Source organism: Pristis pectinata, chromosome X (genome assembly GCF_009764475.1).
Source record: "Pristis pectinata isolate sPriPec2 chromosome X, sPriPec2.1.pri, whole genome shotgun sequence".
NCBI lineage: Eukaryota > Metazoa > Chordata > Chondrichthyes > Rhinopristiformes > Pristidae > Pristis > Pristis pectinata.
The window spans coordinates 6,220,284-6,345,575 of NC_067450.1; the positions used below are offsets into that span (position 1 = coordinate 6,220,284).

Consider the following 125,292-nt stretch of genomic DNA (forward strand, 5'->3'; position numbering starts at 1 on the left):
TTTAATGAATGGAAGAGTAGGCTTGACGGGTTGTATGGCAACACTCATGGTCCTATTTCTTACATTCTTGTGTCCTTTTTAATAATATTTATAAAAATCTATTGCTTGTAGCTTCCTTTTTGTCAGTGGAAAAGTTCTATAAGTGAATTTCTATTTGTTTTACTAAATGGCTTCCACCTGGCCATAAGATTTATTTGATTTGAATTTATGGGCTCCTCTCGATTGGTTGCTGCTTACATCAAATCACCCCTAGGTGTAGGTTAATGGCAAAAAGAATCAAAGGGGAATGGATGGACACATCTGAGAGAGAAGGGGTATGGGGAAATAAGGAGAAGGAAAATGAGACTAATAGGATTGTTCCCCTGGGAGCTGTTATGGGCCTGATGGACCAAATGGCTTCATTCTGTGTCATTATAAGTAGATCAATCACATTCATAATCAAGCTTGATTCCAATCATGAGCTACAGCTGCCAGCATGCCATTTACAATCCATACAGTAACATGGCATATTTGAGCCCCATCCTGCTGATTTGAAATTGGTTTTGAATACATTGCATGCATGGCACAAGTCAAGTCGAGATCAAGATGATCCCAGGAGTTAATAACTAGCTGTTGAGCAGAGATTAGGATATGCCCATAAAATGAATTTTTGTAGTTATCCAGTGACCCCATTTAGAAGGTGCCCAACTGCAGCTTATCACCTTCCCCTCAATATATATTCTACTGACCTGACTCAAATGTGTAAACATTCATATAGTCTTAAAATCTTTTTTTCTTTTACCTAATTCTACCTTCCTAGTCTCCATTACTTGCATATCTTTCATTATGTTTGTCCCTCAGCATTGATTTTATCCTTAATTATAAGGGTTACTCCTCCCCATCTACTATTTATAATACAGTCACTCCTGTGATTACAAGAGATGTGCCCTGGAAAAAATCTTTCAATAACCTTTCTAAATCATAAAGGCTGGACATAATGTATTATGGGAGTTTTGGTACAGAGTGGCACGTGATTTTCATTTTGTCAAATTGTCTGCCTGCACTGCACTTTCTCTGTAACTGTAACACTTTATTCTGCATTCTGTTATTGTTTTACCCTTATTCTACTTCGATGTACTGATGTTTAGAATGATCTCTCTGGATGCCATGCAGAATAAAGTTTCTCACTGTACATGTGACAATATTAAGCCAAATTACCAATTAAATCGAAAACATGTACCCTGAAAGAATCAATGGCAAAATTCCAAATCCAACATTTGAAAATTGAGGAATACTTGCATCGTTCCTGTGGATCTTACAAGCCGCTGTCGGTCTTGTCTTGCAGCCCGGGTTGGATGGAATTTCCACCTGGCCTTAAACATGACCCTTAAGGTAACGAACTGCCTTGAGCTACCTGCCACCTCTCTTTTGCCCAGGAGCCTGTGCTGTTTAAGGAGAAACGAGCCCCATTCGTCTCCAAGGCAACGTCCGGCCTAGCAGGGGACGTTGGAAGCGGATGTTTTGTTTCGTTTTGCTTTAAATATTGCTCCTCCCTTCCGGAGGGCAAGTATCAGGAACTTTGATGGCGCGTGTGCAAGTCGGAAGAAACGGTAACCCGACTCATATATTTAAAAAATCCAGCAACTATCCCACACGGCGTCTTCGGCTGCGAGGAAGGGACACCCGCTCTCAGTCACGCGCTTACGCGCGACACGTATATGCGCGCGCTGACCGACCCCTTCACGCGACGCGCGCCCAGGTGAGCGAAGCTTCGTCTTCGGCTGAAGACGACGTCGTTTCATATACCCACAAAATAATTAATGGGCACCGCCGCCCACCCACCTACCCCAACCCCACCAACCAACCACCCCCAAACAACCACCCGCCCCCCAACGCCCCCAACCAACCACCCCCTCAACCAACCAATCAACCACCCCCTCAACCAACCAATCACCCCCTCAACCAACCAATCAACCACCCCTTCAACCAACCAACCATCCCCCCAACCAACTAACCCCCAACCAACCAAACACCCACCCCCCAACCAACCACTCGCCCCCCCCCAACCAACCGCCCCACAACCAACCACCCCCCCCAACCAGCTTTAATCAGAGGTGAGACAAAGTGATCCATTGATGTGGCAGCCACTTTCCTCCTCCTCTGTGTTGCAATTAGTAACCCTGGCTAATAACCCTCGCTTTATTTCTGCTTTATTGTGGTACCAGTGGTTAAATGTGGGAGTTAGGAATAAAAACTCACATCTCATTGTTCTAATTGTTTTTTTTTGTAATTCATGTTCACTAAGGATCCTCAGCACCTGAGACATGCCCTCTTCATGTTACTACCATCGGGGAGGAGGTACAGGCCTGAAGACCCACACTCAATGTTTCAGAAACAGCTTCTTCCCCTCCACCATCAGATTTATGAACAGTCCATGAACCTGTGAACACTACCTCATTATTCCTCTTTTGCACTATTTATTTATTTTTGTAACTTATAGTAATTTTTACGTCTTTATGTCTTGCACTGTACTGCTGCAAAACAACAAATTTCACGACATATGTCAGTGATAATAAATCTGGTTCTGACTTTCTTGTGAATGCTCTCTCTCTAATCCTATGTGCCTGTGATGCTGCTGCAGGTAAGTTTTTCACTGCACCTGTGCATATATGTACTTGTGCATATGACAATAAACTCGACTTTGATGTACCATAGCATTGCATGCTGGTGGTCCAGGGGTGTATGTGTCACACATTTTTCTTGTGTACATTTGTGATCCACTCAATGAACATTTGCCATTGGAGTGAAGTTTATTATATGTAATAGGAAGGCATTACATGAAGTGTGTATCCCGGAGGAGCACAGAACTGAATTGCAGAAGACAGATTTTACCATCTTGCTCTACTATACAACAAAGCTGCAACTTAATACAACATGAACCATCAAGAATTTTCGTTTAATTGGTATTAAGAAGCAATCATGACTGACATAAGAATTTCTATCAAAAAGTAACCCACATCCAGCAGTGAAATCATAAGCACCCTTTTCATTCTTCCCTTCATAGAATTACTGTAAGCTTTTTACATTTTAGTATTCTGTTCAGAGAAACTTGATGGTCAATTATTTTTGAACATTTAAATGTTGGTGCTTCTGACATGATTCTTAACATCCAGTATCGCCATGACGACTTGCATCATGATACAGGGGAAGTATCTTATCCTGGAATTTTGGCAGGAGGAAAATTGGCAATGGAATTGACTTACAAATTTTGGCCCAGGAAGATGCTGAGCACAGGTGTAACTCACACTAACTAAATGGAGAGAAGAATGAATTGCCTTGATTATTATAATTGAAAGGAAGTTACTTTTGATATCACTTCCCATTTGGTATATTTTTTATAAAACTGATGTTATAGGGCACCATCAGTTTTTTCTACCACCTGTTAGCTTTCAGTTTGTTACTCTATTAACTGACTGAACCGTTTTCACCATGACTGCTTTCCTTCCAGTTGAACTACTGGAGAAATTCTGCATACTGGCTCCATTCACAAGGGTTTCCTGTTGTTCACTTGAATAACTTCTGGAATATGAGGAACTGGAACCAGAACCTCCAAACTCTAAAGGAAATGAAGTAGAAAAGATATATTCATGCATGTTCAAAGAGAAATCCAAAGCTATTACAGCTTCAGTTTTATGGTGCAGTTTCTGTTCTGCCTTGTGTAACTATATCCCCTTTTTCCTTTCTTGGCCTAGTCTGACACTTAAAACTGAAAAGATAGCCTCCCAGACTCTTAATCATGTCCCCGGCAGTTAGACACCAGGGACCACCTAAGGTTTAGAGTCATACAGCATGGAAACAGGCCCTTTGGCCCAACTTGTCCATGCCAACAAAGTTGTATACTTGAGCTAGTTCCATTTCCCAGCATTTGGCCCATATCCCTCTGAACCTTTCCTATTCATGTACCTGTCCAAATGTCTTTTAAATGTTATAATTGTCTCCACCTCTACCACCACCTCTGGCAGCTCGTTCCACACACCCACCACCCTCTGTGTGAAAAGGTTGATCCTCGGATCCCTTTGAAATCATTCCCCTGTCACCTTAAACCTATGTCCTCAAGTTTTAGTCTCCCCTACCCTGGGAAAAAGACTGTGATCATTCACCTCATCTACGCCCCCTAATGATTTCATAAACCTCTATAAGGTCACCCCTCAGCCTTCTATGCTCCAGGGTAAAAAGTCTCAGCCTATCCAGTCCCTCCTTATAAATCAAGCCCTCCAGTCCTGGTAACATCCCCGTGAATCTTTTCTGCACCCTTTCCAACTTAGTGACATTCTTTTACCTAGGCAACCATTAGGCATGACAGAAAAGAGCTCAGGAGGGGGAAATGTGGGTGATTTCTTCCCCTCGCCACCCCCCCCCCCCCCCCCCGCCATGCCTTGGGGACAATGAGTTCACAACACTAGTCTGAAACTCTATAACCTGAGAACCAAGTAGGGCTATCCTTCCTTCCTTATGACTCAATCCTATACTGGGTTGGGCTTGACTTAAGGAGGTGCTGAGTGAGCTGAATTCCACCACAAAACAGAACAACTTACCAGACACCATTGGTGTGGTGTTAAGATGAAGAATTGCCTTCTGTTGCTGACCAATCCTGCAAACCAAAGTTTATGATGTAAATAGAGCTTGAAAAATGTAGTACTTAACCATGTTTTAAGGAGCAATGTAGTCTCAATGTTGACCCACCACCAAATTGAATTTTCTGAACTTCAGCTCAATAAATGTCTGCTTTGCAAACTACTTTTACATTTCTACTGTCATTCTCAATGTATCCTATTTGTCGAAGTGCATTAACTCATCAGGTTTAAATAACATGCTTGAAGTTTGTTTGACAAGAAGAATCTGTGAATTTAATAATTTCTCTGACCTCCATTCTACTGGTTCGGAAGAGTAGAATACAAAATCATAAGGAATTATGAACAAGAGTGGGCAACACAGTTCCTCTTGCCTGCTCTGCCATTCAGGAAAATCATCCTCTACTCAACTTGCCTCCCCACACAATCCCCCTATCCCTCAATTCCCTTAAGAATCCAAAAATCTATTGATCTCAGCAACTGGACAAGCACAGTTTTCTGAAGTAGAGATTTACAAAACAGCTCCATAAAGTGTTAGAATGTACTTTATTAAAAGGCCTTGATTTTGCTGTTTTAATGATGATGAAACTATCAGCATTCACTGTGTTACACAAGGAAAATGACTACAACCTCTGGAGTACACATGCACATTAAAATGTGGAAATTTAGAAGTTGCTGCCAGTGATCCCCTGTTTTTTTCACAGGGCACACTGTTTTCCAAATGTAATCTTCAGAAGTTAGTCAAATGATAAAACACTTAAGATTAAAATGATTTAAATAGTTGTGACAAAAACATGAAAATCTTATGCCTTCTTGCATGAGATATAAATGAATTTTTAATCGCCCAGAAGGGCATAATTACTGTTTAACAACCTCTCTGGAATTTAAATAAAAAACTTTATAGTCATTCCCTCAGTTATTTCAAAATTTTACCCTTTTAAAATAATTAAGCATGATTTTTATTAAAGTTTATAATAGTTCATCTTTTACTTTAATCTCATGTATCTATTCCAACCTTTGTTTTATGCTCTGTAAAACATTTACAATGCAAGTTTAAAAATTGTGTTGTGTTATTTTTATTTCCTGACTTGTTACCCACAAGAATTCTTCAATGTTATCAGCTGTTCTCCAACTTAACATCATCACTGCATCCCAGGCATCTCACTATACTGATGCTTGTCCGCAATTGACATTAGGGAAGAGGAAATTCCTCACTGTAGAGATCGCTGGGCAGCTTCCTTGATGAGTCAATGTTCTATGTATAAAGGCAGGGCATTCTGTCTGTGTACTGCATTCAACTAAATCATAAATATATTTATACATAGTCGGTTATATAGTTTCCTAACAGGGAAGCAATTTCAACAAGCTTCACTATAATCTTTGGCACAACCACACTCCTCCCACTGAACCCAAGTGACTTGTACCTGATCTCCTCTCCCTCCAGCAATTTCCTGTAGGTCGCAATTTCAAAATCCAGAGCAATTTTGACATTCATTAATTCCTGGTATTCACGCATTTTCTTGGCTGCTTCCTGCTTTGCCTTGTATATTTCATTCTCCTTTTCAGTAATCTTAGCCCTGGTGCTTCTCAAATTTAGCTCTCCTCGTTCTTCAACTTCAGTGATTGCTGCTTCTAACGCAGTGCGCTAAATAAATTTTTGTTTTAAAATGCAAAAATGTTAGCAAAACTGCTTAGCTTGTTGGCAAAAAAGGTAAAAGTGAATCTAATTTTAATAAACTTTTTTGACTTAAAGTAAATCCCCACACTTCCCCACTAGCTCAAAGGGTCAGTGGACCAAATAGGATATTACTGTTCCAAGCAAAATGCAAAGGTTCAACGTCTGATCCCTCATCGTTGTTGAATTACTTCATCTAAACTAGGTCAGTGGTGGAAATAGTGGAGTTGCCCTCAAGTTTCTTCACCAAGGAATGAAAAACGAACAAAGCTTTCTTGATGTCCACTTACTCTATGGTAAACCAGATGCTAAATATCATTTTGAGTGAAGGCTTTCAGAAGATTTCTTTTATTGGGTATTTCTTTTGAACTCAAGGATGAACTGAGAAACATTCACAAACGTGACACATCCTTACAATGCCACTGCACCCAGCAGCCAAGAACATTTCTTGACCACTGGTGGGGGTAGATTGAGGCAGATCTCACCTGGGGTCCATGATTAGGGCCCTTCAGTATATATGACATATGATCTTTTCTTTGTGCACAAAAGGCTACAGTTAGCTGGGGATTGGAGTTGCCATGAAAGCTTTTGGGCTGCCAGTCATTATCTTCGTTTGGTACTGAATTTGTCAGCTTCCATACTCTAATCCAGTAGGGTAGCTATGATTGCCTCCCAACAGATAACAACCAGGGTAGGGACAGAACATGGGATTGTATATGGGCATGCTCACAAATAGTCCAGGTAACGGCAAGGGTATACAACAATGGCTTAAAAAAATGCACACCTGAAAAATTTTCCAGTGAGTTAACCCTGAAATACATCTCATCCCATCCAGAGTGGAATATATTCCCATCCAGAGTGGAAAGGATTGGATAATTCCCTGTCAATCAACAATCAATCAGCTGGAGGAACTCAGTGGGTAAAGTAGCATCTGTGGGGGAAGGAACTGTGGATGCTTCGGGTTGAAACCCTGCATCAGGACTGATGTCTGATGTCAGAAACGTCGACAGTTCCTTTCTCCCCACGGATGCTGCTCGACCTGCTGAGTTCCTCCAGCAGATTGTTTGTTGTCTCCTGTGTCTCTCTATCAATCAAACCTGCTGACTGCACAGCCATAAGTGATTTGAGATCGATTTTAGGCACATCCAGCACTGTTGGCAAACAAGAAGAATGACAGCTTGGTGGCAATGCCATAGGGTGCTTGCTCTCTGTGGCACTAAGAGGGAGGACATGTCTTCTGGAATGGAAGAAAAACAATTGGAAAAGGAGCAGAAAATGCTTGGTAGTAATCGATGTTGATGTCATTACCTGGTTCTTAAGGGAATCTATTTCAGAATTCATTTTCACAATTCTCCTGCTTGTTTCTGCAATGTCGCCCTTGAGGATGCGCAGTTCATCGTCATATTTTCCAGCAGACTGAGAGAGTTGATTGAACTGAAATGTAAGTGATATCAGAAAAGGGAAGAATATGAGACAACAGGGAATCAGATTGGGCTATTTGACCTGTCAGTTACAGATAACAACCTCCAGCCTTGTGAAGTCTAACTCCTGGAGGAAGAAAGACAGCAAGAGCATGGGAACACCACCGCCTCCACATACCCCTCCCAGTCACACACCATTCCTGACTTGGAAATATAATACAGCTCCTTCATGATCACTGCATCAAAATCCTAGAACTCCTCATGCAACAGCACTCCCGAAGTACCTTCCGCATAAGGAAGCCAGCAATTTAAAGAGTTGGCTCTCCACCACCTTCTCAGGAGGTAATTAGAAATAAATATTAAACGTCAGCCCACATCTTGAGAATGAACAATTAGAAAATAAAAGGCTGAATGCGATTCAGGCTCCCACAATCTCCCGCCACTTGAAGGAGGTGAATAAGCACAATAATTGAGGAGATTAAACCCAAGCTCATGAGGGATAACTTCACAAAGATCTTTGGATAGCACTTATCACGGGTTGGAGATTAGTCTTGGGATGTTATCTCTACTGACCTCATACCAGATGTATTTGCCTGTTTTTCTTTGCAAATTTTGGGCCCATTTAAAAACAATGCAGTGGAACAAAACATTTTCCAACTAGGGGCCCATATTATATCCCATTCTTGCCTGATCAGCTGCATTTATTTGTGAATGATGGGCTAATTCCTCCAGACCATATAAACTCACTTGATTCCCAACTACCTTCTTAAATTACTGGAAACATATTTCTTTACCTTGGATTTGTACATAGACTGAGCCTCCTCACGACCCTTGACTGCCAACAGTTCATACTGCTCCTTCATGTTAGTAACAAGTTCCTGGAGGTCCAGATCACGGTAATTATCAACTTCAACAGTGACAGCAATATCCTTGATTTGTGAATGCAGTTCACGGAGTTCCTTGGATATAGTTGAAAGAAAAATATATTCATTAGGAACTTGAAAAAACATAGCAAAATAAAACAAAATAACTACAATGCCTGGTAATTGTGGCCAGCATATATCTGAGCAGACAGGTCCTTAACTTTTAATTGGGCTGATTTCATTATTTATTTATTTGGATCAATGCTTCCTCGCCAGGGCCATTCAGTGACACTTGGAAGTGCTGACCTGTCAGTTTTAGATTAAGACTGGAATGAGTCTCCCACAGCAAAAAAAACCTTGATGACACTTGCTCTCTACGGCACATGGAGGATGACCTCTTGCTTGAGATAGCACCAGGCTGAAAGTCCCTTCAGGAACGAGAGGAGGAAAAAGTGGAAAATTGTGGGAGATTAAGAATCCAGATTCATTCTATGAAGGGAAACAATGTGCAGGAGTAAAGTGGACTGTGCTAAGTAAAGAAGACTTCAGTAAAAGAATTTGGAAAGAAGTATTTGAAACACTGAAGCAAATGTTTTTTGATTGGTTATTGAGAAATTCAATAAATCTTCATATCCCCACACCAAGTGTGACTAGATAAATAAATATAAACAAGTACTGTTTTCAGATTCCCAGTAAAAACCAAGTTAAATCCTGTCTTGTCTCATTCTATATGGTCCTAATGGGCCAATGGCAGCCTCCTGGGTTGGAGTAAGCAGTAACACGGTAGTAGCCTTCCTGTGAACCGTTACATTAAAATAGCTTCTAAAACACTTCTGCCACCTTGTTTTCAACCCATTTGATAATGTCATAAAGCCCTTGGGAGAAATATGTTTTTGATTGTTGTGCTCTGCATTTTTCATGTGGCAACTGCACAGACTGTTGCATCTTGGGAATTTAAGACATAACTGTTATTGGCAATTCTATACATTTAGGAGAGTGATTGATCTCGGGGGAAAATATCTCAGCCTAGGCTTATAAAAGAGGCATTGACAAAAGGTACCCAAAGTTACACCAGATAATTTTATATGAAAGTTTCATCATTTAATGACATTAGAAATCATATTTTGAGCCCTGTGTGCTATAGATGGTAATAAAAGCTGGGTGAAGTGTCTTTAGAGAAAACATTATTAGTGATTTGATGAAGAAAGCTTGTATGTATGTTTAAATAGCTTTTATTATATAATGCCAGCAAAATCTTTGACAATAATTTTACCTCTTCGTAGACCTGTTTCAAGAACTCAAGCTCACTGACGAGTCCATCGAGTGAATCCACAAGCTGATGTTTTGTCAGATATGAATCATCGACCCTCTGAACAAGAACAATCAGGTTATATTCAATTTTAGCACAACAGCATAAAGATTACTTTTCATTATGCAAAAATAATCAGTGAACATACCTTCTTCAAAGTTACAAAATCATTTTCCATTCCTGCACGATTATTCATTTCATCTTCATACCTTTTATAAAAGCAAAAGGAATTTTTATCTTCCTAAAAATGTGCTAACATCAATCATACAACTACAATAATAATAAACATGTACTTGAGGCACAGTTCTTTAATGGTTTTTGCCTTGTCATGGGAACATGAACTATCAGGGCTGAGTAGTGTGAGAAAAAAAGATAGGTTGGGATGTATGTGATGTGCATTTTTATGACAACAAATCTAAATCAGTGCTACGTCTTTGGAATATTTCAGTGAGAAAGTGAATAATATCCTGAACCAGTATTAATCCATTGCATATTTCTATATTAAAGTGGGTAGAAGAGGTAGTCAAAGAGCTAACAGAGTTATGGAAATGCCAAAAGAAGCACAAGGTACATACAATAGATGAAAAAACTAAATCCAAACAATCAGATCACTCCCTCATTTACTAGGATATTATTTATCAAAGCAGTGGCTACTGTGAATTACCCCTCGCGTATGTGGGTGGCAGGATAATAGAAGGTGTTAGTGGGCATGTGCCAGAGAATAGCTTACAGGGAAGTAAATGAAGGAATGGAATTCATGGGGTTGCTCTCTGTGAACCACATAGACCTAATATGCTGAATGGCTTCCTTCTATGTCATGAAGAAATATATAAATATAAACCATAGATGTTAAAAACGTGTGATTATAAGAGGAAAGCAAGACTTTTTTGAAGTTCTTGTCAAGAATGATTTGGAGTCAAGAGTTAACATAAATGTTATTAAACAACCGAGCAGGCCCAGAGGGCTGATGTAGTGTTAGTTGTTCGACTGGCTTCTCATTCAATGTTTTGTCAAATTATAAGAAATAATATCTATACTGCTGCCACGAGACTGGAGTCTCGTGGCAGCAGTGTCCTGAGCTGTTGGGAGACTGGCACATGAAGCAGGACTTGGTAATGCCTCCTACTGTACCAGATCCTGGGGTTTCATATTCACTGGTGGTACACAGGTTGGTATTGTCCTGTAAAATTCCTTTAACAACTGAGTCAGTTTAACATCCCATCTAAAAGGCATCCCCTTTGAAAATAAAGCAAGACCTCAGTTTAGACGTGCTCAGATCCCTGGTGTGGAGTTTGAACCCATGACTCAAAGGCAAGAAATGCCCTCAACTAGACCTCAGTGAAGAGCACCTATATTAAGTTATTATTTCCTTTGTGAATCAGACAATTGGGAATGAGGATATATTGGGAGACATATAAAGGTTTGTCTTTAAACCAGTAAATACTACTTTCATAGAAGTTTATACAGCTCTTTATATACCTATACATCTACTTATGTGGAGGAACTTTAAAAATGCTCTTTTAACAGTTATGACACACACTTGGATAGTGTCTGCTCGAGTAATCAGTTATGGAGGCTTTGGGGATATTAGCTTACTGTGCAAGCCCCTGAGGATATCTGTGATGCTCCTCCAACTAGCATACAGTATGCAGTATGGAGCAGCTCTCTCAACATTGCCTGTCCCTCTGAGAGGTAAAAAGTGTCCTGGTTTAAATATAAAAACACACATGAAAATGAATGGTAAATAAAACCCGAATGTATTTAGCCTGCCAGGTACAGTCATAAGGGAGGTGGAAAATTCACAATAGATACTTTCTTTCAGAGAACAATGGGAGCAGGGAGTGTACATGTTGGAAGCTTTTGTGTGTTGAGCAACAAATGTTCTTCCTGCATCTCACCTTCACATTCCTATATAGTGTTATTGCCCATTTTCACATTTTCCTTTGAATAAAGTGTCCAGAAACTATTTCTCAGCCAAAACCATGTTTTGAAGAAATAGAATAAGCCATAGTTCAAAATGACCCGGTGCACTCGTGTGGGTGTCAGCACACTACAGCTACCACTGCCAGATTTGTAACAGCAATTCCGAGTTATAATAACATCCCTCTTTCCATCTATACGCAGGGACAAGTTAAATGGCATGAAGAAGGCATGAATGGGACATAGGTCATTTGCTAACATGACAAGCAATAAGTTTTCAAATTTGAATTTTACACCGGGTTGCATTTACACTGTAGCAAGTTTGAAACCAGAGATGATTACCCAGAGATGACCTCCCACCCATTGCCAGAGTATACTTGAGCTTATGTTGCACAGTTTGTTAGGAACCACTGACAAAACCCTTTCACCTCAATGCAAACATCAAGCTGCATCTGTTGTTTAAAAAAGAGCAGGCTTTCTTGCACTAACTGAGCTGAGCTGATCAGATCAGAGAGTGACGTGGGCACATCTTGGTTCCAAACTGTGGTCTATGGAATACCACAGTTGACAACTGGACCATTGGACTTGAGAAGGAGGTAACACTGCAGCCGGAGTTTCCTTTCAGTGCACCTAAGCAGAGAGTTGGATGGATCAGGGGAAAGCTTTGGTAAACGAGTGGTTGAGAAGAGGCATTTCTCTCTGTTTAAGAAAAAGTGGAAAAATAGTGAAAGCAGAAGGTGATATGGGTTGTGGAGAGAGAAAGTGGGATTGCTTGAGCAAAGAGCCAATGCAACTACTACTACTGGATGATCTCTCTCAATGCTGCAAAGTTTTTGATCCCATGATTTGCACCCTTCACTTAATGAGAGTAGACATTTAAAGAGAAAAACAACATTGTATTTGACACCTACTGGATCTTGAGGCCAGTCACCGCCTTGTGCATCTGTTCCAACTCACTATCCAACCGTATCTTGTCTTGATTAAAGCTTTCCAGCTGTCGGGCCAGGGCATTGATGTATGCCTTGTACAGATCCTCGTGGTTGGAATTGTAACCTCCCTGCTGCTGCAAGAGAGTCCATTTGGTCTCCAAAACTTTGTTTTGTTGCTCAAGGTGACGAACCTGGAAGGGTTCAAAAGACAGACGGGGAGGGGAGGGGGGGTTGTCGGAGAATATCAAAACAATCAGAAAACAAAGCACCAGTAACATTGGAAGAAAGAAACAATTCCATGTCCCTAATGGATTCAAAGCAGCAAAATCCTTCCACCCCGAGAGTAACCATTTCTCAAACAGAAAGTTCAATGTATTTTCAGGCATCTTTCAGTAAAAGACTTTAAATATTTACCTTGTCGATAAAGCTGGCAAAACGGTTATTGAGTGTCTTTATCTGGTCTTTTTCCTCTCGGCGAATCACTTGGATGAGAGGGTCGACATCCTGAGTCATCATAGTGGATGTGCTGATGACATTTCGGTAAGATGGGGAACTGACTTGCTTCACAGTCTTCGTGGTTGAAATTGTGGTCCTCCCAACATCAGAGCTGGAAGAACGGCTATAGGTAGCTCGGCTGCTGCTGCTGCTATGTTCAATCTGCTTTGATGTCTGCATTTTGGCTTTTTCTGCAGGTGCTGATTCAAGTCAGCTCGTAACCTACAAAGTTTGCCAGATCTAGTTAAGATTTACAAGTCTGCATGCCGTTTATATAGACTGAAAACCTGTCTCAAGTTGCAATGCACGTTTGTCAGGAAGATCCTTTCTCTTGGGAGTGTGGAATGTAGTTATGCCACCAGCACACTGAAGGCAAGGCTAAATTCTTAGTGGTCACATACCAATGTTATAATTAAAATCAATCACCATTTATTACCTACTAAGAAACTATTTTCGATCATAATACCTTAACTGATTTATTCTGACACCCACACCAAATATTTAATGCATTCTATGCCAATAGTTCAGTGGGGAAGAGCATCATTCAAGTGGTGGTTGTCATTGTATCTGTTAAAAAAGGAAGAAAATGACCCAAAAAAACCCCAATTTTGCAGCACTAAAGAGTCACCTGAAAAACCTCGGAGGTTGAGATTTTCAGGTATCCGGAGCAGCCACCCAAGTCAGCCTGCCTGACCCTCTCAGGGAAATTGGGCTGCCCTCACGGTGCAACATAGATTTGCTGGACCAGATACAGGCCAAGCACAGCCGCCAGGAAAATGGCAACAGATATTTTAGGTGGAGCCAAGAGGAGCAGCAGCAATACTCCTGCCAGCTCCACAACACCAGCCAACTCCCATTCTCCCTATGATCTATCGACTCCCCAGATTCTACCCCTCACCTGTCCACTAGGGGCAACTTACAGCGGCCAATTAACCTACTGACCCGCACGTCTTTGGGATGTGGGAGGAAACCGGAGCACCCGGGGGAAACCCACGCGGTCACAGGGAGAACATGCAAACTCCACACACAGACAGTGCCCGAGGTCAGGATCGAACCTGGGTCTCTGCTGCCATGAGGCAGTGGCTCTATCAGCTGCACCACTGTGCCACCACCCCCCCACCCCCTAACCATTGCTAGTGTTACACAAGGCCACTGCCAGTGAGATAAGTGGCCCAATATTCAATCCACTTAAAGAGCAGGCTGCTTGTTTGGATGAGGTCCAGTTTTGGGCCAAGCTGGGGCCTCTCAATTCTAGCACTGCACATAAAGTGACAAACAGGCACAGACAAATCTCTACACAATTGAAACAAACATATAGCAATGGCTTCAAATGCGATGACCTCACCTTCAAGTACAAAACCTCAGGGATGTGTGCTGAGCCCACTGTTCTACTCTCTCTACACTCATGACTGTGTGGCTAGGCACAGCTCAAACACCATCTATAAATTAGCCGATGACACCACTGTTGGCAGAATCTCAGATGGCGATGAGGAGGCGTACAGGAGTGAGACAGATCGGCTGGTTGAGTGGTGTCACAACAACAACCTCGCACTCAACATCAGCGAGACCAAGGAACTGATTGTGGACTTCAGGAAGGGGAAGTCGGGAGAACACACACCAGTCCTCATTGAGGGGTCAGCGGTGGAAAGGGTGAGCAGCTTCAAGTTCCTGGGCGTCAACATCTCAGGGGATCTATCCTGGGCCCAACACATTGATGCAATCATGAAGAATGCACGCCAGCAGCTCTACTTCATTTGGAGTTTGAGGATATTTGGTATGTCACCAAAGACTCTTGCAAATTTCTACAGATGTAGGGTGGAGAGCATTCTGACTGGTTGCATCACTGCCTGGTATGGAAGCTCCAACGTACAAGATTGAAAGAGGCTGCAGAGGGTTGTAGACTCAGCCAGCTCCATCACGGGCACAACCCTCCCCACCATCGAGGACATCTTCAAGAGATAGTGCCTCAAGAAGGCGGCATCCATCACTAAGGACTTTCACCACCCAGGACATGCCTTCTTCACGTTACTACCATCAGGGAGGAGGTACAAGAGCCTGAAGACCCACACTCAATGATTCAGGAACAGCTTCTTCCCCTCTGCCATCAGATTTCTGAACGGCCCATGAACCCATGAACACTACCTCGTCATTCCTCTTTTGCACTATTTATTTATTTTTGTAACTTATAGTAATTTTTATGTCTTGCTCTGTACTGCTGCCGCAAAACAACACATTTCACGACATATGTCGGTGATAATAAACCTGATTCTGATTCTGACAATCAATGCTTTTCATAACATGGTTCTATTAGAGATTAAAATGGCAGCCTAAGTGTGGAAAAGTTGAGTAAAATTCTGAATTAATACTTTGCATTCATCTTCAAAGAACAGGTGTGATAAACATTAACATGGGATGCAATTAAAAAAGAAATTGGGAAGAGAAGGAGACTGCATGTAAAAATATTGGCAGGTAAACTTGAGGCAGTCCCTGAAATATTTTGTAAATATGTGAAAGGAAAGAGTGGGTCATACTGGAGACCAAATGGTAACCTGGGTGTGTAGCTGGAAGGTGTGTATCATTCTGAATGAGGACTTGGTACCTGTCTTCATGGAAGTGGGGATGATGCAGACATTGACACTGTGTGAAGTTGTGGAAATGATCAGAATAGAGAGGACATATTAAGGGGGTTCACCGTTCTTTAAGAGCCTGGGATGCATTTTATTCGAGTCTGGTGATTAACAAACTTATACAGAAGCAAGGAAGGAGATAACACCGGCTCTGACTACAGCTCCCAGTGCTCTTTGGCTACAGGTGTGGTGCTGTAGGAGGCTGGTAAGTTGCTGATGTGGTACCCTCGTCTACAAAGGGAGAGAACAAGTAACTACAGGCTGGTCGGCCTGACATTGGTGCTGGGCAAGTTACTGGGAGGGTATAAGTCAGCAGTTAGAGGAACACAGGTTGACCAGACACAGTCAGCATGGATTTATTAAGGGAAGGTTGTGTCTGACTAACATGTGACTTTTTTGAGGAAGTAACAATGCGGTAAAGCGTGTACAGCATTTGACGTAATATACATCGGTTTTAGCGAGACATTTAATAACGTGCCATATGACAGATTGATCAGGAATATAAAAGTTTATGGGATGTAAAGGAAGGTGGTGAGTTGGATGAAGCATTGGTGGAACAGACAGGGTAATTGTTGACTGGAATGTTAGTGACTAGAGGACTGCTGTATGTACTGGGGTTCTGCAGTGCTCACTACTGGGCCCCTTGCTCTTTTGTGGTTTGTACAAGTGATTTGGGCTTAAATATAGGGGCAACAATAATATATTTGCCAAAGTTGGCAGTGTGGTTGATAATGAGGAAGAAAGTTCCAGGCCACAGAAAGATGCCATCGGACAGGTTAGGTGGGTAAAATTGGGAAATGGAATTCGGTCCAGAGAAATGCATCTGGGGAGGACAAACAGGGCAAACCAATACACAATAAATAGTAGGATATTAAGAAGTAAAAAGGAAGAGAGGCATCTTGGAATCCATGTCCACAGATCCCTGAAGGTAGCAGGACATTTAATCTCCCAGGTTACTCCCAAAGTGGGTAACCTGTACCATCAGCAAGGCTGAGGGCAGCAGGTACACGGCGCTGACTGGGAAATATATCATCGCTTCTTCATCATCGTTGAGTCTAAACGCTGGAACTCCCTCCCAAACAACACCGTGGGAGCACCTTCACCAGAAGGACTGCAGCGGTTCAAGACACCAGCTCACCCCCTCCTTCCCAAGGGCAATTCGGGATGGGCAATGAATGCTGGCTCGGCCAGTAATGCCCAGATCCTGAACAATGAATAAATAAAAACTTCCTTATAAGCCTGTGATCTGCACGTGCTGTTTTGGGTTTGGATACCAGAGGAGGAATTTCATGGAAAAGCATACACTCTGAGCAAGAAAGAATGGAAATCCATTTTTGAACTTTAGCACAGCAATTCAGCCTTGAACTTATGCCTTGTGAACAGGTGCATAGGAAGGCTTCACAAACGTGGATATTTTCTTGTCGATTATTTTAAAAGAGGTTTCTTTTTCCTTTCAAATAGCTTAACCCAGCCATTAAAATAACAGAGTACTTTCAAATAATTCTGTTGAGTGACCATTCACTGACATTTCCAAAGTAATTTGGTCAACATGTTCTTCAGCAAATGGGGCTGAACTTGTTAACTGCCAAGCCCTGAAAATAACAAGAATTTGCTTCCACACAAACAGGTCGGATGAGATTGTTTTGCAATTCAAAGGAGAAAAACAATGCATAAAACTGGTTAAGTCACATTTTTAGATAACACAATAAAATTCAAACATCTTAACCTAGTTGCAGTTCAATTGCACATTTCATAAAACTTGGGTATCCTGTTCTGATATTGGGAGAAGTTCAGTTCTGTAAATATTGTTTTATAAGAATCACATGAAATCCACAGGATAAAAGCAGGCCTGAGTAATTCTGAAGCAGGTTTTAATATTCCATATGAGCTTCTTCCCACTATGACCTCTCCTCACCCCTGCCCCCCAATATTCTCTTCTTCATGAGTGGATCAAGCCAATAAATACTTAACACTTATCTGTGTTATAAAATTCCTCCTTACATCCTTCGTTTGATCTGCGGCTATCTTCTTGATCTGTATTTTCTGACATCTGAAAATATACTTATCATATTTCTTTTATTCATTATCAGGCGGGGGTTTCACTGGCAAGATAGTGTCATCCTTATCTACTCTCACAAAGGTGATGATGAGCTGCCTTCAGAAACCTCTGCACTCCATGTGTCTGCCTCTTGGCTCTCTCATCACACATTGCATCCCCAAGCCAGCAGTAATGTTCTTCAAGACTTGGCCAGTTGTGGCTACATTAAAGTCGCCCACTGCAGCCTGTAAAGCCGCTGCCTCACAGTTTCAGTGACCCAGGTTTGATTCTGACCCCCGGTGCTGTCTGTGCATGCGTGGAGCTTGCAGGTTCTACCAGTGACCACAAGGGTTTCCCCCGGGTGCTCTGGTTTCCTCCCACATCCCAAAGGTGTCTGGGTTGGGAGGTTAGTTGGCCCCTAGTATGTAGGTGAGTGGTAGAATCTGGGGGAGTTGATGAGAATGAGAATAAAAATGGGATTAGTGTAAATGGGTGGTTGATGGTCGGAACAGATATTGGTGGGCCGAAGGGCCTGTTTCCGTGCTGTCTCTCTATGACTCTGCGAATGATGCAATGAAACTTCACAGGAGTCCACGCTGAAGAGCCCTACCTGTATACCGTTGTGCCACTAACTTTGGTACTTCTCTCCTCACAGTGGGACAGTACATTTGCAGAGACGGTGATCAAGAAGTCTGGCACATTGGCAGAAAGGTAGGATTCTGTGAGTGCCAGCCTGTTGCTTGAGCAATCATGGAACAGCTGTCTGAATTTTGGCTCAATGAATGTCCGTGAGGAAAACTTTACAGAGTCAACTGGGCCAGGTGTGCTCCTGCCATGTACAATTTTGGTGGTCTATCCTGTTTCATTCTTATACTTTTTCCATCAGCAAAAGAAAATAGGAGCAGGAGGAGGCCATTTGGCCCTTCAAGCCTGTTTGGCCATTCATCACGATTAAGGTTGACCTACCTCAGCATTTTCCTGCACTACCCCACTATCCCATGAATCCTTTAATATCCACTCACTTCTTTTGAATGCAATCAATGACCGAGCCTCGATTCACCACCCTTTAAATGAAGAAATTTCTCTTATCTCAGTTCTAAACAGCTGATCTGACTCTGGCCCCCGATTCCAGATTCCCCAACCAGGAGAAACATCACCCCTGCACCATCCCTGTCAAGCCATGTAAGAATTCTGTTAACTTTAATGAGGTCACCTCTCATTCCGACTAACAGAAGGCAACGATAAAGGTAATAAGGGGAGAAAAGATTTAATATGAAGGTCAGCTAGCCAATAATATAAAAGAGGATACCAAAAGTTTTTTCAGATATACAAAGAGTAAAAGAGAGGCAAGAGTGGACATGCTGGAAAATGATGCTGGAGAGGTAGTAATGGGGAACAAAGAAATGGTGGGCGAACTGAATAAATATTTTGCGTCAGTCTTCACTGTGGAACAGCCAGCAACATGCCAGAAATTCGAGAGAGTCAGGAGGCAGAAGTGAGTGCAGTCAATATTACCAAGGAGAAAGTGCTTGGGAAACTGAAAGGTCTGAAGGTGGGTAAGTCACCTGGACCGGATGGACTACAGCCCAGGGTTCTGAAAGAGGTAGCTGAAGAGATTGTGGAGGCATTAGTAGTGATTCTTCAAGAATCACGAGAGTCAGGAATGGTTCCAGAGGACTGGAAAATCACAAATGTCACTTCACTCTTTAAGAAGGGAGGGAGGCAAAAGGCAGGAAATTATAGGCCAGTTAGCCTGACCTCAGTGGTTGGTAAGATGTTAGAGTCCATTATTAAGGATGAGGTTTCAGGGTACCTGGAAGCTCATGATTAAATAGGCAGAAGTCAACATGGTTTCCTTAAGGGGAGATCTTGCCTGACAAATCTGTTGGAATTCTTTGAGGAAGTAACAGGCAGGATAGACAAAGGAGAGTCAATGGATGTTGTTTACTTGGATCTTCAGAAGACCTTTGACAAGGTGCCACACATGAGGCTGCTAAACAAGATAGGAGCCCATGATATTACAGGAAAGGTACCAGCATGGATAGAAGATTGGCTGACTGGCAGAAGGCAAAGAGTGGGAATAAAGGGGGCCTTTTCTGGTTGGCTGCCGGTGACTAGTGGTGTTCCGCAGGGGTCGGTGTTGGGGCTGCTACTTTTCATGTTATGTGTTAATGACCTGGATGACGGAATTGACGGCTTTGTGGCCAAGTTTCCGGATGATACAAAGATAGGTGGAGGGGCAGGTAGTGTTGAGGAAGCAGGGAGTCTGCAGAAGGACTTGGACAGGTTGGGAGAATGGGCAAAGAAGTGGGAGATGGAATACAGCGTAGGGAAGTGTACGGTCATGCACTTTGGTAGAAGGAATAAAGGCACAGACTATTTTCTAAATGGGGAGCGGATTTAGAAATTGGAGGTGCAGAGGGACTTGGGAGTCCTGGTGCAAGATTCCCTAAAGGTTAACTTGCAGGTTGAGTCAGTAGTAGGGAAGGCAAGTGCAATGTTAGCATTCATTTCGAAAGGACTAGAATATAAAAGCAAGGATGTAATGCTGAGGCTTTATAAGGTGTTAGTCAGACCACATTTAGAGTATCGTGAGCAGTTTTGGGCCCCATATCTAAGGAAGGATGTGCTGGCATTGGAGAGGGTCCAGGGGAGGTTTACAAGAATGATCCCGGGGACGAAAGGGTTAATGTACTCACTGGAGTTTAGAAGGATGAGGGGGGATCTCATTGAAACCTACTGAATATTGAAAGGCCTGGATAGAGTGGACGTGGAGAGGATGTTTCCAGTAGTGGGAGAGTCTAGGACCAGAGGGCACAGCCTCAGAATAGAAGGATGTCCCTTTAGAGCAGAGATGAGGAGGAATTTCTTCAGCCAGAGGGTGGTGAATCTGTGGAATTCATTGCCACAGATGGCGGCGGAGACCAAGTCATTGGGTATATTTAAAGTGGAGGTTGACAGGTTCTTGATCAGTAAGGGCGTCAAAGGTTACGGGGAGAAGGCAGGAGAATGGGTTTGAGGGGGAATAATAAATCAGCCATGATCAAATGGCAGAGCAGACTCGATGGGCTGAATGGCCGAATTCTGCTCCTATGTCTTATGGTCTTATTCTGCTAAATTCTAGACCATGCAGATCTGGTCTACTCAGCCTTCGCAAACCCCGCCATCCCTGGAACCTGTTTGATGAATCTTCAATACACTCCTTCTGTGATGAATACATCCTTTCTTAGGTAAGGAGACCGAAACTGTACACACTACTCCAGGTGTGAGCTCACCAAGGCCCCATTCAATTGTAGTTAGGCACCTTTGCTCCTGGAACAACACACAGGATGCTGGGGGAATTCAGCAGGTCAGGCAGCATCTGTGGAGGGAAATGAACAGTCACCATCTCAGGTCGAGACCCTTCAGCTGGACTGAAAGATAGAGGGGAGATAGCCAGTATCAAGAGGTTTATACCAATGGTGAGTTTGTGGGTGGGGCAGAAATGTATGTGATGACACCTTCTAAAGTTGGCAAGCCCACTTTGGTTGGATGGGCAGGAAACCTGATTTTGGGAGGAACTCATTGCAGTTTGAGTATCCTGTTATTTTGTTCTTTTGTTTCAGGAAATTGGCCAGATATGAACAATAGAGTTAAAAAGGATGAGACTAATGGTTGAATTTTGATAAATAGTCATACAGCACAAAAACAGGCCCTCCAGCCCACCATGTCATTGCTGACCATCAAGTAGCCAACTATCGTGATCCCATTTACGAGCACGTGGTCCACAGACTTCTCTGCCTTGGCAATTCAAGTGGTTGTCTAGGTACTTATGAAATGTTGTGAGTGTCTCTGCCTCCACCACCCCTTCGGGCAGTGCATTCCAGATTCCAACCATCCTCTCGACTTAAAGATTTTTCCTCAGATCCCCTTAATTCTTGCAGTCCTCACCTTAGATTTATTCCCTCTGATTTTAGACACCTCTGTCATAAGAACATAAGAACATAAAAAACAAGAGCAGGAGGAGCCCATCTGGCCTGTTGAGCCTGCTCCACCATTCAGTAAGATCATGGCTGATCTGGCCGTGGTCTCAGATTCACCTACCTGCCTTTTCCCCATAACCCTTAATTCCCCAACTATGCAAATATCTATCTAACTGCATCTTAAATATATTTAATGAGGTCGCCTCTACTGCTTCCCTGGGCAGAGAATTCCACAGATTCACTACTCTCTGGGAAAAGCAGTTCCTCCTCATCTCCATCCTAAATCTACCTCCCCCGAATCTTGAGGCTATGTCCCCTAGTTCTAGTCTCACCTACCAGTGGGAACAACCTTCCTGCCTCTATCTTATCTATCCCTTTCATAATTTTATATGTTTTTATAAGATCCCCTTTCATTCTTCTGAATTACAGCGAGTATTGTCCCAGGCAACTCAATTTCTCCTCATAGACCAACCCCCCTCACCTCTGAAATCAACCTGGTGAACCTCCTCTGCACCGCCTCCAAAGCCAGTTTTACCTTCTTCAAGTAAGGAGACCAGAACTGCATGTAGTACTCCAGGTGCGGCCTCGCCAGTACCCTGCACAGTTGCAGCATAACCTCCCTGCTCTTAAGTTCAATCCCTCTAGCAATGGAGGCCAACATTCTACTTGCCTTCTTGACAACCTGTTGCACCTGTAAACCAACCTTTTGCGATTCATGCACAAGCACTTCCAAGTCCCTCTGCACAACAGCATGCTGCAATCTTTCACCATTTAAATAATCTGATCTTCTATTTTTCCTTCCAAAGTGGATGACCTCGCATTTACTAACATTATACTCCATCTGCCAGGCCCTTGCCCACTCACTTAACCTATCTATATCTCTCTGCAGACTGTCCGCATCCTCTGCACTATTTGCTTTTCCACTCAATTTAGTGTCATCAGCAAACTGAGATATTCGGTCCCCTCTTCCAAATCTTTAATGTATATCGTGAACAGTTGAGGGCCCAGCACCGACCCCAGTGACATCCCGCTCACCACTGATTGCCAACCAGAGAAACACCCATTTATCCCAACTCTCTGCCTTGTATTGGTGAGCCGATCCTCTGTCCATGCTAATACCTTACCCTCAACTCCATGCATCCTTATCTTATGGATAAGTCTTTTACACAGCACCTTATCAAACGTCTTCTGGAAATCCAGGTATACAACATCCACCTGTTCCCCTCTATCCACTGCGCTCACTACATCCTCAAAGAACTCCAGTAAGTTTGTCAAACAGGACCTGCCCTTACTGAATCCATGCTGTGTCTGCCTGATGGAACCACTTCTATCCAGATGTCTCGCTATTTCTTCCTTAATGATAGCTTCAAGCATTCTCCCTACTACAGACATTAAGCTAACCAGCCTATAGTTACCTGCTTTTTGCCTACATCCTTTTTAAACAGTGGCGTGACATTCGCTATCTTCCAATCCGCCGGGACCTGCCCAGAGTCCAGAGAATTTTGGTAAATTATCACAAATGGCTCCACTATAACTTCCGCCATTTCTTTCAGTACCCTGGGACCATCGGGACCTGGGGACTTGTCGACCTTTAGGCCCACTCGTTTGCTCATCACTACCCCTTTAGTGACAGCGATTGTATCGAGGTTCCTCACCTCCCATCTCTCTTTGGCATGTTGGACGTGTCCTCCGACGTTAAGACGGACACAAAATAGTCATTCAAGGCCTTGGCCATTGAGACGTCATGGGAAAATGTTTCTCACTAATCACCCTACCTTTGCCCTTCACAATTTTGAACACCTCCATCAGGTACCCCCCGCCCCCCAAGCCTCCTCTGCTCCAAGGAAAACAAACCCACCCTATCCTGCCTCTCCGCGTTACTCCATCCCAGGCAATGCCCTGGTGAATCTTGTCTGCACCCTCTCCGGTGCAGTCACACCCTTCCTCTAGCGTGATGACCAGAACTGCACACAGTACTCCAGGTCTGGCCTAACTAAAGTCTTATAAAGTTGTACCATAACCTCCCTGCTCTATACCCTGACTAATGTAGACCAGCACCCTGTATTACTTCACCACCTTATCCACCTGTCTTGCCACCTTGAGAGACTAATGGACTTGTACACCAAGGTCCCTCTGTTCCTCATTATCCCCTCAGGCCCAACCATTCATGGTGTATGTCTTTTGTTTATTTGGCCTCCCAAAATGCATCGCCTCACACTAATCAAGATTAAATTCCATCTACCATTGCTCTGCATGACTTACCAGCTGATCGATATTGTTCTGTAACCTAAAACTACCCGCCTCTATATCAACAACACCACCAATTTTTTTGTTTCATTTGCAAACTTACTCATCATGCCTTCCACGTTTATATCCAAATCATCAATGTAAATGACAAACAGGAAGGGTCCAGCACTGATCCCTGCAGTACATCACTGGTCATAGGTTTCCAGTCACAAAAAGCAACCTTTCACCATTACTCTCCGTCTCCTATACCAAGCCAATATTGGATCCAATTTGCCAATTTTCCTTGGATCCCATGGGCCCAACCCTTTGGACCAGCCTTCCATTTGGGACCTTGTCAAAGGCCTTTCTGAAGTCCCTGTAAACAACATCAACCGCACTGCCCTCATCAATATATTTTGTTACTTCTTCGAAAAAATCAAATTAGTCAGACAGGATCTCTCACCAACAAAGCCGAGCTGCCTATTCCTATTGAATCCTTGCATTTCCAATTATAGATTAATCCTGTCCCCCAGAACTTTTTCCAATAACTTCCCCACCACTGATGTTAGACTCACTGGCCTGTAATTACCCGGCTTATTCCTGCTTCCCTTCTCGAATAAAGGTACCACATGTGCAGTCCTCCAGTCATCTGGTACCTCACCTGTGGTCAGTGGAGATTTAACAATCTCCATTTGGGCCCCAGCAATCTCCTCCCTTGTTTCCAATAGCAGCCTGGGACACAACTCAACGGGCCCTGAGGATTTATCCAACTCTATGCTCACTATTCCTCCTTTTTAATGCTAACAATGCTTTTTAATGCAGAATGCAACTGGCCCAGGTGATGTCCCTGGTCATGTCCTGAGATCCTGTGCAGATCAGCTGGCGGGGGTATTTGCAGACATTTTATCCACTCCCTGCTTCAATCTGAGGTTCCCACCTGCTTTAAGAAAACCACTATCATCCCAATACCTAAGAAAAACATGGTAACGTGCCTTAATGACTTTACTGTCCAGATGTTCTGGAGCATCTGGACAGTAAAGACACCTACGTTAGACTATTGTTTATTGACTACAGCTCCACCTTCAACACTATCATTCCAAGCAAACTCACCTCCAAGCTCCTAACCCTGGGACTCAACACCTCCCGTTGCAACTGGATCCTTGACTTCCTGAACAACAGACCGCAATCAGTGAGGATAGGCAGCAACACCTCAGCCATGATTATTCTCAACACTGGTGCCCCACAAGGCTGCGTCCTCAGCCCTTGACTCTACTCCCTATACACTCATGACTGTGTGGCCAGATTCTGCTCTAACTCCATCTACAAGTTTGCAGATGATACCACTGTAGTGGGCTGCATCTCAAATAATGATGAGTCGGAGAACAGGAAGGAGATAGAGAGTTTAGTGACATGGTGTCATGACAACAACCTTTTCCTCAATGTCAGCAAAACAAAAGAGCTGGTCATTGACTTCAGGAAGGGGGCAGTGTACTTGCTCCTGTTTACATCAATGATGCTGAGGTCAAGAGGGTTGAGAGTTTCAAATTCCTAGGAGTGAACTTCACCAATGTCCTGGTCCAACTACATTGACACCACAGCCAGGTAAGCTCACCAGCGCCTCTACTCCCTCAGGAGGCTAGAGAAATTTGGCATGTCCCCATCGACTCTCACCAATTTTTATTGATGCACCATAGAAAGCATCTTATCCGGATGCATCACAGCTTGGTATGGCAACTGCTCTGCCCATGACTGCAAAAAACTGCAGAGAGTTGTGGACACAGCTCAGCACATCATGGAAACCAATCTACCCTCCATGGACTCTGTCTACACTTCTCGCTGCCTCAGTAAAGCAGCCAACATAATCAAAGACCCCACCCACCCCGAACATTCTCTCTTCTCTCCCCTCTTATTGGGCAGAAGATACAAAAGCCTGAAAGCACGTACCACCAGGCTCAAGGACAGCTTCTATCCTGCTGTTATAAGACTATTGAATGGTTCCCTAGTACAATAAAAATGGACTCTTGACCTCACAATCTGCCTCGTTGTGTCCTTGCACCTTATTGCCTACCTGCACTGCACTTTCTCTGTAACTGTACACTTCATTCTGCATTCTGTTATTGTTTTACTTTGTACTACCTCAATGTACTATGTAATGAATTGATCTCTATGAACAGTATGCAACACAAGTATTTCACTGTACCTCGGTACATTTGACAATAATAAACCAATTTACCAACACTCTCCAAACTATCCCCATCCCTCTCCCTGAATTCTATAACTACAATGTCTTTCTCCTTAGTGAAAACAAATGGGAAATATTCATTTAAGACCTCACCCACGTCCATTGGCTCCACGCACAGATTGCCCCATTGGTCCTGAACGGGGGCCCATATCCTATCACTGGTAACCCCCTTGCTCTTAATTTACTGGGATTTTTCTTAATCTTGTCCGCAGTGATATTTCATGCCCCCTCTTTACCCTCCTAATTTCTTCTTTAAGCACCTCCTACACGTCCCATACTCCTGAGGGGCTTTGCCTGTTTTCAGCTCTCTATACCTGCCAAATGTTTCTCTTAACTTCATCCAGTCCTCGCTATCCCTTGCTCTCTGTACCTTTCACACTTACAGGAACATGTTGGCCCTGATCCCTCAACGCTACACTTTTAAAAGACCCTTTCTTGTTGGATGTGGACTTACCTGCAAGTAGCTGCTCCCAGTCTACTTTTACCAGGTCCTGTCTTATACTGAAATCAGTCTCCCAATTCAGGACCTTAATTTTCAGACCAACCTTATCCCTTTCCATAACTACCTCGAAACTTGCAGAGTTATGGTCACTATCACCCACGGCTACTTTAACTACTTGCCCAGCTCCCAGCTTCATTCCCGAAGATTAGATTCTGCCCCTTATCTGGTAGGACTATCTATGTATTGGCTCAAAAAGCTCTCCTGGACGCATTTTAAAAATTTCACCTCCTCTAAGCGTTTCATAGTAAGGCGATCCCAATTAATATTTGGAAGTTGAAATCCCCCACTACCATAACCCTATTGCTCTTGTAATGCTGAAAATCATTTAGCTGCGTCTGATTGCTGGTGGAACAATTTAAACTCACTGCAACTGCAAAGTGAGCAGTTGGGGTGACCATAAAATCAGAGAGGTACTTGCATTATGACTCCATGAGAACCACCAAATCATCAAAATCATGTCCCACAGCCCTGCTATTAGCAGCACATAACGCAGACAAATGTACATAATGTGTTTCTAACTTCTCCCATTCATCCATTTGGTCTCACCCTATCAAAGATATTCCCTGTGTTCTATCCATCCCTCCCCCACCACCTCTGCTACTGAAAACAAACATTTTCTCTCTTTCTAACTTCTCATGAAGGGTCCCAACCTGAAACATTAATGGTTTCTCTTTCCACAGATGCTGCCTGACCTGTTGTATGTTTCCAGCATTTACTGTTTCATATCAAGATCATATAACTGTTGGGTTGTTAGTTTGGGTTATTGAGATTTCCATCAAGGACCTCCTGGTTACACAGCTTCCATTACATCATGTTAGCATAGAAACCAGGAAGGAATCGTGTGCAGAGGGATAAAGAACTAAATAAAGGTTTGAAGGTTTTCATAACTTCAAATGCCCAACCGTTCTTCCCGTGGGCTGAAGCAATGTTGTCAGTAATGTATGCAGTAACCATGCATAATTACCTCTGAATTTGTGGTGTGTACTTTCTCTATGGGTATGTTGCAGCATACTCAGTGATAATCAGCAACCACTGCTCCAGAAACAAAATGCTGGAGATCTAAACTAAAAACAGAAATGCTAGAAACACTCAGCAGGTCAGGCAGCATCTGTGGAGAGAGAAAGCAGGCACGGGAGTATAGTAGTTAGCGTAATGCTTTACAGCGCCAGTGACCCGGGTTCAATTCCAGCCATTGTCTGTGAGGAGTTTGTACATTCTCCAAGTGTCTGTGTGGGTTTCCTCCCACATTCCAAAGACGTACGAGTTAGGAAGTTGTGGGCATGCTATGTTGGCGCCGGAAGCGTGGCGACACTTGCGGGCTGCCCTCAGAACACTACGCAAAAGATGCATTTCACTGTGTGTTTCAATGTACATGTGACTAATAAAGAAATCTTATCTTATCTTAATGTTTGAGATGTTGAATCAGTGAACAGGATGCCATACAGACACTTGCTTCAGACTATACAGTGTGCATTGGGACTGATTGTATGCTCTTTGCAGCAGAGCCAGTCCTGGAGAGATTTCATAATGTTCAAAATGATGAAGGGTTTAGATGGCGTAAATAGGGGCAACGTCTTCCCCTGGCCGGATGGTCAGTCATCAGAGATTTAAGATAATTGGCAAAAGAACTGGTATGGCATAGTGTTGTTGGAAATGAGATCTTATTTGCACAGGATGCTATTAGGATATTGAATGTGCTGCTTGAAAAGGTGCAGAAGGTGATTTGAAAGTAACTTTTAAAAGGAAATTTATTTCACACTCATCGTCAGTAAAACTGATTGTGTGGCCGTTATCACTTTGCTGATTGTGGGATCTTGCTTTGTCCAACTAAGCTGCTATGTTTCTTACACTGCAAGGGTGACCACACAGCAAAAGAATTCACTGATATCAAACATATTGAGATGTGATGAGGTCAAAAAGGACGTAAGATCTTCTACCGAAAACGTTAACTCTGTTTTTCTCTCTTCGTAGATGTTGTCTGACCCGCTGAGTGTTTCCGACATTTTCTGTTTCTGTCTCACATTAGGAAATCGGAGCAGGAGTAGGCCACTCGGCCCCTCGCACCTGCCCCGCCATTCAATATCATGGCTGATCTGCCCCAGGCTTCCTCTGTGCCAGTGCCCTATAACCCTCAATTCCCTGATCTTTCAAAAATGCAGCCTCCACCTCTTTAAATACCTCCAGTGACCTCACCTCCACAACCCTCAGGGATAGAGGATTCCAGCATCTGCAGTATATTGATTTTCAACAGTTTATTTCTTTCAAGTAACAGCGGCGTTCAAGAAATGTTTGACATCTGCATCAGGGCTGAAATCAGACTGCAGAGATTTGTGATTGCATTCACATTCTGACCAAGATCTGCACCTCAACAAGTCCAAATAAAAGAATCAAAGTGCTTATTTATTTCACTTGTTGCTGATGGGATCTTACCAGGCCCTAACAGGTCATCCCGTTTTCCTGCATTACAGCAGTAACATTGGCTGTGAATCGCTTTGGGATATCCCTTAATGAATTTGCAAAAGTTCCCATAGTTTTGCTGGCTGGGGTGACTTTAGACATTATTAACCTGATCTCACTCCATGAGGCCACTAATTTCAATTCCTTTCTGGAAGATTTTTTTCATTTAAATATTACTTTGCACAGAACGCCATCACTCAGAAAATATTCTATAGGTCATCATGTGACAGGACAGAAGTATTTTGGGTTCAAAGTACCCACAGATAACTTTCACCTATCATTGGGAATACACTGTGTGGGGGTTTGGGGTGGTGAAGCAACATTTAATTCAGTCAGATATCTTTTCATGACATTTTTCAAGAATGACAACCACCGTAGCATCTGCCACAGAGAGTCAAAAACAGAAAGAGAAAATGCTGGAAACACTCAGCAGGTCAGGCAGCAACTGTGGAGAAAGAATCAGTGTTAACGTGTCAGGGCAATGACCCATTGTCAGAGGGCAATTTTTACATTGTATAGTTTTTTCTTGTAGAATCAATGGGCAGACAATGAGGAGAATTTATGAAGGGTGATTGAAGATCGAACTTATCCCTCAAAGGCTGAAGAAAGAAAGGTCTGCAGAGAGAGAGGGGCTAACAGAGTATGGTCAAAGAATGACCAAAAAGATTGCAAAAAAAAGGGGGCCATTATACAGCTTGGCCAGGCAAAGAGCAGTACATAGGAGAATAAACGTACTTGTAAAACTGTTTACAAAGCCATGAGGAACAATTGTTCAGTTGGACAATCTCAATTTCTCGGGAGGCTGTACACGTGAACGATAAATGTCTCGAAGGAGCATCCATCCTGCTGCACAGGAGGGCAGGGAAAAGAGTGGTAGGGGATTCCCTGGTAAGGGGAATAGGCCGGAGCTTCTGTGGCCACAAATGGGACTCCCGGTTGGTGCGTAGCTTCCCAGGTGCAAGGGTCAGGGATGTCTCAGAGCAGCTGCGGGGCATTCTGGAAGGGGAGGGTGAACAGCCAGTTGCTGTGGTGCATGTAGGTACCAATGATATAGGGAAAAAGCAGGATGAGGTCCTACAGATCAAATTTAGGGAGCTAGGAGATAAATTAAAAAGTAAGACCTCAAAAGTAGTGATCTCAGGATTGCTATCTGTGCCACGTGCTAATCAGAGTAGGAATAGCAGCATAGTTAGGGTGAATATGTGGCTTGAGCAGTGGTGCAGGAGGGAGGGTTTCAGATTCCTGGAGCATTGGAACCGGTTCTGGGGGAGGTGGGACCTGTACCAGACAGTCTGCACCTGCGCAGGACCGGGATCAAGGTCCTAGGGGGATTGTTTGCGAGGGCTGTTGGGGAGGGTTTAAACTAATATGGCAGGGGGGTGGGAATCCGTGCAGAAAGACAGAGGGAAGCAAAGCAGAGACCAGAGTAAAAGTTAGAATAGAGAAAAGTAAAAGTGGAGTTCAGAAAAGTCAAACGCAAAGGACACAAAGATGACTAGATCTAAAAGGACAACGAGTGTAAGGGCACTTTATCTGAACGCCCTTAGTATTTGAAACAAGGTCAGTGAACTTGTGGTAGAGATCAGTACAAAGGAGTATGATTTAGTGGCCATTACAGAAACATGGTTGCAAGGTGGAGATGATTGGGAATTAAATATCCAAGGGTATCAGGTAATACAGAAGGATAGGCAGGAAGGGAAGGGAGGTGGGGTAGTGCTCTTAATTAAGGATGAGATCAGGGCTATAGTGAGAGACAATATAAAATCTAGGGAGCAGGATGTTGAGTCCAGATTAGGAATAGTAAAGGGAAAAAGTCACCGGTGGGAGTTGTCTATAGGCCACTGCATAATAACATTACAGTGGCACAGGCAATAAACCAAGAAATATTTGATGCACATAAGAATGGAACAGCAGTTGTCATGGGGGACTTTAACTTCCACATAGATTGGGAGAATCAAGTTGGTCGAGGTAGTCTTGAGGAGGACTTCATAGAATGCATCCGTGATAGCTTTCTTGAACAGCATGTTAGTGAACCTACAAGGGAACGTGCTATCTTAGATCTGGTCCTGTGCAACGAGACAGGTAAAGTTAACGATCTTGTAGTTGGGGATCCTCTTGGAAAGAGTGATCATAGTATGATTGAATTTCTCACACAAATGGAGGGTGCAATAGTTTGATCTAAAACCAGTGTATTTTGCCTAAACGGGAGACTACAACGGGATGAGGGAGGAGTTAGCTGGCGTAGACCGGGAACACAGGCAAAATGGTGGGACAGCTGGGGAACACTGGAAGACTTTCAAAGAGATTTTTCACAGTGCTCAACAAAAGTATATTCCAGTTAAAAGCAAGGACAGTGAGGGTGGGGAGAGCCAGCCTTGGATAACTAAGGAAATAAAAGAACGCATCAAGCTAAAAGCTCATGCACACAGTTGCCAAGAGCAGTGGGAAACTGGAAGATTGGGAAAACTTTAAAAAGCAACAAAGAGCCACAAAGCAAGCAATAAGGAAAGGGAAGATAGATTATGAAAGTAAACTAGCACAAAATATAAAAACAGACAGTAAAAGTTATATAATTATATAAAGCAGAAAAGGATGGCTAAAGTGAACGTAGGTCTCTTGGAAGATGAAAAGGGGGAATTAACATTGGGTAATGTGGAGATGGCCGAGGCCTCAAACGACTATTTTGTGTCAGTCTTCACGGTGGAGGACACATCTAACACGCCAAAGAGAGATACATGGACGCGATGGGAGGTGAGGAACCTCGATACGATTACTGTCACTAAAGGGGTAGTGATGAGTAAACTAGTGGGCCAAAAGGTAGACAAGTCCCCTGGTCCCGATGGGATGCATCCCAGGGTACTGAAAGAAATTGTGAAGTTATAGTCGAGGCGTTTGTGATAATTTACCAAAATTCTCTGGACACTGGGCAAGTCTCAGCAGATTGGAAGACAGCGAATGTCACGCCACTGTTTAAAAAAGGGTGTAGGCAAAAGGCGGGTAACTATAGGCCAGTTAGCTTAACGTCTGTAGTCAGAAAAATACTTGAAGCTATCATTAAGGAAGAAATCGTGAGACATCTAGATCGAAATGGTTCCATCAGGCAGACACAGCATAGATTCAGGAAGGGAAGGTCCTGTTTGACAAACTTACTGGAGTTCTTTGAGGATATAATGAGCACAATGGATAGAGGGGAACAGGTGGATGTTGTATACTTGAATTTCCAGAAGGTGTTCAATAAGGTGCTGCATAAAAGGCTTATCCATAAGATGAGGATGCATGGAGTTGAGGGTAAGGTATTAGCATGGACAGAGGATCGGTTAACCAAAAGAAGGCAGAGAGTTGGGATAAATGAGTGCTTCTCTGGTTGGCAATCAGTGGTGAGGGGGATGCCACAGGGGTCAGTGCTGGGCCCTCAACTGTTCACGATCTAAAATGATGATTTGGAGGAAGGGACCAAGTGTAACGTATCTAAGTTTGCTGTTGACACTCAATTGAATGGAAAAGCAAATAGTGCAGAGGATGCGGAGAGTCTGCAGCGACATACAGATAGGTTAAGTGAGTGGGCAAGGGCCTGGCAGATGGAGTAAAATGTTGGTAAATGTGAGGTCATCCACTTTGGAAGGAAAAGTAGGTCAGATTATTATTTAAATGGTGAAAGATTGCAGCATGCTGTTGTGCAGAGGGACTTGGGAGTGCTTGTGCATGAATCACAAAAGGTTGGTTTACAGGGGCAACAGGTTATCAAGAAGGCAAATGAAATGTTGGCCTTCATTGCTAGAGGGGTTGAATTTAAGAGCAGGGAGGTTATGCTGCAACTGTACAGGGTACTGGCGAGGCCGCACCTTGAGGAAACATGTACTGGCATTGGAGACGGTGCAGAGGAGGTTCACCAGGTTGATTCCGGAGATGAGGGGGTTAGCTTATGTGGAGAGATTGAGTCACCTGGGACTATACTCGCTGGAATTCAGAAGAGTGAAAGGGCATCTTATAGAAACATGTAAAATTATGAAAGCGATAGATAAGATAGAGGCAGGAAAGTTGTTTCCACCGGTAGGTGAGACTAGAACTAGGGGACGTAGTCTCAAGTTTCAGGGGAATAGATTTAGGACGGAGATGAGGAGGAACTGCTTTTCCCAGAGAGCAGTGAATCTGTGGAATTCTCTGCCCAGGGAAGCAGTAGAGGCTACCTCATTAAATATGTTTAAGACACAGTTAGATAGATTTTTGCATAGTAAGGGAATTAAGGGTTATGGGGAAAAGGCAGGTAGGTGGATCTGATTCCACGGCCAGATCAGCCATGATCTTATTGAATGGTGGAGCAGGCTCGATGGGCCAGATGGCCTCCTCCTGCTCTTGTTTCTTATGTTCTTATGAAGGCCAGCTGTCCGCCCATATAGTGTGCACTTATGTATAAAAATTCTATGACTACTGGTAACTCTATGGAAAAGCCCGTGAACTGTTTCCCCACACACATGTGAATGAGCTGCTTGAATCTTGAGAGTGGACCACTGAATGTCAACTCCATTATTTAACACTGCCCTCTTAGTTTAACATAGACCATCAGGTTGGTCACAACCTCCACCTGTGCACCTCTCACACTTTCACTCCCACACATTGGATACCTTTGTCCAGAGGGATTTGGTTTTGTGTCAATGAGGATGTGACAGCAGGAGGTCCAAGGAACACAAGCATAGGAGGCTGAGGGCTGACCTTACAGAGGTTTATAAAGTTATGAGGGGCATAGCTAAGGTGAATGGTCACGGTCTTTCTCCCAGGACAGGTGAGTTCAGAACTAGAGGGCATCAGTTTAAGGTGAGAGGGGAAAGATTTATAAGGGACCTGAGGGGCAACTTTTTCACACAGACAATGGTGGGTGTATGGAACGAGCTGCCAGAGGAAGTGGTTGAGGCAGGTACAATAACAACATTTAAAAGACATTTGGACAGGTACATGGATAGGAAAGGTATGATAGGATATGGGCCAAATGCAAGCAAATGGGACTAGCTCAGGTAGACAACTTGGTCAGTAAGGACGAGTTGGGCCGAAGGGCCTGTTTCTGTGCTGTATAACTATATGACTCTATGACAAGGTGGAGGACATGGTTCTTTGCAGTGAAGGCTGTGGATGTGGCTACTCATGGCTTTGGAATCACACGATTAAGAACTCAGGAGTACTGAAATGAAAAAAGGTAGAAGAACATTATATATGCACTGCCCTCGGGGATACAGGCAGGCGACATCTGTGATTGAAAAGCCAACAGTTTTCATTTGCGGGAACATAGGCGAGCTTTCACTTCAAGGACTGACAGCTGATCACTTATGAAGTGGCTGGAGGTGAGTTGGTTCCTGCAGGACAGAACCACAGATAGTTAAACCTGATGGTAGCTGAGGAAGAATAGATATCTTGCACAACATCTTCAAGACCCAAGCACCCACTGCTGCCTCTGTATCCTCGGTATCTCGTGGTAACTGTTGGACCACTGATCAATAGGACCTCAGGTTAAATGGGATGTTGAAAGTTGGAGACAGACACAGGCCAGTAACAATTGACATGAGAGGGGAGCCACCTCAGTTGTCAGAGGTTTCTGTAGCACTAAAGCAGCCAATCGTGATGCTGGCCTCCAGGGACAGGAGTGTGTGAGGGTAGAGGAGGTTGGCTTGGTTTCACTGCACATTTTGATATTTTAAAACATTATACTTTGTCATTCATGGAAATTCAAGGCAAATTACAGAAGCATTACTACCATCGGGGAGGAGGTACAGGAGCCTGAAGACCCACACTCAACAATTCAGGAACAGCTTCTTCCCCTCTGCCATCAGATTTCTGAATGGTCCATGAACACTGCCTCATTATTCCTTTTATTTGCACTATTTATTTATTTTGTAATTTATAGTAATTGTTATGTCTTTGCACCGTACTGCTGCCGCAAAACAACAAATTTCATGTGATATAAGTCAGTGACAATGAATCTGAATCTGATTCAAACAAGAAGGGGTGAAATTCCCTCTGACTCCTTCAGACTGACACCGGGAATAAAAGGTCTGTCCTGGGCTGGATACTGAATTGCAGGAGTTGTCTGGTATTTTAAAGTTAAGACTGTGGTGACAACTGCAGAGAGTTGTGGACACAGCCCAGCGCATCACAGACACCAGCCTCCCCTCCTTGGACTCTGTCTTTACCCCTCATTGTCTTGACGAAGGAGCCAGCATACTCAAAGACCCCACCCACCCGGGTCATTCTCTCTTCTCTCCTCTTCCATCGGGTAGAAGATACAGGAGCCTGAGGGCACATACCACCAAACTTAAGGACAGCTTCTACCCCACTGTGATAAGACTATTGAATGGTTCCTTTATACAATGAGATGGACTATGACTTCACGATCTACCTTGTTGTGACCTTGCACCTTATTGCACTGCGCTTTCTCTGTAGCTGTGACACTTTACTCTGTACTGTTATTGTTTTTAACTGTACTACATCAATGCACTCTGTACTAACCCAATGTGTCTGCACTGTGTAATGAATTGACCTGTACGATCGGTATACAAGACAAGTTTTTCACTGTACCTCAGTACAAGTGACAATAATAAACCAATACCAATACCAATACCAATACAAAGCTATACCAATGAAGGGAAAAGAAAGAACAAACTTGCATATCCATCGCCCCTTTCCCAACAACAGATCACCGCAAAGCACAGTGAGATCATTTTGAATCATAAGCTCCCATAAACGGCAAGAAGCCAACCAGATCATCTGCCTTCGAAGTGTTGGCTGAGAAGTAAATAATGGCCAAGGTATGGGAGAGAACTTCCCTGTTGCTCCTGTGCATTACAGAATGGAGGGGTTATCTGTGACGGAGTACACAGTTCTCATAAGATAAGATATCTTTATTAGTCACACGTACATCGAAACACACAGTGAAATGCATCTTTCGCGTAGAGTGTTCTGGGGGCAGCCCACAAGTGTCGCCACGCTTCCGACACCAACATAGCATGCCCACAACTTCCTAACCCGTACGCCTTTGGAATGTGGGAGGAAACCGGAGCACCCGGAGGAGACCCACGCAGACACAGGGAGAACGTACAAACTCCTTACAGACAGCGGCTGGAATTGAACCCGGGTCGCTGGCACTGTAAAGCATTACGCTAACCGCTACACTACCGTGCCGTGATGTACATCTCCTCAAACTATCTGCATTATTTTTTGGGGGGAGAGTGGGAGGAAAGGGCAGAAATCTGGGCAGAGTACTTTGTTGATCTTGCCTGTGACTCAGTGAGCAATGCTCTTGCTTCAGAGTGAGAAGGTTGTAGGCAGGTCTCACTCTGGCAACTTCAACTCATAAATCTCGGCCGACACTCAACTGCAGTACTGAAGACGCACTGCACTCTGGATGTACTGTCTTTGTGGGGACACGTTAAACCAGGTTCTCATTTCCTCTCCCAGATGCACAAACTATTTGGAAATATTTTGAGGGAGAGAAGATGAATTCTCCACAATTTCCTGGCTAATATTTATCCCTTAATCAATGCCATTAAAACAGATTGTCTGCTCAGTCTCACTTTGCTGTTCATGAGAGCTTGCTGTGCATATATTGGCTGCTGTGTTTCTCACTGACTGCACTGTAAAGTGTAAGGCTGGCTGTAAAATGGTTTGGGCTGCTGTGGTACGCAGGTGAAGGTTGCTAAAAGTGAGGCACAGAGACCTTTGTTTCCTACAGGTTGTTTAAGCTTTGCAGCCTTATACTCGTAAAGTAAAAATCTTATGGGGAATCACACTGGTGAGCAGTGCCAGACCACCCCTGTCCTCTGAGGCTGGATGTTGGTTGGATCCAAGCCCTTAAGGTCAGACTCTGCTGGGACCACCCCACCCCATCCCACTTCAAGGATGGATTTTGCTGGGATCAACAATTGCTTTACAATGCAACTCAAACCATAACTAACCCATGATTGCATTTTTATAAAGGCATGATTAATCATGCTTAACTTGTTTAGTCAACTGACAGCTCAAGTTCCAATTTTATAAGGTTAAAGGGGATGGTAATTTTGGCTTTCATAATGTTGCGTTGTCATATTGGACGACCTGTCCCGGGCTCAGCATATAGATGCAATCACAAGGAAGGTGCGCCAGCATCTTTACTTTCTTAGGAGGTTATGGAGGTTCGGCTTGTCACCGAACACTCTGACAAACTTCTACAGATGTACTGCTGAAAGTATCCTGACTGGTTGCATCACGGTCTGGTAAAAGCAATTCAAATGCACAGGAATGTAAGAAGCTGCAGGGAGTAGTGGACTCTGCCCAATACATCACAGACACAGCCCTCCCCGCCACTGACAGCATCTACAGGAGGCGCTGCCTCAAGAAGGCGGCATCTATCATCACAGATCCCCACCATCCGGGTCATGTCCTCTTCTCCCAGCTCCCATCGGGCAGGAGGTACAGAGGCCTGAAGTCCCACACCACCAGGTTCAGGAACAGCTACTTCCCTTCAACCATTCGGTTCTTGAACCAACCTGCACAACACTAATCATTACAGTTTAGTGACATGATGACCACTTTGATCACTTTGCATTACGATGGACTTTTACTTTGTTCTAATCGTATTCTTTCTTGTAAAAATTGAATGACACATTCAAGCTGGTTCAAAGAAACAAGTAGCAGGTTAGGTCAAGAGGGAGCAGTGATGCAAGAGGAGAAATTCTAACAGCAGATGCTGTTAGACAACAATGATCAGAAGTAGCAAAGGGTATTATCAATCTACGTATCAATCTGCAGTGAAAGTATGGTTATACAGCTCTCAGTGAAAAGAATGAGAGATATACTGAGGAAACTGACCTTGACAGTCCAGATCAGGTCATTAAGTTCTTTTCTGCTTTCCATCAGAGTTCTGGTGTATATATCATGTACTTTCACATGCCATGCCTACTCTCACTCATTCATTGACACACCTTGGAACAAGCTGGCCCTTTGAGTCGTAAAAGACTCCTCTCATGAAGTTCCTCCATTGGCACCGCCATGATTGAATTCAATAACACTTCTCATTCCTACAGACACCATCCTCCAGTTCCATAGACTTATGAAGACCCTTTCACAACCTCAACATGTTTTGCAGCCAGTGAATTGCTTTAAAAGTGCAATCTCTATTGTAATGGAAACAGAAACTGCAGCCAAATTGTGCATGGCAAGATCCCACAAACAGCGATAACATAAATGATAGTGTAATCTGTTTTAGCGATATGGATTTAGGGATAAGTATTGACCAAGTACACTGGGAGAACTCCCCTGTTCTTAGAATTGCTCCTTGTGATCTCTTATTTCTAACAACAAAGGTAGATGGGGCCCAAGTTTAACAACTCATCTGAAAGAAGGCACCCCTGACATTTCAGAACTCACAGAGTTGTGGACACAGCTCAGCACATCACAGAAACCAGCCTCCCCTCCATGGACTCTGTCTACGCTTCTCGCTGCCTCGGTAAAGCAGCCACATAATCAAAGACCCCACCCACCCACCCCGGACGTTTTCTCTTCTCCCCCCTCCCATCAGGCAGAAGATACAAAAGCCTGAAAGCACATACCACCAGGCTCAAGGACAGCTTCTATCCCGCTGTTATAAGACTACTAAACGGTTCCCTAGTACGATAAGATGGACTCGTGCCTTCACAATCTACCTCGTTATGGCCTTGCACCTTATTGTCTGCCTGCACTGCACTTTCTCTGTAACTGTAACACTTTATTCTGCATTCTGTTATTGTTTTTACCCTGTACTACCTCAATGCACTGTGTAATGAAATGATCTGTACAAATGGTGTGCAAGACAAGTTTTTCACTGTACCTTGGTACATGTGACAATAATAAACCAATTCCAATTCCAACTCCTTCAGAACTGTGCTGGAGTGCCACTTGACCAGTGTATTAGCCATTTAGCTACAGAGGTATTACTGTGAGTGGTAAACTGAGCCATCCAAACACTACACTACCATAAACTGACCAATGTCAGAACTCAGTGAGCTAGAATTGAGTCACATGACCTTGAGTGAATCGAGTGGTTACACAGCCCATACCTCTGTGTAATCAACATTTACAAGCTTCTGCTTCATTTGATCTCGGGGTCCTGACGACTGAGCAGGACAGAAGTCATTGAGGGTCAAGCATAGCAGGGGGTACCTGAAGCCAGGTATAACTCAGGCAAGGGAGGGATAGCAGGATCCTGATCCTAAAGAACATTGCAGTCATTTAAGCTTTCATGACAATCCAGTAACTTTCAAATTTGTTTTTTATCGGTTTAGTAGCAGATTTCCGAAACTCAGTTTTGCAATACACAACAGAGTGGTTTAGAATTGATAACGTGTGCATCCCACTGAGGTACCACACTCACATATTGCTGAAGTACTCATTCTTGTTCAGGAATTCATGAGCAATTTCACAAGTGCTTTCCATTTTTTAAGAAATCAGGCCAGTCAGTGGAAAATATTTTCTCAAAGCTCGTTATGGGAACAAACTTCAGACAGGTGTGTAATCCAACCGCCTTAACAGGTTTGCAAGAGCCATGCAAAGTGATTCTGCAGATAGCATGGAGATGTAATCCTGGCTGACATGGTTTATTTGACTGCTTCAATGCAAATCAGCCTCTCCCAAATTTTTCAGCACTTATTAGCAATTGAACTCAACTGTGCAAGCTGGTTTTGAACTAATTACTGAGAGGGTTGATTTCTTTTTTGTTATCCTCCTCCTTGAACACATTTTACATCAGCCAAATGTCCCCAGCCTGCTCACCGAGACAGGTTTAACTTGTGTGTGGTTGCCATACGATAGGGAATGTCAAAACAACTTCTTGCAGTAGTTGCATCTCCCCTGCCACACAGACCAACCTAAATCTGAAGGCTGCCATGGTTTAAGCTGCCACTATATTAAATCCAGCCTGATACTTGACTGAGCTGAGGAGATGTTCCATTGTCAGAGTTGCCATCTTTTCAATGAGACATTCAATCATAGCCCTATCTCATTATCCGAAGGACAACAGAGATCCATGCACTATTTAGAGGAAGGGCAGGCAACCTCTCCCCAGTGCCCTGTTCAATATCTGTCCCTCAACCAACGTCACAGAAACAGATGATCTGGTCGCTTTTTGACCAGGGAGGGACTTGGGCTTTCCCAGCTTGGGATAGGGTGATCCCCTCCTCGGTGAGTACATGCAAGGTCAGAGGAGGATGGGTCTGACAACTCCCCAAAGATGGCATGGGATACCAAGGACTAGGACACCAATGGGGGCCTTGGTGAGCCATCCCTGAGCCTCCTGACCCACAAGTAGATTAAAGTGAGGGACAAGTGTTAAAAATTACCGAGTGCTTTTGTTTTAGCCATTTGAGCCCCACCCTCAGCTCCCCCCCCCCCCCCACCCTGCATACTGGAGTTACCAGGCAGCAGAGAGCACAGGACTCCCCTTCCAGTGAGGTTAGCATGATGTGGCACCAATAACATCGACAAGCCATGACTTATGAAAAAAAAGGAAGCATTGCTCTAGTGCCTTTCACATCCCTTTCACAAGTTCCCAAATGCTTTGCAGTCAGTGAAGTATTTTTGATGTGTAGTCACCTCAGTGGAACTCAGCTGCTGGGCCTGAATGGTTTCACTGAAGTAACTGTGTGCTCTGCAGTAGCCAATGCTTCACTGAGTTTCCCGAATGTCCAACAAAAATCCAGTGATTTCCAACCCCATTTCATCTTCCAGTGATCTGAGGACGTGCAAGTGAATACAGGCCTTCTCCGGATAATGAATGGGTTCCATTTCTACAGATGTCCATAAGTCAATTTTGTCTGTAAATCGGAAAATACACAAAAATCACTCGATATGGTAACCGTACCTCCACAGTTCTGTAATGAATGGCATCAAAAACACATAAGACTGATAAGAAAGAACAGTTACTAAAAGTGGAAAGAGAGACGAAATGAGTTCTGCCATTCGTTGGAACAAAGTTGTTAGACTTTTGAATTTAATAATATTATGGGAGCTCATTCATATGCAGGGGTGTCCATAATTCGGGCAATCATAACCTGAAGACAGCCTGTATCCCTTTAAAAGGCACTCAAATGACCTTTTGTGGCCTTTATTTTCCATCACTATGGGGCAGGTGCAGCATGACATGTTCCTTGGGCTAATTTCTTTTAATAATGTCTGAGAACCCTAATTTTCTCATCTAAATAGAATTGCTTGGAGTGAAATCAGAATCCTCAGCAGGTCAAACAGCATCTGTGGGGAGAGAGAGAGAGTCAAGGGTCAACAGTTATTATCTTAGTAGCTTGACGCGTGCCGGCTTGGTGCGTGCCACACCGCGATTTTACACTCACTGCCACCCTCTGTCACTGCCCAGAAGGAGGGACAAGAATCAGCCTCATTGATTCAGTGTGTAACTTGTCAGCTTTTCAAAGTTTGCATGGGAGATGATCAAACTGAAGGAAAACATTTCCATATTAAGCAAATAATTTTGTTCAATGAAAAAGTGCCGCCTCAGCTGTTCTTGTCTGTACAATGTGTTGTGCAGTGAAAACCGCAAAAGTTGCCAGATACACTTCCTAAGAAGATCCAGACCCATATTTCTGCCGATAATGGTAATGGGCCCCAATCAGACAGACACAGAAGTATATATTCTCTGGCTCTCAGTCAACTCGCAATTAGGCTGGTTGGACGGCCACGCTCTTTGATGGGCTGTACTGTCCAGCTGTAACAGGCACGTCGAGCTGGTGGCATTCCTCAAAGTAGTCCATTTTGTTAAAACCATTGGATCGTTACAGACTGTGCCTCTCCACTCCCACTGCTGTTCTAGCTGTTGCCATTCAGGCCAGGGCTCCTTGACTGGGTGGCCCAGAAAGCTTTATTGGAGGATGCAAATTAGGATTCTGTGCCATGAATAAGACAAATCAATGCAAGAGGCGTGCACATAGCCAAAGCAACAAGTACCTGATGCTGAGCTGTAAGACTCATGATGGGCGTGAGGTTAAACGACAAAATAGAAATGCCACTGTGGTAATTGGAGTCCTTTAAAAGCTGGAGTTCAGTTACATTGTGATGGCAGATGATTGAATGCTTTATTTTTCAGAGGCAGCTTGGTTCTCGAACCATGTCGTCTGAAAGGTAGCGGGTTGAGTGGGTTGCCTATGCTGGCATGCAAAGTATTATTGAAGGAGTGGGGCTCTGTCTAAAGAAGCCACACTTTGGAGCAGATGTTAAACCAAGGCTATTCCAGTGAACATTAAGGATCCCTTGTGTCTCTCTGGTTTTATATCTGTTGAATGGTGGATAACCATTGATGAGGACATCAGGGATCTCCCTTCTGTTTTTGTTTACATCTGCCTGATAGGACTAAGAAAGAAGCTTCTTGAAGGGGTGGTGGAGGAGGAGGGCGAGTACCTCTTGGCCTCACCCTATAGCTGGTTATATAAGGGATTCAAGCTTACAGATGAAGGCGTTCTCAGAGCACAAGAGATGGGACACGGCCCAGCAATGAAGGTTCTGTAATAGACATATTAGTCACACCACAGAATGCATTCAGTCAGCGTTGGCACAAGTGAGAGTCTCAGGGCAAACTCATCTGCTTTTCCTTTGCTTATTCATTTATGGGACATGGGCGTCCCAAGGTTTACTGCCCATCCCCAGTTGCTCTTGGTGGTGAGACACTTTCTCGAACCGCTATAGTCCTTCTGGTGAAGGTGCTCCCACAGTGCAATAGAGAGGAAGTTGGAGTCATAGAATTGTACAGCATAGAAACAGGCCCTTCAGCCCAACATGTCTATGCCGACCATCATGCCTGTCTATACTAATCCCACCTGCCTGCATTAATTCCATATCCCTCTATGCCCAGCTCATTCAAGTATCTGTTGATGCTTCTTAAATGTTCCTGTTCCTGCCTCCACCACCTCCTCTGGCAGCTCATTCCAGATACCAACTACTCTTAGTGTGAAAAATGTACCCCTCATGTCCCCTTTAAACCTCCTCCCTCATCCTAAACCTATGCCCTCTAGTTTCAGACACCCCTACCATGGGAAACAGACTCTGACTATCCACCTCTCTCACAATTTTATAAACCCCCATCATGTCACCACTCAGCCTCCTTCGCATCAGGGAAAACAGTCCTAATCTCTCCTTATAACTCAAGCCCTCCAATCCAGGCAACATCCTTGTGAATCTCTTCTGCACCCTCTCTAGCTTAGTCACACCTTTCCTATAGTGTGGTGACCAGAACTGCACACAATACTCCACGTGCAGTCTAACCAACGTTTTGTACAACAGTAACGTGACATCCAACTATTGTATTCATTGCCTCGGCCAATAAAAGCAAACATGCTACACGCCTTCTTCACCACCCTGTCTACCTGTGTCGCTACTTTCAAGGGACTATGTACCTGTACCCCGAGGTCTCTCTGTTCTACAACACTCCCCAGGGCCCTACCATTCACAGTGTAAGTCCTGCCCTAGTTTAACTCAACAAAGTGCATCATTTCATATTTGTCTGAGTTAAATTCCATCTGTCATTCCTTGCCCACTTTCCCAGTATCCTGTTTTAACTTTAGGCAACATTCTTCATGGTCCACTGTACCACCAGCTTTGGTGTCATCTACAAACTTACTAAACAGGCCACCTACATTCTCATCCAAATCATTACTATATACGAGAAATCACAGGGGACCCAGCACCGATCCCTGCGGCACACCACTGGTCACAGGCCTCCGATCCGAAAAACAACCCTCCTCTGCCACCAAGCCAATTTTGTATGCTATTGGCTAACTCACTCTGGATCCCATGTGTCCTAACCTTCCGGACCAGCCTACCTTACGGGACCTTGTCAAAGTCCTTGTCTTTCTAAATGCAAATAAATCCTGTCTTTCAGAATCCCTTCCAATAACTTTTCCACCACTGATGTAAGGCTCACGGGCCTGTAGTTCCCTGGCTTATCCCTGCTGCCCTTCTTAAATAAAGGCACAACATCAGCCAGGACTTAGCCCCAGTGACCATGAAGGGCCAGCGATGTACTTCCAAGTCAGGGTGGTGTGTGACTTGGAGGGGAATCTGCAGCCACTGCCGTTGTCCTTCTTGGACTTAGAGGCCACAGGTTTGGGAGGTGTTGTCGGAGTAGTCTGGGTGAGTGACTGCAGTGCAAGTTGTGGACGGTGCACACTGCAGCCAGTGTGCGCCGGTGGTGGAGGGAGGGAGTGTTAAGTAGTGGATGGGGTGTCAACTAGTGGACTGCTTTGTACTGGATGGGGTCGAACTTCCTGAGATTTATTGAAGTTGCACTTATCCATATAAGTGGGGAGTGTTCCATCACACTCCTGATCCGTGCGTTGTGAATAGTGAAATTATGGGATGTCAGGAGGTGAGTCACTCGCTGCAGGATACCCAGCCTCTGACCTGCACTTGTAGCCATGATATTTATGAGGTTCTGGTTAATGGTGATTCCCCCTCATCTGCCCAGGCTATGGGTGGTGGGTGACTCAGTGATGGTCACGCCATTGAATGATAAGGATCAGTGGTTAGACTCCCTCTTGCTGGAGATGGCCATTGCCTGGCATTTTTGTGGTGCAAATGTTACTTGTAACTTCTCAGCCCGTGTCAGAATGTCGTCTGGGTCTTGTTGCATGCAGGCAGGGGCTGCTTCATTTGCTCAGAAGTTGTGAATGGAATTGAACATTGTACATCAGAGAACATCCCCACTTCTGACCTTCTGATGGAAGGAAGGTCACCGATAGAGCAGCTGAAGATGGTTGGGCCTGAGGAACTCCTGCAGTGATGTCCTGGGGCTGGGATGATTGACCTCCAACAACCACAACCACCTTCCTTTATGCGTGGCATGACCCCAAACATTGGAATGTTTTCCCTTTGATGGCCATTGGCCAATTTTACCAGGGCTCCTTAATGTCACACTCAGTCAAATGGTGCCTTGACGTCGGGGGTGGTCAATCTCACCTCACCGCTGGCATTCAGCTCTTCGATCCATGTTTGTATCGAGGCTGCAGCGAGGTCTGGAGTTGATGGTCCTGGCAAAATCCAAACAAAGCAGCAGTGAGCAAATGAACAAGTTCTGGTTAATAGCACTGTCGATGAAGACATACAGCACCTTGCTGCCGATCAAGAGGGGACTGATTGGGTGGTAATTAGCAGGACTGGATTTGCCCTGCTGTTTGTGAACAGGACATACCTGGCCAGTTTTCCACACTGTCGGGTAGATGTCAGTGTTGTGACTGCACTGGAACAGCTTGGCTCGAGGCACAGCTACTTCTGGAGCTCAGGTCTTCAGTACTACAGCTGGGATGGAGTCTGGACCCAGAAACTTTGCTGTATCTGGTGCTCTCAGCTGCTTCTTGATATCACCTGGAGGGAATCGAATTGTCTGGAGACTGGTTTCCGTGTCGGTGGGGATCTCAGGAGGGAGATGAGACGGATCATCCACTTGGCACTTCTGACTGAACACTGCGCCAAACCTACCACCGTACATGTCTTGGGTTGTAATCACACCGCCTCATAGGTAGGCCAGCTAAAGAATTTGGCCAAGTAAGGCAGTGGCAACAGTTTGCATTCTTATAGCACCTTAAACATCCTAAGGCACTTAATGGGATCATGAACCTCAGAAGGTATACCAAGGAAATGTTTAGTCTGGTAACAAAATGTTGATCAGAGATCTAAGTTTCAAAGAGCATCCCAAGGAGGACAGAGGCAGACAGTTGGAGTTGAAGGCAACAGAGACGGCAGATGCTGGAATCTGGAACAAAAACAGAACACTGGAAGAACTCAGCAGGTCAGGCAGCGTCTGTGGAGGCAGAAGGTGTAAGTCTACATTTCAGGTCAAGAACAGGAAAGATTGCCCCTCTATAGCGGTACAAAGGGGGATGGGATAGAGGCTGGTAGGTGATTGGTGGAACTAGATGGAGTGGGAACGGTGGGGAGGTAGAACCAGGTGGGGGGGGGAGGGGGGGTGAGAGGGACGAACGAAGGGGAAGAGAACCAGGTGGATGGGTGAGTGTGTGTGGGAGGAGAACACTGGGGGTGTGGGTTACCTGAAATTGGAAAATTCAGCGGTCATACCACTGGGTTGTAAGCTTCCCAAGCGGAATATGAGATGTTGTGTTTGGTTTCTCCGTAACAATGGAGAAGGCCAAGGACAGTATTGGTGTTGGCTTATTATTGTCACCTGTACCGAGGTACAGTGAAAAACTCGTCTTGCATACCGATCGTACAGGTCAATTCATTACACAGTGCAGTTACATTGAGTTAGTACAGAGTGAACATAGAACATTGCAGCACAGTACAGGCCCTTCGGCCCACAATGTTGTGCCGACATCTTATCCTGCTCTAAGATCTATCTACCTTTCCCTCCTACATAGATCCCTATTTTTCTATCATTCATGTGTCTCTTAAATGTCCCCTAATGTATCTGCCCCCACAACTTCTGCAGGCAGTGCGTTCCACGCACCCACCACTCTCTGTGTGAAAAACTTACCCCTGACATCCCCCTTGTACCTTCCTCCAATCACCTTAAAATTATGTCCCCTCATGTTAGCCATTGTCGCACTGGGAAAAAGTCTCTGACTGTCCACTCGATCTATGCCTCTTATCATCTTGTACACCTCTATCAAGTCACCTCTCATCCTCCTTCTCTCCAAAGAGAAAAGCCCTAGCTCGCTCAACCTGGTAAATCTCCTCTGCACCCTCTCTAAAGCTTCCACATCCTTACTATAATGAGGCAACCAGAACTGAACACAATACTTCAAGTGTGGTCTGACCAGAGTTCTATAGAGCTGCAACGTTACCTCGTGGCTCTTGAACTCAGTACCCTGAGTAATGAAGGCCAACACTCCATGGTACAGGTAAAAACAATAACAGTACAGAGTAAAGTGTCACAGCTACAGAGAAAGTGCAGTGCAGGTAGACAATAAGGTGGAAGGTCACAACAAGGTAGATTGTGAGGTCAGAGTCCATCTCATTGTACGAAGGAACTGTTCAATAGTCTTATCACCGTGGGGTAGAAGCTGTCCTTGAGCCTGGTCGTACGTGCCCTCAGGCTCAGGTGTGGGAGTGGGAAGGAGAGGTCAAGTGACAAACAGCTGGAAGCTCGAGATGGCCACTGTGGACAGAGTGCAGGTGTTCGGCAAAACAGTCACCTAGACGGGGAGGGGTGGGTGGGGAGGGATGAGCGGACCAGGGAGTCATGGAGAGTGCGGTCCCTGTGGAAAGCAGAGAGACGAGTGGGAGAGGGGAAGACGTGACTGGCAGTGGAATCCCGTTGGAGTTGGCGGCAATGACGGAGGATGGTGTGTCGGGTAAGTAGGCTGGTGCGGAGATGGAGGTGATGAGGGAGGGAGTTTCAAAACGTAGGGCTGTAGCAGACAAAAGCACAGCCGCCACTGGTAGAGTGATTACGTTCAGGGACGTGCAAGGGGCCAGAAGTGGGGCTGTTAGGGACTTGTGGATACGCAGGAGGTCACAGAAGTTGGGTGGACAAGGTCACAAGGAAAAGTGAGACATTGTTGAACAGGGAGCTGGTGTAGGGCAGTGAGTGGAGGGACCAATGGGTGAAGGGGACTTGGTCTGAGTTAAGGCAAAGGAGCTGAGTCTTCAATGGCCTCAATTTACAGAGCTGGTAGTGGATTTTTGCAGACTTTGCAATGGGTTCTGTCACAGTTCAGGGTGAGGCACAACAACCTGGAATCTGTGAGCCAGTTGGACGGGAGAGTGGATGGTGCTGCCCTCTCACCCATGACAGCACATCACCACCGATCTGTCTGCCATCCCCGCCCTGAGAGACTGCACATGAAAGGGTTAGGTTCCAGCAGGATTGGGTTACACACACACCAGCAACACAGAGTCAGTCACGGGTCATTAGACATCAGGGACTGCAGCTCAGCCCAGGAAGCTGCCTGCTGGGTGTCAGAGAACAGAAGCATTGCAGTTCCATACCCCAGAACCCCCCGTTGTTCTCAGCAAAACCCCATTTTGCAGACAGTACAGAGACTCTTCTGCAGCTAGTACAGACACTATTTTGCGGACAGTATGGACCCTACTTTGCAACCAGTGGCAACTCCATTTTGCTGCTAATACAGAGCCCATTTTGAGTGATGATCTACATTTTGGTCAGAGGTGAGGAAATGAAATGCAAAAATTTGATGGCTTGATAAACAAAACAAAAAGTCATTGCATCCATCACCTGTGCATAGTTGGTTTGGGTGGAACTCACTTTGTAGGCGAGGCTTTCAAATGCCTAAAGCAAATCTTTTGATCAGAATTACTGCCTCCTGAAAGAAACAAATATGCTAAATATTTCAAATTTACAATCTCCCAGGAGTTATTCTGTGTAACGTAAAATAATTTATTTCAATGCTAGTTGAGAGATTAAATGTGCATTTTTGGCTCAATATTAATCTAAGAACATCTTGAATCTTTAAATAAACAAAAAAATGTAATGGCCTGATAATAACTGCCTCAAAGCTGAGTGCCTGTTCACGAGGTGGTCCACTCTTTCTGGTGTCTTTGTGCTTCTGATGCACAGCCATAATGTTCTCAACACCACCCTGAATACTCCTCCTTCACTCTGAGTGGCCATGGGCTAGAGATTCCCAGCAGTCAGTGGGGATGTTGCATTTCTACTAGGAAGCTGTGAGCACATCCTTGAATCTTTTCCTCTGTCCACCTGGTGATCTCTTCCCAGGACAGAGCTCGGAACAGAGTGTCTGTTTCAGGAGTCTGATGTTGGGCATGGAATGATAGGACCCGCCCAGTGGAGCAAACTGAGAATATTCAGGGCCTCAACAGTGGGGACGTTGGCTTGGGAGAAGACACTGATGTTGGTTCACTTACCCTTCCCGTGAACTTGGAGAACGTTAGAACATGGAACATAGAACAGTACAGCACAGGAACAGGCCTTTCAGCCCACCATGCTGTGCCCAACTCATTAATCTGGTAATTAAATGCCAAACTAAACTAATCCCTTCTGTCTATACAATGTTACCCCTCCATTCTCTGCACATCCATGTGCCTATCTAAGAGCCTCTTAAACCCCTCGATCATATCTGCCTCCACCACCACCCCTGGCAGCATGTTCCAGGCACCCACCACTCTCTGTGTAAAAAACTTGCCCCACACATCTCCTTTGAACTTATCCCCTCTCACCTTAAATGCATGCCCTCTAGCGTTAGACATTTCAACCCTGGGAAAAAGATACCAGCTGTCTACTCTATCTATGCTTCTCATAATCTTATAAAGCTCTATCAGCCTCCACTGCTCCAGAGAAAACAACCCAAGTTTGTCCAACCTCTCCTTATTGCACATGCCCTCCAATCCAGGCAGCATCCTGGTGAACCTCTTCTGCACCCTCTCCAAAGCCTCCACATCCTTCCTGTAATGGGATGACCAGAATTGAATGTGATACTCCAGATGTGGCCTAACCAGAGTTTTATAAAGCTGCAACATAACTTCCTGACTCTTGAACTCAGTTCCTCGACTAATAAAGGCAAGCATGCCATACGCCTTCTTTACCACCCTGTCAACTTGTGTAGCCACTTTCAGGGAGCTATGGACTTGGACCCCAAGATCCCTCTGTGCATCAACACTGTTAAGGGTCTTGCCATTTACATCTGATCTCCCAAAGTGCAGCACCTCACATTTGGCCGAGTTAACTCCATCTGCCATTTCTCCACCCATACCTGCAATTGATCTATATCCCACTGTATCCTTTGGCAATCTTCTACACTATCCACAACACCACCAATCTTTGTATTGTCTGCAAACTTACTAACCCATCCATCCACGTTTTCATCCAAGTCATCACAAACAGCAGAGATCCCAATACGGATCCCTGCGGAACAACCACTAGTCACGGACCTCCAGCCAGAATAAATCCCATCGACCACTACCCTCTTGTCTTCTATGGGCAAGCCAGTTCTGAATCCAAACAGCCAATTCACTGTGGATCCCAAGCATCTCAATATTCTGGATGAGCCTACAATGAGGGACCTTGTCAAACAACTTATTAAAATCCATGTAGACAACATCTACAGTTCTTCCTTCATCAATCACCTACGTCACCTCCTCGAAAAACTCAATCAAGTTAGTAAGACACGACTTGCCCCGCACAAAGCCATTCTGACTGTCTCTAACTAGGCTATGGTTTCCAGATGCTCATAAATCCCATCCCTGAGAATCCTCTCCAGTAACTTCCCTACCACTGACACAAGACTGTCTATAGTTTCCAGGATTATCCTTATTTCCCTTTTTGAATAATGGAATAACATTAGCTACTTGCCAGTCCTCCGGGACTCACCTGTGGCTAGAGAGGACACGAAGATCTTGGTCAAGGCCCCAGCAATCTCAGCTCTTGCCTTTCTCAATAACCTGGGGCATATCCCATCAGACCCTGGAGACGTATCCACCTTAATGCTCTTTAAGAGACCCAACACTACCTCCCTCGTTATCTCAAAATGCCCTAGCATATTAGCATGCTCCACACTGATCTCCTGATCCTCGTCCTTCTCCTTAAAAATACTGATGCAAAGTACTCATTTAGGACCTCACCCACATCCTCCGCTTCCAAGCACACATTCCCTCCTTTATCCTTGAATGGTCCTACCCTCTCCCTAGTTATCCTCTTGCTCTTGATGTATGTGCAGAATGCCTTGGGATTCTCTTTAATCTTACTTGCCAAGGACTTTTCATGGCCCCTCCTGGCTTTCCTAATTCCTTTCTTGAGTTCTTTTCTAGTTTCTTTTCATCCTCAGGGGCCCTGTTTGATTTTAGCTTCCCAAACCTTATAGACACTTCCTTTTTCTTCTTGACTGAATTCACCACCTCTCTCGACATCCACAGTTCCTTTACCTTGCCATCCTTGTCCTTCCTTCTTACTGGAACATCCCTGTCCTGTGCTCTGTGCAGTTGCTGTTTAAACACCCTCCACATGTCAGATGTGGAATTGCCCAGAAACAGCTGTTCCCCATTAACTCTCCCTGGTTCCTGCCTAATACTCTCATAATTTGCCCTGCCCCAACTTAATACTCTAGAAGGTAGAGAATTCCAAAGATTCACCACTGTCTGGGTGAAGATGTTTCTTCTCATCTCTGTCCTGAATGGCTGACCCCTTATGTTGACATTGTAACCTCTAGTTCCAGACACCCTTGCCAAAGGAAACATCATTCACACATCTACCCTGTCAAGTCATAGAGTAATCTAAGGATTTATCAATAGTTTAAAGAATTTACCTCAAAATTCTAAGAATTTAAAAAATTCATTTGCAGACATCAAATGACATAGCACAGTGTCAGTTGATACATGCAAGTTATTGTTAGCTTGGACTAAATTACCTGCACGTAATTCATCAACATATTAACATCTGATACTAAGCTTAAGTCAGAAAGTCAAGAAAGGAGTAGTTTAAAATATTTAATGATTTACTTTCTATTGTGTTTGTGTTCTTATGAACTGTCTTTGATAACCTGACTACTACCTCAGACAATGAGATGCGGAGAGATAAAATTCCCGCTCCAAATTCTTTCCCCCTTTGAGCATCATCCAAAAGCTAAAGAATGAAACTTGTGTATGGCTGGATACTGCTGTGAGTTTGTAAATGTAATTGGTCGTGAGAGAGACAACAAGCAGCTGGAAATTTGCACTGAAGTATGGGTCTCAGATATGCACAGTTACTTGACATCATACAGTGAAATGGTTAATGTGGCATTAGAGAGAGAGAGAGGGAGACATTTGTTTAAGTCATCACATCACCGAAGTTCCATATAGAAACTATTTTTAAAACAAGCAATACAGGGTTAAAACACATGTCTATCCTTGAGATAAATCAAAGTTGGGAGTAAACTTGTATGTAGTTTGGGTGGCACAGTGGCACAGCTGGTAGAGCTGCTGCCTCACAGCTCCAGAGACCCAGGTTCGATCCTGACCTCCGGTGCTGTGTGGAGTTTGCACGTTCTCCCTGTGACCACGTGGGATTCCCCCAGGTGCTCTGGTTTCCTCCCACATCCCAAAGACGTGGGCTGGTAGGTTAATTGGCTGCTGTAATTTGTCCCTAATGGGTGGGTGAGTGGTAGAAGGGCCTGTTTCCATGCTGTATGACTCTGTGACATAGACTTTAGATAGGGAGAGTGGAAGGTTGAGAGTTAATACTTTGCAATGACCATCTGAGAGTAGAAAAAGGTGCAGTTCACTGAAAACCTTTTAATTCCAATTTTGCAATGAGATGCTAGGATCTTCTTTGTTGAATTCAAAAAGTGGAAGAAGAGAAATGGTACAAAGTCAGTTAAACCCACCCAGTTAAGAATGAAAGCCCTGCTGTTAATGATAACCGAATGGCTTGCTGTGATCATCTAAATAACTCTGGTGTATTGTTGTTAGCACCTGTTAGCATTGGGAAGTTGGACAACCCAGGAATGGGGAAGTTGGACAAAGGTTAGTTGTAAGAACTTGAGAAGAATATGCTGTTCTCAAGGTGGAGAAATGTAAATAGTTTGGGATACAACATGTAAGAAGCTAGAGGAACTCAGCGGGTCAGGCAGCATCTGTGGAGAGAAGTGGACAGTCGACGTTTCAGGTCGACCTTCACCTGGACACAACATTATTAATACGTTGAACAAGGTTATGGATCAGTTAGGAGAAGTATAGTTAGAAAGGTTGAGGAATTTCTTGCATGAAAATGTTTATGACATTGTATAATGGCAATGGTCAATATTATTGTGATCAGGAAGAAAGTGATATAAGAAAAAAACAGATGGATGTGAAGAAAGAATGCTTTAGCAGAAGCTTTAGCAGATGGATTTTTAGCAGAGATCTTGAAGCCGAAGTTTGTGAATCTGGTACATATCCTCTGGAGAAGTAAAGCATCCACACCGTGGTTCACTGGGATGCAGATGAGGGAAAGGGAGACCCTGGTGTTAATACCTCAGGCAAATAGGACAATCAAGTTAGTTAATCAAGAGTGCGCTCAGCAGAAGGAGGTTGTCTCAACAGGGCATCTGGAGTGAAGCCCAAGATAAGGAGGTCAGCACTACACAAAGGAGGATTTGGTCAGGATGTGTGTTCATTAGTGACTGGTTCATCAATGGACGGTGGTAATCAGTGATGGACAGGGGGCATGTGCCCACCTCTTCAATGAGGGTATTTAAGTTAGTGCACAAAGGGTGAACATCAGGCAGCTCCTTCAACACAGGGGCTCCTTCATGTTGGGTGGCTTCACACCTTGATTCGTTTAAGAAGAGGAAGACAGAGAGGTAGAAGCCCACTGCTGCCTTCGGCTGACGGTGAGACACCTCGCTGTTCACTGTTTGACTGAGCAACCCGTTATGAGTGAATCACCACATCTGTTAGGGGTCATATTGTATTGCACTGTGATAACTACAGTAACAGTCATTTCTTTCTGAACCAATAAAGCTGCTCTATTCCTTAACCTTTGGATACATTTATTCTTTGGAAAAAGTTAAAATCTTCCTTCTGTGGGTGTACGCATTGTGTGTGGGTCCTGATGAAGGGTCTCGACCCGAAATGTTGACTGTTTATTTTCTCTCCATGGATGCTGCCTGACCTGCTGAGTTCCTCCAGCGCTTTGTGTGTGTTGCTGTGCGTGAGAATGTGTGGGTTCTGTGTGAATACATTGTTTGTGTGAGGTGTGCGACCTGTGAGTGTTTGTGTGTGAATACATTGTGTGTGTGCTTTGTGAAAGTGTGTGAGTCATGCGTGAGTGCATTGTCTAGAGCGTGTGAATTGTTTCTTGATGCATGAGTTGTGTGTTGTGAGTGCATTGTGTGTTGGTATGTAGGTTGAGGATGTGTGTGCATTGTGTGTGCATTGCTGGGGTGGGTGCATAGTGTATGCATTGTTGGGGGGGGGGGGTGTGGGTGTAAAGCCTCTTCCTGTTGAGCTTTACAGGTAGAAAATAAGAGGGCCATGTGTCAGGTGTGATTAGCTGACCATCACACTAATCCTGGAACAACAGCAAGAATCAGAAACCAAGCTGCAGCTTTTTGCAAGAACAGGAGAGAGACAAGCAAGGCCCCACATGAAGAGTTAGCTGCAAAGTCCTGTGGGAACGGTGGAACACAGGAAAAACATTTGAAAAGAGCTTTCAGTGAAACAAATTACAGTGGGGTACTCTGTTATTTTTATATCATTGCAATGAACTGATTGAACTTGGTGAATCTACTCAGACCATTGCTCTGTACGTTCACCTTGCTGTGGAAGAACTCAGCTTAATTCATATCAAGACTTATGTCAGTGGTTGAAAAAGCAAAAAAAAACTGCGGATGACTTTGGGTGGAACAAAGTAAGTCAGGATCGATGATAAGGTCATAATTTTGTCCCTCTTTTTAAAGAATATCTTGATTCCAAATGAAACAATTAATTTTTAAAAGTAACGATAAAAAGTAGCAAAGGTTCATCCTCTGTGACACGATGCAGTAATGTGTGTGCATTGAAATCTATTTCTGAAATTTAGCTTTGGGAAAGGCAATGTAGCTGATTTTCAGAAGTAAGTCTCAACGTTTACTGCACATGCAATTACATCAAGGGGTTAGTGTGTACAACAAAGGATGACCTGTGCAAAAAGACAAACCACTGGGAGGACTCAGAGGGTCAGGCAGCAGCTGCGGAGGCAAAAGGATGGTCGACATTTCAGGTCAAGACCCTGCACGCCAACCATCCCTTTGCCTCCACAGATGCTGCTCGACCTGCTCTGTCCTTCCAGCGGTTTACTCTCTTGCTCCAAATTCCAGTGTCTGCAATCTCTTGTGTCTCGAGAGGATGACTTGCATTCCTCCACAGTTTGGACCGGTGGGTGGGGTGTGTCTGGGGGCGGGGGGGGGGGGGGTGTGGTGTGGTGGTGGTGGTGGGGGAGGTGATACTGGTGCCACTGGTGAAAGATTGGAACTGCGGTGAGTCACACTGTTATTGGTAGTTTCCATTACTTTCAACTTGCAGACAAAAACAAACAGTAAAATATCTGGCGATTAAGAAAGCATGGAGGGTAATTTCATAGGCACAGCCTATTTTGCTCGTAAGGATTCTGTTTTGCATTTTTTGTGGAGAGCTTTTGGGCAAGTTAGTGGACCAACAGGTAGGATTGAGCTGACAGAGTGGCACCTGCCCTACTCTGAGGCACTTCTGATCTCATTCAAATCACACACAGTTGCTGCCAAAGGTGGGCTCTTGTTGCACACACCTTGCAAACAGTATGCTTCCAACCTACACAGATCAAAAACTGTGGAATGCAAAATGTTTTGCTCATCTTTGGAAAAATACCCAGCTGAGTGTAAAATGAAACACTCATTTTACCCATAATAATTTGGCCAACAATAGGAAATGAAAGCTCAGCCATTTGTTTCCTTGCCACTCCTTTCTGAAAAAAAAATGTTGGCTTCAGCTAATCATTGACGGGGAGTGAAGACCACATCGGCCAAAGAGAAAAACCATCGGTGACTTTGCCTTTACAAACTCATTAACCGCCCTCCATTGGCATTCTGTGTTTGCATATGTATCATGATGCTCTCCTCTGAATTCACTGGCTTCCTGTTTTCCCTTAATCTCTCTCCCCACATAGAATCCTCAACCACTTAATGTTATCATTTCATGTGTCTCATAGTGCTAGCCCTGGCAAAATAAAGTGCTGGTAAAGGAGCAGGCTTAATCAGGCTCCGTGTGGCCCAGCCAGACCTGGCGATGAATGACTTCTCCAGCGCTCCAATATATTAGCTCAAGCCAGTGTCCCTTAACACTTAACAGAGTGGAGGTGGGGGGTCTATCAGGGAAAATGACCAACCTGAAGCCCTTTTGTGTTCTTTTTCCCCTTTTCCTCTCCACTTTACTTCTGTGTCCACTCTGGAAAAAAACCTTTGCCCAATTCATGAATATCTGCACTTCCAAATCATAGGTATCATAGAACCACACAGCGCAGAAACAGGCCCTTCAGCCCATCGAGTCCGTGCCGACCATCAACCACCCACTTACATTAATCCTACACTGATCCCATTTTATTTTCCCCACATTCCCATCGACTCCCCCCAGATTCTACCCCTCACCCACACACTTGGTGCAATTAACCTACTGATCCACACGTCTTTGGGATGTGGGAGGAAACCGGAGCACTTGGGGGAAACCCAGAAGGTCACAGGGAGAACGTGCAAACTCCACACAGACAGCACCAGCGGTCGGGATTGAACCCGGGTCTCTAGAGCTGTGAGGCAGTGGCTCTACCCACTGTGCCACTGTGTTGCCCCAAACCATCTGATGTGCCATGACGTTTCTGTGCCAGCTAAATTCTACTCTAACTTGCGCCTTTTGTCCTCCAGTCCCCATTAAACCATTAATCCTCCCTCATCCTGGTTGCTATCGTGGTATGACTCTCAACGCCACTCTGTTAACTCCAAGGGACACACACTTGGCTGGATATGGCAGGCATGTGAGTTAGCATTCCACAGAACATAAGGGCTTTAGAAAATAAGAGCAGGAGTAGGCCACATGGCCCCTCAAGCCTACAAAGGGGTTAGGAGGGCAAATGGCAGGTTGGCTTTTATTGCAAGAGGGATGGAGGTTAGAACGAGGGAAGTCCTGTTACAGTTATACAGGGTGTCAGTGAGGCCACACCTGGAGAACTGTGTACAGTTCTGCTCCCCTTATTTAAGGAAGGATATACTGGCATTGCTGGGAGTCCAGAGGGGCCTGTTTTCTGTGTTGTAGTGTTCTATGGTTCTACCTCCTGTCTGACCCTCTCTAGACAATTGGTGTGAGAGACGCCTCTGCTGCTGAACTCCTTGCACTTCCTACCTGCTCTAAAGTTTGGCATTGCTGAGGAGAGATCACTCCACACAGACGCAATCTTCAACCACCTCCCATCCCTCACCTCTCCTCTCAAGATTCCTCCCACCCATACAAAATGCCACTGGCCATCTCACGCTGTATATTCTGGTGGTGGTGGTGGGGGGGGCGCACAAAGCAGGCCTGACCAATATTTTCCCTGTGCACAGCAAGATCCCAACCAGCAATGCCACTTTGGGGTGGTAAACCAATCAGGCAATCCCACACGGGGGCAGGAGGTGAAGCATGTGGAGGTTGAGTTAGCCCGGAGCATGCTGGCATGTGCCTGGTCTGCCTTCTTGGCTAGTGGGTTGTGTTGCCAAGTTAAATGATTAGTATTGGTAATTGGTTTACTATTGTCACATGTACCGAGATACAGTGAAAAGCTTTGCCTGTGTGCCATCCAGACAGATCATTCCATATATAAGTACATCGAGGTAGTAAAAAGGAAAACAGAATGCAGAATATCGTGTTACAGTTACAGAAAAGTGCAACACAGGTAGGCAGATAAAGTGCAAGGGCCACGACGAGGTAGATTGGGAGATCAAGAGTTCATCTTTAGCGTATGAGAAGTCTGTTCAAGAGTCTTATAACAGCGGGATAGAAGCTGTCCTTGAGCCTGGTGGTACGTGTTCTCAAGCTTTTGTATCTTCTGCCTGACAGGAGAAGAGAGAGTGACTGGGGTGGGTGGGGTCTTTGATTATGCTGGCTGCTTTACCGAGGCAGTGAGAAGTATAGACAGAGTTCGTGGAGGGGAGGCTGGTTTCCGTGATGTGCTGAGCTGTGTCCACAACTCTCTGCAATTTCTTGCAGCCTTGGGCAGAGCAGTTGCCGTACCAAGCTGTGATGCATCCGGATAGGATGCTTTCTATGGTGCTTCTGTAAAAATTGGTGAGGGTCAATGGGGACATGTCGAATTTCCTTAGCCTCCTGAGGAAGTAGGGGCGCTGGTGTGCTTTCTTGGCCGCAGCGTCCACATGGTTGGACCAGGACAAATTGTCGGTGGTAGTTACACCCAATAACTTGAAGCTCTCAACCTTCTTCACCTCAGCACCGTTGATACAGACAGGGGCGTGTACTCCACCCTGCATCCTGAAGTCAATGATCATGGAAGAACAAGGTATTTTTTTTATTTTTCAAAAATATATTACACAGTAAATATAAACACTACTTGTATTTCTCCACATTCATTGTACCATCAATCCAGTCCATTCTCTTACAGTAGATCAACGCCACTCACGTTGTCCCCTTGAACAATGCAGTCATGTTACACAGGCCCAGCCCCTCAGTGTGCAGTGGTAACAGGACTCCAGACCGTGGTCCTTCCCCACTGAGCTTTTGCGTTGGCTGCACTGAGCTTCAGCACGTCCTGTAGCCTGGACTGTGCCAGTCAGCAGCATCCCCTTAGGGACACCTCCCTAACGTGGGAAAACTGGCAAGTTTCAGGCAAGATGCATGTGGAAGGACAGGATGGGGATCTCCCAGCCACAGCCACACACCCAGCCGGCTCTCACAAAGCCATCACTGACTCAGACAATGGAGAGCAAACAACACTTTCAGCAGTGGTGGCACAGTGCAGGTCGTGGGTTGTGGGTTGTGCTGTGGAGCACTGACCTCTCCCGTCACTTCGGTACAAAGCCGCCCGACTGGAAACCAAAACAAAGGTAAAATGCACTGCACCAAATGGAAGGCCCACATGTTGCAGGACACACCCAGAAAGCTGTCCTGGTGACACTGCTCCCCCTGGTGTTCACACATTGGGTGCAAAATTCTGCTCTGCTGCCAGGTATCATCGAACTTCCCAAGGACAAACAAGGCTATTCTGGAATCCAGCTCAGCTTGATGCCACCTGAGAAATTCAACGTGATCCCACCTTTTGAATGAGGAATTTGTCCACAAAATAATATTGGAGAGAGAGTCAAATTGCACCATGAAAAACAACTGTGGCATTATCTGGCTGCTTTCCACCTGCTTTTGCTTTTCTCCCGAGGATGTTGGTGTACAGTGGCATGGGGTTCAATACTGCACCTATGACTTGCCTTATTGTGTGCAAGTGTCCGTTCCTGAGCTGGTGGCTGTGGGTGTGAGATCGAGCGACGGATAGACAATCGTGTCTGACCGCTGCCTGACTGGGTTGTAGTTCCTGGGCATCTGAGGAGAGGGAGGCACGGGGCGGGGGGTGTGGCAGGGAGTGGGGGAGAGCGAGTTGTGGCGAGGAAAGCAGAGTGCGGATGGAGGGGAAGGGGGGTCGGGAGCGAGGATACCGTCACCTTTGATGGTTTCACCCCCACTACCTGTGGCCTCGGGGTCATTTCCCACCACGGGTCGGCACTATCTCCTCAGGGTGGGGTAAGGACGAACAATTGCCCCTGTTCCCCCTCTGGTCGGGTCCTGTTGTCCCTGCAGGAGAGAGGGAAGTGTGCCAGTCAGTGTCGTGCAATGTGTCGGGTGATGTGACTGTCATGGTTGAATAGCTGGCAGTGTGTGGGAACGGTGAGGTGTGGGTGTGAGGCTCCCTGCAGTATTCAGTGTGGGAGGGTGGGGTGGAACAGGTGAATGAATGTTAAGTATGTGTCCTGTTTGGCAGAGGTTGTTGGCAGCTGACTGATGGGGGTGTGGTGTATTGACCAGTGCCCAGGGCAACTGGATCCTCTCACCTTGACCCTTCATTGAATCCCTTGCAGCACGGCACCCTGGTCTTGGGGGTGGTTCGCTGGCAGTGACCTCCAGGGGTCTGCTCCCACTGCCTTCCGAACAGGTGTCTGTGAAGGACCTCCCAACTCCCTGTGGACACAGGACATCTCTCCCCCTCCTGTCCAGCCTGCTCTCTCCCATGTTGTACCATTCCTCAATGCTTCCCCTGGACTGCGGATCCAACCCCTGCCCCAGCCACAATGTACCTTACCTTTCAGGAGGTGCGTCCAGCTTTAAGCAGCCCAGGCTGGTTTTACCTGCAGCTCACCACTCACAACATTGGCACCCTGATGCAGCATCCGGCCAATGAACAGTGCTGTTACTGTTGCCTGCATGCTGCATTCAGGGAAACAAAGCAAGTGGCACAAGGTTGGCGTGCCGGCTACATCACACTGAACGTGCAGGTTAGCTGCACTCTGAGACCCCTGTGCCCATTCTTGAGGACCATCAAACTTAAGATATTCTGCATTCCATGGTAAGGAGGGTGTGGGGAGCAGGGAATGAACTGTGATGCCCTCATCGAGTGAAAACCTGGCTGTTTTGCACACGCTGATCTCAACAAGAGGAACACTTCCTTCCTTCCACCAGTTACAATGGGAAGTACTGGAGGATTCCTCTGCAGACCTGGAGAACTGTTTGCTTCCAGTACAAAGCCAGAGGGATGGAGTCAGCTTGTAATAATTTCACCCATCCATCACTCTGTTGCTCGCTTTGATGTCTTTTCCACATTGCTACTGGCGGCCAAATTGACGTGAAGCTCAGTCACTGAGGTGATCTAATTTGCTTTCATCATGAGTTCTTGTAATTGTGATTGAACAACCTCATTCCAAAGGTATATTATAACCTTTCATGATGAAAGTCTTTCTCATTCATTGTTTAAATGGTTGGGCTGGCATAGTGAGATTGCAACAAAATCCAAAAACATGTAATAAGAATAATTCAACTTCACATTTGCAACTTTCAAAGCCATTTCAGGCCTCTGAAAATATTATTACTCCTTTCCATCTGTCTGTTACTCCAGGTTTTTGTGAAAATTGTAGCTGTTTGTGCTTTGCTTTATGATTTTTGTTTAAATCTCTTTGAGGGATTGTGGCATTGGAAGTGATCTAATTGGGTGGGTACAAACCCACGGGTGTCATGGCAACCTTTTGCAATCCTTGCATTCTTTGTTTGGGCCTGCAGGACGATGACAAAAACCCCACAAAAGTGGAGCCGTGGTGTGTTTAAGACACACTCACCGTTCACTCAACCCAGCAAGTATGAAGGTGTTAGCACAAGATAACATGAAACAGAAAAAGACGTGTCAGTGAGGCACCACTTCAACGACCTTTAGTGGAAGAAGTCAATAGGGAGACCCTGGAAAATCAGCATTTGACATAAAGAAGTCATAAAGACTTTGGGCTGGCACAGTGGTGCAGCTCGTAGAGTTACTGTGATCTGGGTTCAATCTTGACCTCGGGTGCTGTCTGTGTGGAGTTTGCTCATTCTCCTTGTGACCGTGTGGGTTTCTCTGGGGTGCTCTGGTTCCCACCAACCTCCCAAAACAATGTGCGGGTGCAGGTTGGTGGGTTAATTGACCGCTGTAAATTGCCCCTAGTGTGTAGGTGAGGAGTAGAATCTGGGGGGAGGGGGAGCTGATGGGAAAGTGGGTAGGAGAAAATAGGTCCCGGTAGGATCAGTGTTACTGGGTGCTTGATAGCCAACACAGACTTGGTGGGTCTCCCGCAGCGAGCTTGCCCTAGGATGCATCGGCAATCGTCACCCCCTTGTGGTAGTAAGTTACACTTAATGCTGAGCAAGTTTAACTCTCTGCTGGTTACAGCATGCGGCATTGGCTAAGTCCAATGTTGTCAAAAAGGGTAAAGCTCACCCGACCTGCGCTGCCCATTCCCACATTCAAAGGGTTAACGAGCCAGAGCAACCTTGCTGGAATTGTAACCCAACTCCAACCCGTACACCCTTCCAACACAGCCTTCCAGCCAGTTTAGTTCCAACTCAGTGAAACCTTGCCACACCACTTGCTTTGCTCTGGACCCAAATCCAGCAGAGAGGGCTGACTTGGTTTTATCAGATCTTCCTCCCAATAAAAGCTGCTGTCAAATTATAAAAGTGATCAGCTCCTTAAGAGACAGCTTTGGGGGTGAGATTACATTCCAAATCTCAATAATCTTGTTAAACTCTCTGCCTTGGCATCTCACTCTTGGTACTCAAACATAACTCTTCAATCATTACAAAGTATTTACTGCACAGGATCAAGGCATTTAGCTTGGCTGGTGCCTGCTGGTGTTTCTATGTGAGTCTCTTCTCCTCCACCCCACCCCCTTCATCTCACCTCTCCGTCTGGTTTCCCCTCAAATTCATTCACATTATTAGCCTCAGTAACACCCAGATGGTAGGGAACTCTGCATTCTAACTGTGCGCCTCATCATGAGGGTTGCCAGCTCTAACTCTATGATTATTGGAGAGTTTCAAGAATGCTTGGACATCAAGCCCTTCAGTGAGCTGTGTTCAGTCACACTCTCCCATAAGCTTTCCCATCTCCTGTCCAACATTTCCTCCCTTCAGGGAAAGCATTGTTACTTTAATTTGCATTAAGTAACACCTTTCATCACTACTAGATATCCAGAGAACTTTTTGGCCAATGAAATGCTTTTAAAGTGTAAACAAAAAATGCTGGAAACACTCAGCAGGTCAGGCAGCATCTGTGGAGAGAGAAACAGAGTTAACTTTCAATGGGTCTTCGACCTGAAACATTAACTGTTTCCGACGAGAGATCTTTGATCTAAAACATTAACTGTTTCTGACAAAGTGTCTCTAACCTGAAACGTTAACCCTGTTGCTCTCCCCACAGACACCGCCCAACCTGTTAAGTGTTTTCAGCATTTTCTGTTTTTATTTCTGATTTCCTGCATCTGCAGGTTTTCATTGATTTTCATTTACTTTTGCAGTGTGGTCACTTGTGTAATGTAGGAGACACAGCAGCCAACTGCACACAGCAAGATCCCACATACAGCAACAGGATGAGGGCCAGTTTTAGCTGTTCTGATAGAGGGAAACACATTGGCCCCTGGACACCAGGAAGAAGATAAGATAAGATATCTTAATTAGTCACATGTACATCGAAACACACAGTGAAATGCATCTTTTTGTGTAGAGTGTTCTGGGGACAGCCCGCAAGTGTCGCCACGCTTCCGGCGCCAACATAGCATGCCCACAACTTCCTAACCCGTATGTCTTTGGAACGTAGGAGGAAACTGAGCACCCGGAGGAAACCCACGCAGACACGGGGAGAACGTACAAACTCCTTACAGACAGCAGCAGGAATTGAACCGGGATCACTGGCGCTGTAATAGCATTACGCTAACCACTACACTACCGTGCCTGCAGAAAAATTTAGTACGTCCTTGGTATGTGGGAGGGAACTGGAGCACCCGGGGGAAACCCACTTGGTCGCAGAGAGAACACACAGACAGCGCCAGAGGTCAGGATCGAACCCGGGTCTCTGGGGCTGTGAGGCAGCAGTTCTACCTGCTGCGCCACTGTAGCTCCTGTGCTCTTCATCAAAATAGCACACACTATTCCATCCACCTTTGTAGTGGTGGGGTGGGGGGGGGGGGGGTGGAGGGAAGCTTGGTTTAATATCTCGCCCAAAAGGAAGCAACCCATGTAGTGCAGCACTCCCTCTGTGCTGCACTGGGGGCATCAGCCAGGACAGCTGTCTCAGAAGCAAGGGAGATTTGGCCACAAAGCACTGCGGCAAAGTTGCTCGTCTCCCCTTTTTCACAAAAGGGAATGAATGCTTCTCTGGTTAAGTAGTTTGGCACATCCTACAATTATGAGAGAGCTCAGAAAAAACCTATGCCTTACTTTCTATTGTTGGTCTCAGTTAATCTACAGGTAGGCACCATTCCTTGCTGGTATCTTTAATTGTAGTCATTGCAACGTGGATAAGTATTGATTACTTTGATACTATGTTCTTCAACAATGATTTTTGCTTTTGCCTTCTTTGCTGGTACCTTGAATTATAGTCTTTGTGAATATCTCTTGAAGTCGATTAGTGTAGATTACCTTGCTACTATATCCTTCAACAATTCTTTTTCCTTTTCTCTGTGGGGCTAAAGCATGAAAAACAAGTTTTGATCTGTTTGCCGCACGTACTGTTAATGAGCTGGCAGCCAATCCCTAAATTAAACCAGGTGGCTTAAAGGAGCCCAAATCTGTCCTCGCTCCACAGAATCTGAGTTGTTCTGTGCTCAGTTAGTGCGAGTCAATTCTTTTGAAACAGAGAGATTGTAGGGGTTTTGTTTTGTGGATCTGTGGTAGGAAAAGTTAAAAATGTAATGTTATGTAGGATGTACACTAGAGTAAGACTTTCACTGGCCACAGAAGCAATAATATAACACAACAGATTTGCATTTGTATAGCGCCTTTTGCATCCCGGAGGATTTTGCAGCCAAAGGCGTACTTTGAAGGCACAGTCACTGAAGCATGATGGTCAATTTGCACCCAAGACATCGACCATCCCTCTGCCTCCACAGATGCTGTCTGACCCACTGAGTCCCTCCTGCAGTTTGTCCTTTGCAGGGGATGAAGTTATGGATTTATGGCTGAAGTTTTAGAACTTCAGCAGGGACACCGTCTGCTCCTGAGGTCTTGTTGTTTTTCAGCTGACGCGAGGCCTTTTCGATTTCTTATTCGTCAGGGGTGGCCACAAGGCCGGCCTGGATAGCTTGCTGTGAAATGGAGTGGGAATCCCCAACCCATGAGAACGATCAAAACGGGGAAGGATTATTCGGCAAGGCGCTGAGAACCTCAAGTGTGTATGACAGGAGTGTGTGTGTGTGGCCAAGCACAAATGGAGGAAGGAGCGTAACACCTCCCATTCCAACCACACACCCGCCCCGTCACCCACCTCCTGCCCCATCCATGGCAGAGTCTTGTGGGTCCCACACTGGCCTCATCAGTCACCTCAGAACCCACAGAACCAGAGTGGAAGCAAGTCACCCTCGATCCCTAAGGGCTGCTGAAGAAGGGAAGTAATACAAGTCATTCTTTTAGCTCACCCTTCCCAAGGCGTCTGCTAAATGAGTGTCTACAGTATTCTGCTGTGCTTTTGCAGTGAAAAGGCTGCATGCCTGCCCAACTCCTGCTGAAGGCAGTGGTGTGATCTTCAGCCTAAACTTGTCACTCAAAGGCAAAGCCGAGTTTATTGTCACATGCACAAGTACACGTGTGCACAGGTGCAATGAAAAACTTACTTGCAGCAGCATCACAGGCACACAGCATCAGATAAGCAGCATTCACAAGAGAAACAGAAGTTAACAATATAAATTAGACAAAATTATACAAGAAAGAACACAATTAGAACAAAAACAAAGGTCCATTGCAGTGCAAAGTGGTCACAGTGTTGCTGTACTGAGGTAGTGATTGGGGTTGTGCAGGTTGGTTCAAGAACCGAATGGTTGAAGGGAAGTAGCTGTTCCTGAGCCTGGTGGTGCACTCACTTGAAACTCCATTGCAAAGCAAAAAGATGTTGAAATGCAAGACAGGTTCTGGCTCCAAGTGACCACACCTTGCACTGAGGCTCCCAGGCAGCACAAAACAGGGACAGAAACCAACAGGCCTAATGCTGGCAAACACAGGAGCAGGAGCAGGAGTAGGCCACTCTGCCTTATCCCCTCTTCCGTCCTGGTTCCCCATAGCGCTCCATTCCCTGATCTTTCAAAAATGTATCCACTTCCTCGTTAAATACCCCCTCATGATCTGGCCTCCAGGGCAGAGAATTCCAGAGCTTCACCTCCCTCTGAGAGAAGAAATTTCCACGCACCTCGGTCTTAAATGACCGGCCGCTAATCTTGTAACTGTTCCCTCGTTTGAGACTCTCCCACTGGCGGAAACATTTCAGCATTTGCCCAATTCCAGGTAACACCCGTCCCCCCGCAATCCTTCCCCACTCCTACCGGCCCACCCAGGTACTCTCTCTGTTTGTTCACCTTTCCCCTTTTCACCTGCCCACCACCCACATACCAATCCACCTGGGTTTCTTCTCCCTTGGTTTACCTTCCCTATCCCCTCCCCAACTTGGTCTCATCTGCCCATCATCCCCCGCTTACCCGGTTCCACTGATGGCCATCCAGCCACTGACTCTGCCTTCCCTTGCCCCACATGGCTCCACCTGCCCATCGTACACCCTCCCCTCACCTAGTTCCACCTGTCACCTCCCAGCCCCTGTCTTACCCCTCCCTCTGGCCTCTCTACACTGGCTATCTCCCCTCCACACTCTCAGTCCTGATACAGGGTCTTGACCCGAAACGTCGACCATTCCAGCCTCCACAGATGCTGCCTGACCTGCTGAGTTCCTCCAGCAGATTGTTTTTATGCTCCAGTTTCCAGCATCTCCACTCTCTTGTGGCTCAACGTCCACCCTATGAAGCCCCCTAAAGATCTTACATGTTTCAATAAGATTACCCCTCATTCTTCTAAACTCCAAGAGAAATACAGATCGAATTTCTTTAGCTGCTCATGATAGGACAGCCCCTCATGTCAAGAATTAGCCTGGTGAATCTCTTCTGGACTGTCTCCAAGGCCAGTATATCCTTTCTTAAATAAGGGGGCCAACATTGTGCACAGTACAAACCCCAAACTCCCTTTCCAAATGCTATAACACTCAGTAGTTTTATCAGCAAAACTGCCCTGTGGCTTGGGTGCTCTGTAGAGAAGAAGAATCATCATGAGAAATTGGATCTGGTGAGCAGTAACATGAGGCAACCACTCCCAACACTGCATAACACACCCTGCAAAGGATTAGATTCCCCTGCAGGCATGTTACACCTTTTGACAGCTTCAGCCTGCTGTTTCAATAATACCATATATGGCTATCCTTCAGGTTCCAAAACCAGCTATCATTAGGTTGGGAAACATTGAAAGCTACGATAGCAGCTGCACCTAAATATGCTCAAATGTGTTCTTTCTTCTGCCAAAAATAATTTTTCTTGAGGGAAGATCCAAAGCTGTCTTTTTCATTGCTCTCTTCGCATTAGAGCTATTTTGACTGGCTCAGATATGCACATTAAGTCACTGAAGACTGGAAAGCATTCATTTTCAGCTGTGCAACTCCTGTCCAGCATTGCAGTGATTCGCCTCGCCCATGCCTAACAGCAAGGGCACAAAATGAGTAGATCTCGCTCTCAAAGGGACACCGCCATCTCTTTTCACCTTTTAGTATGCTGAAACAGTTCGGGACTGCCCATGGCAATAGAAATTAGTTGACCTCCTTTAAGGTTCACTTTGGATTCGCTGCCTTGCTACAAACCTCTCCCACTTTGATTTCGCTGTCTCCCCTAATAATTAAGCAGGTGTTCACTTTGCAATTGTACCTAAATTCAAAATTGCTCCTCTTTGCGTTTGCTTTGTGACAGGCTCAGAATTTGTTCAAACACAACCTTTCACAGGGTTTCCTTTACACTTCATTTTTCATCAGTCTCTGTCAGAGCAAACATTGTTGCTGCTTTGTTGCACTCAACCAGTCTTTAAGACCATGTCAAATAAGGTTCCGATGTGTTTGTTCAGGAGTTACAGTCCCTAAACAGTGTTGATCACTTAAGGAAAGACATGTTCATTTCGGACCTCACTGTTTCTCTCAGAAGCACATCAAAATACTTCGCATTTACTGAAACACTTTTAAGGTGCCGATTGTCATTGCATCGGCGAATTTGGCAATCGTTTTGGAGGCTGAAGCCTACTGACCTCTCTTCATCTGTAAGCCTGAGGTCACCCTAAGCTCTCTACTTTCCCAACTCCCATCAAATCTCGTTCACCCAATACCCCAATGTTTGGTGACCCTCATTGGCTTCCAGCTCATTGACGGTTTGAACTCCAGTGTCTGATTAAATGTACTTTGGAATTAAAAAGGTTGATGAAAGTACGATATTGCTGTAAGAACCCGGATGGTTCACTGATGTCTTTAAAGGAAGGAAATCTGTCTTCTTTACCCACTCTGTGGCAGATATGTAATGCCAAACCCCCCAGTGTGGTTGACTCTGAAGGGGGCCGTTTGCGATTCCAACCATTTGATGGACTCTTAACTCCCCTCTGAAATGGATCAGGCGGAAAATAGGGTTGGGATTTAAATGGGTTTTGGCAACAATGACCACATCCTATGAATCGATAGATAAGCTGTATTGGTAGCCTAAGACACCAGCTTTGCCTTGTCCTCTCTCAGTTCCTGCCCCTGCCTCTCAGTTTGCATTATCAAAGCTACTGAACTAAAACAATTAACTTCAACAGCATTGCCAGATCAGATGAGCAAAACCGGATTTAAACCACACCCAACAGGTCTGTTTGTAACCAAGACAGGTGCCTGCCTGTTTTGGGACTGAGTTTAGCTGTGAAGCACTTTGTTCGGTTGTCTGCAAATAGTTCGCACAAGAGAAGCCTTTGTATCCAAGCATAAAGTCAGCACAGGATTTACAGCAATAAAAGAAGCTTAGTGAGAGTTAGTCCAGTTTCTATCAGAAGCGCCAAAAGATTAGAAGGCTCAATGAAATCGTGCCACGCCCAACTCCTGAAAGACTCAGCAGCCATCTTGTGGAACCTGGTATATTCTGATCCCATTTTAAATTACAATGTCACACAGTTTTGGAAACATAAGCCCTGTGGGTCTTTACAAACAGAATTCAGCAACAATAATTTACATCTATATAGAGCCTTTAACGTGGGTGAGACATCCCAAGGTGGCTTACAGGAGAATTTATCAGATGAAGATTTACACTGACACAAAAAATAAACCTTGAAACAAGAGGTCAGCAGCTGGCTCAGAGAGGTGGGTGTTAAATGACCCCTCAAAGCAGAAGAGGGGCAGCGGTTTTGAGGGAGAATTGCAGAGCCTGGAACTGAGACAGACAGGGCAAACGAAAATGGTAGAAGGGCAAGAGGTCCCGGAGGGTTGTGGAGTCACAGGTTACAAGGGAAATGGGGCAACGACTGAAAGCAGAAGGCATCTGGCCTGGATGGTGTCCCAGGCCGTGTCCTCAGATCCTGTGCAGATCAGCTGCCAGGGGTAGTTGCAGACATTTTTAACCTCTCCCTGCTTCAAGCTGAGGTTCCCACCTGCTTTAAGAAGACCACTATCATCCCGGTACCTCAGAAAAACAAGGTAACGTGCCTCAATGACTACCGCCCAGTGGCTCTGACATCCACCATCGTGAAGTGCTTCAAGAGGCTGGTCATAGCACATATTAATTGGAATTGGTTTATTATTGTCACTTGTACCGAGGTACAGTGAAAAACTTGTCTTGCATACCGATCGTACGGGTCAATTCATTACACAGTGCATTGAGGTAGTGCAGGGTAAAAACAATAACAGAATACAGATTAAAGTGTCACAGCTACAGGGAAGTACAGTGCAGATAGACAATAAGGTGCAAGGTCATAACAAGGTAGATTGTGAGGTCAAGAGTCCATCGTATAAAGGAACTGTTCAATAGTCTTATTACAGTGGGATAGAAGCTGTCCTTGAGCCTGGTGGTACGTGCCCTCAGGCTCCTGTATCTTCTGCCTGATGGGAGAGGGGAGAAGAGAGAATGACCTGGGTGGGTGGGGTCTTTGATTATGCTGGCTGCTTCACCAAGGCAGCAAGAGGTATATACAAGAGTCCCTGGAGGGGAGGCTGGTTTCAGTGATGTGCTGAGCTGTGTCCACAACTCTCTGCAGTTTCTTGCGATCCCAGGAAGAGCAGTTGCCATACCAAGCTGTGATACATCCGGATAGGATGCTTTCTATGGTGCATCGATAAAAGTTAGTGAGTATTAAGGGGGACATGCCAAATTTCTTTAGCCTCCTGAGGAAGTAGAGGTGCTGGTGAGCTTTCTTGGTCATGGCATCTACGTGATTGGACCAGGACAGGCTGTTGGTGATGTTCACTCCAAGGAACTCGAAGCTTTCAACCCTTTCGACCTCAAACACCATTGATGTAGACAGGTGCATATACACCGCCCCCTTTCCTGAAGTCAATGACCAGCTCTTTAGTTTTGCTGACATTGAGGGAAAGGTTAACTCCAGCCTCCCAGAAAACCTCGACCCACTGCAATTTGCCTACCGCCGAAACAGGTCGACAGCGGATGCCATCTCACTGGCCCCACACTCATCTCTGGAGTATCTGGATAACAAAGACACCTATGCCAGACTCCTATTTATAAACCACAGCTCTGCATTCAATACCATAATTCCAAACAAGCATCTCCAAACTCCCAGACCAAGGACTTGGCAACCCTCTCTGCAACTGGATCCTTGACTTCCCGACCAACAGACAACACACTGATACACGACAACACCTTCTCCACAATTATCCTCAACGCCGGTGCCCCACAAGGTTGAGTCCCCAGCCTTTACTCCCTATACCCTCACAACTGTGTGGTCAGATTCTGCTCTAACTCCATCTACAAGTCTGCGGATGATACCACCGCAGTGGGCCAGAGTACAGGAAGGAGATGAAGAGCTTAGTGTATGGTGTCAAACCAACAATCTTTCCCTCAATGTCAGCAGAACAAAGGATTTGGTCATTGACTTCAGGAAGTGGGGTGGAGTACACGCCCCTGTCTGTATCAATGGTACTGAGTTTGACAGCCTCAAGATCCTTGGTGTAAACATCACCAACAATTTGTCTTGGACCAGCCATGTGGACACTAAGGCCAAGAAAGCTCACCAGTGCCTCTACTTCCTCAGAAGACTAAGGAAATTCGGCATGTCCCCGATGACCCTCACCAATTTTTACAGATGCACCACAGAAAGCATCCTATCCAGATGCATCACAGCTTGGTATGGCAGTTGTTCTGCCCAAAACTCCAAGAAATTGTAGAGAGTTGTGAACACAGCCCAGTCCATCACAGAAACCAGCCTGCCCGCCATTGACTCTGTCTGCACTTCCCGCTGCCTTGGGAAAGCAGCCAATATAATGAAGGACCCCTCCCACCCCGGTCATTCTCTCTTCTCCCCTCTTCCATTGGGCAGAAGATACAAAAGTTTGAGAGCACGTCCCACCAGGCTCAAGGACAGCTTCTATCCCACTGTTATCAGACTCTTGAACAGACCCCTTATATAATGAAGATAAACTCTTGGTCTCTCAATCTACCTTGTTATGGCCCTTGCACTTTATCTGTCCACCTGCACTGCACTTTCTCTGTAACTATAACACTATATTCTGCATTCTGTTTTCCTTTTTACTACCTCAATGTACTTATGTATGGAATGATCTGTCTGGATGGCACACAGGCAAAGCTTTTCACTGTATCTTGGCACATGTGGCAATAACAAACCAATTACCAACTACCAACAACCCAAAACGTCAACCATTCCTTCCCCCACAGATGCTGCTCGACCTGCTGAGTTCCTCCGGCAGTTTAGTTTTTGGTCCGGATTCCAGCAGCTAGTCTCCTGTGCCACTCGGAAACAGATGGAATTGAGTGCAATGTCGATCACTCTCTCCAGAGCATTTATTTATTGGAAATTCAAGAGATTTAATGTACCACAGGGTACATTCCACAAGCCTCAGTCTGTGCAGGAAGACCTGCTCAACAATAAGGTCCAGATCAGGAAATAACGAGTGATATCCAGCACAGGGCTCTCCACATTCCAGCAATTATTAATCACCAATGTTGTTCTTACAAAAAAAACAATGAAACATAAGGATACATCCCTTTAAGGTAACATGCAAACGATATGGAAAAACATGGCTGCCTCCTTTGCATGCATAAAATGCAAAGCAAGTTCCCCTGACAGCCTGAAAGCTAATTGAATATTCAAGTTGCTTCTAAACACAATGACACACAAATCAAACATGTACAACACTATGAGAGTAAACATACACCATTTTAACAGGTTAGTGTTTTCCAACTCTATTCTTGCCTGCACGCTGGTAATTAATAATTGGTTTATTATTGTCACATGTACCAAGATACAGTGATAAACTTTTGTTTGTGTTGCCATTCTAGACAGATCATTCCATACATAAGTACATCGAGGTGGTACAAAGGAAAACTGAATGCAGAATATAGTGTTACAGTTACAGAGAAAGTGCAGTGCAGGTAGACAGATAAAGTGCAAGGGCCATGCCAAGGTAGCTCGGGAGATCAACAGTTCATCTTTAGTGTATAAGAGGTCCGTTCAAGCGTCTGATAACAGCGGGGTAGAAGCCGTCCTTGAGCCTGGTGGTACGTGCTCTCAGACTTTTGTATCTTCTGCCCAACAGGAGAAGGGAGAAGAGAGAATGACCGGGGTGGGAGGGGTCTTTGATTATGTTGGCTGCTTTCCCGAGGCAGCACGAAGTGTACACAGAGTCAACGGAGGGTCAGCACAGATGCTACCTGATACATTGAGTTCGTCCAGCATTTTGTGTCTTGCTCCAGATTTCCAGCATCTGCAGGCTCTCTTGAGTCTCAGTGGAGGGGAGGCTGGTTTGCGAGATGGCCAGGGCTGCGTACACAGCTCTCTGCAAATCATTGGAAAATAGAAATACTCAGCAAAACCCAGAAGGAAATGCCCATCACAAACTCCAGCTCCAGTGCCTGCAAATGACGCAAAGTGTTTACAACCCTGGTGTCTCAGCTGACCCTGCAACAAGCTTTGGAGCTTGTTTCTCCCCTGACACTTGCCCTATTGTAATCTCCCCGCAGCCACGCTCCGTCACAACACTCTCCAAGCTGCCCTCCTCATTCCACCCTGTGTAGACCTGAGGTTATCCGAGACTCAGCCGCTCACGCCTTAACTTGCAATGAGTGCCGTCTGCCCATCGGCCTTCTGACTGTTGATTTACACTGCCGCTACCTTCTCAACCTTGCTTGCCAATCTCTCCACGATCTCGTCCTTCCCTACCTCTGCAACCTTCCACAGCCTCCCAACTGCTGTGCTCCCTCAATTGCGGCCTCTTGGTGGAATCTCCTCGCTAAAACTTTCCACTTCTCAACCTTACTTTGACCAAGCTTGTGGTCAACAGAGAGGCATAGAGATCTACAGCGCAGAAACACCACTGAGTCTGTGCCGACCATCAACCACCCATTTACACTCATTCTATAATAACCTCATTTTATTTCTCCCCACACTCTCTTCAACTCCCCCTGGATTCTACCCCTCACCCACACACTAGGGGCATTTTACAGCAGCCAATTAACCCACTGATCTGCACATCCTTGGGATGTGGAAGGAAACCGGAGCACCCGGGGGGAAACCCACACAGTCACAGGGAGAACAGGATAGCACCAGCAGTCAAGATTGAACCCAGGTCACCGAAGTTGTGAGGCAGTGGGTCTACCAGCTGTACCAAAGAAGGTGGGTCCCTTACATGGCTCAGCGTCAATTTTTTCTTTGGTAACGCAACTGTGAAGAACCTTGGGATGTTAAAAGTGCTATATAGATGAAAGTAGTTGTTTCTGTAGAAGTTACTCAGTACTCTTAGAAATGTGATTAAAGCTGTTATAATAATAGAACACAGAGAGGCAACCAGAGCTTGCACATTGGATGTGATCAGAAAATGGCAGTCTGTCAGGGCAGGGCTTCAGGCAGAAGTTAACACTGACAATAAGAACAGAAGAAATAAAAGCAGTAGGCCATTTTATCGATGCACCATAGAAAGCATCCTATCTGGATTATCATGGCTTGGTACGGCAACTGCTCTGCCCAGGACCGCAAGAAGCTGCAGAGAGTTGTGGACACAGCCCAGCGCGTCACGGAAACCAGCCTCCCCTCCTTGGACTCTGTCTTTACCTCGCTGCCTTGGTGAAGCAGCCAGCGTAATCAAAGACTTCACCCGCCCCGGGTCATTCTCTCTTCTCTCCTCTTCCATCGGGCAGAAGATACAGGAGCCTGAGGGCACGTACCACCAGGCTCAAGGACAGCTTCTACCCCACGGTGATAAGACTATTGAATGGTTCCCTTACACAATGAGATGGACTCTGACCTCACGATCTACCTTGTTGTGACCTCGCACCTTATTGCACTGCACTTTCTCTGTAGCTGTGACACTTTACGCTGTACTGTTATTGTTTTTACCTGTACTACCTCAATGCACTCTGTACTAACTCAATGTAACTGCACTGTGTAATGAATTGACCTGTACGAACGGTATGCAAGACAAGTTTTTCACTGTACCTCGGTACAAGTGACAATAATAAACCAATACCAATGACAACACCATTTGACCCATCATACCTGCTTTGCCATTCAATAATACCACAGCTCATCTTTTAACTCTGTGCCATTTTCCTGCACTGACCCCATCTCTCTCCCGAAAAATCTATCAGTCTCTGTCCTGAATAAACTCAGTGACTGAGCTGCCACACACTTCTCAGGCAGAGAATCCCAGACTTACCACCCTCTGAGTGAAGACGTTTCTTCTCATCTCTGTCCTGAATGGCTGGCCTTTATTTTGAGATGTCACCCCTGGATCTGGACACCCCAGCCAGGAGAATCAGCACACCTGCATCTACCCTGTTAAGCCCCAAGAGCATTTTATACGTTTCAACGTGCTAATTCTCCTACTCTGGCACCTTGCCAACATGTCAGAGCGCCATAGAGGGGCAAGCTGAGAGCTCAGGGCCCGAGACAGCCGAGGGCAGGGCTGTCATTGGTGGAGCACAGAGAGTGCAGGATGAGCAGAAGTGAGAAAGGACGTAACTTACCCACCTCGCCACCTCCTGTTACGACCACACTTTTAGCGTACCACTGTGAGCATGCTAGCATTGACAGGTTAAACATTCCTTCTCCACCACTTCCCTCTACATGCGGAGAAGTCTCCTGTGCTCTTGTGCATGTGCAGAATCATATTGTACACAGTACCATCTGCTGAGGTCATCAAGGTGGCAAATGATTGCTGATTGAAGGTGGAAACAAACTTGATGTCTTTTTCCAATTTTCTGGTGAGAAAATGAAATGTAACTTTGCTGAGGGAGTGTGTGATATTTGCCGCCCCAATCCTTGGTTAACAGGGTCCAAACTCTTCCAGTCCAGTGGAGAGTCCTGTTTCCATTTTCTTCTGCAGTCAAGTTGTGGCTGTTTCCTCTGGAGGTTCTTCGAGGGTGTGTGTGCAGGAGAAGAAATAGAGAGGGGGTGAACAGTTGTGTCTCAGACCAGGCTCCACTAGTGAATGGGATGCTTCCATGTTTTCCAATAAATTGGGAATGGTAGTGGAGCTGGAACTGGAAGCAGAAATTTCCAGACAGGCCTCAGAGAGAACCTGTGCAAATTCCTTATTCACCACAGCCTACACCTCAAAGTCTGCCTTTCCTTTTTATCTTCATGTTGGGGGCAACATTCCCAAAGGCTGCATTCATTAAACACCCCTAACTGTCCCCAGCAGTTCACAGTGTTTGCTCACCTCAGTGACTTGCTTGACTGTGATGAAGTAGACCATCCTATTCGCATCCAATGCCACCTAAGCAAAAAGCAAACTCTACAAGTACATGCCCCAAGGTGACAGCGTGTGATGTAAAGTGCTTCATACAAGTGCGCTGAGCACCATGCATTCATATTGTCCCAGTGATAGTAAAATCAGCATTGTCATAATACGGCCTGATTTATAAGGCAAACAATGACACGCTGTAGTGTCCAGTGCGAGCCAAAGACCTCAGATGTATTGATGGGTATTTTCTCTCTGATGTTCACCCTTGTGCTTACAAGGTCTCAACAGAGAGGCAAGGACCCTGCAACACTGCAACCCATTAACAACAGACAAGAAGCTTGACAAAATGGCTTACTTGATTGGCACCTCAACCACCACCCCACAGATTTAGTCCCTCCACCACAGTGGCTGCAGTGTGCACTGTCTACAACATGCACTGCAGTCACTCACCCAGGCTACTCCGACAGCTCCTCCCAAACCTACAATCTCCACGATTTAGGACAAGGGCAGCAGGTGCATGGCAACACCGCCACCTGCAGGTTGCCCTTTGCATGTCATCCTGACTTGCAAATGTATCACGGCCCTTCATGGTCACTGGGTGTAAATCCTGGAACTCCCTCCCCAACAGCACTGTGGGAGCACCTTCACCAGAAGGACTGCAGTGGTTCAAGAAGGCGGCTCACCCCCACCTTCTCAAGGGTGATTAGGGATGGACATTAAATGCCTGCCTTGAAAGAAATGGGCACAAGTCAACATAGAAAGAGTGAACCATGTTGGGACATCCTGGGTGGAGGTTGGAACATCAATCTCACAGTCACTTTCCTTTTACTGATTCACAAAACTTTCAGAGTTATTGAATGCAATTTTACAACATCTTATTTTGGGATATAAATTCACTGTATCTTGCTTGCTAGATCTGTACCACACATGCCAAATATTAATACAGAATGAAGATACTATCTCCACTATTTGAATGGAAACATCGATTTATTTTAAGCAGGAGACAAACGAGACTGCAGATGCTGGAATCTGGGGCAACACACAATCTGTTAGGGGAACTCAGCGGGCCAAGCAGCATCTGTGGGGGGAGAAAAGGAATTGTCAACGTTTTGGGTCGAAACCCTGACAATTCCTTTCCCCCCACAGATGCTGCATCACCCGTTGAGTTCCTCCAGCAGATTGTTTGTTGCTCTTGATTTATTTTAAGCATCTAGGTGATTCCATTACGTACCTATTATGACACAGGAAACCATTCAGCCCACTGAATTCATGCTAACTCCTAGAGGAGCAATCCCATCAGTCCCATTCCCCCTCATTTCCCTGTAGCCCTGCAACTAACTCTCTCTCACAAGCCCATCAACTCCCCTTTCGCTCTTTCTCCACCCAGCTACACACTCAGGGCAATTGACCTTCCACCTTTGGGATGCGGGAGGAAACTGGAACACCCGGGGGAAACCCACGCGGTCACAGGGAGAACATGCAAACTCCACACACAGACAGCATTGGAGGTCAGGATCGAACCGGGGTCTCTGGTGCTGTGAGGCAGCAGCACTAACTGCTGCACCATAGTACCATCCCTTAGAATGTCAGAGGAAGGCCAAAAGCAAGTTGTACTTAAGTGGAAGAGCTAAAGGCTTCAGGGAACGTTACCAAACAAATCACATAAGGAGATGGTAAGGAAGAGTGACAGAATCCAAAGAGCGTCTTCAAAACAAAGAGAGCCAGGGAGTTTTGGAGAGGGAATTCCAGAGTTTGGGACCCATGCATTGAAGACTCCTAATCACCAGGGCGGCACAGTGGCACAGCTGGTAGAGCCGCAGCCTTGCAGATCCAGAGACCCGGGTTCGATCCCGACCTCGGGCGCTGTCTGTGCCGGGAAATTATGCTTTCGCCAAGCTGGAGAATCCACAGGGAAATTTCCTCACTTTGTTCCTTTTATCTAAAGATTCACACGGTCAGTGGCTCCTCGCCGGCACGATTATGGGATGGATGCAGAATGGGCCAGTGTCTCCTCCACATTATCCAAAACTTTCTTCAGAAGTTTGTCTCTCCAGCAGATGTACTTCCCCTCCCTCCCGGGATACTCCCACAGCCCCACCTACCCCTTCCTCTATGAATTCTTTCTGCTTTGTTTCTATATGTTTATATTTCCCAAAGCTTTCTTCCATGTTATCCCACTACATGTAGTACCCGCCTCTTGTACAAACTTCATGTGTTCCTTATTTAACTACGGAACAACTCCCTTTGAAGTGTCCCCTTTACTCTCAGTCAGAACGTGCTTAATAACGTTGACCTCATTTGGCTTTGGCAGGCTTGGGCTGCAATAACAATAGTTCCTGTGTCCTCAGCTCCAAGGCAAGGCGAAGCTTAGACCTAACTAAGTTCTGACTAAGATCATCTAATTCCACACTTTTCTGGGGTTCACATCTCAGTTCTACAACTTTTGTGTGGTTTCTTCTCATCAACCAGCAATACAGTTGTTTTCGGATGAGAAGATTGGCAAGAATATCATGGTTTTATTTTGTAAAGGCAGAAGCAGAGGGGATCCATAAAGACACAGAGGTCCATGCACAAAGGTCATTAAAATGGTGTGGACAGGTGCAAAAAGTAGGTCCAATGAAATCTGTGTCTTGAAGCCTAGAGTGCAAGGTGATAGGGGTCAGACTGCAGTGCTACTGGTCAGATTACATTTAGAGCATTGCGAGAAGTTCTGGGCAACACTCCTTTGGAAGGATGTACTCAGAGGGGGGCAGCAGAATGATACCTGGATACAAAGTAACTTGGTAATTTGGTTTATTATTGTCACTTGTACCAAGGTACAGTGAAAAACTTTGTTTTGCATGCCATCCAGACAGATCGTTCCATCACATCAGTGCATTGAGGTAGTCGTCATTGTGGCTATCCCTCGAGGTCGAGGATGATGGTCCTCGTTCCGTTGATGTATTTATGGGCTCTCAAGTGGCTTCTGAGTCCAATCTTGGCTCTGAAAGTTCTTCCACATTCAGGACAGGTGGTTCCAGACGGCAGATCGGTCTTCGGTTGTTGCTGCCTCTCTTTCCATTTTCTTCTCTTTTCCTCTAATTGGCTTCAAAAGTTGCTGTTCCTTCTTGGATGATGGTTTTACAAGATTGAAGTAGTACAAGGGAAAACAACAACAGAATGCAGAATAGAGTGTTACAGTTACAGAGAAAGTGCAGTGCAGGCAGACAATAAGATGCAAGGTCATAACGAGGTAGATTGTGAGGTCAAGAGTCCATTTTATCATACTAGGGAACCTTTCAGTAGTCTTATTGGACATGCACGGTAGTGTAGCGGTTAGCGTAACACTTTACAGCGCCAGTGACCCGGGTTCAATTCCAGCCACTATCTGTAAGGAGTTTGTACCTTCTCCCTGTGTCTGCGTGGGTTTCCTCTGGGTGTTCTGGTTTCCTCCCACATTCCAAAGGCGTACAGGTTAGGAAGTTGTGGGCATGCTATGTTGGCGCCGGAAGCATGGCAACACTTGCGGGCTGCCCCCAGAGCACTCTATGCAAAAGATGTATTTCACTGTGTGTATCGATGTACATGTGACTAATAAAGATATCTTATCTTACAACAGCGGGATAGAAACTGTCCTTGAGCCTGGTGGGACGTGCTTTCAGGCTTTTGTATCTTCTGCCCTGGTACTTTGAGTTCTGTATTTCTGGGTTAGATGGTGCCGACAGTTAGCATGGTAGCTCTGAACTTGCAAGGTGGGGTTTAATTCCTGTCCAGCCTAGTGATATAAATATCTAAAACAGTGCTGCCTGCATTGGCCTTATGTGAATAGAGCCGCTGCCTCACAGCTCCAGTGACCCGAGTTCAATCCAGACCTCGAGTGCTGTCTGTGCGGAGTTTGCACATTCTCCCTGTGACCGCGTGGGTTTCCCTCTGGGTGTTCCGGTCTCCTCCCACATCCCAAACACATGCGGGTTGGTGGATTAATTGGTCCCTGCAAGTGTGTAGGTGAGTGGTAAAATCTGGGGGGAGTTGATGGGAATGTGGGGAGAATAGATTACAGGGAAAGTTAGTGAGGGTGGGCTTGCTTTGTGAGCTGGCATAGACTCAATGGGCTGAATGGCTCTATTCTATGTCATAATGAAATATGGAAACACCAGGTGCATTAAAGAGAAAAGCATTTCACCTTGTTGAACCAGCGTTGTCATTCCCCTTAGTGCACAGAATCCTTCACTGAGAGGTTTTCAAGGGTAGCTAAAAGAAAATATCTCACTACCCTTTTTCAACACCTGCTTGTCAAAGGAAGAAGAATGTGAAGTGATTTGGTACCTGCCTTATAAAAGGATACAGGCAGCAACAAGATCTTTACACTACGTGACTCATGTTAAACTGAGGCTTCACTAGCCAGCAGCAAATGAATAATGTTATCTTTGTATTTAGTGAGTCATGTTGAAACCTATTGGGGAAAAGCATTGAGAATAAGCCAAACTCATTGCACTAACTTGCAATTCTCAGTCAAAATATGTGACCTCTCCCCTTTCCTGTCAGTCTCAGCTCAGCTTATTGTCTTGTCATTGCCAGCAGTATCTGAACAGTGAGGGTGGGATGGGGAGTGGACACAGCCCAGCACATCACGGAAACCAGCCTCCCCCCCATGGACTCTGTTTACACTTCTCGCTGCTTCGGTAAAGCAGCCAGCATAATCAAAGACCCCACCCACGCCGGACATTCTCTCTTCTCCCCATCTACCCTCAATGGCATTACCATCTCTGAGAGCCCCACTCAGAGGGGACCCCACTCCTGGGGGTCACCATTGACCAGAAACTCAACTGGACCAGCCACATAAATACCATGGTTACAAGGGATGTCTTTGCACTGTACTGCTGCCACAAAACAACACATTTGGAGAGAAGGAGGATGAGAGGTGACTTGATAGAGGTGTACAAGATGATAAGAGGCGTAGATCGAGTGGACAGTCAGAGACCTTTTCCCCAGGGCGACAATGGCTAACGCGAGGGGACATAATTTTAAGGTGATTGGAGGAAGGTACAAGGGGGATGTCAGAGGTAAGTTTTTTACACAGAGAGTGGTGGGTGCGTGGAACGCACTGCTGGCAGAGGATGTGGGGGCAGATACATTAGGGACATTTAAGAGACTCTTAGATAGATACATGAATGAGAGAGAAATGGAGGGCTATGTGGGAGGGGAGGGGTAGATAGATCTTAGAGCAGGATAAAATGTTGGCACAACATTGTGGGCTAAAGGGCCTGTACTGTGCTGTAGTGTTCTATGTTCTATGTAAATTTCACATCATCTAAGTCAGTGATAATAAATCTGATTCTGAATTCTGATTCTGAGCAGGGGAGAGGCTGGGTATCTAACACTGAGTCGCACCCCAAGGCCTTTCCCCCATCCACAAGGCACTTTAAACGAAACACATTTCATTTACAAAGTTCCAAAGGTTCGCTTACATAAAAAACAAAAAAGGCTTCAACTGAGAGAACAGCTGCTTGGTCTTGTTTGTCTAGACCTGCAGGTTATTTTGTTAAAAGGAATACACTTTTACCCTGCAAGACTCTCTTTCTCAGGACTGCTTGAAGTTTTCACGGACAGACATGATAAGGGATGTGTACCAAAATGACCAGGGAATTTGATATGCAGAGGCAATCCACCTTTAAAACACAGCCAAAGCTTACCTGCACCTTCCATTAAATTCCTGCCCAGATCAGCAGAAAACCTGGGCCTTGACTGAAGTCATTTTAAGCTGTTTATGTATGCTGAATTTCAAGAATGTAAAGGGCTTGGGCAAGAATTGCTGGAAGGTAACACACTAATGATCGTCAGAGAACAGGCTGAGACAGGGATGATTCTGAATTTGAATGAAGAACAGGACAAGGAGATCAGAGAGAAAAACATTAAAAATAAGGAATAGAAATCATTTAAGTTTAGTTGAGCATGGCAATAGTTGAATGTTGTGGTACAAAGGGATCTGGGGGTCCTAGAAACACAACACATTACCACGCAGGTACATCAAGTAATTAGGGGGCCCATGGAATGTTAGCCTTTATTACAAGGGGTATATGGAGTATAATGGAAGGGAAGTTTTGATGCGAGTTTACAGGGCAATGTTGAGACCGCACCAGGAATCCTGAGGACAGTTTTACTCTCCAGGTTTAACTTGCACTAGAGGTTGTGCAGAGAAGGTTCAGTGGGATAAAGGTGTTGACGTATGAAGTGAGCCTGAGCTGGTTTTGGACCTATACTCACTGGAGTTTAGCAGAATGAGAGGGGGTGTTATTGAAACACATCACATTCTGAGGGTGGGTGCAGAGAGGATGTTTATCCCTGGTGGGGGTATCTAGAACTAAGGGCACAGTTTCAGAATAAGGAGTTGCCCATTTCAGATGGAGATGAGGAGGACTTTCTTTACTCAGAGAGTAGTGACTGTTTGGAATTCTCTACGCTGTGGAGACGGGGTTAGTGAATATACTCAAGGGAGTCAAGAGGTAGCAGGATCATTGGATGGACAATGAGCAGGGTTCAAGGGGCTGAGTACCTACGCCTGCTCGTGTTTCTTCCATCCTTACGCCTGTGACTCAGACGGCCTCACTCTCAGGCCATGCTCAGTCTGTGCTGGAATGAAACCTGAAGTAACACCAGGTTTGCTTCCTGTCCAACAAGCTAATGGTTGCCAGGAGCAAAAGTTCATGGATTGGAAGTTAAGTATTTTGCGGACATGCAATAAAAAGGCTTTTGGTACATGTCTGATGGAACTAGGCATCCAGCAAGGTGAGTTATACGTGCTGCTACAATGGCAAATACAGGATCTGAATTCCAATGGATTGATTAATCTGATATCCTGTGAGAGCTTTCCATCACCCTTCTTATACACAAGGCAGAGTAAGACCAAACCCCACCCATGTCCAGTTGCTGGCTTTTTACCAAGTCACCCATGCCCTCTCAACAGACCATGACACAGCCAGCTTTCTATCTGCATTGCTTCTCTATTGGTTGAAGGGAAAATCGGAATGCTGAGCACATTTAGGACATTGCAATCATTGGAGGGAATTGGGTGGGGAGGGTGATGACTGGGAAGATGTTTGTCAACTATAAAGTAGTTACATTCATGTCTGCATCCTCAGAGTCAGTGTTGTGTTGGGCCCTATGTTGGGTCTATGCTGGAGGATTGTTTACACCTTGCGACATCAGTGGCGAGAGACTGCAACCGGACTGAAGGCAAAGGCTTTCACACTTCCCAATATTTAGTTGGAGGATGTTCCTTCGTGTCAGACAAGCACTGTGACAAACCAGAGCTGGACAGAAGGCTGGTGGTTCACCCTCTGATTCCGGCCTTGAGGGCATTTGTCCAACAAGTCATCATAAGTGGTTTTAACTAGTAACTGTGAAATATTACTGGCACACCAACAATGGAAACTCTCAGCAGTTTGTAACCAATTCTTGAAGGGCTGACCATTACACACATCCAGTCAGCAACACATCATGTACAAGAGTACTCCACAACAGAGGAGTCATGGGGAGTAACCTACACATAACATTCCTCAGCAGGAGAGAATCCATACAGAATCACAAACATTGCTTCCCAATCTCTACAACTACCTGTGGTGTGAACCTAACATTGGATATCAATGGCTAGATGTACTTGTCGATGTTTCAGGGGTGTTCAATTGTACACCAAGGGCGAGAGTACTTTGTTTTGCAGCACTGTGAGGGAGACTTCCAGACCATGTCATTGTGTAATCAACACACACACATCTCACACACAATAAGTCGTACTAGGTAGTGCAGACAGGCCAGGACCATACCACACACATATGTACAGTATGTACATGTGTGCGCACACACACATACATAGGACACACACATACACATGGTATATACACACACAATACACAGTGCATACATAATGTACACATACACATAGTATACACACACAATACACAGTGCACACACACACAGTATATACACACGCAATACACAGTGCACACACACAGTGCGCACATACACATAGTATACACACACAACGCACAGTGCACACACACACATAGTACACACACACAGTACACAGTGCACACATACACATAGTATACACCCATAATACACAGCACACATACGTAGTATACACCCATAATACACAGCGCACATACACATAGTATACACACACAATACACAGTGCACATACAGTGCACACATACACATAGTATACACACACAATACACAGTGCACACACAGTGCACACATACACATAGTATACACACATAGTACACAGTGCACACATACACATAGTATACACAATACACAGTGCACGCATACACATAGTATACACAATACACAGTGCACACATAGTGCACACAAACACATAGTATACACACACAATACACAGTGCATACACACAGTATACACACACAATACAGTGCACACACACAGTATACACACAATACACAGTGCACACACAGTGCACACATACATATAGTATACACACACAATACACAGTGCACACACACAGTATACACACAAACACAATACACAGTGCACACATACACTCAGTATATATACACACACAATACACAGTGCACACACAGTGTACACATACACATAGTATACACACACAATACACAGTGCACACACACAGTATATACACATGCAATACACAGTGCACACATACACATAGTATATACACACAATACACAGTGCGCACATACACATAGTATACACACACAACGCACAGTGCACACACACACACAGTACATACACATAGTACACAGTGCACACATACACATAGTATACACACAAACACAATACACAGTGCACACACACAACACAGTGCACACATAAACAATGTACACACACAATACACACATGCACATAGTATACACACACAATACACAGTGCACACATACAGTGTACACACACAATACACAGTGCACACATACATATAGTATATACACACACAATACACAGAGCACACACACAGTGCACACACACATAGTATACATACATATACAGTGTGCAGACACACACAGAATAAGCAGTGCACACACATCCAGACACACATATACAGAGTATACACACACATATACGTGCGCGTGCACACACACACACACGAGCTTTGGAATGCAGACAGGTTCCATTTGCAGAGAGGTTTAGCCAATCACACCAGCTCAACCAATGATAATGAAGTGTTTGACACAATAACACAATTTGACACAATGACACCAAAGATAATGTGAAGCAGTGACAGATCAGGCAACTCCAACTTTCTTCAATTTCATTTTCTTTAATCCATTCATCAGATGTGGGCATGACTGGCAAGGCCACAATTTGATGCCCACCCCTCATTGCTCCCGAGAAGCTGGGGGAATGGATGCCAGGTTGAGCCACATCCGAAGGGCGGCCTAGTCCGATCAGTTTCTCTACACAACCAGAGAGATGGCAGTCAGCTCTGATTTAAGGGGTTAGACAGAACACTTGGTACTTGGCGGGCATCTGAACAAAACAGGACAACAAGATTGCAGGCTGGGGCTACATCAGTGACAGTGGGAACAAGGCCGTAACATGGGAGAAGCAGCCGGGGTTTCTACTCCTCCGCTCTTCCCAAGCAGACATATTCACCTGAATGGACAAGAGGGGGATGACTGTTGAAGGCTTCTTTGGTACAGTGAATCCCCATTGCCTTCTCAAGAACTCTTCCCCTCAGCTGGGTTCTGTAGTGGTTAAAACGCATGCTGCTGCAACATTCACAGGCTCCAGCATGCCGGATGGCTTTATTGGCGTTTCTTTTCATGCATTCTCATGATAAGGGCGGCAACTCCCAGGCGAGACAAGCATCTCACTGCCCATCCCTAATCAAATGATGGGGAAAATCACAGGAGAGGAATTGACATCGGTCTGCATCTGAGATCACAATTGGGCCAGGCCAGATCAGGCCAGGTAAGAATGGTGAATTTCACTCCCTAAAGAGTCAACTGCCTCAGGAGGGGAGAGAAATCACAGCTCAGTGAAAAAAACAGTAAAATAAACATGGGTCAGCAGAGGCAGAGGTGAATCTGTAAAACATTTTTACTTAAGGTGTGGTTTAACCTCCCATAAGACCGACAAGGTGAATCATTGGGAAAGAATTCCTTTCTCATCTGAAAGGCAGATGGAGCTTTGATTTTAATCTCTCTCCAGTGACTAAATTTGCCCACGGCCTTTTTTGTAGTGAACTCTATTGAAAATTGATCATGGACAGGGCTTCCTTAGAGAAAGAGCTGAGGCGAGAAACTGAACCAGGGTCAGCACCCAAGCAGAATGCAAATTCAAATGAAAAAGGGACTAACTTGCATTTATCGACCACCTTTTGTGTTCTTAAGGCATCCCTGATCTGTCACATGGGAAAATACAGCAGATAATTTGCAGCCAGAAACATCCCATAATGAATGACCTATTTCTTCCTCCCTCGACCTGATTCTGTTCCTCCCTCCTCCCCAGTCTAGTCAGTCAGGTCCTGGCACAAGTTCAAGCTTCAAGTTTATTGTCATGGACACACTGTATGCACCCAGAGTATAAATGCCATGAAAATTAGCTTTTTGTAGCTGTTATCAGACTCTTGAACGGACCTCTCATTCGCTAACAGATGAACTCTTGATCTCCCAATCTACCTCGTCGTGGCCCTTACACCTTATTGTCCACCTGCACTGCACCTTCTCTGTAACTGTAACACTTTATTCTGCATTCTGTTTTCCTTTTGTACTACCTCGATGTACTTATGTATGGAATGATCTGTCTGGATGGCACGCAAACAAAAGTTTTTCACTGTATCCCGGTACATGTGGCAATAATAAAACAATTACCAATAAGAAAAATGTAACATCCTTGGGGACACGTGGAAATCCTTGATCCATGAGCGACCCAACTGGAGAAGGAGCATCCAGGGAGGTGCCACACACTTCCGGTTGTTTGTCAGGAGGTCGGGTGCAAAGGGCAGAAGGAGTGCATGTCATCCCAAACAACTTTTGTAGAGAGATAGCAGACAGTTGCAGGAAATATAAAGTTGCGATAGTAGGTGATCTTAACTTTCCACATATTTGACTGGGACTCCAATACCGTAAAAGGACTGGATGGGATCAAGTTTGTCAAATGTGTTCAGGAACGTTTCCTTCATCGATATGTGAAGTTCCCAACTAAGAGGATGCGATACTGGATCTCCTCGTAGGGAACGAGACAGGGCAGGTGACAGAAGTGAGTGTAGGGGAACACTATGGATCTAGTGATCATAATTCCATTAGTTTCAATATAATTATGGAAAAGGAAAGGACTGGTTCTAGGGCTAAGATTCTAAACTGGAGGAAGGCCAATTTTGATGGCATCAGAAGGAATCTGGCAGGCGTGGATTGGGATAGGTTGTTTTCCAGCAAAGAGATGCTTGGTAAGTGGGAGGCCTTCAAGAATGAAATATTGAGAGTATAGAATGTATATGTTCCTGTTAGAATAAAAGGCAAAGCTAACAGGTTTAGGGAACCTTGGTTATCGAGGGATAGTGAGGCCCTGGTAAAGAAAAAGGAGGTGCATATCAGGTATAGACAGTTAGGATCAAATGAGGCGCTTGAGGAGTATAGGAAATGCAAGAGGACACTTAAGAGAGAAATCAGGAGGGCTAGAAGAGGACATGAGGTTGCTTTGCCAGAGAAGGTGAAATAGAATCCAAAGGGTTTCTATAGCTATATTAAAAGCAAAAGAATAGCAAGGGACAAAATCGGTCCTCTTGAAGATCAGCGTGGTCATCTATGCATGGAGCTGAAAGAGATGGGGGAGATCTTAAGTGAATTTTTTGCATCTGTGTTTACTCGGGAGACCGATACAGAGACTATAGAACTGAAGAAAAAGAGTAATGAGGTCATGGACCGTATCCAGATTACGGAAGAGGACGTGCTGGCTGTCTTGAGGCAAATTAAGGTGGATAAATCCCCAGGGCCTGACAAGGTGTCTCCTTGGACTTTGTGAGAGGCGAGTGCAGAAATTGCAGGGACCCTGGAAGAGTTAGTTAAGACGTCCTTAGCTACGGTTGAGGTGCTGGAGGATAGCTAATGTTCAGTTGTTCAAGAAAAGCTCTAAGAATAAGCTGGGAAATTATAGGCCGGTGAGCCTGATATCAGTCATGGGTAAATTATTGGAAGGTATTCTAAGGGACAGGATATATAAGTATTTGGAAAGACAGGGCTTGATTAGGGATAGTCAACATGGCTTTGTGCGTGGCAGGTCATGTCTCATCAATCTAATAGAGTTTTTTGAAGAGGTTACCAGGAAGGTTGATGAAGGGAAGGTGGTGGATGTTGTCTACATGGACTTTAGCAAGACCTTTGAGAAAGTCCCGCATGGGAGGCTGGTCCAGAAGGTGAAGTCGCTTGGCATTCAGGATGAAGTAGCCAATTAGGTTCAACATTGGCTTAGCGGGAGAAGCCAGAGAGTGGTAGTAGATGGTTGTCTCTCTGACTAGCGGCCTGTGATGAGTGGTGTGCCACAGGGATCGATGCTGGGTCCATTGTTATTTGTCATCTATATTAATGATTTAGATGATAATTCGGTAAACTGGATCAGCAAATTTGCAGATGACACCAAGACTGGGGGTGTAGTGGACAGCGAGGAAAGCTATCAAAGCTTGCAGCATGATCTTGACCAGCTGGGAAAATAGGCTGAAAAATGGCAGGTGGAATTTAATGCAAACAAGTGTGAGGTGATGCACTTTGGGAGGACAAACCAGGGCAAGACTTGCACAGTGAATGGTAGGGCACTGAGGTGTGCGGTAGGACAGAGGGACCTGGGAATACAGATCCATAATTCCTTGAAAGTGGCATCGCAGGTAGATAGGGTCGTAAACAGAGCTGTTGGCACATTGGCCTTCATAAATCAGGGCATTGAGTACAGGAGTTGGGATGTCGAAGTTGTGTAAGACCTTGGTGAGGCCGAATTTAGAGTATTGTTGCAGTTCTGATCAGCTACCTACAGGAAAGATATCAATAAGCTTGAAAGAGTGCAGAGAAAATTTACACGGATGTTGCCGGGACTTGAGGCCCTGAGTTATAGAAAAAGGTTGAATAGGTTAAGACTTTATTCCCTGTAGTGCAGGAGAATGAGGGGAGATTTTGTAGAGGTATACAAAATTATGAGGGGTATGGATAGGGTGAATGCATGCAGGCTTTTCCCCCCTCAGGTTGGCTGAGACTAGAACTGGAGGTCATAGGTTTAGGGTGAAAGATGAAATATATGAGGGGAATCTGAAGGGAAACTTCTTCACTCAGAGGGCGGTGCGAGTGTGGAACGAGCTACCAGTGGAAGTGGTGGATATGGGTTCAATTGTAACATTTGAGAGAAGTTTGGACAGGTACATGGATGAGTAAGGTATGGAGGGCTATGGTCTGGGTGTAGGTAGATGGGACAAGGCAGAAAATCGGGCTGGCATGGAATAGATGGGCTGAAGGGCCTGTTTCTGTGCTGTAGTGCTCTATGACTACAGTTACAACTTTTAAAAGGCATTTGGACATGTCCTTGGATAGGAAAGGCATAGAGGAATACAGGCCTAATGCTGACAAATGGGATTAGTGCAGACAGGGATCACGGTCGGCATGGACAAGGTGGGCTGTAAGGGTCTGTTTCTGTGCTGTACAGTTCCATGACTCAGTGACTCCATGATTCCATGCACTGTGCCCAGGTGCAGGGTGAATCACTCCAGGCTGTGATCTCTGCAGTTACTTCTTTCCACCCCCTTTTCCTTTCTGCTCTGGATGCCCTCCTCTCCTAACCTTCACTCACCAAGACACTCAGAATGGAATCAAGGAAGATGGATGAACACTCCTTCCCCTGCACAACCTCCGATGCTGCCACCTCGGCAGACAACAGCAGCACATTCACTTCCAGCAGTGCTGTGGCTTCACCCCTGACATCAATTAGCAAGGAATGGGGTGGTAGGTTTGTGATTTTTAACCCCTTAATCACTGTGAATTAGCAACTTAAAATTGCTAAACGTGCTCTACATATGCAGAGACATTTTTTGCCAATCATGATCGAATACCGTGTATGAACAGACGTGTGTTAATGACACATCAAAGGTTTAGCAACTGGGCAGTGTCGTGAACTCATTTACCAGCAAAACAGAACAAACACAATTTCCAACTGATTCTTGCCGCTAAACTTGTTGTTTAGCCTCACACATGGGAACAGACTCTTGTACAAGTTGGTCTTAGAGAGCAGAGCCATATTTTTGGAACCAGAGAGGGGAACAGGAGACTGGGAATTTGGGAAGAGGAAGAAAAGACTGGGAACTGGGGAGAGGGGAGCAGGAGGTGGGATAGTGGATACAAAGTCAGAGAAAGTAGAAAATCACATTCAACATAAAACAGATATGAGAGGAGGAGAGAGCTGAAAGCAGCAATAAGTATCCTCCATTTTCACCTCCCAAACTACTTCCCATCATCTACATAGTGCAGATGTGTCAGATTATATCACACTTGGAATACTGAGTGCAGTTCTGGTTGCCACACTGTAGGAAGGACGTGATTGAGATCGAGAGTGTGCCAGGGAGGTTCACCAGGATGTTGCCTCAGATGGAGTGTTTAAGGTATGAGGAAAGACTGTGGATAGGCTGGGTTTGTTCCCCTTGGAGCAGAGGAGGGACCTGACAGAGGTATATAAAGTTATGAGGAAGATAGATCAAGGTAGATTGTAAAAATCTTTTTCCCATGGCGGCAGTGTCATAAACAAGAGGGCATGGGTTTAAGGTGAGAGGCAGGAGGCTTACAGGGTATCTGAGGGGGATCTTTTTACCCAGAGGGTATTGGTAATTAGTTTATTATTGTCACATGTACCAAGATACAGTGAAGAGCTTGTGTTTGCGTGCTATCCAGACAGATCATTCCATACATAAGTACATCGAGAAACGGGATGCAGAATATAGTGTTACAGCTACAGAAGAAGTGCAGTGCAGGCAGACAATAAGATGCAAGGGCTACGATGAGGTAGATTGAGAGATCAAGAGTCCATCTTTTAGTGTATGAGAGGTTGGAATCTGGAACGCACTGCCTGAGGGGGTGGTGGAGGCAGAGACTCTCACAGCAGTAGAGAAATGATCACTTGAATTATTGAGACATAGTAGGTGAGTTGCCAAATGTAGGTAAATGGGTTTCATATCGATATGTACAATGGTTGGCATGGACATGATGGGCCGAAGGGCCTGTTTCTGTGCTGTACAATTCTGTGACTCTATCATTCAGTTATTATCCTTCAAGGTGTCTAGAACCAACGTGCCTGTTGATCTCATCATCTTATTGAAATAAAATGACTTTTTATCCATTCCCAGGTTGCAAAGATAACTGGAAAGGCTAGTGTCTGTATCCATGGCTACTTGTCCTGGAGAAGGTTTTGGTGAGTCTCCATGTCTCATGAGTCTCACCAAAAAGAGACAGTTTGAGAAGTATTACTTCACAGAAGGAGGCCATTGAGTCCCTGCTGACTCCCCATAGACCAATCTTGTCACTCCCATTCCCAAGCACTTTCTCCACAGCTCTGCAAATTATCCTCTCACAAGTGTCCAGCTCTGATTGATCGTATTTTCACCATCCTCACAGGCAGGGAGTTCCAGATCATCATTACACACTGAGCAGAAAAGTTCTCCCTCACATCTCCCTTGCATCTTCTTCCCAAATATTTCAACCTGTGGTCCCTAGTTCTTGGACCCTCCACTAATGTGAACAGTTTCCATCGATTTACCAGATCCAAAGCAGTCATGATCTTATGCACCTCAATCAATCTCTTCTTCACCCTTTGGAGGACAACCCCAGCTTCTCCTGTAGCTGAAATCCTCGTCACTGGAACCATTCTAGTAAACCTCTTCTACACCCTCTCTGGGACATTGAGTCATGGAGTCATACAACACAGAAACAGGCCCTTCGGCCCTCCATGCTAACCATCAAGTACCCATCTTTATTCATCCCATTTACCAGCACTTGGTCTGTAAGTTCTATGCCTTGGCAATCCATGTGCTCGTCCAGATACTTCTTAAACGGTGTGAGAGTCCCTGCCTCCACTGCCCCCTCAGGCAGTGCATTCCAGATTCCAACCCCCCTCTGGGGGAAAAAATTCTACTTCAGATCTCCTCTAAACATCCAACCCCTTACCTGAAACTTATGCCCTTTGGTCAGCGACACCACAGCTATGGGGAAAAGTTTTCTACCCTCAACCATCACATTCTTCTTAAAGTGGCAGATTTATGTTGGGCAAGGGAATTGCTCTGGAACCAAGGGAGGAGGAAGGAGATCAGCTGTGATCTCAGTGAATGGTGGAACAGACTCGAGGGGCTGAACGGCTTTCTCAGTCGCTATGTACTTGAGAGTTCCAACAATCCTAATGGCACTCTACTGTTGCATCATGTTATTATTCACACATAACTACCCAGAACCTGAAGACAGTAAATTCTGTAGGGAGACTGCCACTAAAGGTGCCCTCCTCCATTCTGACAACCTGAGAAAGATTGAGCTCCTCGTCCAGTGGTCCTGCAGGTACCCTGCTTGAGGGAAGGTTGTTCACTGGAGGCAGGGGAGTGGGATCCATTATAATGAATAATGCAAATCCTTGATTTAATTAACCTTTAAAATCAGGCAGGCAAGAAATAATGAGGTGCTTACATTACCAACTGTACAACATTGTTTTGAAATTCGTTGTTTGCAAGCGCCCATCCTGTCTTTCTGAGGTAATGGTATAATGCACAAATGATCAAAATTACTTTTCACAAGTTACGAAATTGGATCATTATGGCATTATGGATTCTGCCATTTCAACAATGGGTTGGGTCTCAAGCATACAATAGTGGGGATTAGTGAGGGGAACAATTTAAACATAAGTTCAGAGGGAACAAGTTTAGTGCAGTATTGGGTTAAAGTGTACCTTTTCAGTATGTTAAGCTAAATCAACAAAGTTGATTCTACATTGATCCACGTTGCAGGACTGTAATAGTTCAAATTACACTGTAAACTGTAAAACCGCACCTTAGCTTGTGCTAGTTAAATAATCTCTCCAATCTATCTGCTAATTTTAAAGCTGATGTGACATGAAAAGAGTGATTGCCTCTGTTCCTTCTTTATCACAAGGCTGTGAACAAATTCATCAGCACTAACTTGCATCTATATAGCCAACAAGCAAAATGCTTTAACGCTGAATTAACACAGAGAATCCTGGAAACACTGCATCCGTAGAGAGAGAAACAGTTAACGTTTCAGGTTGAAGACATTTCACCAGACCTAGTTCTGACTAAGTCACCCACCCTAACCTTATCTGGGTTGGGATCATATTTTGTCTGATTCTCCTGTGAAGTGACCGGATTCTGTGCTAACAGTACCACAAACAGTAAAACTCTGATAATTTGCCATTCAGAAATCCCAATGGTCTGGCATCAGGTTCACTGGGTCTATCTAAAAGCCTCTTAAACACCACTATCGTGCCTCCACCACCACCACCCCTGGCAGCCCATTCCAGGCACCCACCACTCTCTGTGTAAAAAACTTGCCCCGCACATCTCCTTTAAACTTTCCCCCTCTCACCTTAAATGCATGTCCTCTAGTACTTGACATTTCTACCCTGGGGAAAAGATTCTGACCATCTACCCTATCTATGCCTCTCATAATTTCATAAACCTCCATCAGGTCTCCCCTCAGCCTCCGACGCTCCAGAAAAAACAACCCAAGCTCGTCCAACCTTTCCTTATAGCTGATACCCTCTAATCCAGGCAGCATCCTGGCAAACCTCTTCTGCACCCTCTCCAAAGGTGAATCATCTTGGAGACCAGTGGAATGGTTGAATTAACGAATGTGTGCAAGGTGGAAGCAGAGGCTGGCATATTTGCAGAGGTAGCTGTAACTCCAAAAAGCATGCAACAGAAATCTTACTCCTTTTTCCCCATGAGTGTCAATAAATATTGCCACTTCATTTTGTGTCTTTCCCAAGTGCCGGTAGTGTCATCACACCCCCACAGTAAACAGATAACTGCACTTCTTTGCATAATTACATTGGACTGATAGGCAATAAAATTCTACCTAATTTGTTCTGATTTGCACCCAAAAATTCCAACGGTCAGCATGTTTCCAAATGAATTGAATCAGAATCATGGGAGGGGAGATTAGAAAGTAACCTTTCAAAAAGCAAAGCTCAGCAGTAGACTGAGGGAGTGGTAAATTCGTAACAGAATGCTTTGAGCTCCGATTACTCAAGTTCCACATTTTTGTGTGACATGCATGTTACTGAAGGTAGAATTCTCATTTTAAAGTGTGTAGACAGTGAGATGATAAAGGCTTCAGGCAGATTACGAACTGCAGAGGTGGGAGAGGTCTAATCTCACTGGGCCAACAACAATCCTGTAACACGGGATGGAAAGGAATTGTACTCCTGCCAGGACAAGTGGACAACGCAAAGTCAATGGTGCTTCTCTGGCAGCCTGCAGAGCAGAGGCGAGTACTGCGCTCAAACCTCAACTGGCAAATCAGTCGCCCAGGACTGAAGTCAATGTTGACAATTCCTTCCCTCCACCCCCACAGATGCTGCCTGACCTGCTGAGTTCCTCCCGCAGATTGTGTTTTGCTCCAGCCTTGTTGCTCACTGACCTGAACTGATTTCTGATTGAGCAGCAAGTCTGTTTTAAAAGTCTCCTCCCTCTCGTCCAATCCCTCTGTTGTCTAGCTCCAGTCTTTCTCTGCACCCTCCTCCATCCCTTTGCTCCCCTGACCCCTTGAACATCACTGGTTTCCTTCACTCCCCCCTACTGGTTTCCATGGCTACAGTTGTCTGGGCCTCAAGCTCGGGGACTCCAACTCTAAACCTCTTTGCATTACTGGAGTTATAGGTTCATACAGCGTGGGAACAGGCCACTTGGCCCACGACATCCACACCGACCAGGGGCATCCATCCATATTAATTCAATCTCCAGCACTTGGCCATAACCTTCAATGCGGAGACGACTGAAGTGCTTGTCTAGATGTTTCTTAAATGTTGTTCTCTTTAAATTCTCAGCTAAATGCCGCTTCTCTTTACAGTGTTCCTGCACCCTTGAAAATCCTTGTATTTGCTTCCAATGTTGCTGTTCTGGTGTCAGATTTTGCTCAATGCTTCTGTGAAGCTTGGGATCACTTTCTTTCTTAAAGGGGCTATTTAAGTGCCTTCTGCTGTTGTCCAGTGTGCAGGCCTGTCACTCCCTGAGCACTCCGCTGACTCCCGGAACTGCTCTCAGCACAGAACTGAGTAACATGAAAAGGGGAAGAATAAAAATGACTAGGTCCAGCATGCAGAGAGCCTGCAGAACCATGCTGAGAACTGGGAGCACTTGGTGTTAACAGGGCAACTCAGTAGCACAGCTGGTAAAGCTGCTGCGTCACACCTCCAGAGTCCCGGTTTAATCCCAACCTCGGGCGCTGTCACAGAGTCATAGAACAGTACAGCACAATACAGGCCCTTTGACCCACAATGTTGTGCCAACCTTTAAACCTTGCCTAAGACTATCTAACCCCTTCCTCCCATATATCCCTCTATTTTAAATTCCTCCATATGCTTATCTAGCAATCTCTTGAATTTGACCAACGTATCTGCCTCCACCACCACCCCAGGCAACGCATTCCATGCACCAACCACTCTCTGGGTGAAAAACCTTCCTCTGATATCTCCCTTGAACTTCCCACCCATTACTTTAAAGCCATGCCCTCTTGTATTGTGCATTGGTGCCCTGGGAAAGAGGCGTTAGCTGTCCATTCTATCTATTCTTCTTAATATTTTGTACACCTCTATCATGTCTCCTCTCATCCTCCTTCTCTCCAAAGAGTAAAGCTCTAGCTCCCTTAGTCTCTCCTCATAATCCATACTCTCTAAACCAGGCAACATCCTGGTAAATCTCCTCTGCACCCTTTCCAATGCTTCCACATCCTTCCTATAATGAGGCGACTAGAATTGGACTAGAATTGGACTAGAATTGGACCAGAGTTCTGTAAAGCTGCATCATTACCTCACGGTTCTTAAACTCGATCCCACGACTTATAAAAGCTAACATCCCATAAGCTTTCTTAACTACCCGATCCACCTGTGAAGCAACTTTCAGTGATCTGTGGATATGAACCCCCAGATCCCTCTGCTCCTCCACACTACCCAGAATCCTGCCATTAACTTTGTACTCCGCCTTGGAGTTTGTCTGTGTGGAGTTTGCATGTTCTCCCTGTGACTGTGTGGGATTCCCCCCCGGGTGCTCCGGTTTCAGAATCAGAATCAGGTTTATTATCATTGACACATGTTGTGAAATTTGTTGTTCTGCAGCAGTACAGTGCAAGACATAAGGACATAAAAATTACTATAAGTTACAAAAATAAATAAATAGTTCCCATATGTAATAAAGATGCATTTCACCGTGTGTTTCAATGTACATGTGACTAATAAAGATAGCTTATCTTATCATATCCTTCCCATATCTCAAAGATGTGTGGGTCAGTGGGTTAATTGGCCGCTGTAAATTGTCCCGAGTGTGTAGGTGAGGGGTAAAATCTGGGGGGGGGGGGGGGTTGATGGCAATGTAGGGAGAATAAAATGGGATTGGTGTATTGACTCAGTGGGCTGAAGGGCCTGTTTCCGTGCTGTATCGCTGTTACGAACCAGCAACAAAAGAAACACTCCAAGTCATGTATAAGTGTTAAAAACTACTTTATTAATAACTACTTATGATAATAAGAAAAATAAAAGTAAAAATGTTAGAATGTTAAAAGTAAAAATGTTAAATCTTAAACATTAACCCCAAAAACTAAACTTGAAGTGTGTGTGTGGCAAATTCCCAAACTCGAAGTCCAGGAATGGTTCTTAAAGTTCAGTTCAGCAAACCGTAAGGTGAAACGTGATCTTCAACGCTTCTTCAACAACCACTGTTGACTGAAGACAAAACGTAGATGTAGAGAGAAAATAGAGAGTGATTACGAAATCCAGATGTTCCACTCTGGAACCCACACGACACCTCAATGTTTACTCAGCAGTGACCACTCCACCACATCTTCCTCACCCTGAAAGGCTCTCGAATCGTGGCCGTCCACACAAATACCTGTTTCCTTCTACAGGTCACTCCATTCCTTTGTTCCAAAGTATCTGCCACCCCGAAAAGCATCCGAGACGTGGCCATCCACACAAATACCTGTTTCCCTCTACAGGTTAACGACAAAGTGGACTCCACCGGATTACTTCAAAAATCCATCTGTAGTGACAGACACAGTTATTGTTTCTCATCCATCGATAGAGAAACTAGCAGGCTGGTGTCTCTCTCTCTCTCTCTCCTCTGACTGACTCCAACTGACTGCTTCAAAAACGTCATTACATCCTTTATCTTCTGTTGTCGTAACCACGCCAACATACACACACACACACACACACACACACACCACTATGCTCTATCTTAAAGGGACATTCACCAACAGTAATCCAGTTCATAACAATCGCTCTATGACTCTGAAAATTCACTGCTGCTCACACCTGCTAAACACACATGTTGCACTCTGTTTCCAAAGCAACACACACAAAATGCTAGAGGAACTCAGCAGGTCAGGCAGCATCTATGGAGGGAAATAAACAGTCAATGTTTCAGGTCGAGACCATTCATCAGGAGTTTATTGTGTGTGTTGCTCCAGATTCCAGCATCTGCATGCACGGTAGTGTAGCGGTTAGAATACCGCTTTACAGCGCCAGTGACCCGGGTTCAAATCCGGCCACTGTCTGTAAGGAGTTTGTACGTTCTCCCTGTGTCTGCATGGGTTTCCTCCGGGTGCTCCGGTTTCCTCCCACATTCCAAAGATGTACAGGTTAGGGAGTTGTGGGCATGCTATGTTGGCGCCAGAAGTGTGGCGACACTTGCAGGCTGCCCCCAGAACACTATGCAAAAAGATGCATTTCACTGTGTGTTTCGATGTACATGTGACTAATAAAGATATCTTATCTTATCTCTAAGACTCTGTTTCCAAAAACTTGTTTCCAAATTTCACCAGTGACACCCTCATTCACTGCAACCTGGGCTGTTTGATGCAAAGGACTGAGAATGAATTTTAACCCCCACCCTGACCCAAGCCTGAGCTCCCATCCCTAACCCACATTCCGTTGCTCATTTGAGCTGGAGGAAGGGGTTCAAGTGATGTGGAAATGGGCCAAATCAGCCAGGGCTCCAACCCTTCACTACCATTGGGTGGCGCCTCGCTGGGAGGTATGCAGATCCCATGGGAGCAGAGGTCAGTGACACCTACTGCCTCCACCAAGGGCCAGAAGTCACTACCCCTCCCCAAGCCACACAGTTTAAGCCTCAACGCTCGCAACAAATGGGCAGCTGTGGAAAGAGCATGCTCCTTCACAATTATTCTTATAGCTCTGGGAGATTTGATCACCTGTATGGGGCAGAAAAGAATTTTATCTTGATGGTTTTGCTCTGTGATTACCCAGTGTTGTTTCCTGTGCTTCTCCCAGGAGATTCCACTGCATTGGGTGGAGTGAGGTGTGGTGAATCACCTGTATGGTTCCAGGATGGCCCTAACCCGCCTGTCATCTGCATCTGGTCTGAAGATAGTCAACTTTATCAGTGAGAAGATTGTAATCAAAGATCCCGGAGACATTCCTACTTGAAATCTATTCATAGAAGTGATCTGACCTGTTACAATAATAGGTGATTATCCACAACACCCAGGGTTAGCCTGTGACAACCTGCTCGACAGGAATGCTCATGCAAGTAATAATTAAAACAGAGTAGGCAGCTTTCTCAAACATGTACCTTAAAGCCCCACACTGCAAATTAAATTCACTTATCTTCAAGTTTTAAGAAAAAAAGGCAATTCGTAGCCTGTTGCTGAATTTGCTAAGGTAAAGCCCGACTGCTTGCTCATAAATGCTCAACAGCAAAAGCCCCAGGAAGCAAGGCGAGGCTCCACTGATCTGCAAAGTCTTTGCTTACAATGCCTGTTTTCTGGGCAACATTACCACCTGCTGGGCATGTTGGAAGGTGACAGATGAACACATCACTGCACACTTGGCAATTCACAATCCATGGCTCAAGATGAGGGGCGTGGAGAAAAATATTATTTGTTCCAAGCCAATTGTTCATGACACAAAGCAGTTGGGTCAAAGTTTGGAACTAGACTTGTCAGGCCACAAGCAAAACGAGTTGCAGGATACATTCATTAGTGCAGAGAGTAATAGCAGACAGAAGGGACAAGCAGATATGCTTAGAAATGGAGAGGGAATGGGCAGCATCAATAAACAGCGGCTAGCTCAGGCTTATCCACAATGATGGAATTTTGGGGTCACTTGTACTTCAGGCTACTTAATCACTAACACACCATTGTCAGCAATGCCCACACACCCCTATACACTCATACACCACACTGTCGGTAATGTACGCCCACAACACACTCACACAACACCCTGTCAGTAATGAACACCTACTACACACTAACACACTGTTGGTAATGTACACCCACTACACACTAACACAACACACTGTCGGTAATCTACACCCACTACACACTCACACACCACACTGTTGGTAATGTACACCCACTACACACTAACACACCGCACTGTCGGTAATGTACACCCACTACACACTAACACACCACACTGTCAGTAATGTACGCCTACTACACACTAACACACCACACTATCGGTAATGTGCACCCACTACACACTAACACAGACCATCACTAATCAAATTTGTGCAGAAACTTCTATGAACCCTCTAAATGTGTAATTCATCTTTGTTCATTATTGGGTTATCTCTTTATCCCATTCAGCAGGTGAGGACGGGCAAGCATTCAGAAGCCACAGCTTTTTCATTGGTAGTTAGTCAAGAAGGGGTGTACAGTTTCAGTCTGGCTTATCTATTCCTCCTATACAATAGATCCTGTGTGTTGATCTGAATCAAGGGCAAGGGCAGACTGATACAGCTTATAAACAGATTGATATGATCTCAGAACATAAATGCTGACGTTTTCCCTTCCAAGGAAGCTCATTACTTTCCACTGGAGGTGTGGTTGGTTGCTTGCAAATTGTTCCCATATCACCTAGCTTTGAAGTCATATGGGTTAACATAACCATGGTGATATGATTATTTTGATTCCTTTGTGTTTCATGATCACGATTTTTATATTGACTGTTTCAACTGAAGTATCAGATTAGTCACAGATGAATACCACCAAGATAGGAACCAATGCGCTACCTCACAAGCATTCACTGTCCCGCAGACAGATCCTCTCCTCGACTGAATACTTCCCAAGGTGCTGCAGCGCCACTGTTGAAAGGAGTTTACAATGCAGCTTGTTATTCCACTAACACTGTTTACTTAAAACGTGCCTCATCCAATAGCTTCGAGTTGGATTCCCTCTGGCGATGAACTGCTTCACAAGAAATAAAATGTTCCAAAAAACGAAAAAGGGAATGAACAATTTAATGTTTCAGTGCACCTGTCGGCTAAGGCAGGTTGCTTGCATTCTTGTTTATGGCTGAGATCGTTGGGACCTCAAGATCCATTCCAGAGGCATGAACACAAAAATCCAATCTGACTTTGTACAGTACAGAGGGAGCATTGCACTGTCAGATGAAACATTAAACCATAGTCTTGTCTGTTGTGGACATAAATGTTCCCATGGCCAAAGAAGTTTATTCAATGTACTGATCGATGCTTATGTCTCAGTAAAAACATCGTTAAACAGCTTATCTGACAGTTTTCACATTACTGTTTGTGGGAGCTTGCTGTGCCCAAAATAGCAGCTGGGGTTCCTACATTACAACATTGGTTGCACTTCACGTTAGCTATGGAATGCTTTGATGCATCTGAAGGACATGAAAGAACACCATGGAAATGGAAGTCTCCATATCTTCTTGTTAGTCATTAACCCAAAACAAGTTCACCACAGTATCTAAATAATTTTATGACAGGAGAATAGGTCAAGTAACATTGGAGAAAACGAGTTCTGATGCAGATCTTTGACTTGAAACATTGACTCTGTTTCTCCACAGATGCTGCCTGACCTGCTGAGTGCTTTCACCATTTTCTGCTTTAGACTTCCAGCATCTGCAGTGTTTTGCTTTTCCGTTCGAGCGGGCAGGAGGTACAGAAGCCTGAAGTCCCACGCCACCAGGTTCAGGAACAGCTACTTCCCTTCAACCATTCGGTTCTTGAACCAACCGGCACAACCCTAACCCTACTTCAGTATAGCAACATTGTGACCACTTTGACCACCTTGCACTACAATGGACTTTTCTTTTGTTCTAACTGTGTTCTTTCTCGTACAAATTGTATATAATTTATGTTTTTCTTGTGAATGCTGCTTATCTGATACTATGTGCCTGTGATGCTGCAGCAATTAAGTTTTTCATTGCACCTGTGCATACTTGTGCAGATGACAATAAACTCGACTGACTTTGAACATGGTGTCTGTTGTCATCTACACTGAATTAGTTGAAGTGAGGGAATAAATTATTTTACTATTTAGTAATTTTCTGCAATGGATTTGATTACTGAGAAACATTATCCCCTCTCCATTCCCTGATCACTGTACACAGAGAGTAGGCACCCCTCTGCAGTGTCTTAGCTCCTACCTCAACCAAGCTATTGTTTGCACCAATTTCCACACCAGCCAAGCCTGCTTCCGACTCACTAAGTCTGCTAACTTTATGCTAACAGAAAACGTTGGAAACGCCCAGAAGGTCAGGCAGCATCTTTGGAGAGAGAAATAGAAACAAAGTCTCAGATCAATGATCTTTCAGTAGCTTTAGTCTATCTTATGTCAGTGGTGGGTATTTATGGGAGATGCCCGTCCTCCTCTCCAAGTGGAAATGCTTGCTAATAGCTCCTCCTTCAGCATCACCAATTCCTATCGCTCCACCAGTGGTGGCCGTGCCTTCAGCTGCCTGGGCCCGGAGCTCTGGAATTCCCTCCTTAAGCCCCTCCACCTTTCTCTCCCTTAAAGAGCTCCTTAAACCCAGCTCAGTGGGCAAGCTCTGGGTCATCTCTTCTCATGTGGCTCAGAGTCAGGTTTCCTCCAATAGTGTTCCTGTGACACACTCTGACATTTTACTCCATTAAAGGTACTTTATAAATACCATTTGCTGATGCTGTTTGGGGTCACAGGTAAAGAATAAGCACTGGATGTGGTGAAGTACTGGATGAGACTTGGCAACCATGGTACTGCACCCCAGTGCCTCCAAGCCAAGAGCAGGAAACAGAAAAGGAAACTGAAGGCCATTTTAACCAGTCATGCCTCTCTCCACAAACCAAAGTTAGAAGCTCGTACTACAATTTTTATTATGTATTCAATTTTCAAGATCTGGCCATTGCTGGCAAGACCAGCATTTATTGCCCATCCTTCATTGCCCTTGAGAAGGTAGGGGTGAGCTGCCTTCTTGATCCGCTGGATAAGATCTCTCACGGTGCTGTCGGGGAGGGAGCTGCAGGATTTAGAGACAGCAAAGGTGAAGGAATAGCAATATATTTCCAAGTTGTGGGAGTTGGAGAGGAATCTGCAGATAGTGGTGTTAGCCTGCCCCTTTCTGCCCTTGTCATTCTTGTTGGTAGAGGTTGTGTGTTTGGGAGGAGCAGTCAGAGTAGCCTCGGTGAGTAAATGCAGTGCACGTTGTCAATGGTACACACTGCAGCCACTGTGTGCCGGTGGTGGAGGGAGTGTCAGTGATGCCCAGATTCCTACAAATGAATAAATGAAATAAAACTCTCACACACCTCCTTATCTCTGTAACCTCTTCCAAACCCCTCAACCTGTTCTACCACTCAATGAGATCAAGTCACACTCTATGTCCCTTAATATATCTGCTAAGAAAGAGTTTCAAATATCTCACATTCTGTGTGAACAGAAGTGTTCCTTAGCTTCACTCCTGAAGCCCCGGCTCTGTTTTACCGAAACTGCCCCCATCCCAGATACCTCAACTAGATATACTGAAAGGCCTGGATAGAGTGAACGTGGAGAGGATGTTTCCATCAGTGGGAGAGTCCAGGATCCGAGGGCACAGCCTCAAAATAAAGGGACGTCCCTTTAGAACTGAGATGAGGAGGAATTTCTTCAGCCAGAGGGCGGTGAATCTGTGTAATTTGTTGCGACTGATGGCTGTGGAGGACAAGTCATTGGGTGTATTTAAGGCAGAGATTGATGGGTTCTTGATCGGTCAGGGGGTTAAGGGTTACAAGGGGAAGATGGGAGAATGGGGTTGAGAAGAAAATCAGCCATGATTGAATGGTGGAGCAGATTCGATGGGCCGAGTGGCCTAATTCTGCTCCTATATCTTATGGTCTCAACCAGCAGAAATAATTTCTTGCCTTTTACTCAATCAGTTCACCTTTATATCCTGAAAACTTCAATCACAGTGTCCTCGAATCCTCTAAATTTCAGGAAGTAGAACTGTAGTCTGAGTAATTTTTTCTGAGTAATTCAGAGTTTAGTTGTTATTCTGGTGAATCTACATTGAACATCCTCTGAGATCCGTATCTCTTCCTGCCTGCAGTGCTCCAGGTGTAGTCTAATCAGGGCTTTGAGTCACTGTAGCAGTAAATCAAGATTATGCATCTAATAGAAGTTCTTTTCTGTGTTAAAATAGGGTTGAAAAAAATCATCAGGAGGTACTCATAACACAGCTACGGCACAACAAGTCTGTGTTAATTCCCCATACAAACCTCTTCCTACTGGTTGCCATCCAACCCTGTCAGTGCCTCCCTCACTCCCTCCCTACTTCCTCTTGAATACACCTCAACCACTCCCCATGGGAGTGAATTCCTCATTCTCCGCACCCTCTGGGTGAAGAGATCTCATCAAAATTCACCATTGAATTTATTAGTGAAAGTTCCTGGTTCCAGATGGCTCCCGGTTACATTCTCTAGAAGTGAAAGCATCGCCACATTTACCCTATCAAGGTCTTTAATAATTGCAAAAGCCTCTCCCTAGCGTTCTATGCTCTGTGGGGGAAGAGCCTCAGCTTGTTTGCTCTTTCCCAATAGCTGTAACCTGTCAGTTCCTGTCTTATACCAGCAAACTTTTATTTGCACCTTCTCCAGTGCATCCACAGCTTTTGCATAAAATGATTAGAACCGGGCATGTGTCATCCACACAAGTTTAACAAGACTTCTCTCCAGAAGTGGACCCAGTGCTTGGATTGCACCTTTTAAAGTCGTTCAAAGCAGGAACATGGGAAAGCAGCGTTGAGGAGCAGGATTGGCACTTTCACATCACCACCAACTCTGAGGTGAAGAGGTAGCTGCCAGGCTCAATCACCCGGTCAAGTTCAATGCAGAGTTTCCAACTCCCCAAGACTGTGCTGAAGTCTCCAGGGGTAAAACAATGAGCAAACTCAGGAGAAAGCTCCATAAAAAACACACAGACCTGTTTTTCAACCGTAAATAAAAATCAAAACTCTGCAGAAATCTGAAACAAAATCAGAAAATGCTGGAAACACTCAGCAGGTCAGGCAGCATCTGCGGGGAGAGAAACAGAGTTAATGTTTCAGGTCAAAGTTCCTTCATCAACAGCACCCTTTTAGTTCATAGCCAAAGCAGTTCATAGCCAATCGCAGTCACTGTTGCAATATACTTAACGCAGCAGCCAACTTGTGCACAGCAAGCTCCCACAAACATCGATGTGATTATGTTACCCACTGTGTTGAGTACTTATTTCTCTCAGTTGTTGCTCACTATTCTAGCTGCCTGCAAAGACATGGTGCAAGAGGGTGGCCTTTTCTGCTCTCTCAAGGGGACGATAAGCATCAGGAAGTTCCCCTCAGGGAGGCCTGAGCCCATGTGCTCGGTGATTTTCCATGCTACATCATCCCTGTGCCGTTTGAAGGTCGGCACCCCACACATCTGGCCTGCAGGATGACCTCTCCTCTGGCTTTCCATCCAACCCTGGGCATCCTCGAGATGTGAGCAGAAGTCTCCAGAAAATGATGAACGTTAGTTACCAGGGTGCCTGAGAACAGAGCTAGTGTCACCACAGGCAGAAAGATTCACCAAAGGCACAAGTGTACACCAGATATGCAGCTGTGCATGCACCTGGCTGCAGCCTGCACTCAGAAATATCATCTTTGTCAGTCAACATAATTTTCCCACAATGTGAATAAAACCACATTGTGAATATAGCAAGTCCCAAGTTACTTTGTATAATGAATAAATAAATAGATGGGGATGTCCAAATTGGAGCACCTAAGTTGGTGAGAAAAACACCATCAATTTCCAGAGTTCCTAGCGCTTCAACAATTGTTTGTAGCTACGTGTGATTCTTGGCAGCCAGCAAACATGGGATTGAGGTGTGTGTGGGGAAGAGAGATCAGGAGTTTGGAATTAGTGGGAGTACAGCGAAGTGGAGAGAGGACAGGAAGAGCAGGCAGGGTAGAGCAGGAGTTCAGAGTTGGGACTGGGGGGAGAAGAGGTTGGGAGATTGGACTGGAAAAAAGGATAGATCAAAGTGGGGAAGAGGACAGGAAATCACAGTAGGACAGGAGAACAAACTGACAATAACTGGATGGGTTGCTGAAGTCTTGTACCCTCCGCTCCCTACACCTCACACCACCACCTTACAAGTCGAAACAATGTGTTCATCAGGATCTAAGGAACACAAGCAGGAGTGGGCCATTCTCCTCGAGCTTGTTCCACCAATCAATAAGATTGTGACTGATCTTTCATCTCAGCACCATTTTCCTGCCAAATCCCCATATCCCTTGATTCCTCTCATATTCAGAAATCTATTGCAGTTTTGAATGCGAACAAACATGGAGACTCCACTGCCCCAGGGGTAAAGAACTCCAAAGCTTTTTCACCCTCGGAGTGAAGAAATTTCTCCTCATTTCAACCCTAAATGGCTAATCCGTTATTTTGAGACTCTGACCCCTCTGGTTCTGGAACCCTCAGCCAACTTTCTTCCTCGAAGGGCAGTGGAGAGCAGAGTCTTGGAATGCTTTCAAGGCGGAGTCAGATAGGTATTTGGTTACCAAGGGGTGAAAGGTTATCGTGGATAGCCAGGGATGTCGAGTTGAAGTTATCGCCAGATCAGTCATATTGAAGTGGAGGAGGCTTGAGGGGACAAGCATCCTACTCCTTCTGATTTGTATGCTTGTATGAATTTTTTCTTTAAATGCTAGCCATTGCCTGACATGCTTTTTAATGTGGTTCCCAATCTACCACAGCAAACCACCCCTCACAACTTTATAGTTTTTGTTTGTTTAGTTTGAAAACCCCGGTCTCAGATTGAATGACAGCACTTTCCAACTTCATGTAAAATTCTATCGTATTATGGTCACTCTTTCCTTGGGACCCTCTACATCAATTATTACTTAACCCTTTCTTGTTGCATAATACTAGATCTAAGATACCCTGTTCCCAGTCGGTTTGTCACATAATAATTCAGAAATCAATCCCTTGTACATCCCAGGAATTTACCTTCTTCAATATGAGTAACAATTTGATTTGCCCAGTCCACAAGCAGATTAGAATGCCCCGTGATTGCTATATTACCTATCACATGCACCTCTGTTTTCCTCATTATAGAGCACCCTTCATCACAATTACTATTCAGAAGGCTATAAACAGCTCCCAACAATATTTCCGGTTCCCTGCTGTTTTTAGGCTCAGTCCAAACAGTCTCTAACTATATGTCACCATCTACCAAGCCAAGATCATTTCTAACTACTGTACAAATGCCATCCCTTATTAACAGTGCTACCACATCTCCTTTTCCTTCTTAAATGTCAAACACCCTGTAATATTTAGAGTCATGGAGTCATACAGCACGGAAACAGGCCCTTCGGCCCAACCGGTCCATGCCGACCATGATTCCCATCTCAGCTAGTCCCATTTACCCGCATTTGGCTCATAATCTTCTAAACCTTTCCTATCCATGTACCTGTCCAAGTGTCTTTTAAATGTTGTTAATGTACTTGCCTCAACCACTCTCTCTGACAGCTCGTTCCATATACTGAACACCCTCTGGTTGAAGAAGTTGCCACTCAGGTTCCGATTATACAACCTCACCCTATCACTGCAATTTTTGGATTACCAAGGATAGAGTCTGGCCATTTATCTGCTTCTGCTTACCATATGATTGCCTTTGTCACATTAATAGCCAAACGATCCATTTTGCTTAAATGGAAGGATCCAATACCCCCTACTACTTTTCAATGGTTCTCTCAAACTATATCATGTTTAAACTTGGAAAAAATTAGGAGTGGTACCGTTGATCCTTCGCTTAAATCTGAAGATACTTGGAGTCCATTTATTCAATATTTTCATATGATATAGATCCCTTTTCAATAACTTTTCAATTTAAAGGAATGAAGTTGATGACATAATATTGCTCTGTTTCTATTGAGAAATTTCAGCCCAGTTATTTTTTCTTTTCTTTTGTCTTTTTGTCTTGAAATTTTCTTTTTAGTTTGGTTTGTTACATTATTTACAATTTTTTATTGATTTGGGGATTTTTTTTCTTTTCTTTTATATATATACAATAAATCTTTTTCTTTCCTTTCTTTTATATTATATTCATTTACTAAGAGATCGTGAGATCTAAAGATTTTTTTTAAATTTTATTATTCTTTACGATTATCTATGCCATGATTGTTCTCTTGGTCTCTTTGTATTACATGTACAATCATCGATGTTATATATTAATCTGTATTAATTTGGAAACTAATAAAAAGATTGAAAAAGAAAGAAAGGTTCCGATTAAATCTCTCCCCTCTCACCTTAAACCTGCGCCTTTTAGTTCTTGATTCCCAACCCTTGGAAAAAGGGAAAAAGACTGTGTGCATTCACCCTATCTATGTCCCTCATGATTTTATACACCAGATCACCCCTCATTTTCCTACTCCCAAATGAAAAAAGTCCCAACCTGCTCAATCTCTCTCCATAATTTAGTCCCTTGAGTCCCGGCAACATCCTCGTAAATCTCCTCTGCACTCTTTCCAGCTTCATGGCACCTTTCCTGCAGCAGGGTGACCAAAACTGAACACAAAATTCCAAATGTGGCCTCAGCAACATCTTGTACAACTGCAACATAACATCCCAACTCCTATACTCAGTGCCTTGACCGATGAAGGCCAGCGTGCCAAACGCCTTCTTCACCACCCTGTCTACCTGTGATGCCACTTTCAGGGAATTTAGTTTCCAGGTTTGACCATCCTGCAGCTATGTTTCTGTAATGATAATTAAATCATTTTTAGTTACAACTATCGGTACCAGTAATTCGCACACCTTGTTGCAGATGTAGTGTGCATTCAGAGAGAGAGCTGTTAATTTTATTTCAAATTCTGACCCTATTTGTTAGTCGTTGAGTCATAGAGAGATACAGCATGAAAGTGGGCCCAATTTCACTAATCCAACACAAATCCCATTTTATTATCCCCACATTCCCATCAAGTCCCCTCAGATTCTACCACTCACCTATACACGACTGGCAATTTACAGTGGCCAATTGACCTACCAACTTGCTTTCTTTTCCTGTTTCTTTTATTTTAAAAATGAATTTTATTCATAATAAAAACATGTATACAGAGGAATAAACACAGTGCAACACTCTTTACATTCTTAGTGTCATTTGGTCAATACATTCAGTAGTGTCAGCACATTTTTTTGAACAGAGCACCATTGCCACTAGGGTGATGCACCCTTCTATTATTTGAGGGGCTTCCCCACCAGACTCAGCCCCTCAACATCTGGTAGCAGAAGGACCCAAGTGGTCCTTCCCCACAGAGCCTTTGCATTGGCTTGCCTATTTATTTTGTTTACTCCATTTCTAACTTCCAGTCCTGATGAAGGGCCTCGTCCCGAAACATCGACTGTTTATTTCCCTCCATAGATGCTGCCTGACCCGCTGAGTTCCTCCAGCATTTGGTGTGTGTTGCTCCAGATTTCCAGCGTCTGCAGTCTCTCTCGTGTCTCTAACTTCCATTGTTAGTTTTGTTTTGCTCCCTCCTGACTCTTCTCTCAGGTTCCCATCCACCTGCCAAGTAAGTTTAGACCCTCCCCAAAAGCACTAGCAAACCCCCCTGCAAGGATATCGGTCCCAATCTTGTTGAAGTATAAGCTGTATGCCTTGTATAGGTCCCACCTGCCCTAGAAACAGATGCAAAGTGTCAAGAATCAAAAGCCCTCCCATTTGCACCATCTCTCCAGCTACAGTCCTATATGAACACTATACGTGTTCACCCCTTATTCTACTGGGGGTGTTGGGGGTAGGAGACAAGGCTGTTTGGTAAGGTTACATGCCAGGTAAGGATGGCTTCCCTAACCCAGCTGATACCCACCACAAAGTGCAGCAGACATCAATCGTTAGGTAGCCTTGAGACACAGCAAGTGAAATGTCTGCAGAACAAAAAAATTGTTTGTAAAACCTCACCAGGTGCAATGCTGTTCATGTGAACATGATGGCTACCAAGAATTAACTGGGATGGGAAGCAAGAGCCTGAGAAGTGCCACCAAAGATATCATTTTGAAGTTCTTTCAAAACCACATAATTGCTTGTCCTTTGTCTCTACAGTTCTGGTAGATTGTTATACTAGGGTGGGGTGTGATGGAGCTGGAGGGAAGGGAGTGATTGGTTAATTGTCAGCTATGCTATCTTAGTTTTGTGAAGGAATGTGTGTGTTTGTTGTGTGCCTAGTCTGGTCACTGTTATATGACAAATGACTCTCACCAGGGTGTCTTTAACAAGTTAAAGGTTGCTGAGGTTCAGTGGGTAACTCTCTTGCCTCCTCAGTTAGGAAGTTACTGATTTAAATCCCACTACAGCACAACCCAGAGCAGTTCTCCAGTGGCAGTGCAGTAGGGAGGGAGTACTGAACTGACGGAGATACCGTCTTACTGATTGAACATTAACCCTAGACCCCTCCTACTCTCTCAGCTCAATGTGAAGGATGGGCACTGTTTTGATGAAGAGCAGGTGAGCTTCCCTGGTGTCCTGGCCAATATTTTTCTCTCAATGAACACCCCTAAAACAGAGTCGCCAGTGGAATCTTGCTGTGTACAAACTACCCACCACGTTTGCTATGTTACAGCAAATACTTTCATTCATTGGTTGTTAGGTTACCCTGAGGTGCAAAAGGTGCAAGTTATTTCAAATGTTTCTTTAAAACGCAGGGAGACGAGTACCAGATGTCACACTGCCATTCACTAAAATGACCTCTGAGGTTCAGTTGGGGAAGAATACCACAGCAAACCCTACCTGGGCACAATCATTCACCAAGGAATATCTCACCTCTAAAGGTTCGAAAGGAAGTTGGATGTATGCTTTGATATTCATACGTGGGTATTCATGCATGCTTGACAATTGGTATAAATATGTGCATAGCTGACAAGCAGCACCCATACTTCATAGCCCTGGAAGAGGGTGCTACTGAACCACCATCTTAAACCTCTGCTGCGCAAATGGTTAAGGCTTTCCACAGTGCATAGTGTGTGATTTTGAGACACTTGAGTGACTTGCTGGGCTATTTCACAGGAACATTAAGAGATAACCACATTGGGGCGGGTCCAAAGGGTGTTAACCTTGTGAAGTGTGATTAAAGCTCGCATCAGCCAGTCAAATGGCCAACACCTCTGTGCCTCCCACAGCCACTAGAAAAGTCAGTGATGCATTGGGAGATAACAACCCCTCTCTCAGACTGAGAACCTACCCACTGTAACTTTCCACAGTGCTGAGCTTGCACCTGTGGCTCTGCCTTTTGGAGGAGCTTGACAAAGGCTTGGTGATTCCCCACAGGTAGGGAGGGGTGTTGAGGAAGAGCTGCCCTGTGGTTCATCAGTGAAATCTTACTGCAATCCTTTTGTTTCATGATCATCATTATTAATATCAGCTATTTAATTAATTAAGGTGAACTTTCCCTGCAAATAGAGAGATACAGCACGGAAACAGGCCCTTCAGCCCACCGAGTCTGTACCGACCATCAACCAACCATTTACACTGATCCCATTTTATTCTCCCCACATTCCCATCAACTCCCCCCAGATTCTACCCCTCACCCACACACTAGGGTCAATTTACAGCAGCCAATTAACCCACTAACCCACAAGTCTTTGGGATATGGGAGGAAACCGGAGCACCAGGGGTAAACCCACACGGTCACAGGGAGAACGTGCAAACTCTACACAGACAGCACCCGAGGTCAGGATTAAACCTGGGCCACTGGAGCTGTGAGGCACCAGCTCTATGAGCTGCACCACTGTGCTGCCTAAACAGGATCATTAGTTTAATGATATATCTACAACGTGACCATATAATGGATCTTTCACATCCATCTGAAAGGGTGCAGAGTGACTTTAATGTTTAACAGCACCTCCAACGGTACATTACCTTAGCCCTCACTCAGATGGATCTGGATCCCACAACGTCACAGAGTCACAGAGCAATACAGCACGGATACAGGCCCTTAAGCCTAATGAGTCCATGCCAACCACGGTGCCCACCCAGCTAGTCTGAATTTCCTGTGTTCAGCCCATAACCCTCCAAGCCCTGCCCCTCCATGTACCTATCCAAGTGCTTCCTCAATGATACTACTGTACCTGCCTCAACCACTTCCTCTGGCAGCTTGTTCCATATACTCACCAACCTCTGCATGAAAATGTTGCTCCTCAGATCCCACAGTAGTAGGCAGGCACGGTAGTGTAGTGGTTAGCGTAACACTTTTACAGCACCAGCAACCAGGGTTCAATTCCGGCCTCTGTCTGTAAGGAGTTTGTACGTTCTCCCCGTGTCTGTGTGGGTTTCTTCCGGGTGCTCCGGTTTCCTCCCACATTCCAAAGACGTACGGGTTAAGAAGCTGTGGGCACGCTGTGTTGGCGCTGGAAGCGTGGTGACACTTGTGGGCTGCCCCCAGAACATTCTATGCAAAATATGCATTTCACTGTGTGTTTCAATGTACATGTGACTAATAAAGAGATCAAATCAAATCGAATCTTTTAAATCTTTCCCCTCTCACCCTAAATCTATGCCCCCTAGTTTTGGACTCCCCTACCCTGGGGAAAAGACTGTTACCGTCCACCTTATCTATGCCTCTCTTAATTTTAAACACTTCTATAAGGTTGCCCCTCATTCTCCTACGTTCCAAGGAATAAAGATCTAGCCTGGCCAACCTCTCCCTATAACTCAGAGGTGAGAGACCTTTCAGCTGAGCCATAGTAGAAGGCAATGTGAAGTTGTGTCTCTGATTAGCTGACCTGCACCAAGACTAGGGGGAAAGGGAATGGAGGCTGTGTTGGGTTGGTAATGAGAGGCATAGGGAGGTGTAATTGAACCTTTTTAATAACACGATTAGGCTCATCTGTGATGTCCTCCACAGTCTATGAACTCCTGGAGGACTTCCACCATCTTCCCCTCCCACTTCTCTCCGCTTTCCGCAAGGATCGCTCTCTCCGCGGCTCCCTTGTCCACTCGTCCCTCCCCACTGATGACCCTCCCAGCACTTATCCCTGTAACCATGACAGGTCTGCACCTGTCCCTACACAATCTCCCTCACAACACCATTCAGGGCCCTAGACAGTCCTTCCAGGTGAGGCAGCACTTCACCTGTGAATCGAGGGTGTCATTTATTGCATCCAGTGCTCCCGGTGCGGCCTCCTGTACGTCGGTGAGACCCGACGCAGATTGGGCGACCGCTTCGTCGAGCACCTTCGCACCGTCCGCCGCAAAAGCGAGGATCCCCCAGTTGCCACCCACTTCAATTCCACATCGCGCTCCCACACTGACGTGTCTGTCCACGGCCTCGTCTACTGCCACGCTGAGGCCAGGCGCAGGTTGGAGGAACAACACCTCATATTCCGCCTTGGGAGCCTCCAACCTGACGGCCTCAACATCCATTTCTCTAACTTCTGGTGACCCTCCCCTCTTCCTCCCCCCCCTTTTCTTGCCCCCACCCATTCCTGTTGTTATCCCAATTTTAAGTTCCCACTCCTGCCTGCTGCAAAATCACACAGTGCCACAGATTAATTCTGTTAAAACGTGTTTATTAGCAGTATACTGCAGGAGAATTCTCCTCTAACTCTCATGTAGAGTCTTTATCGGAGGTCTCCACAATACAGAGGGGCAGACATTAATTTATACAGTCCTTGTCACACACTTAAACAATGCAGCTACACCAATTTCAACTGGGGACCCTAAGATTCAAAGACAACCATCACACTCATTGTTTAAGACAAACTTCACACTCATTGTTCAGGACAACCACCTGGTCTTGAGTCAGGGGCTTGCTGTGTGTGGTATTTTTTCATTAGTTATATTTCTTAACCCTTTACTTCCTCACTGTGGCCCCCTCACCCCTTCCACTGCTCTCATGACCTGCCCATCTATTCCCCACCTCTTTCCCTTTATTCCATGGTCCACTGCCCTCTCCTACTGGATTCCTTCTTCTTCAGCCTTTTGCCTCTTTCACCTATGACCCCTCAGCTTCTTATATCACCCCCTTTCATCCCCCACTCCCCCAACCCCCCTATCACCTGGACTCACCTATCACTTGCCAGTCTATACTCCTCCCCCTCCCCCCACCTTCTTATTCTGGCTTCTGCCCTGTGTGTTCTGCAGTGACGATTAGGTAGGCTTCAACCCAGGGCAACAATGGCTAACACGAGGGGACATAATTTCAAGGTGATTGGAGGAAGGTATAAGGGGGATGTCGGGGTAAGTTTTTTTACACAGAGAGTGGTGGGTGTGTGGAATGCACTGCCTGCAGAGGTTGTGGGGGCAGATACATTAGGGGCATTTAAGAGACTCTTGGATAGCCACATGAATGACAGAGAAATAGGGGGCTACGTAGGAGGGAAGGGTTAGATAAATCTTAAAGCAGGATAAAATGTTGGCACAACATTGTGGGCCGAAGGGCCTGTACTGTGCTGTAATGTTCTATGTTCTATGAACTAATTCAAACAGGGCAGAAAATAAAGGCGGGTATCGTACAGACACCTACACAAAGAGGGGGCTGGAGAAAGCACAAAGTATGACAGATTTTCCAGGGTTTGGGTCACATGAGCTCAGTGGTGCCAGATCGGAAGGATTCCCTCTACTTGGGCTCCCTGCAGGTGTTACTGGGCCTGGACAGCTAAGGTGAGTCAGGGCAAAAATGTGGCTAGAAAACGCTGCCAGCTACACACACAGGGAGAAGCCAGCGAGGGCTGTAAGAATAGCCAATAACCATGAAGGGTACGTGTCAGGAATGTAAGGTTGTTCACACCTCATTGGCGAAAAGCCTCTGACGATTCCTCAGAGATTGAGGTGGGTGAGTGGAGGTAGTCAAAGTCTGGCTGTTAATTAAAAATCAAATGTCAGATGCTCTTACCCGATGCTGAGATTGAAGCTTCTGAGAGCATCAACAGGGGAGAACCCAAGAGCCTGTTTCCTCAGGTTGGTCATTTAAGGGAGATATGAAGAGGAATTTATTCACACAGTAGATTGTAAACCTTTGGAATATCTGTCCCAGAGGGCTGTGGATGTGTATCGAAGGCTGAGGTTGATAGGTAAATGGACACTGAGGATTGGGGATATGGGGATTGGCAGAAAGTGGACAACACAGGATCAGCCATGGTATTGAATGGCAGAATAGGGTCAATGGGCCAAATGGCCCACTCCCACTCCTGTTTCTTCTGTTCTTAAAGGCTGTTTGTATTTCAAAAATATACTTTGTTCATAATATATTCAGTAGATACAATCAGGACGTGTCATTCATGCTTTCTCCTTGAACAATGTACCCGTGAATCACTTGGAAGGCTGTTACACAGGACCCGGCCCCTCAATGTCCAGTGGCAACAGGACCTTAGACTGTGGTCCTTCCCCACAAAGCCTTTGTGTTGGCTTCAGTGCGTCCTTCAGCACGTACTCCTGCAGCCTGGAATGTACCACTTGGCAGCATTCCCCTACGGACATCTCGTTGGAATGGAAGACCAACAATTCATCAAAGAGCGTCTTTCACCGAGTTGATGATCTTCCAGCAGCACTTGATGTTTGTCTCGGTGTGTGTGTCCCCGGGAACAGCACTGTGTTCCACAACTGCTCAGGATGAACCTCGACAAGGACCCAGACCTTCTTGGCTTGTGTTCTTAAAGAATGCTTTGTCACAGGAGATGCACACAATCAGATGTGCTCAACCCTACAAAGGCTTCCCACATCATCTCCCTCACCTCACTTTGCAATGGTTGTGGTTCCTTACCTTTGACTAAAAGGTCACCGCCATCTCTTCAATGGCCACCACACCGGGAATTAATTCAGCATGCCACAGAGGCAAAACACACAATTACGTAACAACTTGCTCAGAATTAATGTAAATATGGCCATGAGCAGGTTATAACTAACCAAGGTCATTTTATAGGATTTCAGCCCCAGTTTACTGAAGTTACCCAATAGCTCCTTTCTCAGGATTTTGGAATTGTAACATTTTAACTATTTCTAAAGTGAAAACAATGTGGTGATTCCTTTTGCATAAAACAGATTCCTTAACGACTTTTCAATCAGAATCAATAACGTGTAGCTACAAATATGTAATTGCCCTTGCAATATAAGGACCTCTCATGTTGTTTTCGTCCTAAACCTGGATATTTTGCGTGGGAGGTACATAAAATGGCAACTGTCGAGTAAGTGACTAGTTCTGCTGCTCCCTTCCAAACTCGACACTCTTCAAGGTTTGCAAGTTTTGAATTCCAAAGCCTCCATTGAGATTGCTTGTGCTTTGTATATAATAATTCTCATATTTCGGTGTGTCTTAAAATTAAATCATAACTGACATCTGGCAATAAGTCTCTTTCAGCTGAATAGGCAAGTTATTGCAAGCTCAGCACTGCATGTTGAAGTGGACATTCTCACCACTCAAGTGAAGTGCTCAGCTCTCATTATGCACTAACTTAGAGTACCCTCTTCCCATGTTCCCTTCAAGTTAGTGCATAATGAGAGCTGAGCCCTTAACTTGAGTGCTGAGAATGTCCCACTTAACGTCAAGGTGGGAGGCATGATGTTTTCCTGAGTTCAGGTAGAAAGTGCAAAAATTCATCTGGTAAGGGCAATGGGTGCAGCACAATATGGCAAGGCATGCCATGACATGGCACAGCATGGCATGACTGGAATGGAATGACATGCCAGGCCGTGGCATAGCTTACAACAACGTGATGTAGTATGGCACAGCTTCTTGAAGAATGACGCAATATGGCATGATGCAACATTGGCAGCAACCAGCTCAGTAGTCCAGAATAACACAGCATGGCACAATCATCTGGTTACTTAAAAAAAATAGCAAGGATAAGGAGTTAGTGGTAGACTTTCGTTTTGCTTCACATGCTACCTCTTCCCAACGCCACGTGACCAATAAAATGGAAGTTGATTGTACTGGGGATTTATTTGTTGGGGGTGATTCCACTTTATTCCATCCTCCACCACAATTTACAAACCCCCAACAATTCTCCACCCTATTAGAGTGATCTCGTTCAGTCACATGGCAAGGCCCACAGTTCCTCTGCTCGCCTTACACACAAACTCTCTCTGCCCCGAGTCAGTTGTCCTATGCCATCTGGATTTGCGAAATAAAACCTCCTTGCCCAATCATCGGCCTGCCAAGTTCTCAAGTATCTATGTAAAACCCTTTCACTGGCATGGGTGCTTTGTGTTTTACACATCAATCGTCCTTATGGTTTCTCTAAGTGTTTCACCAGTCCAAGGAGCAATACAAAACCATGGGGCAGCCAAACAGTAATCACCAGATTTGTCTTGACATTGTCAAAGTCCCAGTTAAAGCCAATTTAATGTAAATAATTCATTATCAATTAGTGCTTATATCTAATATTAAAAGATATCATGATAACAATACAGTAACAACATTTAAGAGACATCTGACAGGTACTTGAATGAGCGGGACATAGAGGGAAATGGAATTAATGCAGGCAGGTGGGACTAGTATAGACAGGCACGGTGGTCAACATAGACACGATGGACTGAAGGGCCTGTTACTCTGCTGTACAACTCTATGACTCTGTGATGGTATTTTGAACCGCACAGTGGCCCAGCTGGTAGAGCTGCTGCCTCACAGTTCCAGCGACCCCAGTTCAATCCGGACTTCAGGTGCAGTCTGTAAGTGGATGTTCCAGAGGTGGAAACAGGGGGCCTTAGTAATGGAACAGATGTGATCTGAAGCTCATCTTGGAGTCAAATATACGGCAAGACTGAACAGTCTGACCTCAGCTCCAGACAGACACCAGGGAAGAAGTGGGGCAGGGGCTTGGTGGTGGAAATGGAGTCAGTAGCCAAGGAAAGGACCAAGTGCAATGGATTCAGTCTTCCCATTGTTTAGCTGAAGGAAATCTCAGCATCCAGTACTGGGAGTCTATGGGGTGGGAGAAAGGAGGGGTGGGGAAAAGGGGGCATTCAAGTGAGGCGGTGATGGTGAGGCAAGGCTGGGGGTCGACAGCAGAGCTGCTGCTTCACAGCTCCAGTGACCCAATTTCGATCCTGACCTCTGGTGCTGTCTGTATGTGGAGTTTGCACATTCTCCCTGTGACCGTGTGGGCTTCCCTCGGGTGCTCCGGTTTCCTCCCACATCCCAAAGACTTGCGGGTTGGTAGGTTAGTTGGCCGCTGTAAATTGCACCTAGTGTGTTGGAGAGTGGTAGAATCTGGGATGGGAATGTGGGGAGAATAGGTTACAGGGCAAAGTAATGGGGGATGGGATCACTCTGTTAACTAGCATCGACTTGATGGGCTGAAATGAAATATTGATATATTTTGGGCTATGAATTTGCACCAAGATTAAGACAATCACAAAATACCTTTATGTCAAACAATGAAACAGAGATACCTATCTGTAGACTCACTGTCCGCAGCACTTGGAGATGAATGCACTGACAGATTGGGGTTGTTGGTACAGTGAAAAAACTACATATTTCTGGGCGTCATTGTAATTTAAAGATATCCCTTCATCAGGCAGTTAGAGAGGCTACTGCCTGTACAGAAAGGGGTTTCCCCAGGGTTGGGAAGTTGTTTTACATGGAGTTTGAATACCTTAACCCTACGGGGATGAAATTCAAACTGGTTCCTTTCTAATGCTTTGGAGCAGTCTGCGGATGAGGAGGGGAAGGGGAAGTTCGGGGGGGGTGGGAAGGGGGCAGAATTAGGGACTGGTGACTGGGTGGGGATTTAAAGGGAGGGGGCAAGGATCAGGAAGGGGGAGGGAAAGGGGTTGGAAAGAGGTTGAGAACTGGAAGGAGGAAGGAAGGGTGAGGTCAAGGGAATGGAGAGGGAGGGGAAATGGGAATGGGGAGGAGGATGGCAAGGGGAGAATAGGAGGAGGGAAAGAAAACAAGGGTGGGGAGGGGATGGGAATGTGGAGGGGAGATCAAAGAGGAGAGGTTGCAACGAGGAGGGGTGAGCTTCGGATGGGGATGCAGGGGGGGAATGGGGAGGCAGAGGGCATGGGGGTGGGGAGGTGCTGGGGACGGGAAGGGGTGTGGAGGGGGAGGGCTGAGGAGATGGATGGGAAAATGCATGGATGGAAAGGGAATGGTGAAAGGGAAGGTGTACGGATCGGGAGGGGGTGGGGACAGTGGGTGGGGAGGAGGGAAATGTAGGTTAGGGGATGAGGAGGGGGAATAGGAAGAAAATGGATTGGGAATGGAGGGGAAGGGTGTGGATAAAAAGGGATTGGGGACAGGGAGGGGAGGGGTGGGACTGAGGACATGGAGGGTATGGGATGGGAATGAGGAAGAGGGGGATCATATGTTATTTTCATTGAATAATTTAGCATGTCTTGCACTTCATTATTGGAAGTGTCTCATTATAATTTACAACGGATTTATATAAGCCAAGTTCTTATACTGTTACATAACCATGGTTACTGTGTTGTATTTTTGCAATTAGCAGGCAAAAACAAATTTAAAAAGATGCTCCTGGCAATATAATGCTAGAGGATTATTTACCATGGATGTTTCCTTCTGGTGATGAAAACCCCAATACAGAACTAACTCAATATTTGACTAATAATGAATGAGAGCCTGTTAACAAAGCTGCATTGACTACAGGCTGCAAGGAGCTCTTTAGCAGATGTTTTCCATGTGGTAATTACTTTGTATAGCTATTGTGGAATAATTTGGAAAATCAAGCAGCCGTTTCATTGAACAACTGTCAACAAGTTGTAGAATAGTTAAACCACGTTGAAACACATGTTGCATTCTTTATTTTGGAGGCACAATGTCATAGAATCACAGAGCAACACAGCAAGGATACAGGCCCTTCGGCCCAACCAGTCCATGCCGACCACTGTGCCCACCCAGCTAGTCCCAATTTCTTGTGTTCGGCCCATATCTCTCAAAGCCCTGCCCCTCCATGTACCTATCCAAGTGCTTCTTAAATGATACTATTGTACCTGCCTCAACCTCAAAGGCAGCTCGTTCCATATACTCACCACCCTCTCTGTGAAAAAGTTGCCCCTCAGGTCCCTTTTAAATCTTTCCCCTCTCACCCTAAACCTATGCCCCATTGTTTTGATCTCCCCTACTCTGGGGAAAAGACTGTTACCGTCCACCTTATCTATACCTCTCATAGTTTTAAACACTTCTATAAGGTCGCCCCTCATTCTCCTACGTTCCAAGGAATAAAGACCCAGCCTGGCCAACCTCTCCCTATAACTCAGGCCCTCCAGTCCTGGCAACATCCTCGTAAATTTTTTCTGCACTCCTTCCAGTTTAACCACGTCTTTTCTATAACAGGGTGACCAAAACTGTACACGGTGCTCCAAGTGCGGCCTCACCAACGACTTATACAACTGCAACATAATGTCCCAACTCCTGTACTCAGTGCCCTGACTGATGCGTGCTAAACGCCTTTTTCACCACCCTGTCTACCTGTGAGGCTGCTTTCAACAAACTATGCACTTGTACTCCTAGGTCCTTCTGTTCCATTACACTCCCTGGTGTCCTACCATTCAAAGTACAAGTCCTACGCTGGTTTGACTTTCCAAAATGCATCACCTCACACTTATCTGTATTGAAATCCATTTGCCACTCCTCAGCCCACTTCCCTAACTGATCAAGATCCCCCTGTAATCTACGATAACCTTCTTCACTATCAACAACACCTCCTAATTTCGTATCATCTGCAATGATTTGCATTTAATGGGGTGAAGTGTAGTCATCTATCAGTCTGACTGACTGATGGGGTGATCCTGCTAATAAACAAATTGCTATGCCACGAGGGAGGAATTTGACAAAGTTGCACACCCACAGGTACTTGCATGGTCTGTTGCACAGCACAACAGTGCCATCTAATGGCACATGAATAATACCACATGGCAGCCAAAGCCATCATGTACTTAGAAGTACAGGCCCCTGTACTTACTTCTCAAGCAGTGCCATGTCAAGCCATGTCCGAGAACAGCTCTCACATTGGCAGTCAGCAGGGCAGACTTGTGATAGCAAAAGGTCCTGTCACCTCAGTCATTTTGGTGTTTGGCATTGGTATTGGTTTATTAATGTCACGTGTACCAAGAAGGGCAGGCACGGTAGGGTAGTGGTTGGCGTAACGCTATTACAGCGCCAGTGACCCGTGTTCAATTCCCGCCACTGTCTGTAAGGAGTTTGTACGTTCTCACCATGTCTGCGTGGGTTTCCTCCGGGTGCTCCAGTTTCCACCCACATTCCAAAGACGTACGTACAGGTTAGGAAGTTGTGGGCATGCTATGTTGGCGCCGGAAACGTGGCAACACTTGCAGGCTGCCCCCAGAACATTCTACGCAAAGATGCATTTCACTGTGTGTTTCGATGTACATGTGACTAATAAAGATATCTTATCTTATACAGTAAAAAGTATTAGTTTGTGTGCCATCCAGACCGATCATTCCACACACAAGTACATCGAGGTAGTACAAAGGCAATAACAGAATGCAGAATATAGTGTTGCAGTTACAAAGTACAGTGCAGGTAGACAATGAAGTGCAAGGGCCACAACGAGGTTGATTGGGAGATCAGAGTTCATCTTTATCGTACAAGAGGTCCTGGAAAAGTAAAAGGCTAACTCCAAAATCAAAAAGTGAAAGTATATCCAGAATTACTGGGTACTGCAGTGAATCTAATACATGCATTTAATATATCAGTTGATAATTATAGAAATCTCCCTGGTGTTTGTCAATGTGGGTTCGATGTGGCACAGCTAGTGGAGCTGCTGCCTCAGAGCTCCAGAAAACCAGGTTCGATCCTGACCTCCGGTGCCGTGTACAGAGCGGCCAGGTAAGACCTGGGTTTACTGTCACATCTGAAAGACAGCACCTCTAAAACAGCGCCAGTCTCGGTCACGGGCTCATGTCTGAAGTTGGTCTTGAACCCCACAACTCTCTGCCTCATCGTTTCAAGTGAAGCACTCTTCAAGTTGCAGTCTTGCCTCTAAGTTAAAAATGAAAATGGAATTTGCCATTTGACCCGGGTGTGCCTAATGCTCAAAGAGCTAACATCCCTCACTTGACTCTGCTAATGACTAAAAAGCACAATATTATCTTTATGTTGCCTCAATGCAAACTTAACCCTTTGAAACACCCTATCATGGTAGCATAAGGATCCCTTCAACTGGTCTTTTTCCAAAAAGATAACAAATTAAATAAGAAGCAAAGGACTGCAGATGCCGGAATCTAGATGAAAAACACGATGATGCTGGAGGAACTCAGCAGGCCAGGCAGCATCCATGGAGAAAAGCAAGCAGTCAATGTAAAGAGGGGAGGTGGGGTGGGCACAGGGTGGTGATAGCTGCTCTGCTCTCCCCACCTCCCCCGCACCTGCCTATCACTATCTTTTACCCGCATCTACCTATCACCACCTTGTGCCCACCCCACCTCCCCTCTTTTGTCCACCTATCACTGCTCTGCTTTTCCCTCCTATATACTGGGAGATATGACCGTCTGCTTTTCTCCACGGATGCTGCCTGGCTCGCTGAGGTCCTCCAACATCATCGTGTTTTTCACAACAAGTTAAATGTTGAGACCATGGGCTTATGAAATTGATATGGCTGCATTTTAATGGGTTTTCTTGTAAGAAGTGCATATCGAGTTTCAGAACAAAAGAATATAAAAAATAGTGAGGTGCTTCAGCTCCTTCATTCAATAAGGTCATAACTAATCTTTTACCTCAGCATCACTTTCTTGCACTATGCCCATATCCCTTGATTCCCTTCATATCCAAGAATCTAGCAACCACAAAGCAGAAACACAATGAAATTATTACAGCAATGGATTCTTGCACTGGGAGCAATTCTGCTCCTTTCAGATAGAAGCTCAAAACTTTGATGTTCACATCTTTAACTCAAGGTAGTCAGATTTTGCAAAGCAAATCACAAAAAATGATTGAAAGTTTCCAGTGGGTCAGGAGTGGATCCAGAATCATTCCCAACTTGTAGTAACCTGACTCTTGTCGTCAAAACACTGAATCAATGTTAGGGAGGAATGCTCCCAAACTAGTTAGGGTGGCCAATAACTGCTTAAATACACGTTTCCTCATTGGGCGTGTATGCAATAAACAGCAGCATTCTGTACCAAAAGCCCCTGCAGGCAAACTGTTCTGAATTGGCTATTGTCTGGGGATGTGAAAAGAGGCACAGGTTTATACACAACTCAACAAGAATTTGAAAAGCCAAGCACAATGCATTCACTGCCGAACTGGTCTCAGTTCTACAATAAATTTGTTATGCATGGTGTGTTGCATTTTTAAAATATTTATTCCTTTTCTTTATTTACACTTTCTTCAGTATCTGGCATCACTGGCAAGACCAGCATACTGTATTTTGCCCGTCAATAGTTGCCCTGAGAAGGTGGTGGTGAGCCGCCTGCTTGAACCATTGCAGTCCTTCTGGTGAAGGTGCTCCCACAGTGGCATTGGGGAGGGGTTTCAGGAACTTAGACCTCCAGGCTGCAGGAGTACGTGCTGAGGGACGCACTGAAGCTGGGCGCAGCCAACGCAAAGGCTCGGTGGGGAAGGACTACAGTTTAGGGTTCTTCTGCCACTGGAGAGGGAGGGGTGGGGACAGGGAGAAAGCCCCTAAGTATTGTAAATACGGGACCAGGTAGCTTCCAGGGAGCCACACGTGTGGCATCGGTGCTGTTTTCTATATAAAAAGGTAACACTAATGAATGATTTGTACAAGAATGTAAAGGTTTGCACTGTTTTGAAATTGTATATAGTTTGTCTTTTATTATGAATAAAGTTTATTTTGTAAAAAAAAGAACTTAGACCCAGTGACAATGAAGGATCAGCAATAGTTTTGCAACTCAGGCAGTTGTGTGACTGGGAGGGGAAACTGCAGGTGGTGGTGTTCCCCTGTGGCTGCTGCCCTTGTCCTTCTTGGTGGTAGAAGTTACAGGTTTAGAAGGTGCAGTCGGAGTAACCCAGGCAAGTAAATGCAATGCATTTTGTAGATGGTGCACACTGCAGCCACTATGTGCCAGTGGTGGACGGAGTGTTTAAGGTGGTGGATGGGGTGTCAGAATCAGAATCAGGTTTATTATCACTGACATGTCGTGAAATTTGTTGTTTTGCGGCAGCAGTACAGTGCAAGACATAAAAATCACTATAAGTTACAAAAATAAATAAATAGTGCAAAAGAGGAATAACAAGGTAGTGTTCACAGGTTCATGGACCTTTCAGAAATCTGATGGTGGAGGGGAAGAAGCTGTTTCTGAAACACTGAGTTTGGGTCTTCAGGCTCCTCCACCTCCTCCCTGATGGTAGTAATGAGATGGTAGTCAATCAAGTGGGCTGCTTTGTCCTGGACGGCATCAAGCTTCTGAGAGTCATTGAAGTTGTACTCATCCAGGCAAGTGGAGAGTGTTCCATCACACTCCCGACTTGTGGAACATTTTCTGTGTTACTTTGTTAATCAGAGCAGCCAACTCTGTGACCAATCTCACTTCCCCTGACACACCAGTCAACCATCCCCGAAGGCCACCCACACTCGAGCCCTAAACTCCTACCTCCCCTCATTCCCTCGCTGTGCCCACCTTGTCCATAAGACCCACCTCTTGCCCTTTCAACTCCATTCCCACTAGGCAGATGACCACCAAACTTCCTTTACAAGCTCCCATGTGACTTGATGTTCATAGTTCACCTCCTCGTTCAAATATGCTGTTACCTTCGCTCTCCTCAAAACATCAAGCCTTATAAGCTCAACCCTCAGTCTCCAACGCTCCTACGCCTCTCATAATTTTATAAACTTCGATCAGGTCTTCCCTCAACCTCTGACGCACCAGAGAAAACAACCCAAGTTTGTCCAACCTCTCATTATAGCTCATACCCTCTAATCTAGGCAGCATCCTGGTAAACCTCTTCTATATCCTTTCTCAAGCCTTCCTGTGCATAAATCCTTGCAAGTGGCAGGTCATGATGAGAGAGCAATTAATAAAGCATGTGGGATTGTCAGCTTCAGAAATATAGAGTACAAAAAAACACAGAAGGGGTATTGAATCTGGTCAGGTCACAACTGCAGAATTGCATCCAGTTCTGGTTAACACACCTCAGGAAGGAGGGTGGCCAACCTTCATTAAAAAAGTTAAGTTCAGTGAAGATTTTCATTTATTTTTCTTTACTTCACTGCATATTTATGTTTTTAATTAACAGTGGCTTAGCTTTTTTAACTAAATTTGAAGTTTTTATTTTACATTAATTTTCTGAATAATCTCACTATGTTAATCTATCTCAACTGTTTTTAAATGCCACTGAATGTTAGGTACAGTTAAACCAGTGGAAGAAGCCTTTGGAAGCAGCCAGGCTGTCAGGGTGATTGCTGGGGAAGGGGAAGGGAGTCCTCGGTTTCCACCCTCTGAGGCACAGTTGCCATTCACGCCCAGCTCTACCTTGTGGAATGACCGTGGAGTATAGCCCATCAGCATGGCCCGTCCCCTGATACAAGATAATGGTGACTGTTCAATTAGCAGAGGGGGCAAATGTAGACGGCAGCTCAGATCGACCATGGTCTGGCCCATTTCCTCTACTCATTCTTTCTGCCAGAGAGTCATACAGCACGGAAACAGACCCTTTGACCCAAACACTCCATGCCGACCAAGATGCCCACCTAAGCTAATCCCACTTACCCGCGTTTGACCTATATCCCTCTAAACCTTTCCTATCCATGTACCTGTCCAAGTGCCTTTTAAATGTTGTTAATGTATCTGCCTCACCCACTTCCTCTGGCAGATCCTTCCATATATGGATCACTCTCTGGGTGAATAAGTTGCCTTTCAAGACCCTTTTAAATCTTTCCCCTCTCACCTTAAAACTGCCCTTTAGATTTTGATTCCCTTTTCCTGGGAAAAAGACTACGTGCATCCACCTTATCTATGCCCCTCTTGATTTTATACACCTCCATAAGGTCACCCCTCAGTCTCCTATGCTCCAAGGAATAAAGTCCCAGCCTGCCCAACCTCTCCCTATAGCTCAGGCCCTCGAGTCCTGGCAACATCCTCGTAAATCTTCTTTGCACCTCTTTGTCCCTCAGCAACGACTTCCAAAAGCAATTCTGGTTCCATATTGTGCTAATGACACCCACTTGCTGAATTCACCCCTCCATCTGCCCTTGAGTGTTCCAGTGTTCTCCCACCTCCCCCACTTTTCCATCGTCCATCCGACTCTATTGCCAATGCCATAATTTACATCCCATTCACTCACCAGCACTGTGCTTGATGACTCCCAGTTAAGTAATGCCTCAGTTTTAAAATTCCGGTTCATGTTTTTAAATCCTTCTGCACCCTTGCATCTCCCAGTCTCCATAATCTTCTCCATTCCTATAATCCTCAAATCCCTACATTCCTCAAACTCCAAGCTCTTGCATTTCCCAGGTTTTACACAGACCAAACCTGCAGATGCAAAGTACCAAGACAAGGGCGATTAAACGGTTGCAGGTTAAGCTGCTATAAGCCTAGGTTCTGGTTCTCACTCTCCCAAGCCTCTGCTTTTCCACCTCCCTTATGGCAGCTCAGTAGCGTAGCTAGTCGAGCCACTGCCTCACAGCTCAAGCAACCCCGATTCAATCCTGACCTCAGGTGCTGTCTGTGTGCAGTTTGCACGTTCTCCGTGATTGTGTGGGTTTCCCCTGGGTGCTCCGTTTTCCTTCCACATCCCAAAGAC

The 125,292-nt window shown here is 45.1% G+C and overlaps 1 protein-coding gene and 1 long non-coding RNA gene across 2 annotated transcripts; one reads left to right on the forward strand and one right to left on the reverse strand.

Annotated features, from left to right (window-relative positions):
• Window positions 1-2,916: 2,916 nt before the first annotated feature.
• On the reverse strand, window positions 2,917-113,212 carry LOC127566958 (keratin, type II cytoskeletal 8-like). Its single transcript, XM_052009521.1, has 10 exons — window positions 113,208-113,212; window positions 13,142-13,413; window positions 12,710-12,918; window positions 10,027-10,087; window positions 9,843-9,938; window positions 8,501-8,665; window positions 7,594-7,719; window positions 6,035-6,255; window positions 4,575-4,630; window positions 2,917-3,595 (listed from the first exon to the last, which is right to left on the reverse strand). The coding sequence occupies exons 2-10, from the start codon at window positions 13,400-13,402 to the stop codon at window positions 3,429-3,431; spliced, it is 1,362 nt and encodes a 453-aa protein (XP_051865481.1). The 5' UTR covers window positions 13,403-13,413; window positions 113,208-113,212; the 3' UTR covers window positions 2,917-3,428.
• On the forward strand, window positions 85,052-100,427 carry LOC127566963 (uncharacterized). The gene is made up of 3 exons (XR_007955808.1): window positions 85,052-85,104; window positions 97,663-97,858; window positions 100,207-100,427. It is a non-coding gene; the product is annotated as an uncharacterized LOC127566963 (long non-coding RNA).
• Window positions 113,213-125,292: the final 12,080 nt, after the last annotated feature.

Excerpts from the sequence above, each read along its gene's own strand:
- LOC127566958 (XM_052009521.1), bottom strand. The coding sequence starts at position 13,402 with ATGCAGACATCAAAGCAGATTGAACATAGCAGCAGCAGCAGCCGAGCT. Across the intron at positions 10,088-12,709 it reads GTGACTGGCCTCAAGATCCA|GTATGAAGATGAAATGAATA; the intron begins GTAGGTGTCAAA and ends CTTTTATAAAAG. Across the intron at positions 7,720-8,500 it reads AGTCTATGTACAAATCCAAG|TTCAATCAACTCTCTCAGTC; the intron begins GTAAAGAAATAT and ends CTTACATTTCAG.